At 45.5% G+C, this 108,088-nt stretch overlaps 7 protein-coding genes and 2 pseudogenes across 22 annotated transcripts; 7 read left to right on the forward strand and 2 right to left on the reverse strand.

Moving 5' to 3' along the window:
- Nucleotides 1-16,200: 16,200 nt before the first annotated feature.
- On the reverse strand, nucleotides 16,201-63,204 carry LOC143688112 (adapter SH3BGRL pseudogene; annotated as a pseudogene). Of its 10 annotated transcripts, XR_013177835.1 has the most exons (5): nucleotides 58,919-60,521; nucleotides 58,059-58,737; nucleotides 51,624-51,688; nucleotides 47,713-51,274; nucleotides 43,817-43,924 (listed from the first exon to the last, which is right to left on the reverse strand). The product of XR_013177835.1 is annotated as an adapter SH3BGRL pseudogene, transcript variant X10 (transcript). The 10 variants fall into 10 exon arrangements; XR_013177833.1 differs by having other exon boundaries at nucleotides 51,624-58,737; XR_013177831.1 differs by lacking the exons at nucleotides 43,817-43,924; nucleotides 47,713-51,274; nucleotides 51,624-51,688; nucleotides 58,059-58,737; nucleotides 58,919-60,521 and adding exons at nucleotides 16,201-16,392; nucleotides 60,529-60,630; nucleotides 60,800-60,940.
- LOC143688114 (ubiquitin-conjugating enzyme E2 E3 pseudogene) lies at nucleotides 27,949-28,648 on the forward strand (annotated as a pseudogene).
- On the forward strand, nucleotides 37,616-38,299 carry LOC143686078 (large ribosomal subunit protein mL42). The gene has a single exon (XM_077163121.1). It carries the CDS (start codon nucleotides 37,742-37,744, stop codon nucleotides 38,168-38,170), a length of 429 nt encoding a protein of 142 aa, XP_077019236.1. The 5' UTR covers nucleotides 37,616-37,741; the 3' UTR covers nucleotides 38,171-38,299.
- Nucleotides 47,782-59,598, forward strand: ALOX12 (arachidonate 12-lipoxygenase, 12S type). 2 transcript variants are annotated; one of them, XM_077165693.1, is made up of 14 exons: nucleotides 47,784-48,085; nucleotides 48,669-48,870; nucleotides 50,018-50,099; nucleotides 50,186-50,308; nucleotides 50,427-50,530; nucleotides 50,779-50,939; nucleotides 51,818-51,961; nucleotides 52,779-52,988; nucleotides 55,519-55,605; nucleotides 55,823-55,992; nucleotides 56,661-56,782; nucleotides 58,591-58,691; nucleotides 58,816-58,986; nucleotides 59,100-59,598. In XM_077165693.1, the coding sequence occupies exons 1-14, from the start codon at nucleotides 47,951-47,953 to the stop codon at nucleotides 59,277-59,279; spliced, it is 1,992 nt and encodes a 663-aa protein (XP_077021808.1). In that variant the 5' UTR covers nucleotides 47,784-47,950; the 3' UTR covers nucleotides 59,280-59,598. The 2 variants fall into 2 exon arrangements, with proteins under 2 accessions (XP_077021809.1, XP_077021808.1); XM_077165694.1 differs by lacking the exon at nucleotides 50,186-50,308 and having other exon boundaries at nucleotides 47,782-48,085.
- RNASEK (ribonuclease K) lies at nucleotides 60,902-62,910 on the forward strand. The gene is made up of 3 exons (XM_077165699.1): nucleotides 60,902-61,319; nucleotides 62,026-62,102; nucleotides 62,519-62,910. The coding sequence occupies exons 1-3, from the start codon at nucleotides 61,242-61,244 to the stop codon at nucleotides 62,658-62,660; spliced, it is 297 nt and encodes a 98-aa protein (XP_077021814.1). The 5' UTR covers nucleotides 60,902-61,241; the 3' UTR covers nucleotides 62,661-62,910.
- On the forward strand, nucleotides 62,949-65,926 carry BACC1 (BPTF associated chromatin complex component 1). Of its 4 annotated transcripts, none has more exons than XM_077165697.1 (6): nucleotides 62,949-63,054; nucleotides 63,439-63,533; nucleotides 64,173-64,274; nucleotides 64,927-65,117; nucleotides 65,332-65,436; nucleotides 65,667-65,926. In XM_077165697.1, exons 2-6 carry the CDS (start codon nucleotides 63,496-63,498, stop codon nucleotides 65,729-65,731), a joined length of 501 nt encoding a protein of 166 aa, XP_077021812.1. In that variant the 5' UTR covers nucleotides 62,949-63,054; nucleotides 63,439-63,495; the 3' UTR covers nucleotides 65,732-65,926. The 4 variants fall into 4 exon arrangements, with proteins under 4 accessions (XP_077021812.1, XP_077021813.1, XP_077021810.1 ...); XM_077165695.1 differs by lacking the exon at nucleotides 62,949-63,054 and adding an exon at nucleotides 63,129-63,264; XM_077165696.1 differs by lacking the exon at nucleotides 62,949-63,054 and adding an exon at nucleotides 63,130-63,264 and having other exon boundaries at nucleotides 65,671-65,926.
- Nucleotides 65,927-70,798: 4,872 nt separating this feature from the next.
- BCL6B (BCL6B transcription repressor) lies at nucleotides 70,799-77,433 on the forward strand. Its single transcript, XM_077165702.1, has 10 exons — nucleotides 70,799-70,853; nucleotides 71,459-71,665; nucleotides 72,163-72,356; nucleotides 72,578-72,799; nucleotides 72,909-73,259; nucleotides 73,553-73,677; nucleotides 74,356-74,520; nucleotides 74,615-74,745; nucleotides 74,863-75,000; nucleotides 75,345-77,433. The coding sequence occupies exons 3-10, from the start codon at nucleotides 72,175-72,177 to the stop codon at nucleotides 75,459-75,461; spliced, it is 1,431 nt and encodes a 476-aa protein (XP_077021817.1). The 5' UTR covers nucleotides 70,799-70,853; nucleotides 71,459-71,665; nucleotides 72,163-72,174; the 3' UTR covers nucleotides 75,462-77,433.
- A 117-nt stretch (nucleotides 77,434-77,550) lies between these two features.
- On the forward strand, nucleotides 77,551-82,448 carry SLC16A13 (solute carrier family 16 member 13). The gene is made up of 4 exons (XM_077165703.1): nucleotides 77,551-79,879; nucleotides 80,009-80,152; nucleotides 80,800-81,537; nucleotides 82,138-82,448. The coding sequence occupies exons 1-4, from the start codon at nucleotides 79,681-79,683 to the stop codon at nucleotides 82,335-82,337; spliced, it is 1,281 nt and encodes a 426-aa protein (XP_077021818.1). The 5' UTR covers nucleotides 77,551-79,680; the 3' UTR covers nucleotides 82,338-82,448.
- Nucleotides 82,449-82,740: 292 nt separating this feature from the next.
- On the reverse strand, nucleotides 82,741-84,609 carry SLC16A11 (solute carrier family 16 member 11). 2 transcript variants are annotated; one of them, XM_077165701.1, is made up of 4 exons: nucleotides 84,393-84,609; nucleotides 84,048-84,191; nucleotides 83,138-83,905; nucleotides 82,741-83,042 (listed from the first exon to the last, which is right to left on the reverse strand). In XM_077165701.1, exons 1-4 carry the CDS (start codon nucleotides 84,592-84,594, stop codon nucleotides 82,813-82,815), a joined length of 1,344 nt encoding a protein of 447 aa, XP_077021816.1. In that variant the 5' UTR covers nucleotides 84,595-84,609; the 3' UTR covers nucleotides 82,741-82,812. The 2 variants fall into 2 exon arrangements, with proteins under 2 accessions (XP_077021816.1, XP_077021815.1); XM_077165700.1 differs by having other exon boundaries at nucleotides 82,741-83,905; nucleotides 84,393-84,594.
- Nucleotides 84,610-108,088: the final 23,479 nt, after the last annotated feature.

The raw sequence follows: 108,088 nt of genomic DNA on the forward strand, positions 1-108,088 counted from the left end.
TCATACGTTGCTAGCAGACAGTAAACTGGATATAAGTCTGAGGGAGGACAATTTGCTAATACCTAACAAGATTACAAATGTATAAACTTTGATCCAGCAGTAGCATTTCTGAGAATTCTTTATTCAGATATACTTGCCTAGAGGCAAAAATAATATGTGTAGAAAGTTAATAATTGCATCATTGTTTGCTTTAGTAAAAGACTGGAAAAAATCTAAGCCATCAGTAGTACATTCATATAATGGAATATTTTGCAGCTGCAAAAAGAATGAGGAAGGTCTCTGTGCTGACAGAGAAAGTTTCTAAGACACAAGTGAAGAAGGCAAAATTTAAACTGTGTTTAATATGCTCTCTTCTGCATGCATTCATTTTGCTGGTCTGTGCATAAAGAAAGTTTAAGGGGATATACAAGAAATGTATATGGTGGTTTCAAGAAGGAGATGTGTAAATTGGAAAGATAGGAGACAGGAAGACTTTTTACCCTGTATCTTTTTTTTTTTGGGGGGGGGGTGGTGCATGGGCCACAAATTGTGCCCTGGTTATCCACATGGCAGGTGAGAATTCTACGACTGAATCACCCAGGCACCTCTATATCTTTCCATTTATTCTGCCAAGATGGGATAAAATTGAAGTGAAGATGGTGCATTTATAAGTTCTTGGAGACAGTACATATTAATACTAAATTAAGGGGAACAATTTGTCATAAATATCTAGAAACATAAAAATATTATCTTTTCCCCATTGATTTCTCTCCTGGAAATTTACTCTCAAGAAATAATCCAATAGAAGGGAAACTTTGCAAAATGGTTTTTAATATGCTATTACTATTAAATGTAAAATTCAGAATGGCTGACTTAGTCATTGTAATCAGTGGTAGAACAAACAACCCAATTATAAAATGGTCAGAGGAAATGACTAGGAATTTTCTGAAGAACAAATACAGATGGCTAAAATGCATATGAAGAGCTGCTCATCTTTATTGGCTATAAGAGAAATGCAAATTAAGGTGACAATGAGATATCACCTCACACCTGTAAGAATGGCTGCTATTGGGCCATGGTGGCTCAGCAGGCAGGAGTGCTTGCCTGTGATGCCAGAAGACCCAGGTTCGATTCCCGGTGCCTGCCCATGTTAAAAAAAAAAAAAAAAAAAGAATGGCTGCTATTAAACAAACAGGAAACTATAAATATTGGAGAGGATGCAGAGAAATTGGAACACTTATTCACTGTTGGTAGCAATGTAAAATGGTTTAGCTGCAGTGGAAGACAGCTTGGCGATTCCTCAGAAAACTAAATATTGAGTTGCCCTATGACCCAGCGATACCAATACTTGGTATACACCCAGAAGATTTGAGGGCAGTGACACAGATAGACATTTGCACACCAATGTTCGTAGTAGCGCTATCTACAATTGCCAAGAAATAGAAACAATCCATGTGTCCATCAACAGACAAGTGGATAAACAAAATGTGGTATATAATTCGATGGCATAGTATGCAGCATTTAGACAAAATGATGTCCCAAAACATATGACAACATAGATGAACCTTGAGGACATAATGCTGAGTGAAATAAGTCAGACACAAAAGGACAATACTGTATGATCCCACTGTTATGACTCTGATAAAGCTGCCAGTGTTTTGGAGTATTTAGAAAGAAAAATCTGGGTTGAGAGCATGGTAGCCCATGGCAAACCCTGGGAACTGTTCTGTAGCTGCTTGTTGAAGTGTGCTTTGAAAATATTGCTTTTTTCCTTTCTTTTCTTTGCATATATATATATATATATATATATAACATATATATGTTATATTTCACAACTAAGCATGGTTTTTTAAAAACTGTAGGCAGTTATAGCAATATTAGATAAAATAAATTCCTCAAATAAAAAATTTGAAAATATTAAGTAACATAGCTCACTAAACTATAGCAAAGTTGAAATCTGTAATAACTTTTCACTTGATATTTTGAGAACGCACACAGTTTTGATACTTAATCAAATAGTATTTAAGATACTGTTTAGGATTTAGAATTCAAGTAACTCTGATATCTGTATTTATAGATTTTTTCCTTCCCCGCTTTAATTTTAAATTGGTTCACGAAACATATGAACAGTCATTACGATGATTACTTAGTTTTGTTTTTTTTTTAACATACCTATAGATAAGCTATCTAAGATATCCACTTTAGGAGGTTAAGATTTCCATATGTTAATTGTATAAATATTTGTATCTTCATATTTGCCTGAAATAAGGAAAATATTTAGTAACATAGGTCATTACTATAGCAATGCAGATTTTTTGCTATAGTTTGCAACGTTCTACTTGATATTTTGAGAACATTCACAGTTTTGGCAGCTGATCAAATGTTATCTAAGTTAGAATTAGTAAATTCTAATACTTAGAATTTAAGAACGTTGCTATCTGAATAATGTAGATTTTTTCCCTGTTGCCTTAATTTTAAATTAGTTTATGAAACTTTCTGTACAAACACAGGCTTTACAATGATTAAAGGGATACCTTATTTAAATATGCCTATGGTTAAGCTAACTGACATATCCATTGTTGGTGGTTCTAAGTATATTGTTTGTCTTCTCAATGAAAATATATGTAAAAAATTTTTAAAAATCAATTGGTGAAAAAAAGAAGGATGGGGCTTGTCATAAGGACGTAGGAAACGACTTGGGAGAACTATCAAGGGTCAAAGCTGGAACAATTTGAGCAACAAAGTAAATTTTGTAGAATTGGATTATAACCCAAAATATAAAATAAGCATGCATACTGCTAGAAATAAATAAATAATTCAATAAAGAAATAAAGGAAAAGGAGCTGCAGGTCCTGGGCCAGGTGGTGCTGGGGGTTGTGGACGAGGTCAGAGCCAAAACTGGACCCAAGGATTTAATGACTATTATAATCAAGCATATGGAAATTACAGTAGTGCCTGTGGGGGCGGTCAGAACTACAGTGGCCGTGGTGGATATGATTATACCAGGTACAATGGGAAGTATAGATGGGGACATTTTTTTTCCATTAGCTGGGGATTCTCTCAGCCCATGAACTTTTTGCAGCTGGACCTCCTCTCAACCTGGCTTTAAGGGAAGTCACATGCTTCCTCCCAAAGGCTGGAAATGGCTTTGCTTCTGTCTCTTTCCCAACAAAAAATGCAGGCTCTACTTTGCTTTCCCGCTTTCATTGAAGGGGCTGCTGTGTGAAACTGGGAGGCGTGGTCAAGCACGTGGGGCTGGAAGCCCATGTGGATTCCCAGGCCCTGGCTTCACGAGGCCAGGGCATCTGCACAGGTGGGTCCCAGCTGGTCGTCTCGAGCACACAGGGAGGCGTAGGGAGACCAAGGCCCATCTGCGAGCAAGCGGTGTGAGCGTGGGAACACCTCCATCTCTGAGCATTTGGGTGTGAAGAGGAATTCTGGGCCCTGGGTCAGGATCCTTCTTTATCCTTCTTTCAAAGCCCCTCCCCTAGGATTCTAGCTTACAGTTTCCCTCCCCAGCAGGCAGTGTCCTAAGAATTCTACATCCCAGTTCGTTTAACTTTCTGCAACTTAGGGTAGGGATGCAGGGATGGTAGGAGAAATAAGAAAGAAGATAGAGGGGAAATTACGACCCCAGGTATCAAAGCCACCCAAGTGGTGTGGGGTGAAAGCTGGAACTGTGTCTCCTAGAGAAAGCTGCGAAGAACATGGAAGACAGATGCTAGAGGATTCCAGCACCTTGAGACCCCTCTTCTCTGTGCCCCAAGTGGTCCTGGGACACCACAAGAAGAAGTATGTCTCAGCCCAAGGCTGTGTTGATGAGAAGCTGACTGCCCTGGACAGAGAGGGAGCCCAGGACCTGGGTGCTGGATCTGCCGCTGGAAGCACCCAGCTAGGACTCGCCTCTTGCATCCAGCCATCAGTCATCTCTCCCAAGGTCCGGAAAGTATTGGCAGCAAAATATACAAAACTAGAAACTTCCTACTTGCTGCGGGGAGTGTAAACTGGCAAAAGACATTAGAAAACTATTTGGGAGTTTCTAATAAATTTAAGTACACACCAACTTTATGACCCAACAATTCAAATCCACTCTTAGGTATCTATCCGAGAGAAGTGAAATCATATGTCCACAAAAAATATACACATTAATGTTTATTGCGTTTAAAACAATGCACAGCTTCTGAACAACTGGTGGAAGGGCTGGAATGATTTGTTAAATAATAGTTGAATCAAAAGAAGGCCAGAGAGGAGAGGGGAAAACAGCACAGGACAGGAAAGACAAATAAAAAGCATAAAATTAGATGGTATATATAAAATGAATTATATAATTCCATTCAATGTAAATGGTCTGAATGCTACAGTTGAAAAGTTGGTTTTAATTTCCATTATATATTTATAAGAGAAACATACAATGTACAAGTATATGGGAAGGCTGAAGAGGAAAAAATTTTTAAAAGTATATATAAAAAATATATGTTTATACACTTATATATCAAGTAAGTATTTGTTGTCATTCTATTAATTGCAGAAAGGAAATACCTGAAGGCAAGTAACATTTCTAGAAACAAGGAGGTTCACATAAAACTGGTGAAATGTTCAATTCACAAAGAAGATATAGCGATTTTAAACTGGTAGGAACTTTGTAACAAAATCTCAAAACGCATGAAATAAAAATAGAACTACATGAAGAAACAAACGAGTTCACAATTACACTAGGGTATGTGAGGTACAACCTCTCTCAGTAATTGATAGAAAAGGTGGAAAATCAGTAAGAATATAAACTTGAACAAAACAGCTAATACATTTGATCAGGTAGATATTCGTAGAACACTGCACCCAACAAAGCACAATACTCCTTCTTCTGTAAAAAGGGACCACACTGGACAATAAGGCAAGTCCCATCAAAATCAGGGCAGGCCACGTTATCTACTGTTCACAATCAATCCAGACATCAAGAGGGAAAATCATCCTGTGAAGACAGTGTAGTACTAGCCCAGGGACTGACAGAGGAGGTGGGATAGAATGGAGAGCCCCAACACAGACCAGCTGAGGTGCTGGTGCAGTCCAGGTGGGGAAGGAAAAGCTATTTAATAAATTGTGCTATAGGACAGGTAGATAATCCATATAGGAAAAAAAGGGACCTTTATTCACATCATACACAAATCAGTTTCAAGAAGATTAAAGGTCTAAATGCAGAAGATGAAACTATAACATTTTTGAAAGAGAATATAAGGCAATACTTTCAAGACCTCACGGAAGGATTTCTGAAATAAGACACAAAAGAACTAAACCCTAAAGAAAGAGACCGATGGAGTGGGCCGCATTGAAAAGAATGTTCATCCAAAATCGTTATACAGTTATTGAAGCCAGGGGATGGGAATGCAGAGTTTATTAAATTATTCTCTTTAGTGTGTATATGTTTGCAAATGACCATTAAAAAGATTTTTTAAATAAAAGGAATAAAGGAAATTATGAGAACCAATGACATGGGAGAAGATATCTGCAGCACATATATTCAAAAATAGTGCGAATCTCCAGGATATAGAAAGAATTCCAATAAATCAATAAGCAAAAGACAACCTAATAATAACTTGGCATTTATTGGAAAGGCTTTTTTTTTTTTTTTTTACCAAAGGAGAGATCCAAATGGCCAATAATCATATTTTAAAATGCTCACCCTCAGTAATCAGGAAAAAAAAGCAATTTAAAACCTCAGTGAGATACAACTACACACTTCCAGAGTAACTAAAATAAAAACCCAATTCCAAGAATTACCAAGGACACAGAACAGTGCGAACACTCATTCACTGCTGGTGAGACACTCCAGGAAATGACGTGGTATTTTCTAGTAAAGCTGAAGTTGCTTGTATTCTACAAACCACCAATTCTAAAACTGAATACACACCCTTGAGAAACCCTCGTTCATCTGCACCACATAGGTGAACAATACTGCATTATTCTTCACAGTAAATTACCAGAAAACACCCAACTGTCCATTAACCATGGAGTGGATAAAGCAGAGATGCTTCTTCCACTTAGATGCTTCTCCCAGTGCTGGTTTGTGTGGGTGGTAAAGCAAACCTGTCTACCACTGACTTGGAACTTCCTTCCATGTTTATAAAAGATAACAGTAGCAGTAGCAGTATCAGAGTGCTGGGGTGGAATTAACACAACCTCCCAGCTAAGGGCCCCAGTCGGCCTCCTAACTCTGGGTCTGACACTTTAGGTGCAAAACCCAGGTCCCTCCACAACATCTGAATGGGGACAAAAAAAAGTATCATCAAGGCCTGCCCCACATTTTATGCCATTAAATTAAAAAAAAAAATCTATTCCCAGGTTCTAGATTTTTAGTTCACACCTGAGCATGCCACCTGGTTGAACCCTCCAAGGTGGCCACAGGTGGAGAGGAGTTTTGACTTCTCTGAAAGTCACCAGCTGCAATCAAGTAGACATCAATAGGAAAGTCACGCTGGGTGGAGGCTGCCCAGCTGTTATCTGCACCATCAGTGTGATCCCCCACAGCCAGGGCAGATGCAGGGACAGGGGGAGAGGGGGAAGAGCTATCAACTTTTTTCCAAGCCACTGTGGGCTACAATGAATTAAAGGGAACTCGAGTGTCTCCGAAAGGAGTATGAACAGGGGAGGCACAGGCCGAAAGGAGGAGAATCTGCCAGCATCCCCCTAGCCCCCACATTCTTCCAATACCACTTACTCAGCCCCAGATAGCCCCCAGCAGGTTAAGTGCCACAGTTGATCCCAACCCCAGTTTGTTTTAGTACCTTGCTCAAATCAAAAAGACTCTCTTTTCCTGAACTGGACCTAAATTTGAGGACAAAGAAGGACACACACAAGACAAAGGCATTTCTCTCTGATATCTTCCCCCTTTATTATTGAGCTAAATTAGAACTAAGAGATATGCAAACAATATCCACACAAGTTTTAACCCTCTGCTGGTGAAATGAGGTTTTTGTCTTTTCCAACTCTCTGATCATTTTGTTTTGGTTTTGATTTGGTTTGTGTTTTTGAGTTAATGAACTCAGTTTTTTAAAATCATCATAATCGACTTTTTTGTGAAAAATAACATATAGACAAAAAAGCAATAAATTTCAAAGCACATCGCAACAACTAGTTGTAGAATAGATTTCAGAGTTTGGATTGGGTTACAATTCCACATTTTTAGGTTTTTACTATAAGCTGCTCCCAGACACTGGGAATTAAAAGAAATATCAAATTCAGCACTCATACTCATTTGTTAAACCTGACCTTCTCTGTGTAACTCCACCATCACCATCTTTCTCCCACTCTTTAGGGGTATTTGGGCTATGCCCATTCTAACTTATTCATGTTAGAAAGGGCTGTCAATAATATAGGATAGGGGGCTAGAACTAGTTGATGTCCTGGAGAGGCTGGCCCCCTCTGCATTTCAGGACACATCTGGCCTCTGACCATTCTTGGTCCTTCACTATCTTGGAGCTTGCCCTTGGGCCCTGGGAGAACGAGTATAAAATGCTTCAAATAGGCAGAAATTATAGACTGAGGAAATAACCATCATGACTCCATGTATGATCATCTACTCATAACTCTATTCCCTCATTGAGACACTGAAGGGCAGGTTCAAGGGGCAACACCCTTTTAATCTTATAATAGCAGCAATAAAACGTAAGTAAGCATGGTTGAACGTGTGTAGTCAAACGGAGAGTTCTAGGAGGAATTCTGCAAACAGAACAAGAAGTTGTTCCTTTGTTGCAACATTTACCTTTTGTGAAGAGGGCAGAACTTTGTGGTAATTTGCTTAATAATTAGTCTGTTATATCTTTTTCTCTTCTGGAGATTGTAAACATTATATCTTCTGGAAGATATAATGTTTACAATGTGACTGTGTGATTGTGAAAACCTTGTGTCTCAGTTTCCCTTTATCTAGAGAGTATTTTGAATATTTCAAAATATTTCAATATTTTGAAAATTTTGAATGTAGGCAGTTGTCAGATTCATAAAAGCAAATTTAAACAATGTTCTCTGAGAGTCATTGGTTAGGAATATTTTGATTCCCAGTAACAGGTTAGTGTGATAGCCTGATAAATCCCAGAGTGATTTGGACAATGAATAAAGAAGTATTTGCAGGATCCCCTTAGGAGAATGGGGAGAAAAGGGGAAAGATTCAACTTCCCCATTTAGAGAATTCCTGATACTCTTGCAAGCAGAGGGGACAACCAAATCAATAGGCCAAGCCTCCGATCTTGGGATTTGCCCCTATGAAACTTATTCCTGCAAAGGATAGGCTAAGTCTACTTAAAATTAGGCCTAAGAGTCACCCCCAGAGAACCTCTTTTGTTGCTCAGATGTGGCTTGTCTCTCAAAGCCGACATGGCAAGGGAACTCACTGCCCTCCCCTCCTATGCAGGACATGACTCCCAGTGGTGTGAATCTCCCTGGCAATGTGGAACAGAAATCCCAGGATGAGCCAGGACTCGGCATCAAGGGATTGAGAAAACCTTCTTGACCAAAAGGGGGAAGAGAGAAATGAGTAAAAATAAAGTGTCAGTGGCTGAGAGATTTCAGAGTCGAGAGGTTATCCTGGAAGTTATTTTTATGCATTATATAGATATCCCTTTTCAGTTTATGGTGTATTTCAGTGGCTAAAAGGAAATACCTGACACTGTAGAGCTATGCTCCAGTAGCCTTGTTTCTTGAAGACGATTGTATGAAGATATAATGTTTACAATGTGACTGTGTGATTGTGAAAACCTTGTGTCTCAGTTTCCCTTTATCTAGAGAGTATACACAGATGAGTAAAAAATATGGATTAAAAAAATAAATAATAGGGGGAACAAAGGTTAAAATATATTGGGTAGATGGAAATACAAGTGGTCAATAAAACAGAGGGGTAAGGGGTATGATATGTATGAATTTTTTTCTTTTTATTTCTTTTTCTGGAGTGATGCAAATGTTCTAAAAAATGATCCTGGTGATGAATATACATTATATGATGATATTGTGAGCCACTTGTTGTACTCCATGTATGGAATGTTTGTATGTTAAGAACGTTTGTGTTTGTATATTGTTTTGTCAATAAAAATTAAAAAAAAAAAAAGAAACCAATTTAAGCTAGGTTAAATTTGCAGGGGAAATTGTATTTTAAGGATCCTGGGGCTGCATACAGAACCCAAGTGCAAGGATCTGGCTGGGCCTCAGAAACAGGCTCACAGAAGGGTTGAAACTAGAGATGTGCTCCAACTAGAGGGCTGAAACTTCAGGCGACATGGGAGCCGAATGCAATAGTGTGAACAGCTTCAGTAGGGACAGAGAGAGTTGAGATGGAGAGAAACTGAACGTCTCAGGAGGTACTTGGGAGATAAGATCAACAGGACTTGGCAAGGGGGAGGAGGACGAAAGGGTGATTTCTTGTTTCTGGCTTATATAAGTAGATGCACGATGGAAGTGACTCACAGATACTGGGAACACTGAATAGGATGGTGAGGTGTCTTTAGCGTTGAGAAGTTGATACAGATCAGGGAGGAGTACACAGAGGTCTGATCCTCAGAAGAGAGGTCTGGGCTGAAGGTGTAAATCTGGACGTTCCCTCCATCCCTTCCACCACTGCAGGGCTCTAATGCAACCTGAACTTTCAGACAGACTCTTGACTGCCCTCCCTAACGCCCCTACTCCTTTCCTTCAATCTATTGCCATGGCAGCTACAGCGAAGGCTCTAAAATGTTCTTTTTTGCTTGGAATCCTTTCCATTAATGCCACAATAAAATCCAAATTTCCCAACAAGGCATATCTAGCTGTTGTTTCCCTGGTGAGTACAAGGGAGGGTCAGGATAATAATCGACCTTAACAGATATAACTAGGCAGGACCCAGTAGGACATAAATTCTTTATTCTTAACTCTCCTATGTCCTCAGACTTGCTCTGTGGGGTCTCCTTTGTCCACCTCTGGATGACATCACAATTTATAGCTTTCTTTAAATTTTTTATTGAAATATTACAGAGAAAAATAAAACATAAAAAATGCACATATCATATTGTACAGCTCAATGAATTTTCACTCATTGAACATACTTGCGCAATCAAACATCCATGCATTTTATGCCACTTTTGCAATTAGAACAATGACATTCAGGCACTAAAAGGTCTAGTCCAATCTACTATCAAAGTTTGCATTTCTCATCCCATTTAAAGCTTATTCCTTTTCCCCCAGTTTAGGACTGACTCAGTCTCAAAATCCTGCAAGTAGGGAAATGGAGGGGGTCATTCGTGTCTTTAATATTTTCCTTCCTTGTTTTTCCCCTCCTTCCTTTCCCTCACTTAGGCTGTGTCTGGTTCCTCTGGAGTCAGGATGGGAGGAAGGATGAAAAGGTGAATGGGTGAGGGGCATGCCCTCTGTGTTAGACGTCCTAATTCTCCTTTTCTCTAATAGGGCACCACACTCTGTACCTCTCCAATCTCCAGAGGGTGTAGCTCAAGTTATCCCAATAAATCTTTTCCCATACTCTCACTACACTCAGTAACAGCCCAGGGCAGGCCTGTTTCTCAACTCAACCAGTATCCACCCAAAAAAGAAGTAGGGCTCTCCTTCTGGAAAGCAACCCAACTCTTTACAAATGGTTCTCTCAACACCACCTACCTTGACTACATTGGGTCACTGATTCTTCAAAGAAATGCTTACACATCTCCTTTCTGATCAATCCCTTCCTTCTGTTAAATATAGACTGGCATATAAGAATTACAATTAATAAGTGCAGAAGGAATGATTTAACTGGAAAATCATCATTTTGTAATTCCTAATGAAATAATGCATCTAGGCAATGACCATGAACGGCTGCTAAAACCAGTAGATGAATTAGGTGATGGGGCCCCATAATGGATGAATCATGATGATAGCACCTTGCCCAGGGGCCAATCTTAGCATCACTGAAAGTGATTCAATCAAACATTATATGCTTCCTGATGTGATACAACAGCCAAGTTATGTCCTATCTATAAGGGTTCTCACAAGAAAGAAAGAAAGACAGAAAGAAAGACAGAAAGACAGAAAGAAAGAAAGAAAGAAAGAAAGAAAGAAAGAAAGAAAGGAAGAAAGAAAGGAAGAAAGAAAGAAAGAAAGAAAGAAAGAAAGAAAGAAAGAAAGAAAGAAGGAAAGAAGGAAAGAAGGAAAGAAGGAAGGAAAGAAGGAAAGAAGGAAAGAAGGAAAGAAGGAAAGAAGGAAAGAAGGAAAGAAGGAAGGAAGGAAAGAAAAGAAAAGAAAAGAAAAGAAAAGAAAAGAAAAAAGATTGAACCTGAATCTAATTAAACTTCTAGATCTAACTACCAGTTTACAGAAAATAGAAGAGAGAAACCTTCTAAACCACAATGCAAGAATGCTATCAGCCAAATACAGATTGTGGGAAATTCCACAGAACAAATAACACAGTTTTACCACAAATAAATGTTTGTAAAACATTTGCGGGGTGATGGAACAATTCTGTATCCTGATTATGGCAGTGGTTACATGAATCTAAACATGGGCTAAAATCCTTGAATGGTACACCAAAAAAAAAAAAAGAGTAAATTTTACTTTAAATTATATAAAATTTAAAATTTTTTGAATGGTAGAAAATAAACAAAAGGGAAGGTGAAGAACACTTAGGGATTAAAAGAGACAAGAGACACATCAGCCAAATAAAATATGTGGCCCTAGTTTGAATCTGGATCCAAAGAAACCTATTAAAAAGGATATTTCTTTAAACATAGGGGAAAACATGCATGTGTACTGAGTATTAAATATTATGATATGCTGGTTTGAATCTGTTTATGTACACCAGAAAAGCCTATATTCTCTTAATCCATCCCTGTGGGGGCTGACCTCTTGTTGGGTGGAACCTTTCAATTGAGTTGCTTCCTTTGAGATGTGACTCAGCCCATTCAAGGTAGGTCCTCTGTGAGAGGACAAAAGACTGATGAAACTCAGAATGCTTCAGAGAAACTGAGAGAAAAACGCTCACAGAAGCTCAGAGATATTTTGGAGAGAAGGACCATCAGATATCGCCATGTAACAGAGGAACCACAGACGCCAACAGCCTTTCCTCAGAGAAGGTATCTTCCTCTTGATGCCTTAATTTGGAATTTTCTTGGCCTTAGAATTGTAAATCTGTAACCTAATAAATTCCCATTGAAAAAGACAACCCATTTCTGGTATATCGCATTCCAGAAGCTTTAGCAAACTGAAACAGATTTTGGTACCAGAGAAGTGGGGTGCTGTGAGATGAAAATACCAAAAATGCTGGAATGGCTTTATAAATGGATAAGGGGAAGATTCTGGAAGAATTGTGAGGAGCTTAACAGGAATATGTTGGTAGAAATATGGATGCTAAAGCTACTTCTGATGAAGCCTTAGATCTAGAAATGATGAATGTGTCACTGCCAACTGGAAGAAAGGTAACCCTTGTTTTAAAGTGGCAAAGAATTTGGTGAAATTGAGTCCTAGTATAAGATGCAAGGCAGAATTTGAAAGCAACCAGCTGGGGGATATCTAGCTGAGGAAATTTTCAAACTAAATATGGAAAATGCAGCCTGGCTTCTCCTTGCAGCTTACAGCAAAATGTGAGAGGACAGGAATAAGCTGAGAATTGAGCTCTTGAGTAGAAAGAAACTACAAATTGATGGTCTAGAAAATCCTGAGCTTCCAGAAATTGAGACCTCAGAGGCTAGTGCCCCATGTGAGGATTTAACTGAACATGGAAGAACAAGTCAGCCATGTCAGTGGGAGTCAGGATTGGAAATGGAGTTATCCAGAAAGGATCTATGAAAAGTCCTATTGTCTGATGGCTGAGACTCCTCTATGCTGAATGCTAAAACGACAAACTTGTAATGGGATCTATATAAACAGAACTATTGCCAGTCTGGACTAAAGGGACAAATTAAAGGAAAAACAACTTCAAAGTCAGAACCACAGAAGTCAAGGTCTACAACAAAGAAATTTTGGGCCAGGAGAGTGAACCCACCCATGCACACGGAAAAGGTGAATTTGCTCCAGAGTGTACAGAGAGCAGGCCTTCTTCCCCATTGTTCAGGAAGAGGGCTACCATATCAGTGCTCTCAGATGAACATCGGCCACCCCATTGTTCAGAACAATGCTGCTGCCTCAGGCCTCAGAGAGTGGAGCACATTCCCCAGGTACTGGGAAGAGCCTGACCACACCCCACTGTTTGGAGAGAGGTAAGCCTGTGCCCTGGAGACGGCAGAGAGTCCAAGTGCCACCCCAAAGCTTGAAGAGGGTGAAATGGAGAACAAGGTGGTCTCGCCAAGGCTTAGAGAGAGCAGGGCCGTTGTATAAGCCCTTGGAGAGGGTGAGATTGTCACTCTCTCAAGCCTTGAGGATAAAACATAAATAAAACATCTTTCTGTAGAGGACTCTCAGACTTTGAAATCTAATGGAGTTTGCCCTGCAGGGTTTCAGAACTGTTTGGGACCTCTGACCCCTGTTTTCTTTCCAATTTCTCCCTATAGAAATGGGAATGTTTATCCTATGATCGTCCCTCCTTTGTATTTTGGAAGCAGGTAACTTGTTCTGAGTTTCACAGGTCCACAGCCAGAGGGGAACTTTGCCTTAGGACAAACCACACCTGTAACTGATTTTTTTTTTTTGGTTAATACTTTTGATTACATGACCACAATTATACAATTTCCACTATTTGATATTTTGTATAAAACCAGTTACAATACACAAGATTTTCAAATGAGACACTATGTATCAAACGACATAGATATGCAAAGTTTACAGACCATTATGAAACTTTATCTGAAAAATACCTTCTGGAAAATAAACATTCATTTGACCAGTTCTCTCAGCTTTAAAAAATATATGGTTAGAAATATACATTTTAATTAAAAAAATCAAGACAATGATTGATCAAATACTGATTAATCAGTTACACTTTAAAACATTTAATAATCTGTACTTGAATGTAGGATAGATAAAAGTCTGCAGATTATTAATATAAAACTGCAGTACTGTAATCAGACGAACATGACTGCTGACAATTAATTCTACTGAGTAATTAAAGAGGTAATTTCCTACACAGAATAGGTGAATTGTCCAGTATTTTAAATACATCTGTAGTATTTCCTCTTAGCAAAATATTCAGATTTGGGAGAGATGGAAGAGCAGCAGCTAGCCTCACCAGGTCAGTTTCAGTGGGGAATAACTATTAAAGAAATAAAACATGCTTAAAGATGTTTTTGATGAGCACTGTTTTCCAAAATATTAAAAAAAAAGGAGTTGAGCTACTTTTAGAACAAACCTCAAGCGAGTACACTGCTCACTTGTCAAGAACAGTGACTCAGGCAAAGGGAAGGCTCCAGGAGCCCTTGACACAACACCTCCCAGAGAGCCCACTGGTCCTCGCGGCACACACTGTGCATCAAGCTCCAAGTGCAAACATACTGCCTCACGAGAACATTCGGGAACTCCTCTAAAACTTGTCTGGGCCCAAGAAAAGAGGTAGAAATGACCCCCTGTAAAGGGGGAGGAGGGCAGGGAAGGGAGTGGGTGGCTGATAGGCCAGTGTGACTGATTTTGATGAAACTTTGTACTTATTATTACTGAAATGATCTAAGGCCTTTGTGATAGTGTGATAGAATGAATGTATTTTGCATATGGAAAGAACATGTCTTTTTAGGGTCCAGAGGGTGGAGTGTGGTGGTTTGAATCTGTTCTGAACCCCAGAAAAGCCTATATTCTCTTAGTCCATCCCTGTGGGGGCAGACCTGTTGTTGGGTGGGACCTTTTGATTGGGTTGTTTCCATGGGGATGTGATCCAGCCCATTCAAGGTAGGTCTTAATCCTCTTGCTGGAGTCCTCTGTGAAAGGATGAAAGACTGAGGAAGCTCAGAGCACCCAGAGAAACTGAGAGAAAAATGACAGCAGAAGCTCAGAGACATTTTGGAGAGAAGGACCATCAAATGTCGCCGTGTGCCTTCCCATATGACAGAGGAACCACGGATACCAGCAGCCTTTCCTCAGAGAAAGTATCTTCCTCTTGATGCCTTAATTTGGACACCTCCATGGCCTTGGAACTGTACTCTTGTAACCTAATAAATTCCCATTGAAAAAGCCAACCCATTTCTAGTATATTGCATTCCAGCAGCTTTAGCAAACCAAAATATATGGCATTACTAATCTGATACATGTTTTTAAAACTGTCCTTATCAGGTAAAGATACATGCTAAAATACTTACAGGTAAAATACTTGGAATTTGCTTTAAAATACTCTGGAAAAAAATTATACATAATATAAGATAAATAGATGATAGAAAGAGGATGATGGAACAAGGGCAGGATTTTGTCTCTTTGTTTATTGCTGTGCCCCCAAACCTATAAGTATTGAGGTATGTGGCACACAGTGGATGTGTCACAAATATTAATTGAATCAATGGAGAAATAATCTATTCAACATTATGTCACTCCTGTTTTTGCCTGTCTCACAAAGTGCCACCATTCATACCTTTACTAAGGACTTTATCTCTTCTGTCTTGTATTTAGCTCTTGTACTGTTCCTGACTCCTCTGGGTATTTAGTTCTGCCACTGCTTATTGATGAACATATGTGTAAAGTCCTGCTCAGGTCGGGGAAAAAACCTCATTGTCTTCACTTATACCATCTCCTCCCGACATTCAGTGATCAGAGTCAACACAAGGTTTGCATTTTCTTTTATGGCTTTCACTATAAATAGGAGTCCCAACCTGGCTCCTGGCTACCTTTACAATTGCACATCATATTGTCTTCTTTCCCAAACTCTACACTCCAACCCCAGAGACTACTTACTTACTGTTTACCACAACTGTCAGACTTCTCTTCTCTACCTTTGTACCTAAAAGTTCTCTCTACCTAAGATAGTCCTTTTTCCTTATACACCCAGTTAATTCTGTTCATTTTGAAAGAATCAGTCCAACCAGCAACTCCCATGAAGACTTACCTGACTCTTCCGATAGCTCTGCTCCTAGGTCTCAATTAGAATTCATGTGGTTTTATCATTGCGAGAAGCATTAAGAACACTTAAATGCATGGAGAAGTATACCATATTCATGGATCAAAAGACTCACAATGGTTAAGATGTCACCTCTCCCTAAATTGATCTATAGATAACATGATCCAAATCCCAGCTGTCAAAATTCCAGGTGGCTATTTTGTGGAAATGGACAAGCTGAGTCTCAAATTTAAATACAAAAGCAAAGGATCTAGGGGCGGGCCGCGGTGGCTCAGCGGGCAAAGTGCTTGCCTGCTATGCCGGAGGACCTCGGTTCGATTCCCGGCCCCAGCCCATGTAACAAAAACGGAGAAACAGAATACAATAAAACAAGAAAATGTTTAAAGATGTTTCCCTTTCTTCCTTCCTTCCTTCCTTCTATCCTTCCTTCCTTCTCTCTGTCTTTCCTTTAAAAAAAAAAAAAAAAAGCAAAGGATCTAGAATAGCCAAAGTAATCCAGAAAAATAAGAACGAAGTTGGAGGACTTATATTATCTGGTTTTCAAAACTTACCATAGAAGACTTAATATAGAAACAGCTACCTGTAAAACTAGTTTACTTTATTGTTATAGACTAATATATAATAATTTTTAAAATAGTAATATATAATATTAGTGGTATGGTATTGGCATAAACATAGACATACAGATCAATGAAGTAGAGTCTACAGATAGACCCACACATATATAAGTCAACTGATTTTCAACAAAGGTGCCAAGGTACTAAAGGATAGTCTTTTCAACAAAAGATTAGTCTTCTCAACAAACTGTGCTGAACAATAAGATATTCATATGAGTAAGAATGGATTGCAACCCTTACCTCACAGTAAGTACAAAAATAACTCAAAATAGATGATAAACCTAAATGAGATCTAAAATTATAAAACTTCTAGACAAAAAAAAGTGGGATAAAATTTTTATGACTTTGGCTTAGGTGAAGTTTTCTTAGACAGGACACAAAGACACAAACTATGAAAGAAAAAATTGATAAATCAAACTTTAAAAATTGTGCTCATAAAAGATGCTATTAAAACAATGAGAAGGCTAAGCCACAATCTGGGATAAAATATTTATAAATTATTATATCAGAATATATAGAGAATTCTTCAGCTCTATAAGAACACAAACAACCCAATTAAAAAAAATAGGCCAAACACATTTAACCAAAGAAGTCATATGAATGGCAAATAACTACATGAAAAGAAGTTCAAAATCATTAGTCACCAGGGAAATGCAAATTAAACTAGAATGACTGAAACTTAAAAGACTGTCAATAACAAATGTTCACAAGTGCAACTGGAATGTTGCTGGTAGGAAAGTAAAATGGTTCAACTTCTTTGGAAGACAGTTTGATACTTTCTCATAAAGTTAAACATATAATTACCTATAACTCAACAACTCATCACCTAGGTGTTTATGCAGGAGAAATGAAAGCATATTTCCACACAAAGACTTGATGATATGTATTCATAGCAGCATTAAATCATGTTCAAAGCAGTATTATTCACAAAGCCCAAAACTGGAAACAATCCAAATGTTCACAAATAGGTAAATGGATAAACAAATTGAGGAATTTCTATACAATGTAATATTACTCAGCAAAAAAAAGGAATGAACTGAAGGTGGAGTCGATGCAGTTCCCCTATTCCTCCCACTAAGTACAGCTAAAACTCCTAGACATTATATATAAAGAAAATATAAGAAGACTCTAAAAGGTGGAGAGAAGAAGACAGCTGGGGACTTTGGGAACCCAAGGAATGACATGGCAGTGAGTTCCCTGGGTTTCCTTTTTGTCTCATTTATCCAGGACTCAATGCTGAAGAAGATGGCAACCCAGAAGCACCAATGCGCTCTACCAAAAGCAGTTCCAAGAAAGCGCTCTCTGGTCAAAGGACCAGGAATGGGGCAACCTAGCAGACAGAAAAATTTTAGACAATAATCGCCCTATTCCAGTTAACCACAGGAAAAAAACACAGCCCTGTCCTCACTCCCATCAGCAGAGGCTGAGTGGGGAGACTAGACTTCCACCCTTAGCCTAGCTGTTGCACTCCCCTGCTAGGAGGACATCAGAGAAGACCATGTAGGAATCTGGGACTTTGATCAGCACCCAGTGTAACAAGATGCCTCTCTCCTTCCCCACTAGAGCCAGAGGAAGCTGAGTGGGAAGTTGGAATTTTCACTACTACACAATGGTAACAAGGCCTCCCCTCACCCATGCCAACAGAGGCCATGTGGGGAGCACTTCCAAGTTGCTCCTCTCCATCCAAGCCAGGCCAGTGTCAGAAAAACCTGGACTTCCACCCCGACCTGGAAGAAATGAGGTGATCCTTCCTGCAGGATGTAATTGAAGGGTGGGAGGGAAACCTGGACTTTCAGCCCCTCCTGGCAGGAATTAGACCATGTTCCCTTTCCCCACAAGGGTGGTGTCAAAGAAGGCCTACTATGGGGGAGATGACTCCCAGGGATGAATCTGGCCCTGGCACCATGGCATCAACAATGCCAGCCTGACCAAAGGGGTGTAACTAATAAAGTATCAGTGCTTGGAAAGTTCAAACAGAGTCAAGAGCCTACTCTGGAGGTCACTCTTACACAGGCTCTAGTTAGACATTGCTACCTACCATAACTTGCCAAACCCCAACCAGGACCATTCCAGTCAGTCCTAAAGAACACCTAGGGCAATATATAAGATTCTACAAAGGTTTCATGCACTAGAGTAACTTTCCAGAAATCTACAACCTCCAGATGGGTCCATGGACCAGATAAGTCCTGAAACCTAGAGGGCCCAGTCTCTCCAGAACATCAGATAGTTCCAACTCCCTACTCCACATTATTGACAGCCCCTTCCAACATGGCCATAGCCCAAATACCCTAAGAGTGGGAGAAAGAGCAAAGGTGATGGTGGAGTTATACAGAAAAGGTCGGGTTTAACAAACGAGAACGAGTGCTGAATCATTATATTGACATTTCTTTTAGTCTCTGGTATCTTAGAGTAGCTAGAAGTAAAAACCTAAAATTGTAACTCTGAAATCTGTTCTACAACTAATTGTTGTGCTGTGCTTTGAAATTTATTGCTTTTTTGTACATATGTTATTTTTCACAAAAAAAGAAAGAAAAAGTCGATTGTGATGATAAAAAATATTTATTCCTTCTAGTTTCCTATATTCTGGAGCAAATAACTAGAAGGAAAAATCTGAGATGATGGTATGGTAGCCCATGGCAAACTCTGGGATCTGTCCTGTAACTACTTTGAAAACTACAGCTTTTTTCTTTCTTTGCTTTGTATATATGTTATATTATACAATTTAAAAAGTTGGAAAAAAAATGGCAACTAAACAGAAGATTTAAATAGACTCAGAATCTCACAACATAGTACCCCAAATTTCCAGAATACAATAAAAAAAATCACTCTATCACACCAAGAGCCAAGAGAATCTCAACTTGATTGAGAAAAGACAATCGACAGACACCAACACCAAGATGACACAGCCATTGGAATTATCTAGCAACGATTTTAATGCAGGCATCATAAAAATATTTCATTATACAATTATGAACACACTTGAAACAAATAAAAACAGAGAAACTCTCAGCAAAGAAACAGAAGACATGAAAGAATCAAACTGAAGTTTAGAACTAGAAATCATAACAACCAAAATAAAAAGCTTAGTGGACAGGCTTAACAGTAGAATGGAGGCAGCAGAGGAAACAATTAGTAGACTAAAAGCAGAACCACAGAAATACCCAGTCTGAACAACAGAGAGAAAGCAGACTGAAAAATAACATGAACAACACCTCACAGGCATTCATGTCACTAAGTTTCTTTTGGAGAAAATAAAGAGGGTGGGCCTGAAAAAATATTTGAAGAAAGAATGACTGAAATTTTCCAAATTGGCAAAAGACCTGTACTTACAGAGTCAAAATGCTGAGTAAACCCAAACAGGACAAACCCAAGGAAATCTATGCCAAGACATGTCATAATCAAATTCCTGAAAACTAAAGATAAAGAAAAAAGATTGCAAGCAGTAAGAGAAAAACAACACTGTACTCACAGGGTGTTCTAGTTTGCTAGCTGCTGAAATGCAATATACCAGAAACAGAATGGCTTTTAACAAGGGGAATTTAATAAGTTGCTAGTTTACAGCTCTAAGGCTGAGAAAATGTCCCAATTAAAACAAGTCTGTAGAAATGTCCAATCTAAGGCATCCAGGGAAAGATACCTTGGTTAAAGAAGGCTGATGAAGTTCAGGGTTTCTCTCTCAAGTGAGAAGGCACATGGTGAACACAGTCAGGGTTCCTCTCTCACCTGGAAGGGCACATGGTGAGCAGGGCATCATCTGCTAGCTTCTTCTCCCGGCTTCCTGTTTCATGAAGCTCACCTGGAGGCATTTTCCTTCTTCATCTCCAAAGCACTGGCTGGTGGACTCCGCTTCTCGTGGCTATGTCGTTCTTCTCCGCTCTCTCTGAATCTCTCTCGTTCTCCAAAATGTTTCCTCTTTTACAGGACTTCAGAAACTAATCAAAACCCACCCAAATGGATGGAGACATGCCTCCAGCTAATCCAGTTTAACAATCACTCTTGATTAAATCTCATCTCCAGGGAGATGATCTAATTACAGTTTCAAATTTACAATGCTGAATAGGGATTAGAAGAAGCGGCTGCCTTTACAAAATGGGATTAGGATTAAAACATGGCTTTGCTAGGGTACATACATCATTTAAAACCAGCACATTCCATCCTCTGGACCCTAAAAAAGACATGTTTTTCCCATACACAAAATACATTAATTCCATTACAATATCAGAAAACTTTGAAGCATTTCAGTAACAATCAAATGCAATACAGGTTAAAAACAGTACAAAGTCTCATCAAAGTTAGGTACAAGCATGTTCTGTGCTCAGGCAAATTCTCTTCTGTCTCTGGACCTTTGAAAACTTATAACAAGTTATTTGCTGCCAACATACAAAGGAGGAATAGTCATGGGATACATATATGCATTTTCATGGGGAGGAAAGAACACAGGGGTCACTGGAAACATACAGTTTCAAAAACCCACAGGAAAAGCCCATTAGATTTCAAAGTCAGAGACTCATTTATCTTCGGGGCTTTAGAAAGCGGCAATCCACTCTTTCCAAGGGCTTATGCAGAGTCCTGCCTCTCTTCAAAGGCAACCTTGGGGGACAGTGGGAGACCACCTTTTTTTTGGCTCTACCCTTTCCAAGGATTGGGGCTGCATCCAGGATCTCTGCCATCTCCAGGGCACACGCTCAACCCCTCCATGGGGTGGCAGCCAGGCTCTCCCCAAGCCCCAAGGAATGTGCCTCACCCTCTCCAAGGCCTGAGGCAGCATGACTCTTCCACTGCCACGAGGTGGAAGGCCCATTCTCTGCCTTTGGGGCAAACTCACTCTGTCCACAGGCTTGGGTGGGTCTGCTCTCCTGGCCCAAGGCTTCTTGACTTCAGACCTCAGCCTCTAAGGCTTTGCCTCTGAAATTATTTTTCCTCCAATGTGTCCCTTCTCTGGATCCCCCAGTCCAGACCGGCAGCGGCTCATTTATACGGGTCCCACAGCACTCTCATTGGTTTTCTATGCAGTAGCTTTGGATCATGCCCATCAGACATATGCCCATCAGACATAAGGAGTTTCCACAAATCCTTCCTGGATAACTCCATGTCCAATCCTGGCTTTCTCTGAAATAGCTGAATGGTTTCACATTTGGCCAAATCCTACATGGGGCACCATTCTGTGGGGTGTCCCCTCCTGGATGCCCAGAATTTTCCAGAACATCAATTTCTGCTTTCTTTGTACACAAGAGTTCAGTTCTCAGCTTATCTCTCTCCTGTCACATTTCACTATAAGCTGTGAGGAGAAGCCAGGCTGCACTTTCCACATTTAATTTGGAAATCTCTTCTGCTAAATATCCAAGTTCATGGCTTTTAAAATCTGCTTTCCAGCCAAAGCCATCACTCAATTTTGCCAGATGATCTGCAATTTTAAAACAAGGCTCGCTTTCCTTCCAGTCTATAATAACACGTGCCTCATTTCTGTCTAAGGCTTTATCAGAAGTGTCTTTAGAGTCCATATTTCTACCAACGGTCTCTTCAAAGCATTCTAGGCCTTCTCTATCAACCTTCTCACAACTCTTCCAGAATCTTAAGCTGTTCCAACATGTTTGGCATTTGCAAACCGCAGCAGCACCCCACTCTCCTGGTACCAAAATCTGTTCTAGTTTGCTAGCTGTTCATCGTCATGATCATTTCTTCAAATATTTGCATCTATTCAGAAAAAGAAATAAAAAGAAAACAGGAAAAAAATTCATACATACTGTTCTAGTTTGCTAGCTGCTGGAATGCAACATACCAGAAACGAAATGACTTTTAACAAGGGGAATTTAATAAGTTGCTAGTTTACAGTTCTAAGGCCAAGAAAGTCCCAATTAAAACAAGTCTATAGAAATGTCCAATCTAAGGCATCCAGGGAAAGATAGCTTGGTTCAAGAAGGCCAATGAAGTTCAGGGTTTCTCTTTCAAGTGGAAGGACACATGGCAAATACAGTCAGAGTTTCTCTCTCATCTGGAAAGGTACATGGTGAACATGGTCAGGGTTTCTCTCTCATCTGGAAAGGCATGTGGTGAACATGGTGTCTTCTGCTAGCTTTCTCTCCTGGCTTCCTTTCACGAAGCTCCCCAGGAGGCATTTTCCTTCTTCATCTCCAAAGGTCACTGGCTGATGGACTCTGCTTCTCATGGCTATGTCATTCTGCTCTGCTTTCTCTGAATCGCTCTGCCTCCAAAATATTTCCTCTTTTATAGGACTCCAGTAAACCAATCAAGACCCAATCAAATGGGTGCAGACATGTCGTCACCTCCTCCAGTTTAACAACCACTCTTGATTAAGTCACATCTCCAGGGAGATGATCTAATTGCAGTTTCAAGCATACAGTATGAATAGGAATTAGAATAAACGGCTGCCTTTACAAAATGGAATTAGGATTAAAACATGGCTTTTCTAGGGTACATACATCCTTTCAAATCAGCACACAAGGGGAAAAATAATTAGAAAAACAATGGATTTCTCATCAGCAACCATGGAAGCCAGAAGGAAATGGCACAACATTTTTCAAGTGCTACAAGAAAAGAACTGTCAGCCCCAAAAGAACTGTTACCCCAAATTTCATATCTGGTTATGTTATCCTCCAGTAGTAAAGGAGAAATAATGACATTCTCAGTTAAAAGAAAATTAAGAGACTTTGCCATCAGTGGACCTACAATAGATTTGCCTATTCATCTTGAGTTTTCTAAATTAATGTTTGACAGTTGAAGTACAAAGTATATCATTGTTCTCAACTCATAACATTTACAAAAATTAACTAAAAATGATCAACATCCTAAATATAAAAGCTAAATATAAAAGCTAAAACTGAAAAATCTTAAAAAAGATAACATAAGATAAATTCTTCATGACCTTGGATTGGCACCAGCAACAAAAGAGAAATAGATAAACCGGACTTCATTTAAACTAAAAATCTTTTAGCGGGCAAATTAAATGTAGTGTATAAATACATATATGAATAATAAATAATGGAATATTATTCAGCTGTAAAAATAATGAAATCCTGATACATGCAACAACATGGATGGACCTGGAAGACATGATGTTGGGTGAAATAAGCCAGACACAAAAGAACAAATATTATATGACCTCACTTACATGAAATAATTAGGATAAGCAAACTGAGAGAGTCAGACTCTAGCATATAGGTTATGATGGGCTGGAGTTGGGGTAGGGAATGGGGAATTAATGCTTAAATTATACAAAGTTTCTGTTTGGGTTGATTATAAAAGTTTGATAATGGATGGCGGTGATGGTAGCATAACACTGTGAACGTAATTATCAGCACTAAATTATATATGTGAATGTGGTTAAAAGGGGAAATTTTAGGTCATATCTTACTAGAATAAATATTTTTAAAAACACATAGGGTCGGGTTTAACAAACGAGTCTGATTGCTGAATCATTATACTGATATTTAACTTAGCCTCCAGTACCTTAGAGCAGCTAGAAATAAAAACTTAAAATTGTAGAATTGTAACCCATACCAAACTTTGAAATCTGTTCTACAACTAACTGTAGCAATGTGCTTTGAAATTTGTTGCTTTTATATATGTTATTTAAAGAGAAGTAGAAGTATAACAGAGAAGATAGGATTTAACAAATGAATATGCCTGCTGAATCATTATATTGATATTTCTGTTGTCCTCCAGTGTCTTGGAGCAGCTAGAAGAAACAATGAAAACTTGTGGAACTGTAACCGATACCAAACTTTAAAATCAGTCCCATAACTATTTGTTAAAACTTACTTCTTTTTTGTATATATGTTATATTTCACAAAAAAAAAAAGTCAAAAAAAGAAAAAAGAATTCCATAGAAGGAATTCTTCACATCTAATACATTGTGCAATTTTTAAAAGAAAAAAAAAACCATATAGGAACTGAGAGTGGAGACATGAATGGACATTTGCACACTGGTGTTTATGATGACAGTTTTCATGATTCACAATGAATGGAGGTGGCCTAAGGGTACCGTGACTGAGGAATGGAAGGGGAAACCGTGGTGTATGCATACAATGGACTACTGAGCCACGGCAAGAAAAAATGAAGTTGTGAGCATGCAACTAGGTGAATGAACCTTGAAGACAGTATGTTGAATGAAATGTCAGAAACAAAAAGCCAAATATTATCATCCCTCACTCATATGGACTAACTGTAATATACAAACTTGGAGAAGACAAAGGCAGAGATGTTTATTTGGTGCAAAACTTATATGTTGGGTAGCGCAAAATCTAATTTAACTTGTATGGTCAGTTTATTCGAACACCATAATTACATAGAATCTTGAATAGAGAGTGAGACCTTGTTGGTTTATACAGATCAGTGTGATGTCCCAATATATCCCAGAGTAATTTGGGCAGAGAATAAAAAAGTATTTGTAAAGCCCCCTGGAGTGACTGAGGAGAAAGGAGGAAATATTAAACTCCCTACCTGGGAATTCTCGCAAGCAGTGGGGACAACCAATTTAATAGGTCAAGCCCTTGATCTTGGGGCTTGCCCCTATGAAACTTATTCCTGCAAAGTAGAAGCTAAGCCTACTTAAATCATGCCTAAAAGTCATCCTTAGAGAACCTCTTTTGTTGCTCAGATGTGGCCTCTCTCTCTAAACTAACTCAGCAGGTGAACTCACTGCCCTCACCACTAAGTGAGACATGACTCCCAAGGGTGTAAATCTCCCTGGCAATGTGGGACATAACTCCTAGGGATGAGCCGGGACCCAGCATCAGGGAATTGAGAAAGCCTTCTTGACTAAAGGCAGAAGCGAGAAATTAGACAAAATTAAAGTTCCACTGTCTGTGAGACAGCAAACAGTCAAGAGGTTATCCTGGAGGTTATTCATATGTAGTATATAGATATCCCTTTTTAGTTTATGGTGTATTGGAGTGGTTAGAGAGAAGTTCTTGAATGTTGAACTGTATTCCAGTAGCCCTGATTCTTGAAGACAATTGTATAATTTACAGTGTGACTATATGATCATGAAAACCTTGTGGCTGATACTCCCTTTATCCAAGCTATGGACAGATGAGTAAAATAATAAGGACAAGTTAAGGGAAAACCACAGGAAGGAGCCATAAGCTGGAAGTCATCAGAATTGGGAAGAGAAAGAAGACATTACCATGTGATGTGAGGTGAGGATATAAGCCAGTGAACCGGAAGGACTGTAGCCAGCATTAGAAAGTTACAGAATTTAGAGAGATAGAATCACCTTGCTGATGTCTAGCTTCAAAATCAGCTCCTCTGACAGTGAGCCGATCCTGACCATCCTCCAGGTCCTCAGCGAGCTACTCTCTGCTGCCGGTATGCATATTTATATGTGTGTACACCCACGTACCGACGCCCACTGAAGATTCTGACAGATTCTCAAGGAGGTGCATTCCAAGCTCCATTCTTCACAACTGCTGCAGGCACAGTTGTGCTGCAGGCACAACTCTGCAGGCACTGGTGAACTCTACTAGAACAGTGTCCTCAGACCACGGCATCCTCCTGCCACTCTTCTGACGGCTGGCCAAAGCTGGCCTAAGAGATAAAAAGTCTGGAAAGAGGGCATTGGAATTGGAGCACTTGATGTGACATTGATTCTGGCCAGGAAAAACTTGTCCCACAGCCAGAACGTCCTTCATTGACTCTGGGCGCTGCCTGTGTTTGCTTCCAGTGGAGCCATGCTGGGGGTTAATGGAGCAATGGAACTGCTTTTCAGGGTCATCACCCTTAATGCCTGATGTGCACCCGAATGATAAGACAAGGAAACTGAAATGTGCAGAGAGTCTTATCCAAGGTCACACTGCTGGGAAATGGCAGAGTTAGAATTTGAATCCTGATCTTCCAGACTCAAAAGCCCATGTTTTTGGCCTGAAGACTTCAAATCTGTCCTAAAGAATCACTGAGAAAGGTGAATGAAGATTTGTGCACAAAACTATCAACCACAGTGCTATTTATACTTGGGAAAATTATAACCAGAAAAGTTCAATCTTAGAGAATGCTTGGTAAAAGAAATATATTTACACATCATAATATTAAGTAAGAACGCACTACAAATAGATAGGAATGACCTTTGCCACATGGAAAAGCTTACGATATAACATTGACTAGAAAAACAAAATTTCAAAATTCAGTGTGATCTCCACTATGTAAAAATATGCATTTGGCTTCTGCTTCAGGCCAAACTGGGAAAACTGTATTATTCTTTCCACCCGAAAAATACAAACTGCAGATAAAATATATAAAATATTTTAAAAGATACTGGCAATAAAAAGAAACACAAAATGAAAAAGGCAACAAAAGTCAGTGATCTCTAAGAGATGAATCCTTAAATTATCTCAGTTTACTGCCTTGAGAGAGTTTCCAGCAGTAGCATGGGGATGGTCAACTAGAGGGCAAAGATTGTCATACTGAATAAAAACGCAATGCCCAACTATATGCTATATACAGGAAACATACAACTAGGTTAAAGGTAAAAGGATGAAAGAGATTTGCCGAGATAGGAGTGATCAAACTAATGTTAGAGTGGCTATATGAATAACATATAAAGTAGATTTAGAGCAAAGAATATTACAAGGGATAAAGAAGATCATTTCATAATGATTAAGATGTCTATTTAGCAAGAGGATATACAAACTATAAATGTTTATGCATATAATAACAGAGTTCAATATAAATGAAGTAAAAACTGACAAATCTTTGAGAAGAAATAGGCAAATCCATATTATAAGGGGATATTTTAATAACCCTTTCTCAATAATTGATAGAATAAGTAGAGAGAAAGTCAGTAAGAGCAGATTTGAACACTATCAACCAGAATGGCCTAACTGATATCTATAGAACATTCTATCCACTAACAGCAGAATATACCTTCTTTTCAAGTGCACGTGGCACATACAGGCTGTAAAACCATTCACGATAAATTTATAAGAATTCAAGTCACACTGAAAACATTCTCTGATAAAATTAGAATTAAATCAGAAATCAATAAGGGAAAGGTCTCTGAAAGAGTCCAATATTTGGAAATGAAATAACACACTTTTAAATAAAACATGCATCAAATGAGAAATCAAAAGAGAAATTAGAAAATACTTTGAACCGAATGAAATTGAAACACAAATTTGGGGGAAATTTATAGAACTCTAAGGCATATATTTAAAAGGATAAAGGTAGGCACATCCCTAATCAATGACTTCAGCTTCTGCCTTAAGAAATTAGAAAAATCAATAAAAAAGAAAACAGAAAAACAGAGAAAATCGTTGTCATCAAAATCCATTTCTTACCCCCTCAGCTGCCTCCATTTCCTTAAGGAAGGGTTTTTTCCTCTCTCCCTCCCCCACACTGCAGCAGCATGCGAGCGGGTGGCCGAGCTTTCCAAGAAGTAAGTTCATGAAGATGTCCAGTGATAGGCAAAGGTCCGATGATGAGAGTCCCAGCCCCAGCAGAGGTGGTTCAGATGCGGACCAGCGAGGTCCAGCCGCTGCAGAGCCTGAAGAACATGAAAAAAGAAAACCTTCTGCTACTCAGCAAAGAAAAACACCAAACTCTCTAGCAAAACCACTGCTTAGTTACCCACTAGTGCTCAGAGAATTCAGGAGGAGCTAGCTGGGATAACCCCCGATCCTCCTCCCTACTGCAGCGCTGGGCCTAAAGGAGATAACATTTACGAATGGAGAGCGACTATCCTTGGTCCACCAGGCTCTGTATACGAAGGTGGTGTGTTTTTTCTGGATATCACATTTTCATCAGATTATCCATTTAAGCCACCAAAGGTTACCTTTTGCACCTGAATCTATCACGGCCACAGTCAGGGAGTCATCTGTCTGGACATTCTTAAAGACAACTGGAGTCCCGCTTTGACTATCTCAAAGGTTTTGTTGTCTATTGGTTCCCTTTCAACAGACTGCAACCCTCCGGATCCCCTGGTTGGAAGCACAGCCACTCAGTATTTCACCAGCAGAGCAGAACACGACAGGATAGCCAGGCAGTGTGGGCCAAGAAATACGCAGCATAGTTCACATAATTTCTACACAGTGTGAAGGAGCAGAAAGCATCTTCTCACTGTGCTGCAAATCTTTATAGCCTTTACAATACAGATCTCTGTGTATAGGTTATATTGATTCTACTCTCTGCTGATTGTATCCTTTGGAGACTGGAAGACTCCCCAAAAAGCTAAATGCTATCAAGGGTAGAACTTTGTAGTTTTAGATTAGTTATGTTTAAAACATCTACTTGCAAGTCTTGCTTCTTTGGGATATCAAAATGTATTTTGTGATGTACTAAGAATACTGGTCCTGAAGTCTACCAAATATTATAATACATTTTAGCCTAATTCATTATCTGCATGAAGTTATAAAAGTAGCCGTAGGTGACTAGGAATTATGTCATCTGTATTAAACCCAGATCTACTTCTGAGCATGTGATACATACTGTTGTGAAAAATGTTTTACCTTTTACCTTTGTCAGTTTGTAATGAAAGGATTTCCTTTTACCCTTTGTAGCTCAGAGAGAACCTGATGTATCATCTCAAACACAATAAACATGCTCCTGAAGGAAAAAAAAAAATCCATTTCTTTGAGAAGACCAATAAAATTGATAAGTCTCTATGCAAACTGAGTAGGAAAAAAAGGAGAGAAGACACAAGTTACCAATATCAGGAATGAGAGGCAAAATCACCACAGGTCCTATAGAAAAGAAAAGAATAATAATAATGGAATGTCATGAACAACTGTATACATTAAATTTGACAATTTAGATGATATGGGAAAGGCCTTTCATGAAAGCTATAAACTATCAAAGTTCACTCAAGACAGAATAGATGACCCAAATAGCCCTAAATTTATTAAATAAATCGAATGTATAGTTAAAACCATCCCCACGAAGAAAGTTCCCGGTTCGGATGGTTTAACTGATGTATTCTACTAAGATTTAAAGAATAAATAATTGCAATTCTACACAAACTCTTCCAGAAAATTAAAGAAGAGGGACTACTTCCCAACTTAGTCTATGAAGCTAGCGTTACTCTAATACCCAAAACAGGGAAGGATGTTACAAAGAAAGCAAATTGTAGGCCACTATCTCTGATGAACATAGATACAATTATTCTTAATAAAATTTTAGCAAATTGCTATCACTGTGCATAAAACGTTCATAGGATTTATGCCAGTAATGCAAGATTGGCTCAACAGCAGAAATCATTAAATGTAATGATCACATAAAGTAAAAAAGAACTATATACGATTATCTGGATAAGATACTGAAAAAGCACTTGACAGAATTCAATATCCAGTCTTGAAAAACTCAACAAATTAGAAATAGAAGGGAACCTCCTCAATAAATGGCATCTCTGAAATCTCACAGGTAATATCTTACTTCATAGTGAGAGACTAAATGCTTTCCCTCTAAGATCTGAAGAAGACTAGAATATCATTCTCACCAACTATATTCAACATTGCATTGGAGGTTCCACTCGGTGCAATAAGGCAAGAAAAAGAAATAAAAGACATTCATTATGTGCAAGGAGGAATTCTCTGTGTAGAAATTGTGATGGAATCTACACACACACACACACACAAAAAAAAAACCCAAAGAACTATCAGTGAGATTACTGAGGCTCCTGTATGCAAGATCAATACACTAAAATAAACTATATTTTATATACTGACAACCAAATTTTTAAATACTATTTACAATAGCATTAAAAATATAAAATACTAAGGGATAAGTCTGATAAAAGATGTGAAATACATGTACACTGAAAACTATAAAATACTGCTGAAATAAATTAAAGAAGGTCTAATAAAGAGACGAATATTGTTCATGAGTCAGAAGGCTCAATATTGTTAAGATGTCAGTTTTTCTACAAGGTGATCTATAGAGTCAATGCAATCTGAAAGTCCTGAAGGTTTTTCTGTAGAATTGATAAATCAGTTCTAAAATTCATAGGGAGAAATGAAGGCTCTAGAATGGCTAAAGCAACTTTGAAAAAGAAAAACAAAGTTGGAGGACTAATAATACCATATTTCAAGACTTATTATGAAACCACAGTAATTCAAATCGGTGTGATATTCATATCAATATTGACAAATAGAGCCACAGAACAGAACAGACCATCCAGGAATAAACCACATATATATCGACAAGTTTTGACATAGGGAAATTCCATGGAGAAGCAATAGTCTTTTTTTTTTTTTTTACATGGGCAGGCACCGGGAATCGCCACCGTGGCCTGCCCAATAGTCTTTTCAATAAAAGTTAAATACCCATATGGAAAATAATGAACTTCAGTTTATACTTCACACCAAAATCAGAAATGAACTCAAAATGGATAATTGACATAAATGAGTAACCTAGAGTTGTAAAAATCTCTTGTAGGAAACATAAAAGAAAACCTTTAGTCAGGAAAAGATTCTTTAAATACAATATCAAATACACAATCCATAAAGGAGAAAATGGATAAATTAGACTTCATCCATATTGAAAACACGTCTTCTTCAAATAGACAGTATTAAGAGAATGAAGATATAGGCCTCAGACTGGGAGACAATATTTATTAATCATATGTTTTATAAAGAATTTATATCCTGTGCCTACAAAGAATATACAAAATTCAATAATAAGAAAATAAAGAACCCAATTTAAAAATGGGTAAAGATCTGAATAGATACGGTAACAAAGAAGACGTATGGAGGGCAAATATGCCTATAAAATATGCTCAACTTGATAATTCATTATGGAAATGCATATTACAACTATAATGTGCTACTACTATACACACCTATTAGAATGGTTAAAATTAAAAAGACTGACCACGCCAGGGCTGGTTGGGAGAGACATGAAGGAACTAGAGCTCTCGCAGTCTCCTGGTTGAAATGTAAAAACGGTGTACCCACTTTGGAAGGCAGTTTAGCAGTTTCTTGAAATGTTCAACATGTACTTACAATATGGTTCAACTATTTCTCTTCTAGGCATCTACCCTATAGAAATGATAGCATATGTCCTTACAAAGACCAGTACACAGATGTTTATAGTAGCTTTATTTGTGATTGCCCAAAACTGGGAACAATCCTAATGTCAATCCACTGGTGAAAAGATAACCTGTGATATTTCCATACAGTGGAATATTATCTGCAATAAAAAGTAATGAATGATTGATATATAATGAATGACTGATATATGCTACAACAAGGGTAAATCTCAAAATAATTAACCCAACTGAAGAAAGCCAGATGAAATGAGTACATGCTATAAGATTCCATTTATATAAAAGTCCAGAAAATACAAAGTAAACTGTAGTGGCAGAAAGCAGAGGAGTGGCTGCCTGGAGATGGGGTTAGGGAGTTCAAGAGGGGCAGAAGAGAGGGATTACAGAGGAACAAAAGGAAACCATTGGGGGTTATGGATATGTGTTCATTATCTTTTGGGTGGTGCTGTTTCAGGGGTGTGTACATACATAAAACCTTATCACACTGTACACTTAAATATGCATTATTAACTATATATCAATTATATCTCAATAAATCTTTTTAAAATATTAAGCACAAATAAATAAATAACAGGAGTAAAAACATTGGGTAAATTGAAATACTAATAGTCAACGGGAAGGGGCAAGGGCCATGGGATGTATATGTTTTCTCTTTTTTCTTGTTATTCCTGTTTTTAGAGTGATGCAAATGTTCTAAAATGATCATGGTGACGAATACACAACTATATGATGACATTGAGAGCCACTGATTGTATACTTTGGACTATATGGGCATGAAGATATCTCAGTAACCATATTGAAAAAATACATAGGACTGTACAACACAGTGACTCCTATTTTAAACGATGGACTATATTAATAGTACAACTAGAAAAGTGTTCTTTCATGAATTGTAATAAATGTACTACACTAGTGCAAGGTCTTAATAATAGGTGGTATATGGAAACTGCGTATTTTAAGCATGATTTTTCTGTAAACATATATTTTAAGCATGATTTTTCTGTAAACATACAACTTCTCTAAAACAAAAACTACTGATACCTGACACCTGTGGTAAAGTGGGTGCATGATTAAAACATCATGCTGAGAAGATAAAACCAGACACAAAAGAGAACACTGTGTATGATACATGATACCATTATGTATAACTCCAGAAAAGGCATCTAATCTATAGTGACAAAAGCAGATCAGTGGTTGCCTGGGGTCAGGGTAGGTGACAGGACAAAGGAACATTACAGGGTAATGAAAATGTTCCATGTATTTATGTGATGTGTATTAATTTGTCACAACTCATGGGAATGCACATTTAAAATGAATGTATTTTATTGTATATAAACTATACCTCAATAAAGTTTATTTAAACCCACTTCACAATAAAACAAAAAAGGCAATACAGCTATATAACTTTATGAATAAGAAAAGAACAAAATCTTTTCAAGACGCAGTAAAATTTTTTTATGAACTATGACCTACTTGGCCATTTTAATATAAAAATCCAATTATAGGATATATCTAATACATTCACAGAAACCTTGCTAGCATTATTTTGTCTGTAATATTCATAAGCCGTGTATCTTCATACGACCCTCAAAGGCTGGTAGCTGGAAACCTAGAAGCCTATTTATGTTGTTCAATCACTTTGGAGAAGTATACAGCATCAGAAATCAGGAAGCAACTACAGTCGCACAGTTATTATAAGGCGAAAATGCTTCTTTAATATAAGTTTCTTGCTACAGTCCATTCCAAGATTGATACGCAGTTACTGCCTGAAATAGTCCACTGAGCCAGTAGACAAATTACAGGGTGATCACCAAGTGACCCCCAAGAGAACTCCCAATTTAAACATTTTAAAACAAACTTCAAAATATTGGTGATAAACACGGTACTGTCTTTACAGTTTGCCTGCACATCTAAAACTATTATAAAACTTAAAGTTTATTTTAAAAAAATAAAGCAATTATTTTCTGAAATAAATCACTGAATTTAGCTTTTTTTTTTTTTTTCCTTAAATGTTGGTGACACTAGGACACTAGGACCTGGGCAGGAGATGTGGTATTTCTGGAGTGTGCACATCAGGGAAAACTGTGTGATATCACTGCCTTCATGTGACACTTCTTGATGTTAAATAGGGACCCTAACTGCTCTCAGATTACACTTCGGAGTGGATTTGTTGAAGGAAGGTTTAGAAAACAACACCCAAAATACATCCCCCCAAAGTATTTGTTAACTATGGCTGCTGCTCAAATAAACACTTCCAGATGCGAGGTGCTACACAAAAGATAACAAATATTAATATAAAATGAACACAAACTAGCTGGCCAGTGAAACAGAGCTCTTTATCTAGTGATAGAAAGATTCAGAATATTATCTGTGAACAAATACAAATTAAACTGGAGGAGCCAAATCAAGGTGACCTACTTGAATAAAGTATCTCCTCTAGGACTTGTAGAAACAACTTTCTCGCCATCCCTCTTAAGCTCAGTGGGCAGGCACCAGAACAAAACTCAATCCCCCCCAAAAATCAATTTTCCAAGAGAAAAAACAACAGAGTTGCTACTTGGAATTACATAAGGAATAAAAAGAGAAATATTAAATAATGAGTCAAAGTGAAAATATAAGGCAGTTACTAGGCAAATGGTCTTCTCATACCCAAAGGCAAGTACTTTTTAAACTGGCTAACTCACCCAGAGAAGTTCTAGAAATATTTTTAAAAAATAAAATAAAATAAGCCAGGAGATGCCAAGACCCCATCCCTGAGGGGAGAAGGTCCCAGTAATTCAGAGACAAGTTCCATCTGGAAAGGCCCCAGGTCTGAGGATATAAGAAATTCACTCCACACCCAAGCTCACTTGCATAGATTCTGAGTTCCCTGGGGAAAACAGCCCTCACAGGGTGGCACATTGTTTTAAGTCACCATCTCTTGGATCCTATCCATAGGTGTCCAGGTACTCGAGCTAGAGACTGTAGCTCTCTGCCTTATCTTTTCCTTAGGCAGGACTCTTGTTCGTAAGTAACTGAAAGCCAATTCAAAGTTTCTTTTAAAAAAAGAAATGGCATTCATTGGTTCCTATCACTTCTTTTAAGGTCTGAAGTAGCTGATCTCAGGTGTGGCTGGATCAAGGGGATTCAAACAGTGTCATCAGGACTCACGCGGGCTCTCTCTCTCCCTCCCTCCAACCAAACTTTGTTTTTGTTTCCCCTTATGTTGGTTTTAGTCTCTAATAGGCTTTCTGCAAGTAGGAGCTACTGGAGTCAACAGCTTGGCAGCCTCAGTAAAAACAATAACTTGGTTCTCTGGGTCTCTATCAAATCCCAGAAGTGAATCTCTTTGGCTCTGATTAGCCCATCCTGGGCCGTATGTCCACCTCTGAACCAATCACTGTCCATAAGGACGTGAAACTCTCAGTGACCAGCACTCAATGGATTGTTTAGCAGTAGACATGGAGAAAAATCAACAGCCTGAGATTCACAAGTAACGCTATAAACGAATAAACACAACAGGCAAGGAGAACAGGAATCTCCGGCTGATAGAACAAGTTTTCAGATTTTGTACTCCTCAAAATAATAACGAGTACTAACTCAAACTGAATAAGCTTTGCCAAGAAATCTGGAGTGTGAATTGATATACACATATATATAGCTCTTAGAAGAGCATCTGGCCAAAGTAAGTACTCCACTATCCTGGAAGAAGGATACTGGAGAAGGAAAAAGGACATATCCTATTAGGCAGGGTGAGGGTGCAGGATATTTTATTCTAAATATTAAAAGGAATGTGACCTAATTATGTAACAAACTGGTGAAGCAAGATATATTAGTTAAACTACTTTTTGCTTCTCAAGCCATAGTTTAAGAATTACAAGGTTGTTTTATAACATCTTTTCACTCACTGATACATGGGGCTTTGGTATAGAATAAATAGCCAGTGTTGGTTCCAAGACGGATACATACTGATACATACTGGAGTCTACTCTCCTATACCAAACCCTACTCATAGAAACAACATGAAATATATTGTAAATAAATTAATAACTATGTTCCAAAACTAGGAAGTGAGTGCTTGGTGGAAGAGAAAGAGAGAACATGTTAACAAATAGAAATCATACTGGATTCGATTGAAAAGGGAAACTCTATGCTAGAATATCAACAGGGATATAAAGACTTCTCCCTCAGGAGGAAGCAATACTATGCCCTGAGATCTGGTATACAAAAGCCATCCACAGAGAATATACAGCACTCACGCCCTCATCACCAAGCTCCCACGTACCTCACTAGCAGCCCATCCCACACATACCCAACTTTCAGTGGAAATGATACAGCAGTGCCAGGTTCCTCTCCCCAGCTGGGCGGGTAAGTTCAGGCAGGAGACAGTGTAGCAAATAATATCACCTTTGAAGAGGAGCTCACAAAAAGAAGAATCACTGAACAGTTGAGAATTTCCAACACAATAAAAGAGACAACAAATTCGAAAATTGGAGGAACCTATGCCCAATGAAACAGAATTAATAAGGTATTGGAGTAGAACTTTAAAATAAGTATAATAAATTCCTGTAAAGATAAAAGGGCAGGTAGTAGCATCATGAAATAAGAACTGGAAGTTACTAAGAGATGCAATTAGAGATCTTGGCAATGAAAAATTATAATTATTGAAATTAAAACTCAGTGGCGGGCAGTGTGATGGTGGCTTAGTGGCAGAATTCTCGCTTGCCATCCCAGAGACCCAGGTTTGATTCCCAGTGCCTGCAAAGAAGAAAAAGAAAAAGAAAAAAAAAAAGCTCACCAACAAGACAGATACAGCTGAAGAGTGAATTTGGAAGGCTAGGTCAAGGAATTCTCTGAAAGTGCAAAACACAGAAATAAGGCTTTATAAAGTGAGGAAGGCAAGTTGAGAAACATAAAGAATAGATCCAGAAGTTCTGATACCCATCTAGAAGTTCAGGAAAGAGAATAGAAAAAAATTGAAGAGAGGCAATCTTTAAGGAAATGATGTTCTTGCAATTTAATTGTGAAAGCTTGAACCTCTGCTCCTTTCTTTGCTCTTTCTCCTCCCCTCCCCCCACCCCTACTAAAATGCGAGTTAAGGAATTTTAAAGAAAGCCATAAACCCATTAGGACAGACAGAATAGATGAAAATGATACAAGAGTAGATAAGACATACATCCATATTTTGGAAGCTGAAATTTATTATCTCACAGTTTTGGAGACCAGAAGTCCAAAATCAAGGTCTCAACAGCCCATACTTTCTTCCAGAGTCTGCAGTGTTCTGGTGTTAGCCTGTATCTTTGCCTCATATGGCAATGCCTCCTTGGTCTCCTTGTGCAGCTTTCTCTGAGTTCTGCCTTCTAATGACTTCTGGCTTCTGACTTCTGCATCTGAATTTCCTCTGTCTTCTAGGGTCTCTAGCCATATGAACCAAGCCTCACCCTGATTTAATTTGGCCTTACCTAAGTAGGTTCTTTGAAGATTCTATTCACAGATGAGTTCATATTTAACTAATAATAGCATCTTTAAAGGTCCTAATTACAAGTGGGCTCATTCCCATGGATTAAGACTTGAACTTGTCCTTTGTGAGGGACATGATTCAATCCCCAACACTAAGTGAAAGCCAACACATAGATGATGCATTCCATTCAGTTTTCTTCAAAATGGTTCCAATAATGCTAATGGTCAGGCTTATACCCCCAACAGGAAATTAGGAGGGCTGTCTCTGGAGAAACCAACTATCCCAATAAAAAAGACCTATAGATACAGACCACTGAGTGTCCCGTACCCAATAAAGTCCACCACTTTGAGAAGCCTCTCCAATGGGCACAACTGCCTTTTTAGTGCCTCGCTATGAAATATGAAGAGAAAGCCAAGGATCATCAAACATTTAAAAAGAAGAAAGAACTCAGAGAAAACAGGAGCAGAAGATTTTTTAAAACTATAAATACCATGCCCAGAAACAGCAGAGAAGATTTAGTATTCTTGAAATAAGTATCTAAAAGTAACAAAGAGCAAGACCGAGACGATTCAATGGCAATTTTTTTTTTAATTCAATAAAAAACATGGAGATGAGGGGGACAAGATGGCGGCTTCGCGGTGAACCTCTGTGGAGGCTTGAAAATATGTGTGCCTAGAAGCAGATTTTTAAAGCAGTTTCTCTTCAGAACATCTTTTTATACCACCCTGTATATACCTTGATTCACCATGGCAGTAGCAGCAGTAAAATGGGCGATATCAAGTAGGACTGTCTTGAAACATTTACTTCCAATCCAAAATGGAGCTTTATTTCGCATGTGTCATAAATCTACATACTCTTCTCTTCCAGATGACTATAATTGCAAAGTAGAACTTGCTTTGACATCCAATGGCAGGACGATAGTATGTTATCACCCTTCTGTGGATATTCCATATGAACACACAAAACCTATCCCTCAACCAGATCCTGTGCATAATAATGAAGAAACACATGACCAAGTGCTGAAAACCAGATTAGAAGAACAAGAAGAAAATCTTAAGCAAGGACCCATGATAGAACAGCTTAGCAAAATGTTCTTTACTACTAAGCACCGTTGGTATCCTCATGGACAGTATCACAGACGTCGAAGGAAACTGAATCCCCCAAAAGAGAGATGATTTCCAAGTTCTGTTTAGGACTCAGAGTAATGTTATCTTTTGCCTTATTTGCCATTTGAGAAAATATGATCTGGTGTATTTACTAATATGTAATATAGTAAAATGGTAATAAAATATCTTTCCATATAAGATGTATTTCTTACATATATTAGGTAATTCTGTATTTGACATTCTTTTTTTAGAGAAACCTATTTCATCTTTTTTCTTTTGAGATATTAAAGTCTATGATTTAAAAAAAAAAAAAAAACAAAAAAAAAAAAACATGGAGATGAAACTGCAGAAGTCTCCAAGAAAGTAGTGAAAACGAGAAATGGCTACTAGAAGTGACAATACAGGAACTACTAAATTAGATGTTTAAATCACTGTATTCTGGGGCTTCTTTGTTATTACTGATTAGCTTATACTTTCATTAATAGAACACCTTCAAAATTCTGAGAGAAATTTATTTCCCATCCCGGATTCTATTCCTAGACAAACTAACAATCAAATGTGAGTTGAATAATGACATTTTCAGATAATCAAGATCTCAAAAAAATGTGCCTCCAAAGCACTCCTTAGAAAAGAACTGGAGTATATGTCCATACCAGGCTCCACATACAAGGGTTGCACAATAAAAAAATATGCATTTCCTCTTATCCATTATTCTAAATATTCACTGATAAATCACCATACCTCAAGTGGGCTCAAGAATTTTGTAATAGGCTTTTTAATCAAATTATTCATATAGACAGAGGTCCCACACAAAAAAATATCTGCCTGAGACCCCACACACTCTAGAGCCAGTCCTAAGTCAAAGCAACACAGAGATAGGCCACAAGAACTCAGAAAAAGCTGTGAGATTTCAGAATCAAGAGGCTGGTTGTGAATGCAACTAACAGCACTACTTAAAAGTGGTTAAAATAGGAAACTTTATGTTGTATAGATTCTATCACATAAAAAATTTAAGTAGAACTGTACAACACAAAGAGTGAACTCTACTGTAAACTATAGACTTCAGTAACTAATATAATTGTAATAACATTGATTTATTAAATGTAACAAGTGAATCACAGTCATGCAAGACGTTAATAACAGGAAACATTTTGGTGTGTGTGTGGGGGGAGGCGGAAGTATGTGGGAACTGCACCTTCTGAGTGATTTTTCTGTAAAACCTACAACTGCTGTAATAAATAAATAAACATGCAAGCATTGGGTTTATCCTACGACCCAGCAATTACACTCCTGGATATACACCTCACAGAAATAAACGTTTATGTCCAACCAAGCAAAAAAAATAAAGAATCAAGAGGTCATCAATAAGCTTTGGAAGTTGGGAGTGGATTTGTTGTACTGATAAGAGCAGAAGCCAACAAACATCAAAGAGTCGAAGGAAAACTCCGTAATGAAAACGCAAATCAAGCCCATGACACTTCCAAGTTTCTTTCACCTATTTATTGTGTGACTCTGGACACATCCCTTTCCCTCTTTTATAATATTGGAATAATGGTATTTAGTTCCCAGAGTTTTGTAAGATTAAATTAGGCACGCTAATTTTCTTACTTCCATCAAATACACACCTGATTGTCACCCATTGTTCTTTGGGGAAGGAGGGGCAAGTATGCATTTTAAGACAGTCAATCTCTGCTTTCTTCAATTTACAGGCACTACTGGAGAAGACAGTGATGCCTAAGAATCTGCTCTTGGATATCCAATTGTTTATACTCCTAAAGTAGGAGGTGGGCCATTGTTTATGAAACACCTCAAAGAGCCATTTTGGTTTTGGAAAGCCAGGAAGCAGAGTTTGGAAGGGAGGCCAGAGAATAAGAGATTAGTTCTTTTGCGTTATAAAATGAGGGGAATCCTGGATGTCCTCACATAGCCTGTTGCTGGGAAGAGGGTAGAGATGGGAGGTGAGATGAGAGGGCCTGGGAATAAACAGAAAGAAAATAAACTAAGGAACTTTTGCAACAAGGACCCTGTGGGTTTGTGATGGGGACACCGTAGGTTAAGTCAACCAAACAGAAATTTCCTGCGGTAGGAATAGTTGCAAAAAATTTTTATTTTTATTTACAACTTTAAATTTGATATTTTGTTCAGCATGAATTTTTATATTTGCTTTTTAAAAAATATTGCATTAAAGAGTGAAATTTTTATATTTGCTTTTTAAAAATATTGCATTAAAGAGTGAAATTGCATTAAAGAGTGAAAAAATATTGCATTAAAGAGGGAACAAATGCTAAAATAAATTTGGTTTGAAATGCTAGTGATCAATGAAAGCGAGGGGTAAGGGGTATGGTAGGTATAATCTTTTTTTTTTTTCCTTTTCTTTCCTGTGTTCGTTTTATTTCTTTTTCTATTGTCTTTTTATTTCTTTTTCTGAATTAATGCAAATGTTCTAAGAAATGATGAATATGCAAGTAAGTGATGATATCGTGAATTACTGATTATATATCTTGATGTTTTATTTGGTTTCTTAATTTTTTTTAATTAATAAATTAAAAAAATATTGCATTAACATATTACTTGATTACTGATTTTACTTTTGGTGTCCCCTTTAATTTTGTGCCTGAGGCAAGGGTCTCACTCTGCTCACCCCAGTTCCAGTCCTGGCTATTGCCCTTGAAAACCTTCACTAAAAGTCTAATGCATGGAACGGCTTTGTATTAATGAAAACTTTTAAATATGGTTCAGCACAGGATGGAACAGTGAGACCAGCAGCAGGCAAAATATGACAATTAATCTAGTAATCAATCTAAGAAATTTGAGCAGTGCAGGATTACAAGGTAAACAGGGCAAAGAGAAAGATAAACAGAGCTTGGGATGTTAAGGGGTGTTGGGAGGGATCCCAGAGACAGGGTAGCCACACTCTTGTGGACCTCACAGTTCACTGGTCCTTGAACCTTTGTTTCTCCAAGATGGAGTGAGAAGCCCAAGAAACCCTGGGCCTGGCCTTCCAGCTCAGCTCTTAAAAGAGGGGCCAGGGATTGGATGTTAAGTCCCTGAGAAATGGAGACTAGCATTTGGGACTGAAGGAAATGTTGAGGAGAGCTGCGAACAAGCAAAGCAATATAGCTTAGAAATACCAATCTGGTTGGAAATGGGTCAGGAGCCTTGTTTTGACACCACATTAACTGACAGTGCGAAGTGAATCTCTAAGAATGAGGCCAGGTGTTCATATCTGTTCCACCACTGACAACTGGGAAGCTAAGTGCAGGGGAGGGGCTCCTGTCATTCTCTGAGAGGCAGGGCCTCAGGGTCCTGGCTCCATCCCTTGATGCTCTGGATGGATCCAACCTTGTAGTTTTCTTACAATTGCATCCAAACAGTGAGTACTGTTAGGGAATCACACACCTGTGCAAACAGGTAAATTCCTGGCCACCCACCTCAGCCAGGGTCTCTACCTTGTGCAGCCCTCCTATTACAGCTCTCCAATTAGTTTTCAGTCCCTGATTTTCCTGAGTCCAAGCCAAATTTTCTCCTCTCTCTTATCTATGATGTGCCTATCCCCTTCGGCCTGAGAAGCCAGCCCCTTGCCAACCACTTCATAGAGGAAATACACATCATCAGATGAAATGTTCCCCCATACCCAATTTTCAAGTTTCCTGGCTGCCACTCTCATTCTTTCCCCTTTACCTCCTTTTGCAAAGGAAGAATTGTCTCCCCTTCCATCAAAGGCCAGGTTTCTCAACCTTTTTCCCATACTGGTCTCCTTCTGGAACCTTTTAAGACTTTCTTTTCTTAATCACTCTTCCACCCCCAATTCCAGGAAAATTTAATCTCACAATTATACTGCTTCTCTCTTTATGTTGCTGTGGCCCACTGAAGGTCACAAACCATTGTAATACCTAAGATGTTGTCTGCCTTTGAGAATGCGTGATCCAAGGCTGGTTATGGGTCTCGGATTTCACCTCCTCCCTCAGGGTCCTCCCTCATTCTCTTGCAGCTTCAATCTCTCCTTCGTACTGGCTTACTAGTCACTATCTCCAGGCCTCTCTCTTTCCCCTTGCCAGCCAATGTTACATTCTCTCTGCATTCTACCCCCATCTCTCTACTGTACCTGCTCCTCAAAAATCACAAAAGAACTCCATGTCCCCCCACACATACTCTTTTACGTGTTAATCCCAGGTAAGGAGATAATTCCACGTCAAAGGCCATTTTATACTTCTAGCAGCCCTTGTCACAAATATCCAAACTGAATGGCATGTTTCATCACAACTGCTTCTAATCAGCAGCAGTTTTTTTTTGTTTTTTTTTTTTATTTCTAAAAGTACCGAGTTTATTTGAAAGCATTACATCAACTTAGAATCTCAGTAAACAAAGCCATGGATCCATTATATGTTGATTTTGGCAAAGAACATAGACTTACATACATCAATTGATATAATAAAGTAATTTAAAGGTATTTGCTTTTAGTAATAAAGTAGTGTGGAATTAAAGGAAACTATTTATATCTTCTGGATAAGGTTATTAACTCTGCTTAGATTAATGGACACAAGCAACAGAGGTCTAACCTGAAAAAAAAAAATCAGGTATCTGGGAGATATTGAAATTCATGGCTCAAAGTACTTTAAAGTGGGGAGGAACCATTAAGAGTTTTCAATTCATCTTTAGACCTCCTTAAGTAAAATCAATCTCAAGCAATGAATGGCAGCTTATTTTAGAATAGCTTATATAGAGTGTGAGCTCTTTGCAAAAGGGTGCCATTTTAAACTTACTTTCCATCCACTTCCATGATACGCATATACCTATTTCACCGGAGTGAGCAACTTAGAAACATGATTCCATCATTGCTGTGTAGTTAAGGAAATAACTTATCAACTAAATGCATCTATTGCTTTGTTATGGGAGACTATCTATCCTAATCTCTGAAGTGTGGAATGAAAGATTCAATTTAGAAACCTGCAAAACTTGTGATTCAGTACACAAAAGATGCATCTACAAAAGAGTGGGAATGTTATAATTATTATAAGATATTACAATGATTGACACATCATAAATTTTACCTGAAACAATTTTTAATCACATTAATATAACATTTAAATTGTACATGTTCATGTTCACTAAAGTTAATGAAGCAATTTGGGTACAAGAAACAGATTCTCTCTCAAACTCTCCTTTGAAAATTCCTCAATATTTAATAAGTTGAGCTACAAATATATTTATGCTGCAATAATACCAAAAAAAAGATGAGTGTTTGCTTTTTGAAATTAATGAAGCACATAAAATGTCTTGGCAGATAATACTGCTCTACTAGGACAGCTATTTAAAATTTTTTTTGCCCCTATTCTCCTCATACCATTTATACTTTAATCATGTATCCATTTTGATTGTTTACATGGAAAACTGTTAACTAATATATTATTCAATATTAAGCCTAAATCTTTTGAAGCCAAGATAATTTTGCTATTTTATAAAAACAATGGAGACGCCTGTTTCAGGATGGTTAAGGCAGAATGTTTAAGGTTCATGCTTGCTGCTTTGCCTGGGCTTCTGCTTCCTTTGTACCAGGAGGTGCTGTCAAGCCTAAAAAGGCATACACTGCATTATTTTCTCCGGCTTCAAAGAAGGCATCATAGTCCCCACGGTACTGGCTTTCATTGAAAATCTGAGGTGGCAGTGGATACCCTGTGGCTGGTCGACTGTTTTCAGGTACATTTTCTCTCATCCACTTCCGATTCTCCTCATTGGCTGCAATACCTTTTTCTTCAAATCCAATTTTGTTGGCTTCCAAGAAGCCAAGCACATCTTGCTGTTTCTTCTTAATCGCCGCAGAACCTGAAGAAGATGCAATATAAACACGGATCACCATCCTGAGAACAGCGTCTGTGATTCCTTGAGTCCTGAAAACGGTTGTACAGCAGCTGCCACAGCGGTTGGAATCCAGCTAGGAGCTGAACAGAGGTTGGAAAGGGAGGGTGGGGGAAGGTGGAAGGGGCTCAGCAGCAGTTTTTAAATGACCATGAACCTTGGTATGCCAGACCCTTAGTGGACCTAAATTAAGACTCTCTAAGGAACAGGGGACTTGTTTCAACTAACTGCTGCAAACCTGTGGACTCATACCAGCCTCTCCAGGGTACAAATTTTAACTCTTAATTAGCACAAATATTGCGAATGCTCCCTTTCCAGCAGTTGAAAAAAATCCCTGGTTTATCCCCCTCCATGAACTACTCAGTCAATGTCTTCTCAGGTGTTTTCCTTTACCTGACAGGTAAAGAAACCCAGCTTTGGTGCCTGGTTTAGTTTTCTTAGCTAGTTTTATTTTGTTTGGGGTTTATTTTTAACTCTGGCAGTTCTCTTATTCTTCACACCCTTTTTAAGGACTCAAAGCCATAAGAAAAACAACACCACCACCACCAGTACATGTGGCTATAAGTACAAAGATGTCCTTTGTCATATTGATCATGTATCAAAAAATTGGAAACTAAATGCTCATTGACCAAGGAAGGGTTGAATACACTGTGAACCAGTCATACAATGGATAGCCATGCAGCTGTTTTAAAGAATGAGTTGGATCTGTAACTATTGAGCTTCAGAGATCTAAATGATACATAGTTCTTATGGGAGAAAAGCAAGTTGCAGAAAAATGTGCATTGGCCCAGATTTTTTAAACAACCCAAACTAACCACCTCTATAAGTGTATGCCTGTTTGAAGATGACTCTGTAAATCTGAGGAAAGTTCACCAGACTCTTTAGCCTTGAGTTGGGGATACCTTCCAGGGTCGGGAAAGAGGTGCCAGCTTTTTCCCTCTCTGAATGGACAGAGAAAGCTGCCTAGGAAGCAAACCTTCTTTGACTCTTCTCTGAACCTTGAGAGTTCCCTCTGTGGCACCGTTTTGTAGCTCACAAAGGCTAGCTCATTTCCCTCTTCCTACCCCAATACTCTCTTGGTATGCAAAGTTGATAGATGAGCGGGTAAATTTGCCTAAAGAGTCCAAGAAACTAACTAGGAAATAAAAACAGATTGAGACCACGATTCTTTTTTATACTGTTCAATATTAAGTCCTCTGAAAGGCAGAGAAGGCTCCAATAGTGATCTACCAGCAGGAAAGAACACCAAAGAACCCCAAAAGGGAACTCTGTGAGGGAAGAAGGTGTGCGACCAGACTCAACATCAAAGCCCTAAGGCTCAGGCGGCTGAGGTTGGACCCAGACCTGGCCCAGTATTGTGGGCCAGCCATCCTGGCACCACACTCATGATCTGGGGACCCTGGCTGAGCCTGTGTGACCTGAGCTAGAAGAGTTTGGAAGCCCAGGTATCACCGTTGTGTCCTATGCAGCACTAGGAAATGAGCCATTAAATTATGCAGGACAAAGTTTCCCCAGCTAGATCTTAGGACAACGATGGAAGCAAGTGACAGCACTCAGAGAAGGAAGAGCTGGACTTCCCAAAAATAGAGCTAGGTGGGTACTCAAATTACTAATTAGAAAAATGGATAATATGATTTCTACACTGAAATCAGATCATATGATTTATACAGTTTAAAATCACATAGATAATGTCATGTTTGTATGTACAATGTGTAGATGCCTTTAAAGGACAGATAAAAATGGATATTTTTATCCTCTAAACTGACTGCAGTTTGAGCCAAATTGTCACGAGGAAAAGAAAAGGGGTGAAATTATTCTTGTGTTTAAGAAGAAAACACTAACACCTTTTTGGAAGGAGAGGAGAGAATGTAGCTTTGAACTGCGCACGTAGAAAATGGGGGCTCCACTGCTACCAAAGGCCTAGGCAAAATCAGACCCTTGGTCTCTCCTGTGGTACGCAGAAGAACAAAATGGTAGTGTGTGTTCTTAAAAAAGAAAAAGAAACAAAGTGGGAGGAAGGGTCTTGAGGCTTTGGAGCCCTACTGGAGATTGAGGTCTGAGTTAGAATATGGCCAGAGTCTGTAGCTAGACACACGATGCTGACATTCCATTGGAAATTGTCCACAGTCTGTAAAGAATAGAATAATAGCAGCTGATACATACAAGGACTAAGTACCAGGAAGTGTTCTTAAGTGTTGTGTACGTGTTAACTCGTTTAGTATCATTCAGCAGCAGCTTGGATTACTGTTCCCAGTTACTCATTCCCTGTCATGTGACTTCACAGTGTGCTAAGTGAAAAGAGACAACAGAGAGGCAGGCTGAAGGACAGACTGATTTTGGAAGTAGGTATGAAACAAACTCTCATTTATAGACACAGGTGACCCATGAAGGGTATGTGTGGACAAGGCCAGAAACTTCTTATGTGGGATGGGAATTTGAGCCATTTTGTTTGGACATAACAGAACAGGTGACCCCAGAGAAAATGGAGACCAGCAAGCTGCAAACACCCAGTCCTGAGTACAGAGGATGTAGGCAGGAGTAGGCTTAGAAGACAAGAAGAGGAAGACATCAAGAAAGGATCAGATGCTTCTGTGAGGTTTGGTTTTCCAATTGGAAAGCAGGACTAGAACCCCATCTTACACATCCCCCCAATATCAATGCTACAAGTCATTTTTTAAAACATTGTTAATGTTTTAAAAGAAAAAAGCAGTAGTTTTCAAAGCACTCTTCAACAAGTAGTTACAGACAGATCCGAGTCTATCACGGAATGCGCCAAGTCATTTTTGAGGGTCTGGCTCAAAGATTTACCTTGCTCTGACCCAGTTACCAGAGAGCCTTCTGGGGGCCAAATGCTTATGCTGACCTGATCCAAGAAGATCTAGATAGGGACCTGCACAGGGACTTCATGCCATTCCTGGATGGCTGCAAAGCCTAAACCCTGAATTGTCCTTCTGATGTTACAAAGTCCCTATTCAGCACTCCTCCATTGCTGTTCCCTGGGTTTCAAAGCAGGCACCAGAGTTCAGCAAGTTGAGGTCAGAATGAAAATGAACTGCGAACATACTGAGGGGAAGCGGCTGCATTCACCTGGAAAGGACAAGGTTCAAAAGGAAATGCCCACATATACTGGGTCTCTAGGGGACTCCATATTGCACCCTAACACCTGGACTGGTGGTCCTGGATCCCTATTATTTTCCACCTATACAGGGAGGCTGGAGAAAATGAAGCTTTCACTGCCCTGCCTCATTAGGTTTCTCTCAAGATATCTAGTTCATGGTGTTTGGGTCTACCAGGGGTCGTAATGTCAGGATATTTGAAACATGGTTGAGGGGTGTGAGGTGGGGAAGAAAGTCTTTGAGCTGTTAATTTTCCAGGTTCTTTGCAGCGAGAGGAACTCCTGGTCATTTATTGAGGGATTGCGCTCAAAGAAGGTAAGTAAGGAAAGGAAGGGACCTACTGGGCTGGTATCGGTCCCAGTAGGGCAGGGCACTCCCTGAGCCCAGCAAGACCTCCCAGGCCCACCACCCAGAAAGCAACCTACCACCTTCCCCAGAGTGGCAGCCAGAAAAGCTGACACTTTCTCCTCCCTCTGGAAGACCCAACTAACCTTTTTCCTCCTCGCTCTCTAAAAGCTCTGCAGACTTCGGAAAGGGCCCTCATTTCTGCTCCCTCCAACCCTGAAGCCTCCGCCGGAGGTCCGGAGAGGCCCGTCCGCACCCTCCCTCTCGGCCTCGCCAGGGCCCTGGTTCCTATACCTTCCCGCAGCTGCACTGCCAGCCCTTTCTCAAATCCCTATTCCAGGGCTCGCAGGTCGAGGCTAGTCTTGGGCGGAGACTTGGGAGCGTCTTAAAGTTGTGAGAAGGGCGGGGACGCAGACCCATCTTTTTACGGCCCGGAAATGGCCCGGAGGCGCCTTGACGCCCACCCGTGGCTGGGCGCACAGAGAAGCCCACAGGACGGAGCTCCCGCGCGCCTCGGCCGCCCCAGGACGCCATGGGCCGCTACCGCATCCGCGTGGCCACCGGGGCCTGGCTCTTTTCCGGGTCCTACAACCGCGTGCAGCTGTGGCTGGTCGGGGCGCGCGGGGAGACGGAGCTGAAACTGCAGCTGCGGCCCGTGCGGGGCGAGGTCAGCGGGCGGGAACCGGGACCCCAGACCCCGGCCGGGTACGGCGCGGGGCGGGAGGGCAGCCGGGACACAGGAGGTCGGGGGTGGCCCTGGAGGCTGGGGGCGAGGCCACAGCCGTGATCACGGCGCGATGGTACCTCCGGGGAGTCGGGACTCCCGTGCCAGGGCGGGGAGAGGGTTGAGAGCTTGGAGCCGGGACTTGGGGACCACTCCCTTCTCCATTCCCACGACCCTCGCAGCCTCCAACTCCTTTAAACGACCCGTTTAAAGTAAGCCGGTTTAAATAGACTTAGTTAAGGTCAAACGTGAAACTCCTCCGAGAGTTCGGGAGTGGCGTCAGCTCAGTCAGTGGTACCGAGTATAGGTGACGATGCTTAATCAATTCAAGACACCAACGGCGGACCACTCACGGCGGGCTCTCCTCCTCCCTCTGAAATGGGGCGTCCAAGACCCCCAACGTAAGTTGTCCCGAGAACGAACGAGGTGATATCTTCGGAGGCCTTGCACAAAGGGGCGTCCTCCCCAGCGACACGGCCTCTTCCCGGACCCTGCCACCAAGGCTTGTGGGTTCTGGTCCCTACAGGAGGAGGAGTTTGATCACGACGTTCCCGAGGACTTGGGGTCACTGCAATTCGTGAAGTTGCGCAAACAACACTCCCTGGTGGACGACGGGTGGTTCTGCGACCGCATCACGGTGCGCGGCCCTGGAGCCTCGGAGGAGGTGGCATTCCCGTGCTACCGCTGGGTGCAAGGGGAAGGCGTCCTGAGCCTGCCCGAGGGCACCGGTGAGGGGGCTGTGCTGGGGAAGTGGGGAGCAAGGCCTCAGAAACTGCTGGAGGCTACGCACGTTAGGGCTGAGGAAAATCAGAGGGGACTAGGGAAACATCGGTGCAAGGCATGTTAAGTGTGGGGAACCCAGGATCCAGAAAGGAAAGGGGAAAAAAATGATAAATTTTCTAAGTAATACATAGAATAAAACAGGCTTCCATTGAGGCTGGGAGCAGGAAATAAGTGATCTGAAGAGCCTGTTTTTCAAGAAAGTGAGGACAGAGGATCGGAATTGCATTAAACTTAAAACCATGATAGAAAAGAGAGGACTCAGAACTAGTAAGGGTGGTGTAAGGATACCGCACGGAATAGATAGATGATGGGTACCATGTGCAGGAGACAGGTGAGGGAAGCCATGTGACTTTGGAGCACTAGTAAAATTGGGAAAACCTGGAATACAACTGAGAAGGACAGGGGAGCACACTGGCAGGGGGTGGGGATGAATGAGGATAGCAAATGAGGAATTTGTTATGCTGGGAAACAAGTAGGAGAGAAATGACGACGATAGAGCAAACTGATTCAAGGGCAGTAAGAGATGATAATGTGAAACACATGACTTTGAGAGACAGGTGAGTATAAATACAGATGAAAGCAGGAACAAGGCACAAAATATATACTTATGATGCCAAATCCAGTAAAGGTGAAACCAAGTAAAGGACGCCAACATGGGGCCTTTTTGAGGTCAGCTGAAGGTGTGGACAGGCAAGGTTCAAGATATGTGAAACTAATTAAAGCAATATGTAATAGAAGATAGGTGTGTGCAAGTGGATGGGTAAGATTTTATCACCTTAATTAAGATAATTTATCCAGTCATAGATATTAATGAAATAGGGTCACTTTGAAAGGGACAAGAAAAGGTGGCAAACATGGAATTTTTGTGTCAACAAGGGATGAAGACTGAGATAGGTGAAATCAGTAGTTAAATTTTGGCAAAGATGGGTTAAATGTAGGGAATCAATCAAGTGAGGCAAAGTAAAAGATAAAAACAATAGAGCATGTCTGGAAACATGGAATACGATACAGAAAAGGGAGATGAGGACAAGTGGGCAGGAAAGCACAGGACCCAATAAAGCAGTGTGGCCAATTGTCTTAATGTCTCTCCAGCTCGCTTGCCAAGAGACAATGCCTTGGATGTCTTCCAGAAGCATCGCGAGAAGGAACTGAAAGACAGACAGCAGATCTACTGGTGACCACCTGTCTAAAGACATCCCAATTGCCCTAACCTGTCCCTATCCCTTCCCCCATTACTGATCCCTTGTCCCCAACTCCTAGCTGGGCCACTTGGAAGGAAGGGTTACCCCTGACAATAGCTGCAGCCTGCAAGGATGATCTACCTCCAAATATGAGATTCCATGAGGAAAAGAGGCTGGACTTTGAATGGACACTGAAGGCAGGGTGAGGAAGAAAGTTAGAGATCAGAGTGGAGTGAGGGCTGGGAGATCCAAGAACAGTGGTATTTGGTGAGGACTAAGGGCTCAGCTTTGATGTGTTCATTTCTGGATACCTGTCCTAGGGCTCTGGAGATTGTCCTCAAACGTGTTTACACCCTCCTGAGCTCCTGGAACAATCTGGAGGATTTCGATCAGATCTCCTGGGGCCAAAGGAGTGTCCTGGCTGGTCAGTGATTAACCCCTTGACAACCAACCCTTCTTGACGTCCCAGTCACCACCCTCCATAGTCACCTCGTAACTCCTTACCAAATGAGAACTCATTGTACCTGGTCATCTGACAGAGGCCTTAAGAATGAAATAAGAGGCACTGGATTGGGGGTGGGCATATGCCAGGATTCTTCTGGTAGAGTCCAGAGGAGAGAAGTATCACCTGGTGAACATCCTCTTATCCCACCCCCCTCCTCTCCCCTCCAGAGAGGGTTCGTCAGTGCTGGCAGGACGATGAGCTTTTCGGCTACCAGTTCCTCAATGGCACCAATCCCATGCTGCTGAGACGCTCCACACATCTGCCTTCCCGGCTAGTGCTGCCCTTGGGGACAGAGGAGCTTCGGGCCCAGCTAGAGAAAGAACTCCAGGTACCTCCTCCCACCCTCTATTTTCTCTCCTTGGCAATGCACAAGGAGACCTGGTGAAGGGGAGAGACCAAAGACCAGTGCAGGAAAGGGAGGCTGCAGTGACCCACTGCCCCTTGGTGCAGATCCTGTGCTGGAAAAGTCTAAAGGTAATAAAGTAAGTAGAGACAAAACCACGAGGAGCTCCTAGAATGAAGGGAGGAAACAGAATGGATCCTCAGGCCACTGATAGGGCCATAGATGTAATTAGAGGCAATGACAGTTCCTGGCAGGATGCCAGTGCTCTGGACACCATGTCCTTGGGCAGGGAGAAAGGTGGGAAGAACTGGGGTGCTTTCCTGGAGAAAGAGAGAAACCAGACATGAGGAGGGCTGGCCCTGGCAGGATGAGTATGTGTGCATATGCACATATGACTATATTTGGTGGCAGAGGTTGTCACAGGAACCCCTGTGGAATTCTGGGCAGATGAGGAAAGGTCACCAGCAGGGAGTGGAGGAGGATTTGCTGGACCAGTGGGAGCCAAACAATTGCAGGCAATTAGGAGATGGGGCGATAACAGGGAAAGGAGCTTGGCCATCTTGACAAAGGACGAGCTTACAGAACATGTGGTGCAAAGAGGATTAGACTAATCCCATTCTAAACCCAGATCTCCTACCACACATGCTTGGACAAGATGTCTCGCCTCACCAGGCTTGTTTCTTCACTTTCAAATGAGATGAATTGGGCCAGATGTTCTGGTTCTGTCTGGGACTCTGGAAGTGATACAGGATGAATAGCAAGAAGCTGGACTGAATGTCTTTAAATGCCTTGCCCTTTGCTTCCTGGCCCTTTGGGGGCTGACTTTTGAACTGCAATCTTGGACACATTCCTCTTTTCCCCAGAATGGTTCCCTGTTTGAGGCTGACTTTATCCTGCTGGATGGAATTACAGCCAATGTGATCCGAGGAGAGAAGCAATACCTGGCTGCCCCCCTCGTCATGCTGAAGATGGAACCCAATGGAAAGCTGCTACCCATGGTCATCCAGGTGAGGCACCCCAACACTTTTATCTGTTCACATGAACCTTTGCTCCCAGGGACCCAGACCCCTGGTTCTTGGCTCCCAAATCTCAGCCACACTCAGGGAGACCTGCCCTCATATCACTCTTTGCTTTCTTGCAGCCTGGTTTCTCCTGATTCACTCAGCTGGAATTACTTGTTCAAGAGTAAAAATGGTCTCTGGGAGGTCTTATCCTGCCACCTGGTGGTTCTCAAACTTCAGTGTGCATCAGAATCACCTAAAGAGCTTGTTAAAACTCAGACTGCTGCCTGGCCCATGCATCAAAAACAAACAAACAAAACACAGATTGCTGGGCCCCACCTCCAGACTGAGTATTTGCATTTCTAACAACTCCCAACGTGGTGCTGGTGCTGCTAGTTTGGGACCGCACTTTGAGACTCACTATTCAATATCTCAGGGACCTCTGACTCTGAACACCTGTTCTTTCTCAAGTATGCTGTTCTCATCAACCAGCCAGTTGACAAGCACTGTCAGTCATCTCACACTTTCAGCTTCTCCTTCCCATTCCCCCATTCTGGCTCAGACCTTGTCACATTTCTTCGAACTGCAGTCAGGGACTTACTGGACTCCCTCCTTCCAATCTCTCCTCCATTCAACCCAAGCAACATGACAATCAGATAGCATCACAGCTAGTTAGAGGCAGAGTAGAAGTGTCTTCATTTCTTCTACCAGATTATAACCTTCCAGAAGGCAGTCTGTTATCTTACTTATCTGTTTCCCCCAGAATACTGAGCATAGTGTCTCACATATAGTGAGAATTGAAAAGATGCTTTCTTTCTCCCAGCTCCAGCCTCCCAGCTCCAGCTCCACCACGCCACCACTCTTCTTACCCTCAGATCCCCCACTTGCCTGGCTCCTGGCAAAGACCTGGGTGCGAAATTCAGATTTCCAACTGCATGAGCTCCAATATCATTTGCTGAACACTCATCTGGTGGCAGAGGTCATCGCTGTTGCCACCATGAGGTGCCTGCCGGAACTGCACCCTATTTTCAAGGTACAGGCTCTATTCTCCACCACCCATCTCTCTCAGAGAAAACAGAGAGAAAACAGCCCAATACCAAATGATACTGTAGCAACAAAAACTCTTTATGGCAATTTGTGAAAGGATAAGGGGAGAAGAGAATGAAGACTGACTCAATACACTGAGCCTTGTATTTTTATCGAGTCCCTTAGTGTTTCATCACGACTTCTGAAATGTTCAGAGATTTAACAATCTAGCAATGGGCTTGAAGTATTGCTGGGCTAGTTAGTAAACTAAAGCCTATCCCTGCCTCAGGAAATTTGTTATTTAGCTAGGAAGACAAGTGGTGGCCATCAATAGACAGACCATCAACACTGAATGTTGATGGAGAATGTTCCAACACAACTAAAAACTCTGCTAAGCAAAAACAGATCAGAAGCAAACAAGGAAAGTAACTGAGTAACCTCACAGGCTACTCATACTTGCCATAAGAGAGAGGTGAATGAAGATGTGCATTCGGATGGTGGTGATGGGAATGGAAGAGAAAAATCAAAGGCCTGCTAATGGGGGAAGAGTAACTATAGCATGTGTATGCAAGACTGGACATCAGAGGCTGAAGCTGTTGAAACCCCTAGGATCCCAAGGGTGGGTGTGTTGTATTGACATAGATATAATTATATATATATAAACAGTCCATTATTGATTGCTAGACAGAAGGCATCAAAATAAGATCTGTCATGGTTTAAAAAGTTTCCAAAATGTTGTTGACACTTTAGATATCAGGAACGTAGCAGAGAATGGGACAAAAGTGATATAAAATTATGAATGAGAACGGCTGTCAGAAACAATGAAGTCAGAAGAGGCCATTTTGGGGGCAAAGAAAAGGCATTCAGTTTTAGATACCTGGAGTCTGAGAATAGGAAGATAAGCAATTGATGACTGGACAAGCAGAGCAACAGAATTACATGTTTCCATATACACCCTGAACCTGGCCTTTAGTGGCTGTGGCCCTTTTGGGTTCTGGGATAACAAGGACAACATGGACTCCAGATGAATCTGATGACGAGATTCTTTGATTTTTCTAGACCTCATGATGCCTCCTGCATCACTGTCTTCTGCCCACCTTGAATAGATTACACCACTATTCACACTGAATATTACCCTTACTAGTTCAGCCCTTTCCCCATCTGTCTCCCCTCCCCATTAGAACTTCATCCCCTGGCACACAGCTGAGCGGCCATCAGGACACCCAGAAGGACTAAGCCTGCAAGTATGATAAAGGTGATCTGCGCAGGTTCTGGACTCAGGCTGCCAGGGTATGGGTCCTGGCCTCAAGACTTATCAGATGTTTATTTCAGGGTCCTCATCTCTAAATGAAGATAATAGGATCTCCACTTGGGGTTGTTAAAAGATTAAATGACAAAACAGATGGTGAGACGCAAATTTAAGGGCTACAAAAGAAAACATTAGTTCTTGCTATGATGATGATTATTAGTTGTTTGGCCTCAGGTGTCTCCACTCCTCATGTGGCCTTTGGGATTTCTGTAACACTCAGCATCTTTCTATGAACTTTCCAAAAACGTTCATATCAATGTAAGCTGCTTTGATCTTTTGGCACCAGGGGTATCACTTGCTCCTTTCCCATGTCCACTATCACAAATCAGATATTTGCAACCACAGTGCCATGAATACTGCATATCAACCAGGCGAAAATGAAGAAAAAATAGTCTTAGACCAAGGAAATGCAGAGGACCCGATGCCCTTTCTTTAATAGCTAAGGGAAAGCAAGGGCCTAACAGTGTCAAATGGGGAGTGACGTAGATTTGAAACAGCCCCTCTGCTGCTTAAGCAGGCAGCTCAGTATGGCTCCTCTAATTCTGATGGAAGGTAGCCCATGAACCTCCCCTCAGCCCCTAGCATAAAAAACCCAAGAGTAAAACAAACAGGGTTTGGAGGAATGACTTTGAAGATGAGCAGAGAGGCTACTTTGAGCCAGGAGGATAAGAATGAAAGAGGAACAATAAAAGAAAAAAGATGGGCGGTGCACCAGTGGCTCAGTGGCAGAATTCTCACCTGCCATGCCGGAGACCCAAGTTCAATTCCTGGAGCCTGCCCTTGCCAGAAAAAAAAAGTTAAGGGGCCGATCTTCAAAGGACACCCACACTCACGGTAGAAGTAATGAGAGTACAGCTAATAGCTGCTCCTGGAGGACTGATGTGTGCCACTGTTTAAACCCTCTACAAACATCACCACAGCACCTGAGATAAGAGGCTCTATCTCATCCCCGGCTGACATATGAGAACATTGCCCCTTAGAGAGCTGACTACCTTGGCCATTACCATGGCTGAGTGGTGAAGTGCAGACTCAAGCCCAGTCAGTCTGGCTCCAGAACTCAACTCACAGGGAGCTGGAGAACATGAGAGTGATCAGAGAAGCAGGAGACCAGCCTGCCAAGGCAGTTGCAGAGGGGGAAACATCAGGAGGGGAGAAAAGCCACCACACTGACCCCACTCCCTGTAAGGAGTAGCCTCCATTCACCACCCCTCCAATCTCTTCACCCTAGCTCCTGATCCCCCATATCCGCTACACCATGGAAATCAACACCAGGGCCCGGACCCAACTCATCTCACATGGAGGCATATTTGATAAGGTAAGAAGGGAACGGGGTGGGGGACAGGGCCACATAATCATCATCTCTCTGTAACCTCCCTGCTACCTTCAGGATCCCAGATCAATTGTGGGTGTACACCCATGAACTTGTTCCTTTTATCCCCATGACTACATCTGAAAACCTCCCTCTGAAGCCCTTAGAGAGGTTCTCCAGCCCTGCTTCTACCCCTCAAGATCTCTCATCTCCCTTGGCCCAGGCAGTGAGCACAGGTGGAGGGGGCCACGTGGACTTGCTCCGTCGGGCCATGGCACAGCTGACCTACTGTTCCCTCTGTCCTCCTGATGATCTGGCTGACCGAGGCCTGCTGGGCATCCCAGGTGCTCTCTATGCCCAGGATGCCCTTCGCCTCTGGGAGATCACTGCCCGGTGGGTGAGAGCAGGGACTGGGGTATGGGAGTTGGGGGAGGAGGGGAAGACAGAGGTAGGGCTCTGGCTTGAGTTCAGCATGGGGCCAAAGAAAAGTGAAAGCAAAAAAAGGTCTAAACAGGAGGAGCACAGGGCTGAAGGCTGGAGAGAGATGAGAAACAATGAGCAGATGGTGGGTAGGGTCTGGAAAGGAAGAAACTGGGTTGGGGGAGAAAGCCTAGGTGGGGAATATTGGGGGGAGGGGTAGAGAATGGGATCTGCAGGGAGCAGGGTTTTTGTTAGGAAGAATGGCTAGCGCCATGTGTGGGCATTCCTAGAGCTAGCGAGCTACATCTCCTTCTTTTCTACACTTGGTATAGAAAGAGCTGAGGAATGCTCGCCTGCCATGCCAGAGGACCTGGGTTCGATTCCCAGTGCCTGCCCATGTGTTTAAAAAAAAAAGAGCTGAGGAGCTCGCCTTCCATGCGGGAGACCTGGGTTTGATTCCCAGATCATGCACTGCCCCTCCCCCAATAAAAAGAGCTGAAGAATGTCCCCTGGCCTCTTATAAGATCTGTCCCCACATACAGTGGGAGTCACTGGGCAGAGGCCACAGAGAAGAGGAATAGAAGTCAGAGAGGCTGGAGCCTTCTACTCTCAAAGAACTCAACTCCTTTCTCCCTGGACAGGTATGTGGAGGGGATTGTCCACCTCTTCTATCAAAGGGATGACATCGTGAGAGGGGACCCTGAGCTACAGGCCTGGTGTCGGGAGATCTCTGAGGTGGGGCTGTGCCAGGCCCAGGGCCGAGGTAAGAGACCTCCTCAGAGAAAAGAATCCTCAGAGACACTGCCCAGTGCCCATTCTCAGCTCTGCTCTTCTGGGGACAGTACCCAAGCCCCTCATCGCACACCCTTCTCTCCACATACCAAAGCATTTCAAATCCCATTCACACTTGCTAAGAGGCATAGGCTCCCAGCCTCTGGACAACTCTAGATTCCCAAGGCTTGTCCTCCTCAGAGACCCTGGCCATCAACACCTACCCCCACTACCATCCCCAGTCACAGATGCTCCTCATCTCCAGAACGTGGGGCCCAGCAAGGCCAGAACCACAGCCAGTGATGTGAGCCTGCTAGGCTCACCTTCCCCCCCGCAGTTCCCTGCTCCCTATAAAAGGATATAAATGGGGATATTTTTTCCCACCACAGCCCATGATGACTCACCCTGGCTTTCCCTCCCTTCTCCTGCCTGCTACTGTCCCAAACACATAGAAGGCCCACATATGAGTATGGTGCAAGGTCATTTCTAGATGCAAATTAAATACCATACATGCTTTGGCTGATACCTTAACTCAGTGCCTTGTTCTGAGGCTCACATTTCTCTGTCCAAACTGCTCCCTCACTACCTTTGGTCTCTCTTCACACTCTTACTTCCCTTTTCATACTGGAGGAAGAGGCAGACTTTCTTAAGCTCCAGACAGCACTTCTGCCAGGTTCAAACTCCTCTCTAGCACACACAGGCCAGCCTAGACTGCCTCAAATTGTGCTTCAGCCCCTGCCCCTTCACACTTCAGACCAACACCTGAACCCCAGACTGCCAGAGACTGATACAGGGAGCAGTAAACCGCTGCCCTTGGCCTTGGAAGGAGCCTCTCCCTGGAGAAACTGGATCACACTTCCTTTAGTACTGCTCAGTTCTGTCCCTCAGGCACCACATGCCTCAAAAGACCTTCTTCCTCCTTCCCCGCCCATCTTCTCCCCAAATAGTGTACATTTAGAAATTTAAAAGAAACGTTCACGTGTGAACTTTAATCTCCACTACCTGCCTCTCACTCCTCCTCCCCCCTGTTCACATAGTTCATCTTTACCTACTTTCCCACCTCTTTTAAGAGGAAGTGTGCTAAAATTTTAAAAAGCATTGATTTGCAGTTAGGAACCTGAGTTCAAGAGAAGCCGCTGCCTTTTCCCAACAATACAATCCTGAAAAGCAATGTAATCTCCCTGGTCTTTGGTTTCCTTATCTACAAAATGGGAATAATAATATATAGTCCATTTAACTAATAGGATTATTGCATCCTTGAGCCTTACCTTTACTGTAAAATGAATAACCTGGATGACCCTTTTGGGAAATGACTCCTAGCTGTGACTCTGGAAATCCATGACTGTTCTCATCCTTGCCTTCTAACTTGCACACTTACAATGCCCTGTCCAGTAACAGGAAGAAGCATCCCCCAATTCATAACCACTTTTGAGGAAGGGGTATTTGATCATTCAGGGCTTTTTAGCCCTAACACTCCCATAATAACAGTAACCATTATTTACTGAGCACTTACCACATGCCAGGTGATTTTAATACATTAGTTCATTTATGAGGTAAGTAATGTCCTCATTATACAGGTGACAAACTTCAGGCTCAGGGAGGTTAATTAGCCAAAGGCAACCCAAATTGTAAGTATTCAAGCCAGGACTGAAATCTACATCTGATGCAAAGATATTTGAATAACAAATATATGTACAAACACTCACTAATTCTAAAACACAGCCATCCCAAGACATCAGCCTTTATTTCTGTGCTCTTGTATGTGTTGTGCCCTCTAAGTCTTGCTCCTTTCCTGTCCAGGTTTCCCTGTCTCCTTCCAGTCCCAGGCTCAACTCTGCCATTTCCTTACCATGTGTGTCTTCACATGCACTGCCCAGCATGCAGCCATAAACCAGGGCCAGGTATGGTCAGCTGAAAACCCAGGATGCTGAGGGCAAATGCCTGGACCTTGGGATGCCCAAGGGAGAGAGATGGGGTTAGGACCCTAAGTTCCAGAGTTCCTAGGGTTGCAGTTTCTTCCCCCAGCTGGACTGGTACGCCTGGGTCCCTAATGCCCCATGCACAATGCGGATGCCCCCACCCACCACCAAGGAAGACGTGACAATGGCCACAGTGATGGGGTCACTACCTGATGTCCGGCAGGCCTGTCTTCAAATGGCTATCACATGGCATCTGGGCCGGCAGCAGCCAGACATGGTGAGAAGGGACTCAGGAGGGGAAAATAATAGTTGAAAAGGAAACTTCAGAGGGGCTGGGCTCTAAGTTGTTTCTTGAAACTAGAAGCTGACTGATTCTTTTTTCCTTCTCAGGTGCCTCTGGGGCATCACAAAGAAAAATATTTCTCAGGCCCTAAGGTGAAGGCTATGCTAAACCAATTTCAAGCAGATTTGGAAAACTTGGAAAGGGAGATTACAGCCCGGAATGAACTACTGGACCTGCCCTATGAGTACCTGAAGCCTAGCCGCGTAGAAAACAGTGTTACTATCTGAGCCCTAACTCACCCCCACCTCACCCAAAGATTACAGACCCCATCTAGGACTGACATTTCCATCTTGGGTTTCATGCTTTCTTAAAACTTTGCTAAGACTCTATTTCCTCCCCCAACTGAGTCCACTACATCAGTATCCCACTAGCTCAGGGGGGCAGCAAATTTTTTCTGTAAAGAGCCAGATAAATATCTTAGGCTCTGTGAGCCACGTGGTCTGTTAGAACTACTCATCTCTGCCACTGTAGCATGAAAGCAGCCACAGACAAGATGTAAACACGTTTAACTATGTTCCAATAAAACTTTACTTATGGACATTGAAACTTGAGCTTCATGTGTCACAAAATATTCTTCTTTTAAAAGTTTTTCAACCACTTGAAAAGGCAAAAACCATGCTTAGCTTGAGAGCCTGCAGGCTGCATTTGGCCCTCAAGACCACAACCTGCCAATCCCTACACCAGTCTGAGGCACTGACCTACATACCAATCAGTTCAGAGAATAATCTCTCTGAGGTTGGGGGGACACATTAGAGAAATCAATGACCTCAGCTATTTCTCCTTTCCCAGGAACTAGATTTCATGCTTGGTGGTTAACTTACAAAAACTCCTGACTCTGTTCCTTGAAAACTTTCTCTCACACATATTCCTCTTATTCATACATGATGTACCCCCCAAGTCCCTGAATAAGAATGGTGTTGCTAGGACAGGGGAAAAGTACAAAAACAAAACCCTCACCCCAAAATGGCTCCCGTTCCCTGTTTCCTAGGTTCCAAATTATCTTTCACAACCCTTTTAAGAACAACCTGCACAAAATAAATGGAAAAATACCACAAAGTGATGCTAGCCACTAAAAGTGTTTGGGTCTGAGGCCTCAAATTGAAATGACCCCTCAATTATGCTGTGATCATTAACCTCTTAGCATGGATACAAGCTGAGTGCAAAATCGTGTCCTAAAAACACTCTATTTTCCTGAATATTACGTATTTCTCACTAGTGAAATATACAAACTTTGGGAGGGAGTGAACTAAATATTTTAAAATCTTGCACCTATGTTATCCAAAGGACCTGAGTGTCCTAAGATTACAGCAGGGAAGGAAAGTGACACTTTTGTATACTATTTAGCAGAGCCACTCGTCTTCACCATTTGTTCGTCTTGTCTGGACCTTTTCTAGCTCCCTTCTTTCTCCTGGATTTGACATCCAGAACCATCAGTATTCCAAGCTTGGTGACAAATTTTACTTTCCAGTGCTTTACCTGAGAATCTTCATCAGTTTTAAAGCATTCTGGAAACAACAGCACGCGGGGTCAATTTGCTTGGGGAAGGGTCTCCTGTCTCCTTTCACTGGATCAGATTATCTATTAAAAAGGGCGAGGTGAGTACAGAGGAAGCAGAGGCGTGCTCTGCCGGGTGTAAAACTCTCCTTCATCAGTTCCCCATCACAGACTACCACCCCAGACCACGGTGTCTGAGGGAAAAGTCAATTGTTCCGACCGTCCGCCCCTAACATCCCATCACCCAGATTACCAGAAGCTTGGCCTGAGACACTCTGCCACTTCTAGTTCCTCGTCACAAGATCCGCCAAGCTCGGCCACGTGACTTGTCGGTACCTTCCATTCCCACTTGGAGGGGGGAAACCCAGAAGGCAGAGGCCCTCGCTCCTCCGATACTCACGTCCCAGCTACCTACGTCAGGCAGGCCTCCCCGGGAACGCCTGTATTTTCAGGAGCTGCTTTCTCCCGCCGGAGTCTCGGGAGGTCCCGGAAGTCCCCAGCGTTCCCCGCAGGCCGCCCACCTGGAACGGTGGTCGGGGCCGGAGGCCACGCCCCCTCCCCCAGCTGCCCGCCGGGCCCGCCGACCTCTGCGGCGCGAGCCCCCAGTCCAGCTCGCAGTCCCCCGACGCTTTCGGGGCTTCCTCCCGCCGTCTTTCCGCTCCGCCCACACCTAGCCGATCCCCACTGCCTGCTTCATGGCGTCGCTTCTGTGTTGTGGGCCCAAGCTGGCCGCCTGCGGCATCGTCCTCAGCGCTTGGGGAGTGATCATGTTGGTGAGGGGACTGCACGGCGAGAACCCCGGAGAGCCTGAGGGACCTCGGGGTTGGAGAGCTGAGAAACTTGGAGACCCCGGGTCGTAGAAAGTACAGGGAGGCTAGGGGTGGGGGGTGGGGCGTGGGGGGTGGGGGGCAGGTGCTGGCCGATTAACTGGCCGCTGGTGAGAGAATGAGCAATGGGGAACCGGAGCGAGGGGTTGTGGGGGCTGGAGACTGGAATGGGAGCTGCGGCTTGTAAATTTGGAGAGGAAGAAGAGTTGAGTTCCTGAGAGAAGCTTGAGCTGAATGGCGGGGCAGTAGGGCAAGAGAGCGGCGAAACGGGTAGCTGGCGCCTTATTTCCCAAGGACCTGACCAGTCCCTACTCAAGGAAGAAATGATAAGAAATGCCGAAGCCTCCTCACTCCTTCCGCCCTGGCCCCCGATAATGACGCCCTTGGGGAGGAGGACCATCAGGGTTCCTGGGAAAGATGGGTTGCTCACTCTTCCCTGCCCTCGCCCCAGCCAGCCCCTCGTCTCCATGTCCCCACCTCACACCTATTCCAGGTGACTGAGTCCGAAACCAGCAACACCCACCCCTAATTCCAGCTCGTTCTGGTTCTTCCGAAGCCCAGGTGTTATGGCAGTGTAACTGGGAGGGGCTTAGGGAGTGAACAGGAGGTCAGGTGCTTGAGTTCAACAACTTACTCGTTTCCCTTTCTTCAGATCATGCTCGGAATCTTTTTCAATGTTCATTCCGCTGTGTTAATTGAGGATGTCCCCTTCACGGAGAAAGATTTTGAGTAAGTAGCTGGTGGGTCAGAGGGCTGGAGGCAGGTGGAAGGTGGCTGGGCCTTTGGTCCGAATTGTGGGCGGGGACTTGCAGGAGGTGGAACCCCTGGATGCTCCGAGAGTGAACTAGAGCCGTGGGCCCGATGCTTTGGGGACCCCGAGACTAGGGGTTAGGAGGGGAGAGTTGCTCTCTTTAGAATATAGTTTAGAAACGATCTCTGCGGCAATCCTAAATCCACCACTTGAAGTGCAGTTTTTCTGCCTTCTCTGTGCCTAGATCCACCTCTGCAGCATGGACGCTGTAATAGAACTCACCTCCCAGCGTCGTGAAAAAGATAATACACGTTAAAAGCGCTCAGTGAGGAGTCGGTAAATGTTGGCTGCTATTAATATTTCTGACTGTTCTCTGCCTAATCCCCACCCCCAGGAACGGCCCCCATAACATATACAGCCTTTACGAGCAAGTGAGCTACAACTGTTTCATCGCCGCGGGCCTTTACCTGCTCCTCGGAGGCTTCTCTTTCTGCCAAGTTCGGCTCAATAAGCGCAAGGAATACATGGTGCGCTAGAGTAGAGCGCAGCCCCGTCCCCCCTGCCCCAGCCCCCTCCTCTATTTAAAGACTCTTCCTCCCCACGTCGCGCCCCACCCATCCTGGCGCTCTCTGCGGGACTGGGTTTCCCTGGGGAGGGATCGGATCCCTCCTTCGACAAACTCTGGCGCCCGGCCTCAGTGAAGGGGGGCAAATGCCAGGCGTCCCCTGCCCCTCCGGCCCCCTTGCCTTGTTCCGCACCACAATAAACAGAAGCTTCTCTCTCAAACCTAGTGTCTGTGCGTGGTGACGGGGCTGACACCGGGCTGGGGCTGGGGATCCGCCTCTCAAAGGTCAGTCCCGACCCCTGGACGGAAGTGGAGTGAAGCCGGGCCCGGAAGTGAGGCGGAGTCTTCCTCCTACTCTCCCCAAGGTGCGCCGAGGAGGTCTAACGACCGTGGTGGATGAGGCGGGGAGCCGCCGGGTTTGAGCCAATCAGTGGCGGAGAGGGGCGGGACTTCCTGCGCGGGGGGCCGGAGCGGCTTGGTCGCGGGGTTCTCCGTGGTCCTGGCTCGCGTAGCGGCGGCGGCGGCAGCGTCTCCGTGTGGAGGCGCGCGGGGCCATGACGTCAGCGTCCACAAAGGTTCGGCCTCCCTCGCGGACAGCGCTCTCTGGCGGCCACGGGAGGGCGGGCCCCCAGTTGGCTCCCGGCTCTTTCGCCCCGGGCGGGAGCCGGGGCTGGGGTGGGGCTAGGGGCTCCGGGCGGGACGGCGCGGAGGGTAGGCGCCGGCCCCCTGTAATGCTGCCCCGCCCCCAGGTTGGAGAGATCTTCTCCGCGGCCGGCGCCGCCTTCACGAAGCTGGGGGAGCTGACCATGCAGCTACATCCCGTGGCCGACTCTTCCCCCGCGGGGTACGTGAGCCCGGGCCGGGACGTGGACACTGAGAGCGGACGCTTGGACTCAGTCACAGACCCGGACACTCTCTAGGGCAGGGACAGATGTTAGTTTCTCTTTGTGCTTGGCGCAGCCCAGAGTAGATGTTAATAAATGATTGTTGAATGAATGCATGACAGATAAAAACACAGACTGAGGCCCGATTCCGGACTCATGTTTCTCAGCTCTACCCTCCTGCCAACCGGCAGATCACAGATCGCCGCTAACACCGTCACCCATCCGCCCCCAAATAGTGTGGCATTCCCTCAGAGAGCTTCAGTCTTTCTATTGAGGGGTTCTATTTTTAGGGCCCCTGCGTAAGGAGTTGGTTTCTATGGCCTGTGCACAGGAGTTGTTTCACCTTGTTGGGGGAGAGACCTAAGGTGGTGGTGGTGGTGGTTGGGATTCCATGTGGTTGGGGAATTTTCAGGGGTTCCCTCTGGACCTTAAGAGCTTTTTTGTTTTGTTTTTAAGAAGGACCTCTGTAAGACCATGGAATGGACCCCAGAGATTGGTGGGAGGCTGGTCAGCTGTGGAATGCATAGCCTGTGGGCTGGCTCCACACCCCATCCCTCCTCCTCCTATTTTTGCTGTCCCCCCTTCTCCCCTCCTGACAGTGCGAAGTGGACCGAGACGGAGATAGAGATGCTGAGGGCTGCTGTGAAGCGATTTGGGGACGATCTTAATCACATCAGCTGTGTCATCAAGGAACGGACAGTGTGAGGGAGGGTGGTTGACAGAGAAAGGGGGGTGGGGTGGGCAGCTTGCTTCTTCCACCCATTGTTTCCATCCTTCTCAGAACTCCCTCCCAGCTCTACACCTTTCCTGCTTTGTTGCCATTTGTTTTGTAAGCATCCCCTTAAGGACTAAAAGAAGGGTCACAGTCACAAGTCCCTAAAATACTATGGTAATCAGGACTTTGCAAGAACTTCATTTTAGGTTGTCTGAGATACCCGATTTTGACTTTGATATTAGGTGTTCACTGATTATTTGTGTAGAGCTTTTGAGACTCTACTGCAGTGTTTCCAGGGATGTTGTGACTCTGAGCTAGTTGATCAAAATCTGCTGCTGTCTCAATCTACCTGTAGATCGCCAAGCTTTACTTGTACCTTCCACTTCCATACTTCTCTCCTGGGGATGCTTTTCCCAGTACTCAGTTCAGGGATTCCACTCTTCACACTCCCTTTGCCTTAAGTGTGTGCAAAACTTCAGGAAAAAGAATCCTACCAAAGAATTGGGGTCCTGACCTGGGTTCTTCTGAAGAGGCTCCTCAGAATCCTTTCAGAGTGAACCATTGCCTCTTCCCTTCCCCTGCCTTCCCTCAGCCTTTCTGATGACCCCCTTCCTAAACTGCTCTCTCTTCTCTTCAAGGGCTCAGATAAAGGCCACTGTAAAACGCAAGGTATATGAAGACTCTGGCATCCCCCTTCCAGCTGAGTCACCCAAGAAAGGGCCCAAGAAGGTGGCATCTGGTGTTTTGTCGCCTTCTCCAGCTGCCCCTCCACCCAGCAGCTCCAGTGTCCCTGAGGCTGGGGGTCCCCCCATTAAGAAGCAGAAGGCTGGTGAGGGCTGTGGAGTTACTGTTTAGGGGTTAAGATGCCATCTGAGGTTCAGTGAGATAATTGGGCCTGGGTTCAGAGATGGACAAATCCCTCTTCCTCACCCTGTGGAGGTTCCCAGAGAGGTATTGGGGAAGGGAAGCACGTGGCAAGAAACTGTGGGAAACTGGGGGGCAACCAGGGGAACCTCAGTACCTAGCTTCTGCCCCCATTCCAGATGTTACACTCAGTGCTCTGAACGACTCTGATGCCAACAGTGACCTGGTGGATATTGAAGGGCTAGGAGACACTCCTCCTGCCAAGAAACTCAACTTTGACCAGGGTAGGAGTCCTCCTCCCCTCACACCAGCTGAATGGGTGCAGGAGGAAGTGCTCACCTTGCTCAAGGGGGAGGGTCTCAGCAGGATTCCCGTCCCTGGTACTGTGCCCTCTTAACACACTCAGTGCAAGGGATGGGGCCAGCAAGGAGTGGGTTGCTTTGGGAGGTGGGTGTTTTCTTGGAAAGCGACTTGGGGTTCGCTCCATCTCGGCCTGTTTTACTTGCTGTTCCAGACAGCCTGACCCTGGACTCTGGCCTTCTCATGACCTCTGCTGATCCTCCTCTACAGTCCCGCTGAACCTCTGACCCCTCTCGCTGTTCACCCTGGACCTGTGGATGGCCTGGGACTCTGAGCAAGGCCTGCAAGAGAGGGCCAGGTGGCTGCCAGGGCTGTGTACCTTGCTGTCCCTGTCCATGCCTCTGCCCCCAGTCTCTTCAGCCTCCACCCAATGGACATTTTTATACAGAAAACAATAAAGATTTCTCTCCCAGCTTGGTGCCTTCAGCTCAACATTATTGGAGTATAAGGGGTGGTTCCCTCTTAAAGCCCATAGGGACTCAGCCCTTGCTACCCTGCCTGGAGCAGCCCTTGCTACCCTCAGCAGCCCTTGCTACCCTGCCTGGAGCAGCACAGCCAATATTGGCAGACTCTCTTCCCAGTACCAATATTTCTGTGCTGCTAGAGCCAGGGGAGCTGGGTGTGGGCAACAAAGAGTCCACTTCAGGCTCTCTGGAAGCAGAACTTATTCCAGGGTCCCTGGCAGTCAGTATTCCTGACACTATCCTGGGGGTTTTAGAGGAGCTGTTTCCAGTGCTTTTTTTTAATACCTCCCTCTTCTCTCACCCCACTTCCTACCCGCAAGGAGTTTGTCACAAGGTCCCAGAAGTTTTTTGTGTCGCATCTCCAGGGTGGCCTCCCAGGGCCAGGCCTCAGCGGTGCCTCCCCCACCCTCGCTCTAACACCACAGTGTGGTTTGGACGTGGCCACAGTGCCGTGCAAACCACAGTGTGCTGCTGGGGCGGGAGCAGGACTGAGTGGGTTGAGAGGAAGGGGACCCAAGACAGTGCTGAGAAGGCCCCTCCACCCTACTACCAAGAGCAGGGAGATGGAGAAGGCTTAAAAGGGAAACGTGGCCCCAAGAAAGGTGAGGGAGGGCAAGGAACCAGGGATAGGAGCTGAGCAGGCAACCGGAAGGACTGGGATCTTGGGGATGAGCTCACAGTGTAATGAGAATGGAGCCTTCTTCCCTGTGTAGGAACTCAGCTCAGGGAATCCCTAAGGTGGGGTCAGAGACAGAGGAAATAGAGAATGACTGTGGGGGACCAACGAGCAGCCTCTCCACTCAGTCAGGGCAGGGACTCAAGGCTTCCTGTGTCCCTTCCTCCCCTCCCTGGGTCAGTACCCAAGAGAAAAGCAAGGAGAGACCGAGGGCCAAGGACAGCAGGGTTGGGAGTTGGCAGTCCAGAGGTGGTGGGGCTGGATCATGGCTGGGAAAGGGGGGCCGGAAGTTGCCCTGGGCCCTGGGCCTGCCACAAGATGGAGGCCCAAGGCAGGAAATGGAGGCCAGGGGGGAAAGGGAGCAGTAGGGCCCAGGAGAAGGGCCATCTGGACCTGGGAGCCAGGTATTCAAACCCTAGCACTGTCCCTACTCGCCATGGCCCCCCAGGTCCCAAGCCCCACCCCAGCAACAACCCCCATCAGGCCATTCACCAGGCCCTGACGGGCGGGCCCACCCCAGAGAGCCACGTTTAAGCTGAGACAAACATGCCTCTCCCCACCCCCACCCTGGGCCTTCCCTGAGCCCTTTTTCTCCTGTCCAAGACTTGATTTTTATAAAGCACCCCCAGAAAGCGAAATCCAAGGGCCAAAATCCCTTCCGCAAATCAAAACAATACCTTTTAAGCACCAAAAGTTAACCTCCAACCTCCCATCCCCTCTTTTACCCTCCCCCCCCTCCGACACACCCCCCAAAACTCTTAACAATCAAAAAGATCTAAGATGGTGGGTGTAAGCAGTCTTTTTAGGCCCAGGGAAACACCAGACGCCCTCCCCCCAGACCCCTATATGTTCTACAGCAACCCTGCCAAGGTTTCCTGTCCCTCACTGTACCTCCATAGCCCCCCAAACTGAACAGCCCCAGCTCCCATCCTCGGCCGAGGCTTTGTGGGGGTGAAACAGAAATCAAACATTACACTAACAGCTGGAGGATGTTGGGGGGCCCTCTGGTCTCAGCCTTTGGTTTCCATTTGGGGGACAGAAGTTTGGGGGCACAAGAGAAAGCCTCTCCAGTCATCTCCCCAGTTCCAAGACTGACAAAGCCCAACCCCACCCCAGCACGCACCTCCAAACCTCCCCCCCAACCGCCACGTCTCTCCTGAAAACAGGGGACACTTTCCTCCCCACTTACCTCAGCTACTCTCCCCTGAGATCCTGGTCCCCTATTTTGAAGGGAGCAAAATTTGGGGTGCATCCCTCACATTTGGGGTGCAGGAGAAAGGAGCCGCCCCAGTCGCATCGCTGGCCTCCTTCCTCTCGGCTGACTCAGGGAGTGGGGAGTGCCCTAGGGAGGGGGGACCCCCACAAGAAAGCCCAGGAGGGGGTTTCTCCACTCCCAGTTAGAATTGGGGATACCCCCCCCAAACTCGTCCCAGCCCATCCGTCTCCAACTCGGCGGGAGAGGCAGCTGCAATGCCCCAGTCAGATTCCCCCAACACTACATTCCTCACCCCATCTAGAGGGGTCCCAGGACGCCCAAAAAATCCCAAAAAAAATCTGGGATGTTGGGAGGACGGTCCTGAACTAGCTCCCCAAATTTGGGGTCCTCAGATACCCCCGTTTTTTCAGGAAAATTCTGCCTTTCGCCTGCCTCCCGCCAGCCCTGCTCTGTCCCGATGCCAATTTTGGAAGTCACTCCCTCCTTCCTCCTCCCCGTCTCTCCAGGCACCCCCCCCCCTCTCGGGGGCTAGGGTCCAGGACACCTGGCTTCCAGACCGGGGGGGGGCACTCCCCAAAGGGCTAGGGGCCAGGAGGTCAAGCTCATTGCCCCCGTCTTAGGGAAGCAGGGAAGCCCGATCCTCCCTTCCCCTCCCCCCTGGCTGGTCTCGGTGGTGGTTTAGGAAAGCCTGGAGGATTGGAATCTGCCATTGCTGTTGCACAGGCAGTTTTTTTTCCCTTGGGTTGGGGGGGTGGGCGGTGGGAGGGAGAGAGAGGAGGAGAGCTGAAGAGAGCAGGGACCCAGGCGTGCAGAGCTGTCCTGGCTCACCCTCCAGCCCCTGCTGCCGTTGGGAACCCCTCCACCACCACCTCACCCACACTCCCAGGCTTCTGTCTGCTTTCTGTTTGGGGCAGTTATCCTAGAAAATCAGGTCGCATGAATCACCTCCTTGTACCCCACCACACAGCCCCTCCTTGCCACAGTTCTAACAGCACTGCCCTGGTCAGCGGTATCCACTTTACCACAGGACACCCCATTTTCCTTTACCTTCCCCCAAACTGAGGAGGTGTACTCCCTTAAGGAATTGGGGCCCAGAGCCGGGAACCACCTTTTCTCCCTCAGATCTATCGGGGTCACGTGAAAAATAAAGGAAGATACCACTCCTTTTCCAAATTTCTCCCTTCAGATCCTGGGCTTATTTGGGGGTTCACTAGAGAAAGAGATTTCTAGAATCTGGGGTAAGAGGGAACTATAAGCAAAGGACACCCCCACATTGGCATTGTGCCCCAAATTAAGTGAGCCCCTAAATCAATATCACCTAGTGACCTATTCCACAGCTTCATCAAATGCTCCCAAAGAACAGCAAAACACCCCAAAATAAGGGCACCCCAAAACCTGGGTCTCCTACCCTGGGGACCCTGACCTTATATTACCCCCTGGAAAAGGCTATCCATGCATACACAAGATCACCCTCCCAAAGTAAGTTTTCTACAACATACAAATATTAAGCTTTGCTCCCCCCAAGGATAGAGAATAGGACCCCCTATCACAGGAGGCCTTCAAACTTGTTCCCATGCTTCACTTATGTCCCATCTCAAACATGTCAAAAACTCCAATGTGAGCTTCATGTCCCTAACAATGTAATCTGAGTCTTGAAACCTATATGGTCCCCCAAAACTGGCTGTACCTCCAAGTCAGCAATGACTACTCAACTTGAAATCAGGCAGATAAGAACCGCAACTCTCTGTCTACACCAATGACTATGAGCCTCCAAAACAAAACCCTCGTTCCCCTCCAGAACACCCAGCAGGCTCTCCTGATAATCCATCATCACAGCGATGGCATAATCTCCAAAGTGTGGGTGTCAGAACCCCCAGACCTAATGTATCCTCACAATCAGCCCCCTGCCTCCCATTTACCATAGGCCCTTAAGCCTGAATGCAATCCCCAGAGCCCGTAACAGTCAAACCAACTCAACACCCCCAAACAAGCAGGATGGTATCAACTCCAACCTGTGTCAAAGGGGAGACCTAGTCTAACACCCCCCCCACACACACACATACACACAAACTGGACGGAGACCTTTCAAATAACCCTCACATACCAAAGCCACGTCACCACTTGAGTCCTTAGTGGTCCCCGTCACAGTTTCTCAGCTGTTCTTTCATGCACCCCAAAAAAGACACCCTCAAATCTGAGGGGAAGTGCCCCAGGCCTGGATGAGCAGTTCCGCAGTAGATGGCCAGTCATTCCTGGTCAACTGTAGACTCCCCTAAGCCCAAGTCCAAGGTGCTCTTATTTTGCAACTGGACTTAGCTCTGGTTCCCCTTCTCCAAATACACCTTGTCCACCCCCCAAAATGTCCCCACATTAATTTGAGGGTGCCACCCAAGCCTAACTCCGGGATCAGGGACTTAAACATAGAATCTTAAACATAGGTTCCTCCTGCCCTCCTCTCCCTCCTCATACTCAGCAGACCTCCCTGTTTTCCCTTCTCTGTTTACACCACCTAGCTTTCACATTAACGTATGCACCTCTAAAAGACCTCTGGATAATAGTGCCTAGCTTAATCAGAAAAAGGATTTTTTGCTCCCAGGCCTCAGCCCCGCACCGTGTCCCACCCACTCCCCTTGCACGCCGATTTCTCACCCCAGGTAGGAATTCCAGCCCGGGGAAGGGTGCCCTCTGTACCCTAACTTTCCCTTCCTCCAGGCCCATCTCTAGTCCCCGAATAGGAGACAGAGGAGCAAAATAAACCAGCGCAGAGAGGGGAGGACCGAAGGTATCAGGACAGAACGGATCCTGCGCCCGGGTCTAAGTGCTCCTGCAGCCGGGTGGAGACCACCGGACGAAGTGAGGCTAGTGCTCGTCCGCCCCCTCGTGGAAGGAGCCGAACAGTGCAGAGCTTTGCCGCGTTGCCGCGCTGGACCCCGGCGTTCCGCCAGCCTCAAAGCGTAGCTGACCTGCGGGTGTCCGAGGCACTAAGTAAGCTGGGACTGGGGGAGGGCGGGCCGGGTTTGGGGCGGTAGTCCCGTCTCTCTGGATCCCTAAAAGAGTTCAGAGGAGAGTCGGGAATGAGGGGCCGGACGCCTAGGTCTCCCGAGCGTCTCTCGGGCCCCCACCCGGGGCTTTCCCCACCTCCTCGAGGGGAAGCAGCTGGCGGAGCCGTCCGGTCGCAGGACAATGGAAGGAAACGAACTAGAAATCATATCCGCTCCCTCCCTACCCGGCCGGGTCAGAGCCCCCCTTTTTGCAGACCCGACTAAAGGAGCGTGCCATTCGCACCACACCCTTTCGATGTCTGAGACCCCCACGGGGGCCCACTATCGCCTCCCCAAACCTGGTGCTTCGCTGGCCTCCACGTTTTCTCCCTTAAAATGGGAGGGTGCGCTTAGCTTTATTCACTTTCTCCTGCAGCAGGCTCCTGGCACCCTCTGCCAAAAGCCCGCAAGCCAATTTTTTTTCTATCCCAGGCCGTCTGACGACCCAGGTCACCCATACTTCCAATCTCGATGTTTCCCAGCCTTCTCCCCAATTCCAATACCCCCATCCTCAGTTCAAGTTCAGTGGTCCATGCCCCTACTTTTCAGTTACGACAAGGTCCAGCCCTCGAGCCAGAGACCCCGCCCCGGCCTCGACATCTGGAGAGCGAGGGAGGAAGGAAGGATACAGACCCAGGCGTTCACTGCCCCCACCCCCGCCCCCGCCATCCCGGCCAGATAAAGGAGCCGGGGCCAAAAGGGGAGAGAGACCCCGCCCCCCTTGAGAAGAGAAGTCGCAGCCCCTGCAGGACGGGGGTAAGAGCGAGAGACTGGGGGAGCCAGACTCCTGGGTCCCCAAAGAGGGACGGGGCTTTTTGATGCTAGCAAGAATCCTAGGAATTGGCCAAACTAGGGACAGGGGACCAGATAGGAATAGAGGAATTCCGTGATTCGGGGAAAGGAGCTTCGACTGGGAGTTGGAGGGGTGAGGACCTGGGTCTCCGGGCAGGGTCAGGAACCTGAAGTTCAGGAGAGAGGAGAGGGTCGCTGGAGGGGGTAGTAGGACTAAGGGCGCTGCGTGCCGGATTCCCTGTGCTCGCCGTCGACGCTGGGGAATCTGGAGCAGGGAAGAGAACGATGGTGTGGATGAGGGCAGAACGAACAAGATGAACAGAGTGAAGAGACGTGGGCAGGTTCCGGGCACCCTGTCTGGCTGCATCTCAGGAGGAAAATACAGGCTGAGGAAGGGAAGGAGTCCGGGCTTCCGAATTAGTACTGCCTGGATCCCTGAGCCCTTTCCGTGGCACCTGCAGGCCTGCGCCGCTATGGATTCTACTGCTACCCAGGAGGGAGCTCCGCTGGGTTACGTCCGCGAGTTCACGCGCCACTCCTCCGACGTGCTGGGCAATCTGAATGAGCTGCGCCTGCGCGGGATACTCACTGACGTCACGCTGCTGGTTGGCGGGCAACCCCTGCGGGCTCACAAGGCGGTTCTCATCGCCTGCAGGTTCGATGGGTGGGGCTTGTGGATTGGGGCGGGGCCAAATGGGAAAGGATCGAGGGCCCAAGGCCTTTGAGAGGAAATTCTAAGCCCAGCCCATCAGAATGATGAGACGGAGCTTCCTGGGTTTTGGGACCGAGTGATAGTGAGGAGGCGGGGCTTTCTACAGTGGAGCCTGGCTTCCTTGGTTCCCCAGCTCCTAGCGTGACTTATTGCTCTCTTTCTAGTGGCTTCTTCTATTCAATTTTCCGGGGCCGTGCGGGAGTTGGGGTGGACGTGCTCTCTCTGCCCGCGGGCCCCGAAGCTGGAGGCTTCGCTCCCCTCCTGGACTTCATGTACACTTCGCGCCTGCGCCTCTCTCCGGCTACTGCGCCAGCTGTCCTGGCGGCTGCCACCTACTTGCAGATGGAACATGTGGTCCAGGCATGCCACCGTTTCATCCAGGCCAGGTGAGGGAGCCCTGATTTGATGGTCTCCGTGAGTGAGGTGGCGCCCCAGGTTACAAGGGCAGAGGCCAACATAAGGAAACAGCATTAATGTCCATCTCATTTTCCCCAGCTATGAACCTCTGGGCATCTCCCTGCGTCCCCGGGAGGCAGAGCCCCCCACACCTCCAACGGCTCCTCCACCAGGCAGTCCCAGGCGCTCGGAAGGGCATCCTGACCCACCTACTGAATCTCGCAGCTGCAGTCAAGGCCCCCCCAGTCCAGCCAGTCTGGATCCCAAGGCCTGCAATTGGAAGAAGTACAAGTTCATTGTGTTAAACTCTCAGGTCTCCCATACAGGGAGACTGGGGGGGGAGAAGAGTTCTGGTCAACCTTGCCCCCCAGCCAGGCTCCTCAGTGGAGATGAGGCTTCCAGTAGTAGCAGCAGCAGTGAAGAAGGATCCATTCCTGGTCCCCAGAGCAGGTACAGAATCTGGAACCCTGAGAATTTGTAGAGGCTGGGCTCAGCTAGGAGATGAAGGCTTTGGGCCTGAGTGGTCTAGAGGGAGGGAGATGGAGGTTCGGTTTCAGAGATACTGGCCCACCTTAGGGAGCTGCCCAGAGGCCAGGCTTACTCAGTGCATTGCAATTGGGTATTGCTCACTGGTCAATATTGGCTGTCTTCCAGAGGAGGCCTTTGGCTCCAAGTCTCCAGGGAGAACTCCCCTGCATATAATTTCTCCTAACCTTTTGCTTTGGCTCTTACCATCTGCCTAGGCTTTCTCCACCTGCTGCCACTGTACAGTTCACATCTGGGACGCCAGCCAATATCCCTCATCTCCTCGCACCTCGGGCCCAAGAGACCAATGGATCACTCTCTGAGCAGACTCGTCCACCACCAGGTGGGAACCCTCCTCCTGGCTTTTCCCCATGGTTGCTCCTGACCGGTTTGGCCCAAAGGGCCTTGGGAAAGGCTATTCCTATGGTTCCCAAACTGCACTGCATATTAGAATTACTTGGGGAGTTTTTGGTTCCCAAATTTTACTGCAAGTTAGAATTACCTGGGGAGTTTTTTGTTTTTTGTTTTAATCTTGCTACCTGGGTCTTATCCCATAGATCAGAATATCAGGATGGGAGCCAGTGATCACTATTTGTTTAATGATCCCCCAGACGATCCCAATGAGCAGTAAAATTTGGGGATTTCTGGCCTATCCTCATCAGGGCTGAGTATTCTGCCAAGGACTTGGCCGGGTCTCTGACAGATTATCATCCAGAGTGGTGCAAGGGAAGGAGTGGCAGAAGCCTCCACCCACTCTAGGAGCCTCCATCCATCATCACCGCTAGTGAAGAAGGCATTAGCAGAGTACTCTGGAGTCAGTCAGTGGAGTCCAATCATGGCTTCTCCTCTTATCCTAAACTAATCTGGTGACTTTGGGCAAGTAAAATGAGCTCCCCAAGCCTCAATAGTAAATTGGGAAAAAAGAAAACCGACCACTGTGTAGTTTAAGGATTCACCTGTATATTTAAAATGCTCAATAAATGATAAAACTATCACTGTCATTACCCACCCGGCTTCCCAGGAAGCGATTTTTTCAGCTGCCAGAACTGTGAGGCTGTGGCTGGGCACTCATCCGGGCTAGACCTCTTGGCTCCTGGGGATGAGGAGAAGCCCTACAAGTGTCAGCTCTGCAGGTCAGCCTTCCGCTACAAGGGCAACCTCGCCAGTCACCGCACGGTGCACACAGGTAAGGAGGGGTAGAGAGGAGAGGGCCCAAGGGCCTTCCTGCCCACAGATGCCCTGGAGCTGAGTTCCTGACCTCCATTCCTCCTTGCCCCTAGGGGAGAAGCCCTACCGCTGCTCCATCTGCGGAGCCCGTTTTAACCGGCCTGCTAACCTCAAAACGCACAGCCGCATCCATTCGGGAGAGAAGCCCTATAAGTGCGAGACCTGCGGGTCGCGCTTTGTACAGGTGCAGAGCTAGCCCGGGGGCGCGTACAAAGTCAAATCTGCGGGAGGGCGGGGATGGCCTTATTTGGAGGGTTCGGTCCCTCCCGGACGCGCAGTCTGAGGTCTCTTGCCGCCCCAGGTAGCGCATCTGCGCGCGCACGTGCTGATCCACACCGGGGAGAAGCCCTATCCTTGTCCCACCTGCGGGACCCGCTTCCGCCACCTTCAAACTCTGAAGAGTCACGTTCGCATTCACACCGGCGAGAAGCCTTACCACGTGGGTACCAGGCCTGGCCTAGGGGCGGGGCTCTGACAAGAGCGGACTCGCAGCTCCTGCTTCTCTCGCAATGGGCGGTGGCTTAGAGGAGTCGATATTCATAACGGGCCGGAGGGGATAAATTATAGAAGTTAGGATCCAGGGCAGGGCGGCGGTTTCCTGGATAGGTACTAACCAATGGAAAACCTTTGCTGAAGAGAGCGAGGTCTACCTCCTGGGCCGCTCCTGGGTATTTGAGACTACGTGAGAGCTAAAGAGCTTTTCTTCAGCCGCAGGCGGGACCGCTCCCCTTCGCATAAGCCCCGGGTGGGTGGCGAGGGCCCTGACTCAATGTTCCCCCACAGTGCGACCCCTGCGGCCTGCATTTTCGGCACAAGAGTCAACTGCGGCTGCATCTGCGCCAGAAACACGGAGCTTCCACCAACAACAAAGTGCACTACCACATTCTGGGGGGGCCTTAGCCGAGCCCCCTCTCCCTTCCTGGGATCCGGGAAAGCAGTGAGCTCGGACCAGGCATTCCCGTCAAGCTTGGGCGCGGGGGTCATGCAAGGCCCCTCTGTGTTAATAACTGCCCCCATCTTGACTTCTCACCGGGGAGAGCAGGGGTGGCAGATCCTGGCTAGATCTGCCTCTGTTTTGCTGGTCAAAACCTCTTCCCCACAGTGAGAATTGTTATAGAGGAGAGAGCAAACTAGGGGCTGGAGGAGGGGAGAACTCTCAACCCGCAGCCCCCCTCCCATTGAATTTATCTGTAAATATAATTTATTGAGGCCTCTGGTTGGCTCCGGGGCCTTCATTCTATTGCATTTCCCAGTCCCCCCTACCACAAGTGTGATCCAAAGTGACCCAAAACACTGGAGAATGTGAGGTCACCACTCTGCTGGCAGAGATTAGCACTTGACTCTCTTCTTTGGCTTGAGTGTCTTATATTATTATGGTTTTAACTTTTACCTTTCGGATTTCTCTTTCTCCCATGTATTTGCTTGTTGGTTTGTTTGAAATGGAGAAAGTCTTTTCCTGTATCCTGCCCTTTCACTTCTAGGTCTGGAACCTTTGTTTGTTCTGGGGCAGGTCTGGAAACATATGGCATTATGGAATTGGGTCAGGAACCCTCTCTGGTATTCTGGATATTGTAAGTTCTCTAGCAGGCTAGAAATGGATCTAGACTTTTTTCTGTTCTTCAAGGGTGACAGCCTGAAATGGAGACAATAAATGCTTCCTGGAGGCCTTACATGTGGGGGCCAGATTCTGCATCACTCAGAATGAAGGCGGTGGTCTTTCCTGTGGGTGGTCCAGAACCTAAGCTGTCTCATTAATCTGGTCACCTGGGTTGGCTCCACTGTGATTCTAGACACAAATCTAGGATTCCATCTCTCATGGTAGAGCAACACCGGGGGCTTGAGTTGAGCCTGTAATCCTCCCACTGGGGCCTGTCTTTGCACTGGTCGATCCCTCCGTGGAGGAGAAATCTGAAATTCCTTATTGGAGAAGATAGGACCTTTTCTGCTTCTGCCCAGTCTCTAAGAATGTTATGACTTAGAGGAGAATTAGAAAATTGTTTAACTTGACTAAATCATCTTGGTTTTGAACACTCCATGGGGCTCTCTCTGTCTGCGATGAGCCCCTTCTTCCTTGAATGGGTTTTTGGACATCTGACAAGTGTCTGGATTTCATAAACTTCTCCTTTGCCTCTCAAAGTCACGAGTGCTTGGTAACTATTACCTTAGGGAATCCGGGTCTGTGACTTGATCTTCCTGTCACTGCATTCCTCTCTGGAGGCAATGGATACAACTAGAACCTTCTACAAGGAGGAAAAGGGGCTGAATTCCATTCTGGATTTGCTATAGTTTGGGCTCATGGTTGAAATTGTTGTTGGGATTAGAAAGTTAAAAGGTTTCTTGTGACTGATTGATTGACTGATGGGCAAAAGGCCCCTCTAAGTCAACAGGTTTCCTGTAGGATTGAGAGGTTGGTTGAGGGGAGCAGCCTCTGTGTAGGCAAAACTTTCAGATAGGTAGAAAGTAAGGAGTGGGGTTGCCTCTGGGCTCTGTGGGATGTCTGGAATGTTAGATTATACTCTGAATCCCTGATTTACAGTCCTGCCCCATGTTGTCCTGAGGCGTGGGGTGGGGAATAAGGAACACTTCTGAATTTATGGGGTAGAGTTTCCTCAAGACAAGTCAGTACTAGTGGCTGTTACTTGGGGATTCGTGAGAAAGTTGCTCTTTTCCTTCTTTCCTTCTCACTCCCGTTGCTTCACTGAAGAACTGAAGAAGGAGGGAGGGAAAGCAGAGGAGAGATGTGAGAAGGAACTCTGATTTTTACTTAGCAGATTGGGTGGGCAGGTGGAGTGTGCCTGGGGTTGAAGGATCATGTGGAAATGTTAGACCTTGCAAGATCAGATCCTTGAAATAAAGAAGCCTCTCAGTGGTGCCTGGTGTGTCCTGGTTCTTGCCTAGGGAAAAGCTGGGGGCTTGGGAATAGTGTTCTCTCCTGGATACTGTCTTAGATCCTATGTCCATTCCACCATCCCATCCCACCAGGCCTTTCAAATGGCTCTTGTTCTGCCTTTCCCCACCCTTGGCTTCCGGCTCATTGTGTAGGAACCTGTGACTTCATAAAGTTTCTCCGGAGCCACCTGCATCCTGCTGCTCTGAATTCACTTCCTGCCTGAGGTGTGGAGGCATTGGTGAAAAAGCACAAGCCACCAAGAATACGAGGAGGCTGGGGGATAAGTCTGTGCTAGGGATCTTAATGCTAGGAACCCCTCCACTGAGGAATAGGATGAAGCTAGGAAAATGGTTAGGATTCAGGTCCCATGAAGGCAAGAGGAGTTGGAAGTGGCAGTGAGAAACTTGTGTGTTAGAACCAGTAGGACAACTCCATCCCTCCTCAAGAAATCCAGTGCCTTGAAACACGCCAGGCTCTAAACTAAGCATTTTAGTGCATGATTTTCCTAACCGAGCTTCCCTGACAATCCTAAAAAGTAGATACTATTATTATCCCCAACTTACAGATGGCAAAACTAACTGAGAGGTTCAATATCTTGACCAGGTTGATAAGAGATAAAACCCAGATTGGAACTGTGACTTGACTCCAAAGACTGAACTCGTCACCACCATGTTACATGGCCACACCTATCTCAGCATCTTCAGTATATTTTCCCCCAGCCAAAGTTTTGATTCCACTTTATTTCTCTATATATAAGATTTGAGGTGATAAGAGTTTTTTTTTCACATCTGAAATTATAAAGCTCAATGTGCTTTTTAAAACTACATAGCCTCCCTTCCCCTCTTCTTCTAGTATGCATCTCCTGGGATGGGAATAAACTCAGGGTTTCAAGGTCAGGGTCCTGGGTTGCTGAAATTACAATGAAAGGAAAAAAAAAAAACACCTCACAAACAAACAAAAAACAGGATGTCCAAGATTTAAGTGCTGTATATGGGACTACAGAAGGGATGGGGAATTGCTGTGGTTCAGGGTTCTGGAAGCTAGGAGGGGCTAAATTGCTTCAATACCCAGGGTTATAGCTCTTCTCCTTAGTCTTTTCCATCATGAGATCAAAACTGAGGTTAGGGAGTGGCTGTTTCTAGAAGGCAGAGGAAAAGAGCATGGCACACTGAGGAAAGTGTAGATGGGTGGCGGGGCTCTGAATGAGCTCACACCCGCCCTTTGTCTCCCCAATTATTTTTGGTCTCAGTGACCTGTAGTCTTCCGGTTGGTGGGAACAGAAGCCACGGGAACAAGTTCCAATAACAGAAATGAAGGTCAGGAATCCAACAACCCCTTCCTCTTCTCTCATCTATTGGCCTTTTTTAACCCCGCAGAGATTCAGGCATCTATATCCTAGGAGCTGAGTTAGTGGCCTCGGGAGCTCTGCCTGGAATTTCCTTTACGCTTCACCTGCTCTCCCCTCTCCACACCCCCTACCCCATGGCCTTCTAACTCCTGGGCCTCTTATTAAGCAAGTGAGTACTTTCCTCTCCTGAAGCAGTTGATCCACCACTAACCCCTATATGGGCTTCTTCCGTGCGAGTTTTAGTACTGAAATTTGGACGGATTGGCTTGCAAGGTGAACAAAGACGGAAACGTGGGACCGATCTAGTCGCCCCCTAATTCCCCCTGTTAACACTTGCGCCCCACTCACTGCCCCCCGCCCAGAATAATACTCTAAATCTTGCCCAATCCTCCTGGCTCCGCCCCCTGCCGGGCTGTGCCGCGTCTTCATTGGTGAGCTCTGGACAAGGATTTGGCCGGGATGGTCCAGGTGCTGACACCGCCAATTATAAGATCCACACCGAGGCTGGATATCCTGAGCGGTGGACGCAAACCCGGTCCCTCTATTTGGCTCCTACATCTAACATGGGGCTCTGCCCGGATCCGCCCCGCCCAGGCCTCGGCAATCAGTTCCTGGTCCGCGGAGTCTTAGGCGCCTGTAGTCGCCGGCAGCCCGGGCTGAGCCTTCCCTCTCCATAGCCCCCCATCGCAGAGAGACGCAGGCGCCTCGCGCCGCTTCTGGGCAACTTTGAAGCCCTCGCCCATACCTCCCTTGCTGCCCAGTCTCTTCGCCGCCGATTGGGCCGGGGCGGCGCGGCTGGGTGGGGAGGTGTGCAGAGGTGCAGCACCCTCAGCCCTGCTCCCGCGGGATATCTTAGTGGCGTCGGCCCAGCTACCGCCCAGATGGCGCGCAGGGCCCAGGCCCCCGACGGGGGCTGGGGGTGGATGGTGGTGCTCTCAGCCTTCCTCCAGTCGGCGCTAGTGTTTGGGGTGCTCCGCTCTTTTGGCGTCTTCTTCGTGGAGTTTGTCGCGGCGTTTGAGGAGCAGGCAGCGCGCGTCTCCTGGATCGCCTCCATAGGAATCGCGGTGCAGCAGTTTGGAAGTGAGTGCTGCGCCTGGGTCCTGAGTCCTGGGGCTGGGGGGGCTGGGGGCGGCAAAGGGGAAGGGTGGGGGAGAGGGGATACTCAGGGAGGACGCCTGAGACCTCGCTGAGCGCCTTCCTCTTTCCCAGGCCCAGTGGGCAGTGCCCTGAGCACGAAGTTCGGGCCCAGGCCCGTGGTGATGACAGGGGGCATCTTAGCTGCGCTGGGGATGCTGCTTGCCACCTTTGCTACCTCCTTGACCCACCTGTACCTGAGTATTGGGCTGCTGTCAGGTGAGATCTTGGCAAGGGTAGGAGAGTAATAAAATGCCTGGGTTTTTAGCCTCTGGACTTTCACATCTCTCCCGGTCCTTCCAAAAGACTTAGGGAGAAGCTGAGGGAAAGTTCTGGCTGGCACCTAGCCCAGAGAGGGAATCCTTAGGGAGATGGCTAAACTGATAAGCAGCATTCAAAGATAATGAGTCCAGAATATATCAACCCAGGGCTAGTGGGGCTGGAGCATAAAAGGGAGAACCATTATAAAAAAGGTGCCAGGTACTGTGGGTGTGAAATAAATATCTTATTTACAGATGAAGAAAGGCTTTAAAAGATTATGCAACTTGGCAAATGAAAGTCATACTACTGGAATGCTAGAGCCCAAGTCTAATTCCAACATACGGTGCTATTTACAGACATTTTCTCTAATTCTCTACAGTCTCATGAGGTATATTAGGTTCATTTTTCAGATGAGGAGTTTGAGGCTGGAAGACTGATTAAAATACCCAAGGTCACACAGCTAGAAGGTGTCAAAGCTGGGGTTGTAACTCAGGTCTGTGGGACTCTGAAGCCAGTACTACATTCTGCTGCTGGGCAGTGTTGGAATTGTCTGGTGCTCTGAGCCCCTGAGGGTCCCTCAATCCCCATTTCTTCTTTTTTGGCAGGCTGTGGCTGGGCCTTGACCTTCACTCCGACCCTGGCCTGCCTGTCCCGTTACTTCTCTCGCCGTCGATCCTTGGCCATGGGGCTGGCACTGACGGGTGTGGGCCTCTCCTCCTTTGCCTTTGCCCCCTTCTTCCAGTGGCTGCTCAGCCGCTATGCCTGGCGTGGGGCCCTGCTGCTGGTATCTGCCCTCTCCCTCCACCTGGTGGCCTGTGGTGCTCTTCTCCGCCCACTCTCCCTGGCCGAAGACCCTGCCACGGGTGGCCCTTGGGCCCAAATCACTTCCCTCCTTCATCATGGCCCCTTCATCCGTTACACTGTGGCCCTCACCCTGATCAACACCGGCTACTTCATTCCCTATGTTCACCTGGTGGCCCATCTCCAGGACCTGGATTGGGACCCCCTGGCTGCTGCCTTCCTACTCTCGGTGGCTGCTATTTCTGACCTCGTGGGGCGTGTGGCCTCTGGGTGGCTGGGAGATGCAGTACCATGGCCTGTGGCACGACTCCTGATGCTCTGGACAACACTGACAGGGGTGTCACTCATCCTGTTCCCCGTAGCTCAGGCGGCCAAAGCCCTGATGGCTCTGGCTGTGGCCTATGGCTTCTCATCTGGAGCCCTGACCCCAGTGGCTTTTTCTCTGCTGCCTGAACTGGTGGGAACTGGAAGGATATACTGTGGCCTGGGACTGGTACAGATGGTAGAGAGCATTGGAGGGCTGCTGGGGGCTCCACTGTCAGGTAAGGAGAATGGGGGTAGGGAAACTAATTTACACTATAGTGTATTTGAATGCTGCTCCCTAGTGTTGTATAGTACGCAACCTGAAATGGGTCAATGGGGCAAAGAAAACTGGGGCTGGGAAAGTCTGAGTGCAAAGACAAAGAGGAGCTAAGTGGAACCCTTGAGAGGGTGTCTGTGGTGGGTTTTCAGAGGATCTGGATGGCCCTGGCCAGACTTAGTATGCCACAATGTCTTCCCTTTCCTTTGGCTCCTTGGGCCCCTGTCTGGTCAAAGATCTCATTGCTCAAGATGCCAGAACTTTCAAACCCTTAACATTTTCCTCTTAACTGGGAACTGATGTTGGAGAAGGGCCTTAGTTGCCTCTGGAACCCCCACCCCCTCATCCTTACTGGCTGCCTTGAAGGTCCCTTTCTGAAGGCAAGAAGGAATTTAGAATCAACCTTTTGAGATCCCTTGGGAAACCAGAGTTCTCTAGCTCCAGTCCTTCCTTAAGAGTTCCAACTCTTCCAACGTAATGGGTACTAGCTTTTTTTTGTTCCCTCTACTCAAAAATGTGCTTGATCCCCCATGTGTAATTTATCTCTCTCTCTTGGGCCTAGGTTACCTCCGGGATGTGACAGGAAACTACACAGCTTCTTTTGTGGTGGCTGGGGCCTTTCTCCTTGCAGGGAGTGGAGTTCTCATCACCCTGTCCCACTTCCCCTGCTTCTCACCTCCTACCCCCAGGCCCCAGGACCTTGTAACAGTGGCACTGGATACCAACATCCCCTTGCCCAAGGAGGGGCTGGGAGAGGACTAAACTCCAGGGAGGAGCAGTCAGGCACAGAAAGCCAGAACTCCGCTGCTCCATGTCTTCTCCTCCTGCCCCGTCATGGTCCCCACAGAACCACAGTGCCTTAAGCGTCTTGATCTGTCTCTCCCCAGGCAGGCCTGGGGCTTCTGGAATGTATGGGCCAACTTTTGTTCTTTTGTTGAGGACTCTTACCTCTTCTCTTTTGCTCCCTGACCTTTTCTCAAGGATCAGAGAGTTCAGCCTACCCTACTGAGCTGTGAATCAACTGTAAAAATAAAAGACCAAGAAGTTTTTGTTTTATATGTGATCTCTAGTGTTGCCTCCTAAGTTTCTTCTCTGAAGACAGAGAAGAAACCAGCCTTTTTGGCTAACTTAAGTAGGATGTTTTCCTTGTACTAGTTTGGCTAATAGTTGAAGATTGTAGGGAAACCCAAAGGACATTTTCTTTTTATTGGGGGGAGGGGTTCAAACAAGAAAATGATCAACAAGTGGTGTCCAGAATGGGGCCGGGGCCTCCTGGGGAGAGGAGGGAGGCCTGAGAAACAGGGAGAAGCTCCCCCTTCTCAGGAGGAGGGTGGGAGGGAGGTGAGTCTGGACTGCAGTGGGGCAGCACCCCGGGCAGCCCCATGAAGATGAAGCTGCCAGAGAGGATGAAGGAACCGCACACGAGGAAGGAGGCAGTGAAGTCTCCCGTTTCATCTCGTAGGAAGCCTGAGAGCAGGGTGAGGAGGGGGTCAAGGGACTTGGAGGCCTCTGACGAGGGGCAGAGGAGGGTTGGGAGTGGATCTCCTGGCTCAGGCTCTTACCTGACAGGGGAGGCCCTAGGAGCCCCCCGATGCTCATCAGCAACAACACCAGCCCCGTGGCCTGCACGACCCCTCCGAGGCCCACTAGTCCTGGGAGCACCCCGAAAATCAGCGGGGCGAAACATCCGACGCTCAGCCCGTAGGCTCCGGCCGCGGCCAGCAAGGGGTCCCCCCAACCCTTGCTGCTCCCCTCCACTGGCACCAGTCCCACCGCCAGCAGCCCCAGCCCGGTCAGAGACGCGAACACCGCCAGCAGCCGCGACAGGGGCACCCAGCCCTGATTCGCCAGCCACCCGGACAGCAGCCGGGCGCCCGCGTCCCCCACCGCAGCCACCGCCACCACAAGCGCGGCCCCGTAACCCCCGAGGCCCCGCTCTAAAGCGTGGGGGGCCAAGTGTACGCAAGGGACGAAGTACCCGCCTCCCACCAGGAGCATGCCCAGAGCAAAGATCAAGAAGGGCCGTTGAGTGAAGAGATCCAGGCCGAGGGCAGCGAAGGCCCCGCAGGGTGAAGCCGGGGGGTCGCCGGGGAGCGCCAGGGGTCGCAGCACGGCTCCACAGGGGATGAGGTGGAGGGTGAAGGCGCCGAGGAGGAGCAGGGCGCCCCGCCAGCCGAAAGTATCAAGGAGAAACTGCACGGAGGGCGCCAGGAGCAGCGAAACGACCCCGTTGCCGGTGAGCGCCAGCCCCAAGGCCAACACTCGACGGCTGGAGAAGTAGAGGCTGAGGGTTCCGAGGGCGGGGGCGAACACCAGGGACCAGCCCGAGCCTGCGAAGCGACAGGACCGGGTGAGGGGCGCGAGCCGGAGAGCCTGCGCCTGGCTTCCGCGGGAGGCCCCTCCCCACTCGGCCCCGCCAAGCTCCCATCCGCCACCTTCACCCTTAAGGACCGGGCACTCCTTCCTCCTCACCAGCCAAGAGGCCCAGGCCGAGGTAGAGGTGCAGCAGACTGCCGGCGAAAGCAGAAAGGACCAAGCCGAGCGAGGTGAGGACGCCCCCAACCATGACCACGGGGCGCGCCCCCCAGCGGGTGGTCAGGGCGCTGCCCATCGGGCCTAGAAGGGGGCAGGGTTAACGGAAGACACGCCCCTGGAACCCCCAACTCGCCCGGGCACTTCTCATTGGCTGTCTGCCTGGCCTAAAGTTCTGGCGGTGACCCTTGCTCGGGGTGTCTGGCAAGCAGGCGGGTCTCCCTCCTCACCACTGACGACCCCACCACCCGCCGTTCCCGCCCCCAATCTCGGGGTCCCCCTCACTGGCTGCCTGCTGCACGGCCAGGGCCAGGGCGCTGACCCACGCAGTCTCCTGAGCATTTCGTTCGAAGTGCTCGGCGAGGTCAGGGAGGGCAAGGCTCAGGGAGCGCAGCAGCCCGTAGGAGAGCCCGTTCGCCGCGAAGGTTGCGGCCGCCACCATCCAGCCCCAGCCCCCGTCCGGGGGTCCGGCCAGCTTGGGGGTCATCGTCGTCTGCGGGGGTGGGGAAACACCTGGGAGTGAGGTCTCCCGGGCCGTGGGTCCGCGGGGGACCTGGCGTCCCTGAGTGGACGCGTCACCCGCCCCAGCACGACAGGGCGGGGGCGGGGGGAGTGAGAACCAGGCCTGAGGATGGAACCTCCCCGTCCGCCCAAAGTCCGGGACGGGGCACACCCGGCCCTCCCAGGCCTGGGCCTCCCCCTCCCACACTCAGGCCTTCCCCCTTACCCGACCCCTCCGGGCGGTGTGTGTGTGTGGGGGGGGGGGGGTGGCGAGGCTCCGCCGGGTTTCGCAGGCCGGCGGGGCTGGGAGAGCAGCGAGCGCAGAGCTGAGCCGAACTTGGAGCGGTTCTATCGGTAAACAGGGATCACTGCAGGGGCCCGAGCCACCTGAGGATGCCCGGGGTACGGAGGGCGGGGGCGAGTCTAGACAGCCAATCCGCAGAGCCGCAGGTGAGACCAGACGCCGAGTCCCACGGGGATTGAATTGGCCACATATACACACCCCTAGGCCCCGGAAAGGCCGCGGCGAGGAATGAATGCCACCCCGCCCCGATCGGCTCCCGCCCACGCACCCGCTGCCTACCTACCGCGCACCGCCGAGTCAGAGACAAGCCCCGGGGGCTGTACAGCACGCGGGAAAATAGGCGTGGCACCCCAAACCTTGAGGGGGTGAGTAGTTTTCCTTGGCAGGGAACGTGACTGCCGAGCAGGTGCATTTCGGATGTCAAATCGGATTTCCACTGAGCGTCTGCTCTGTGCTCAACCTTAACCTGCCTGCTAGGACCGAGGGGAAGGAAGAGGAAAGGCATTCCCTTATTATGAGACCCTGAGTTGTGCCAGGCATTCCCTAAATATGCGGTCTTCCCATCCTCACGATAACCCTCTGAAGAAAGTGTAGTGCCATTGTATGGATGAGGACCAGTGTAGGACGGAGCTGCTGGGAGCTGCTCAGAGAGGTGGGGTCATTGGCCCAAAGTCACCCCGCTCTAAAAGGATAGACATATTTGAACTCCGGTCTGTGCAACTGCAGGACCACACAGCTGAATCTCCACAGTTGTAGGGAATGGCCTGCAGACTATTTGATGCCAACTGCCCTGAAACAGCAGAGCTGTTGTAGAGCCAGAGAGAGTTTGCGGTTCTAAAATAGGGTCATGGGAAAGAAATTGTTGAGATTAGAATCTCCAACAATTTGAGTTTAGAATTTTTTAAAAAAGGTAAGAAATCAGGGAATTGTATCCAGGTGTTGATTTTTTGAAAAACTTTATAAAAGTATCTTTTTTACAGCTTCTTGTGTCACAATATGTGTTCTTTGATTTAAATTATCAGATGATTATAGAAGATTTGACAGTTTACAGTTTGGCGTCTGTATCAGCAGACAGCCACATGATGGCAGTGTTCCCAGTTGTTGAGAAAGTGTCTGCAAGTAAAGAAAAGAAAAAAGCAGCTTCTTAAATGGTGAAACTGTGAACTTTGAACATACCTACAGCTTAGCTTTCCATATCCCCGTTGGGGCCTATAGGAGGAAAAAATAAAATGCCTCTACTTTGTGTATAAGGCTTTTTACAATCAACAGTAGACCCAGGCTATATTTCCATTCCATCTCCTTCCTTCCCCTCAGCCATTAGCTTTTCACTTGCTCCATGGACATGCCAAACTTTTTCTTATGTGTCCTCTCTGCTTGAAATGCCCTGGATGGGGTACAGGAACCCATAAATACAGAACCCATAAATACAGAAACCCTGACCGTAAGGTCAGGCCAAGTACACCCTAGAAAAGTGGCCCCAACAGTTTCCCCAGCCTGAAGTTGTGAAAGGGCACCAGGGAGGTGGAGCCAGCAGGTCCTCAGCCACCCAGGGGTGCAGGGGGCCTGCTTCTTAAGAACGCTTTCTGCTCCAAGCTGATCAGGGCCAACAAGAACTACTCACTCCCTCTCCATGGTGAAACAGAACTGCAGGGCAGTCAAAGAGGAGACTGGTCCCTCTGGGGTTGGGAGTTGTACCAAATGATGCGGGGTACTTTCTCAGATACTTATAATCCCAGAATGGCATCCCAGAGCATGGGACTGGGGTGATGGGTTATGAAAGGGTTCTTTGTCTACTTCAAATTCCCCAAGTCCCCATCGCTGTGTCTTTTGCACATGGAGGTAATACAGTGTAGAGATTGGGAGAACGGAGTCCTCAGTTAAACTGCCTGGGTTTGAATCCTAGCTCTGCCATGTATTAACTGTACGGCCATGAGCAAGTTACCCAACCTTCCTGTGCCTCGGTTTCCTCCTCTGAAAAATGAGGATTAAGATAGTAGTGACTTGCTAGGGGATTATGAAGATTCTGCCCTTCCCTCACCTTGCTATTTCTACTAAGGTTTCAAAGTCAAAGAACCACACTGATCTGGGGTGTTCTCAGTTGAAATGCATGGGAAATACAATGTGAAATAGCTATAACAATGTTAAATGAAAATTTTCTGGTTTCTTTTCTTGTAGTGTGTAGTTTCCTTGGCATTTTCTTTTCTTTTTTTTAAATTTATTTATTTTTTATTTATGATATATAACCACATACAAACACAAACATTCTTATCATATGATCATTCCGTTCTTGTTATGTAATCAATAACGCTCACTTTCGTCACATAATTGTATATTCATCATCATGATCATTTCTTAGAACATCTGCATAAATTCAGAAAAAGAAATAAAAAGAAAACAGAAAAAAATTCATACATACCATACCCTTTACCCCTTCCCTTCACCAATCACCAGCATTTCAATCTACTACATTTGTTTTAACATTTGTCCCTCCTATTATTTATTTATTTTTAATCCATATGTTTTACTTCTCCATCGATAAGGTAGACAAAAGGAGCATCAGGTGCAAGGCTCTCACCACCACACAGTCACACTGTGACAGCCATATCATCATGCAATTGTCTTCAAGAAACATGGCCACTAGAGCACAGCTCCACATTTTCAGGCAGTTCCCTCCAGCCTGTCCATTACACCTTAACTAAACAGGTGATATCTATTTAATGCGTAAGCATAACCTCCAGGATAACCTCTCAACTCTGTTTGTACTCTCTCAGTCACTGACACTTTATTTTGTCTCATTCACTCTTCCCTCTTTTGGTCGAAAAGATTTTCTCAATCCCTTGATGCTGAGTCCCAGCTCATTCTAGGGATTTCTGTCCCATGTTGCCAGGAAGGTCCACACCCCTGGGAGTCATGTCCCACGTAGAGAGGGGGAGGGCAGTGAGTTTGCTTACTGTGTTGGCCAAGAGAGAGAGGCCACATCTAAGCTACAGAAGAGGTTCTTTGGGGGGTGACTCTTAGGCCTAATTTTAAGTAGGCTTAGCCTATCCTTTGCAGGATTCCTTGGCATTTTCTAAAGTTTACAGGAAAATGCTGGTCTCCCTGTCATCACTAAAAGCAAGAGAGGAGAAAGGAGTAAAAATAAGTTTTATTCATCAGTCCTTCATACAGAGTATTCATAGACATTTACTAGGACAGGTGCTATGCTTAGGGCTGGGAATGTGAATGCAACTAAAATACAGTCTCTCCTGCAGGCTCCCACAATCAAATCACAGAAACAGTCACACGAAGGAAAGAATTCTCAATATGAGGAGAAGAACACAAACTGTAGAGTGGTGCATGGGAGGAACATACTCACTCTGCTTGAGGGCTTCTAGGAAGGCTTCACAGAAAAGGAACCCCTTGAGCTGGGTCTTGACGGATGAGTAAGAGTTTGCCAGATGGATGTGTGGGCAAGGGCATTCCAGGCAAAGGGAGCAGCCTGTGGAAAAGCACAAAGGCATGAACCAGCTTAGCATGTTGTTTATTATTTGGGGAGCTGTAAATAGCTGCTGTTTGAAGAACAGAGTGTGTAGGAGAGCAGTGTAGGACGGAGCTGCCGGGGCAGAGAGTCTCATCATGAAGGGCCTTGAAGGCCAGGTTAAGGGATTTAGATGTTTTCCCAGAAATTGATGCTTCTCAAAATTTTCTACTGACATTCCATTCTCTAATACTGGAGCCTGAACACAAAGGAGAGAGTACTCATGTCCCACTTGAAGAGGACAATGTCTTTAAAATACCCTGTTTTACACTGAAAACTCATGTGGAACTTTGCACCCTACTCCATTCTACCTCAAAATAGTTTTTGATGGCATATTTTCATTTAAAAATGCTTTCATAGAAAAATTATTTTAATCACTCAAATCTTCAAGAAAACATTTAACTCTCTAGGAAGATATACATATTTATTCCAAGGGTTTGTTTTCCCTGGAACACTGCCATCAACCAGAGTTAATGTGGGTGGTTTGATGGTGAGCTACCGATGGTCCTAGATCACCTCCTCCAGGAAGTCCTCCCTGCCATGCCCACTGCTGGTCTGCATTAGGTGCCTGTACTCTGCCTGTGTTATCGGCCATCAGAGTAGTTTTCAGCCTGAAGACAGGTCATCCACATTTGTCTTCTGCTCTTCACCCAAGCCCCCCATGTTGCCCCAGCACCATGTGCCCTGGAGGTAGGACCTTGCATTATTGATCTGTTATCTTTGACACCCAGCATGGAGCTTGGTATGTAGAACACCAGGCACGTGTTTGTTAGGTGAGCATGTATCACCGAATTTGGGAAATACTGAAGAAGGAAATCATTGAATGAGCGAACTTGGAGCCCAGTGCCCCAGGGAATGTGGCAATATCACAAGAAGGATCACTGATGGACCCAAACCCTTAATACCCGCCCGCATGGAGGAAGCCCCAGAAGATGGCGCTGACCCCGGAAAGGGTCTTTGGAGAGATCAAAAGAGAGGGCATACTTTGCTCCGGGGACCGCGGCAGCCAGGAGTGTGTCTGTGTTCGTGAACGCTTAAAAAACTGTTCTGGGGCTTTCTCACCAGAGCCCTGCCCGCGCAGTTTTGGGGCCTTCTAGGGTCTGCAGGCCCGGAGGAGTGGAGAGCAGTCTGGGCTCAGGGCCTCGGGGACACCCCCAGCAGAGCCCAGCCATTCCCAAGTGACCCCACCAGGGGGCTCCCTCTGCAGAAGGTGGCTGGGACAGAAGCATTCGGGCATCACACGCAAAACATTGCACTCTCCGATGCACTCAAAAAAAAAGGCTTTGCAGTGTTTGGTCCAGGTGATGTGGGTTTCCAAGTGCCTAATGGAGCAGCCTCCGACCCCTCAACCTCCAGAATCCTCCCTTTCCACAGCTCACCCTGAAACCAGGCTGTAGTACTCAGCAAAGCCCAGATTAGGCCTGGAAAAGTGGGAGAACAAACTTGGGAAGGGGTGAGGGCACAGAGGGCAGGGTTTGTGGGTCAGTGACTAATTAAGATGGGGTGGGGGAGCACATTTGTTGAGACGCTGTTATGGGTCGGGGGGTGGGGGTGCCCACGGTGTGTGGGAGCAAGTCAGCTCAGATGACTACACATGACTGGAGAACCAAACTGAGTCCCCTGAGCCTTTGGGGTTGAGATGAGTGCTTGCTGAGTGGGGCAGGATGGGGGCTGGCCATGGGGCTGAGGTTGGCACCGAGCAGGATGAGGCGAGGCTGGAGCTACGGTTGGATTCAAGGCTATGTAATTTCTCTCTAACCCCCTCTACAAAGTCCTTCTCCCACGACGTCGTCCAATCCAGTTTCCATCCCTTCCCTCCACCGTGACCCACACCTCCCAGTCCTGTTACATGGGACAGTCTGCAGGGGCTGGTTCCTGGACCTCTCCGGACAGTCCGTTCTCCAGGGCAGGGGGGCTGGGGACCGAGCAGGAAGGCTTGGTCAGGGTCTCAGCCTAGTCTGTGTGTCTGACCATCCAGTCGTGGCTTCCCTGGAGTTTCTGGTTCTAGGACTTGGGCCAGCCTTTATGTCAAGGCTTTTAGTTGTAAGCCATGGGCATGAACTCTAACTGATATAAGGAGAAAAAATGATTTACTCTAGGATTCTGGTTAAGTCACAAAGTGGCCAAGAGGACTTCAGACCTAGGTTGGAAACAGGCGTGAGCAAGGACTAGAGCCGGCCCAAAGGAATGGCTAAGGCCACTGCTGACGCGGGGGGCAGTAGATGTCGCTGCTGGCCCTCTGTGACCCCTGGGCCTGGAAACTCGCCGTTGCTCAGAAACAATCTCTGCCTTTTGTACCAACAGCAAACAAATCCAAGTCCAGGGTCACTGGCGCTGACCACCTGGACCTGGTCATGGGCTTTCAGCCTGGTTGGAAAGCGAGCACCTAGTATTTGCAGCATCTCCAGCAGGAACTGGGTTCTGCTTGCCAGCAGAAACAATCAGGTGGGGGATTTCTCAAATGAAGGAAGGGGTCCAGATGCAAGGCAGGCCAAAGTGCCCGCTAAAAACAGATGGTTAGGGCGGGGATAGGATTTGAATTCAGACAGCAGCGTGTGTGTGTCCTGCAAAAGCAGCTTGGACATGGTGAATTAAGAGCAGAGTCCTTGAGTCCCGATTCCAACGCTTTCTAGGTATCTTTAAAGAGAAGAGTGATATGTCAAAGGGTTGTGGGTGAAACTTGGGTGAAATGAAGCATGGAAAGGAGCCAGCACAATTCTAGTCACATGGGGGGTGCCCTATAAATGTAGGTTCCCTTCCATTTCATTTCATCCCATTTTCTGGCCATAAGCAGACACCTCCTCGCCTACCTCTTTCTACTCCCAATTCAATCTCTCCTTGAGTTTCCTGTGCTCCTTGAGTCTTAAGAGAGGTAGTAAGACCAGAAGGAGCTGGGTGTGGTGTCAGCTGCTTCCCCTCTTCCCTACCCACCTTTTCAGCTGCCTTTGATCTCTGGGCCCATGTGTCTGCTCTTCCCCAGGCTCAGCTTCCCCAGGGATCTCAGGACTTGACTTAGAAGCCACAGCCTCTTAGTGGCACATCCTCTGGCAAACCCCCCAGATGTGCCCTTGTGGCTGTAGAGGCACTGCCTGGCCAGAATCTCTATTTCCCACCGAGGTGACGTCAACCAGGACCGGAAGCCATGGTGGGAGGAGGATGGGGCATCCGATAACAGGTTTTCCTGCAGCAGCAGGGGTTTAAACGAGACTTCCTGGAGGATCTCACATGTGTTTGTCAGGGTTTTGGGAGCCACGTAGGCAGAGTGACTGTTTTCTTTCTCCGAGGAAGAAATCCCCATGTGGTCCTGAGAGGAGTGGGGTGGGGCATGACTGAGCCCTGGACAGTCTCAAAACCATCTGGAAGGACACATGGATTGAAGAGGCTGTGACTTGCCGCCGCTGCCACCACATGTACCTTTTCTTGTCCTTCTACAGAGTGGGATTTTCCCCTTTCCACGCTCCCAGCCCTGAATGGAATTCCTCTTCTCTGCCAGGAATCTCCTTTGCCCCTGCCTACAACGGAGTGTCATTTTCTCTGCAAAGCCTCTGCCTGCCTCTCCACTACACTCAGAGCACTTTAAAGCATGGACAGACCCTTTTCCTAAGGCTTCCTGCCCCTCTATCCCATTCTGACAAATAGCTTTACCAGCTTTATCCACCTCTGTCCCAGGCTAGATCCCCAAAGCAAGCGAACCTGGATTAAAGCACGTTTGTGAGTCCCATACCTACGGCCTTGTTTGCAGGGTGCGTGGCAGTGTCTTGCCTGAAAGGAGCTCACACGTGGATTAGCCTCCAAGCAGAGGTGAGGGCAGGGCCTTGGGCTTCTCATCACCTGGGCTGTGGAAGAGCCTGGGGACCTAAAGAGGGGCATCCTGATTTATGGGTTATAAATTCACTCCTCCCTGAACCAGGGACCTGGGAGGTAGGAAGTTGATGCAAAGGCATTCACGCCATGCAGATATTTCAAGACAGTGGCTAGTGTGCACTGACAACGGGGAGCAGCCGTTACACAGCTGGGATGAGATGGGAGCAGATCTTCAGGCTGTTCTCATTTAGCCTGTGATCTCCGGGTGTATTTTCCTGTTGTCCTTTAGGAAATATAGTCTTCCCCCCCGCCCCACCCTCCCAAGCACACAGAGCCTTGGGCTACAAGATTTTCAGGTGCTTACAGAAATGCTAGAGATGTGAAAAAATTTATTGTCTCCAAAAAGAAAACTGCTAGAACCTAAAATAATGAATGTTTAAGTGAACATTTGCAAAACATAATAATAGTTCATTTTGTTAAGTTTCATATTCCTAAAATTTCACTACTTTCGAAAATGATGTGTAGGCTAATTTTTCTCATTTTCCCAGAATTTCCTGAGTATTCTTGATGACTGCTGAGCAATCACTTATGGATTAAATGAGTTCCTTTTAGACAAATAACATTTTTGTTTTAATAATAAACCTCCCTTTAAAAATTTTAACAGCGAAAATATATTTAGCGTGGAACGTGACGCCAGGCAATCTGGATGCGGGATCCGTGCTTCCCCTGCCCTGTGCTACTATTTCTCAACGCTGAGCATATTAGAATATACTAATATTCCCCACTAAATATATTTTCCAGCTGGATAACCTGGAGCAAATGATTGAACCTCTCTGTGCCATGATGAAATAATAGGACCTACTTGTGAAGATTAAATGAGTTTGTATTTGTCAAGTGTTTGGAACAATTCCTAGCAAGAAGCAACCACTGTGTAAGGTTTGGTTAGATAAATAACTTTTGATCCCTGAGTGTTTAGATCTGTAAGAACTGAAGACGTGGACCCAGGAAGAGTCTTGTGTGTGGCTTTAAGACACAGGTGTGAGAGGAACTGAGTATACCTGGGCTGTCAGGGTAGAGCAAAAGAGGGCCCCAGGGAGAAGGAACCGGAGAGCTGTTGCCCAGTTTTGGTGGCTCTCCTGCCCGGGCTAACCCATAAAATTTCCGGGTTTATTTTTATTGAAGAAATGGTCATCCTAACTCCTCATATCCAGTGATCCATTTCAGCACTCAATTGCTGGACTCTTGAGCAGCCCTTGGTGCTGCCATCCGCCTCCATCCCACACTGCACGCACGCACTCCCTCAGCTCTCCCTGTCCTCTCTCCAGTCTCTGTCTCTCTCACGTGCACCTTAGCCTTTGTCCCCGGAGATGGGTCCAGCTACCCACGGTCCCCTCCCATGGCACGGAGAGTGGTGATGAGAGGTGGCAGTGTCCAGGAGGCTCAGGAATAACAGCCCCAGAATGAAGGAACACTCATGTTGGCCGTGACTCATGACCCTCCAGGAGAGCATGGGCAGTGGACCTGTTGGCCGCATAAAGCCTCGGTAATAGTTGAGATGTTTCTGGTTGCAAGGTAACAAAAAAAAAAAAAAGAAAAGGAAAAAGAAATCCAACTCAACTTGGCTTAAAACAGTAAGAAAATCTATTATCTCATATATCCATAAAACCAGAGCTAGGATACTCCAAAGGATCCTGACAAGGGTGATGGAGGCTCCTGACTGACTTCCTCTCATCGCGTCCCAACTCAGGGACGGGGGCTGGAGCCGCCTGACCTGGAGCACGTGCATGGAGCAGGGTGGGTTCCTAAACCTCATTTGGGGTCTGCTAGGAAGCAAGAGAAAGGTAGAATCAATGTTGCCTAGGCAACCAGGAGGGTTGGCTGAGCCATTTATTTCCATTGGTGCCAGTTAGGGACATGGGGAGGTTGGAGAGTATAGAAGGACCTGTTCCTGGGACTCTGGTGGTTTTGTTTGTTCGTTACTACCGATGTGATGTGTTCTCTCTGATTTTAACAAGCAACTCCACCCCCTTCTCCACCACACAGACACACGAGGGGCAGGAAGAAGCATACTCTGTGTAAAGCAGCTGACATAATATCTGACATGAAGTGGGTGTCAGTATAGCAGCAGTAAATCAATGAGCAGCTTCCCTCCTCCCCCTGTCTGGATAATCGCAGCCACATCCTTACTGGTCTCCCTGCCTCCAGCTAGCCCCCGCAATCTGTTCTCTTCTCTGCAGCCAGAGTGATTTTTTTTTTCAGAATTCAAATCTGATCTGACTTACAAAGGCCCCCCGCCAGCTTGCAGGACCGCTCAGCCAGGAGCACAGGCCCTTTATATGGTTTCAACCCAGCCTACGAACCACAACTTCAAATTTATTTCTCTTGCATCCTCAGCCTCAGCTCACTAAAGGGTTAAATAATTGAAGCCTGAATGGGTAGGGCATGGTTAAAAATGTTTAAAAATTGAATGAAGCATCTCACACTGATACATTCTGAGGACTTCTTGGATGAGCTTCAGTAGCCGTTTCTCATTTAAAAAGAAAAACTCTAAGAAAAGCAGAAATATAAGGAGACATCTTAAATTTAATAAAGGCCATTTCTCAAAAAAAAAGAAAAAAGACAAGTATTCTAAAAGGAAAAACACTAAATCTATTCCCTTAAAAAGAATACGCAGGGATTCCCATTATCACAGTCATTACTTACCATTGTCTGGAGGCTCCAGCACGGACCAAAAGGAAAGTACATAATGATAAGAATTAATAAGAAATATTTGGCGAGGTGGCTGGATACTAGATTTATTAATGTAGAATAGTAGCTTTAACTTCCTTTGCTAGTAATAGGGATGCTAAATTTCCTAACACCCTCCTGTTATAAAGTAGTTAAAAGTGCTGGCTAACAAAAGAAAAAAATTCCTCTAAAATTAATGACTTGGCTAGAATAAAGAAAGAACATTCTTACAGCTGAAGTATGAATCCAGAGAGTTGAGCAAGGGATGGAAGCAGAGAGGCACCTGAAGAGCTGAACAGGGGACAATGGAGTTTCAAACCGAATGCTCGTGTGGGGGGCAGGAGAACAGGCCTCAGCCCGCGTGTAGCAGGCGGGTCGGATCAGAATAGCAGCCTCAGCAAGGGCAAGGGAGCCAAGAAAGAGGCTTTTCTGTCTTGGCCCCAGGTATGAGTAAAAAAGACTCCCACCAAAATTCATTACCCCAAACCTGCCGTCACACGGGACCAGGGCACAAATCCCTGCCGTATCTGAGGTCCGAGAAACCTCCAGCAGAAAATTTTATTTAAAGCTACTTCCTGGATTGGAAGTAGCTGCTCAGGCACCTGACAGAAGCAAGCACAAATCTTCTATGGAGGAATATGCGATCAGACCAGACCTGAAAGAATTTTGAGAGACAAAGTTTCAAACCATAGAGCTTGTGGTTAAAAAGAAAACCACCACCACCACCACAAAACACACAAGAAAACTGGACATCCCATGAATGAGAGTCAGCAGGACAAAGCAGGCAGCAGAATTAGACCTGGGTGGAGTTTAGATTTGTGGACTATTGCAAAAGTACAAAATAAATATACTTAATGTGTTAACATAACTAGAAGAGGGGTTTGGAAAAAATGAATAAGTAAAGGGAGCCTATCAAAATAACTAGATAGACACAACACTGTTGACAGAACCAGCTTGCAGATCCGGGAGAGAAGTGGTGCCATTTTCAGACAGCATGAATCAAAGGATGTGCAAGGCTTCCTTGACTTTAATTGGAATGATGAAGATGTTCCTTTTAAGAAAGGTAGCATCCTGAGTGGGCGATGGTGGCACAGTGGCAGAATTCTCGCATTCCATGCCAGATACCCGGATTTGATTCCCAGTGCCTGCCCATGCAAAAGAAAAAGAAAGAAAGAAAGGAGGCATCCTGAGAATCTAGGATAAGCCTGAAGAGCTGTGGTGGAGTAGCAGAAGCAAGAGGAGCACAAGCCCTGCCCAGTCCTTCATGTTGAGAAATGTAGACCCATCTCCGTCTCACGATTGGCTCCGACTGGAGGTCAGGGAGCTGGTAAATATCTGAAGGATTAATGTAAGTGGTCAGTGGGAAGGGAAGTGTAATGGAAATCTCTCATTCACAGGTGTGTGCTGGGTCACCTGAATCTGATGAGAACTTGAGTTGATTATAGCTTGACAGTTTTGCTGGCTGAAGGGAAAAATCTTTTCATCTTTTCCAACTGCCAGCTACACAATTTTTCTACTGATGTCATAGACACTATAGTTTATATTAACATTCTATTACCTGTCATTTTCTGGGACAGAATTACTCCTTTCCTAGTCTTAGTTCACCATCATCAAGGTATGAAATTGGAGGGCTAACAACTGGAAGCATTACGTTCCAAATTGTCTAATTTTGGACAGCGGCTATGACTGTGTGGATGGAAAGAATAGGTGTCTTGTCCTCTGCGATGGTTAATTTTAAGTGCCCACTTGACTAGGTTATGGTGTCCAGTTGTTTGGTCAAATACTGGCCTAATTGTTACAATGGAGGTATTTCATAGATGGGATTAGCCTCTATAATCAGTTGACCTTAAGTAAAGGTCAACTCCATAACATGGGTGGGCCTCTTCCAAACAATTGGACATCTTACAGCAAGAAGTGAAAGTTCCAGAAAGCAAAAGAAATTCTGCCTCAAGACTTCAACAACAACTCTTAACAGAATTTCCAGCCTGCCAACTTCTCCTAAGGAATTTGGGCTCAAGACTACAACATCACCTTTACCAGGATTTCCAGCCCGCTGGCCTGCCCTACAGAATTCACACTTGCTAACCCCCACAATTCCATAATCCAATTCCTTATAATAAATCTCTTTACACACACACACATGCATACACATATCTATACACACATACATGTATGCAGACACAGGCATATGCATACACACTCACACACACAAACACACATGTATTCTTTTATCCTGATGATTCTGTTTGTCTGGAGAATCCCCTTTCTCTCAGGCAATGCAAATAAACCTGTGGGAAATGGGTGGAGTTCGGAGTAGCACGCTGCTTATCCTGATTTACTTAATGGTTTTCTTTTCTCATTCTGAAACAGTTCTATCAAGTGGCAATAAACTGTTCTCTTCCACCCCCGTGAAGTAATCATGCACCGTGTGAATAATACACAACAAAAGTGAGTTCTCATTTATAGAACGTGACCAGTTATGATTCATTCCAGCATTTTTAATCTTATGAGTTCTGAGGCTACTATTAGAGCCACTTGTCTTCTTTTCTTGTCTTGGGATTTTTCTTGGTATTTTGTTAACTCTTGTCATTCTTCCCCTCACCCCAACCTATAATTGGATTAACTCTAAGATAAGTGTATATTTTTATTCCACGTGAGAGGCAGGATGTGCAGAGTACTTTATTCAGTACAGAGTTAAGCCAGAATTGGATTCTCCAAGCAGACAGCAAATACCCAGCTTTCTGCTTTACCCCAGGGAAATGCAGGATAGTAGGTTCACAATGCCACAGACGTTAGACTCCTGGCTGGCAGGATCCAGCAGGGCATTTTTCTTGAGTGCCACAGGAACTCTTGGATTCTTAGACCCGACTTGGAGTAGAAGGATCAATTATTTAGAGTATTCCATAGAAGGTTTGGGGCCAAATTCTGCCCTCTGCTGTCTCTGCAGTTTGTACATATTAGTTTGGGTTTAATCAGGGAAGCAAATACATTATGAGTGATGTGAAATAAGAATTTAGTATAAGGATTAGACCTAATACAACTGTGGAGCTGCTGAAGAAATCTATCGAACAATCTTCAATAGACTTGGGGTCTAACTGTGTTGGGCTTGAAGTCACTGAGGTCAGCAGGACAGGCTGCTGGAGAGAGAAACTGGATGTGAAGTGGGGAAGAACAAGGGCGAACTAGAACCTGCAAAGACAAATTGGGATTCATGAGGACAACTGGAACTCAGTCTGTCTCTTAATGCCTTTAACCCTGACAGTGCAGGTGACCCGTAGAAGAAACTGGTACCCTTTGCTGCAGAGCTCCATACACCTAGCACAGAATTTGGTAGGAGCTGGAGGAGCCGCAGGACTGGGTTTTCCTCCACAACCAGCAAAGTGAGCCAGCAGATTAGCAATGACATGTGCAAGTTGCAATAGTGCCTGGCACCCTACGACAGCCTTTGAGCATACTGGCTGCTGCTTCACTTCTGCTTTTCAATTTTCACATGCATTTCTTTGTATGGCCACCCTGCAGTAGCTAAGCTCCTGGTCTTGGCCTGCATTCTGGTGAGTATGGTCCCATTGTAAATAAAAGTGCTTCAAGATATTTCTTCAGTTAGGGGGTGGCCCAAATGAATTAAATTGGTCTTTAATCTAGGTTACGGGGCTCCTTTATAGGCAGAGTGAAAGTCAGACAGAGAGAGAAGGAGGAGAAGCTGCCATGTGCATTGCCATGTGACAAAAAGCCAAAGACCAAGGACCACAGGCAGCCCCACAACACCAGCCTTAGGGAAAAAAAGCATCGCTTTGCTGATGCTTCGATTTGGGACTTCTTCCAGCCTCCAAACCATGAGCCAATAATTCCCACTATTAAGTAAACCTGTTGTATGGTATTTGTTTTAGCAGCTAAGACGTTAAAACATACCCCATAACCCAGAGCCATACAGGGAAGGAAACTCTGGGCAACTAATGCTATCTTAACCAAGTTGGCACCATAAAATCCACCACAGTATACAAAAGTCAAATTAGAATTGCATGAGTTTGGGAGTATAATTTAGTGCTTCAAAAATGTTTCTAAACCAATCATGAAACACTTGTATATTATTAATTTCACATGACCAAAATGGTGCTTGATGTGTACGATATTATAAACTGTATACAGCTCTCATTTTAAAAATTTATGATCAAGTTTAATTTACAAGCTTTTATAAGCACGATGTTGGTTTGCATGGGGTCAGGTGATACCAAAACTAGACTTCTAAAATCTAAAATGATTGGTATGTTCATTATGTTGATTTAGACTACAACATAAACTTTAGAAGTTTGGTTACTGTTAAACTAATAGAGAAAAAAATGAAACAAGGAAGGAAAACCTCTATCAATCTAGCAAACAGGGAAACTGAGGAAAAAAGAAACAGAATAAATGGAATGAATATTCCATTTAGTAGAAAATAAACAGGTAATAAAATCTCCCATTTTCAGTGGCTTAATAAAGATGCAAATGGGCTAAACTCTCCAGTTATACGGCAAAGATTTTAGACAAGATAAAAAATAACACCAAATTACATGCTGATACCTTAGGATACAGGAAGATTGGAGTAAAACAGATGAGATAAGATACATCAGTCAAATAAACAAAAGAGGGCAGATAGTTTTATCAATATCATATGAAAAAAGTGAAAAAAATTAGAGAAAAAGTGTGTCTTTATATATGATGCAGTAGTTAATTTACCAGGATGGTATAACATTTCAGAACTTGTATGTATCAAATAACATAGCTTCAAAATATATGAAGCCAAAATCGACAGATCTATAAGCAGAAATTGATAAATTCACCATCACAATGGAAGTTTTTACAAAACTCCCTAATAATTGATATATGAACAAGAATTTTTGAGACCCTAATCTTTGGTCAGTGCCACTCAAACTCTAAGGTGTGTGAGAATCATCTGAAGACTTGTAAAAATGCAGATTTGGATTCAACAGGTCTAGAGCAGGGCTTAATAGTGTGCCTTTCTAACAAACTCACAGGGACGCTGCTACTCCAGGGTTGTGGATCACACTTTGAGTTGCAAGGGCTCAGAAAGGTAGAAGAATGCTTGAATACCCAGGAGATTGTCATTCATAGTGAGTAGCCTGCTTTAATCACATCACATTAGCATCCCTGTGATGGGGCTTAGGATCTCAAAAGTTCTCCCTGGCCACAGATGTTTGAACCAGTCAGTACCCTGGGACTCCATGATTGCCCCTGGCCCTCCTGTGGCTGAGTCCTTTCCAATGAGTCAGGGATTCCAGGGCATCAATAGGAGGTGCCCATCTAAAGCTCTCTCCTAGACCACAAATTCCTTGGCAAAGTGATCCTGAGCCCATACCCTGAGCCTCTTCAGTAGGCTGTAAAGTCAGACTGCACCCCATTAGGTGCACACCAGTAGCCTCAAGGGATGGTCAAAGGGAAGCTAATTGAGGATGGGAGGTGGAGGGCAGTGCCAGAGTATAAATGTGTAATCTAGAGCATCCATATGCACATGCACACCCTAAGAAAGGTTTCAGTAGGCTGGCTTGCAGCCTCCATCTGCAGTAGGCTGGTTTGCAGCTGTTAAATGTGGGCCTGGAAACAGGGGTAATCCCTTGTCCCAAGCTGGGTGTGAATTGTGTAAAATGGACTCTACTGACAACCACGTTTTCTAGACTTGGATGCTGAATCAGTTGGGATGCTTTAGGCTGTAGATACAGGAATTTCCAAACAACAGTGGCTTTAAAAATAAGAACATTTATTATCTCCCATTACAAGAAGTCCAGAAGTAGGCAACTGGTGGGGGGATATACTTTAATAAGTCTGATGTCAGGACTCTACATACAGCTTCTCTTCCTTATTCCTTGTTTTCCTTTCATAGTCATGAGTCAGCTGCCACTGTTCCAAACATCCTGTCCTCACAAGGAAACATCCAAGGCAGGAACGTACCAAACATAGCTCCCCCTTTATGTTTTTATCCTAAGAAAGAAAATCTTTCCCAGCTGCCCTAACAGGCTCTCAGATCTTCAAGTGTCATTGGCCAAAACTGAGTCACATGTCGACCTTTAAACCAATCACCAACAAAAGGGCATGGGCGTGTCCTACAGAATTCAGCTCTTGGTGCGGAAAGGCGGGGACCCTACCTTGGGCTCGATGCTGCCCTGCCCACGCCTGCACACCTGGACCGGGGTTAGGCTCTGCTAGCCAGCAAGGGGCAGGAAATGCATCTGCAAACGTTTGCTTATCTCTGCAGAGAACGATGGTCTCTAATGAGAAGGGTAAAGAAGAGGGCGAATAGAGAAAAGAGACCTCAGGGTTCCGGTTCCCCTTCTCGGTGTGTCTCCTGGTTTCAATCATTTCCCTGCTCTTTGCTTGTGTGTGATGCCCTTGTTGAACGAAACTATTCCAGAGATTTCCTATAGTTTATAACTAGAGCCTGTCCAATAGGGGACTCTAGCAGGAATCAAACCCAGTCTATGAGAACAAGGGATATACCATCATTACACAATCTCATCCACTTAATTACTTAAGACCTCTTTTCTCCAGAAGCAGCTTGGAAGGCTTACATGCTCACCAAAGACCAGTTTTATCTACTTTGAACCAAAGTACTTTTTCAGAAGAAGATCTTGCATATACTGGAATCACATGTTACCAAAGACGTGGATTCCTTTACTGGTTATACTCAATAACTAATTCGTGAGACACCAGGGTTTCAAAGAGAGAAAGCTGACGACTTGACACGTAGTAGAAGAGCAGATGACCTAGTGGCCCAAAATCTGTCTCCCCAAAATGCAGTAATTCCGATAGTTTGATTAGAGAAAAGATGGGCAGGGTTTAGGATAATGAGCACAGTGGCCCCAGATGATGTAATTAGATGTGATCTAATTATTGAGCTGTGCAGATTGATTACATGCTTACTCACAGAACATATGTAAGAAAATAACAGAATGAAGTATGGATGACCTATAGGTTAAAGTCTAAGCTACTGTGCATATCAGGCGGGCGCACTTTGGTTAGATCCAGTCTTGGTCATTAAGATAACTTTAGATTTGGGGGGAGTTAGTCCTGGGCTGGCCCAAGACCCTTCATTAATAAACATCAAGGGCTGATCTTTAGTGATTACAAGACTCCAAGGTTGAAAAACTGAATAACTGGGTACAAATGAAGGTTAGTCACAACTTTTTTTAATCACAGGAGCAGAAGATAAAGGCTATACCGTCATTATCAGAGGCCAAGGCAGCTGGATTACAGTTTAGAGTTCAGTTATTTCCCTCTGTACTCCAGTATAACGGAAAGCAAAAAGGAATATCTGTATAATGATGCGCAGTAATCAAAATCGTCCTTAAAATACTAATTCCTCAGTTACACCATGGGGAGTTTCATAAAACGAAGGAAGCGTTTTTAAAATTTCAGCGGAAAATTCAGGTTGTTGGGTTTTTTTTTAATGTTTTAAAAATCTGTGACTATTAGGTAAGATTTTTCTGTTCCATCAGTGAGCCCTCGATGCATCAGCTGTGCCAGACCAGCTGGGCTTCCTCACAGTGGCTGCCCCACTTTCTTGATGTTGGTATTTTTAATATTTAAAACTTCTCACCAATTGCATGGCCTCATTGAATCCAGCCCTCCTCATCTCCGAGGCATTCCATCCAGCCTGCCCTTTTTGGCCCCCCTGACCCTGCCACACCCCATTCATCACCCTGACTGGGCGGGGACTGTTTGTCTTTACTCTAAGGGCTACAATTACAGCGTGACCTTCACTCCTTCCTTCCAAACTTGTGTGATTTGGTGATGATTCTTAATTCTCTTTCTATATATATATTTTTTTATGTCATTTGTTTTTCTTTAAAAAACAACAACAACAGCAATTCGTCTAGTTAGATAATCCAAGCAGTACGGAAAGTATTAAATGAAAAGAATGCAATTCCTAATACTTGGAGCAGTGAATGAAACCTCTTTTTCCCCAGCATTGAACCTCTGGGTAAACACTGCCCGGACATTCAGGCTGCAGGGATGACTGATGGCTCTCCTCAGTCTCTGCCTTAAATTGGGGCAATTATGAATATAAAATGAAGACAAAGCAGCCAATTGAGTTTCTGAATGGATGTTTAGAACTCATAACAGAAGCAACATTCTGATAGCCAAAGTGATTCTCATGTGCAAAAGCCAGGCTGTGGGAGAGAGCAAAGATTTTTCAAAGTCCGAAGTTCGACTTTCAAATATTAAGAGCCAAAGCCTGAGCTCAGAGGGCTTCACTGCAGGAACCAGACTCCCGAGAACAGACTGTGATAAAAGCGCGAGCTTCTGTGCCCTTGAAAGAGAGCAGGAGAATTAGAAAGAAAGAGAAAGGGGAGTTAGAGAGTAAGTCCCTGGTGTGGTCTCTGTTGCTGGGGTCAGAATCCTAGGGGACTGTATAATGGAAAGGACATTGGGTTGGGGGATCAGAGAAGCCAAGAGGATCTTTGTGCTTTGCTTCTCCAGTGAGGGGCTGGCCAGAGACCACAAGGAGAAGCCCCTGCACCAGCAAGCTCCAGCAACAGACCGTAGGAATGGCCGTTGGTGTGCATAGGTAAAGGGACGGTTTTAGTTTGCTAAAGCTCCTGCAAATGCAATATACCAGCTCTGGGTTGGCTTTTACAATGGGGATGTATTAACTTGCAAGCTTACAGTTCTGAGGCCATGACAATGTCCAAATCAAGGCATTAACAGGTGAGGCTTTCTCCTGGAAGACTGACTACCTGCAATCACGGACCCCTCTGTCCTGTGGCAAGGCACGTGGCGGCATCTGCTGGTCTTTCTGTTCACTTTCAGAAAGTCCATCTTAACCAATTCTGAATGAATTCTCATTTGCTTCTTGCTCCCGTGGCTTTCTCTCTGAGCTTCTGTGGCTTTTTTCTGTATTTCTTCCTCTTATGAAGGACTCCAGAAAGAGGATCCTACTTACAATGGGTCCCCATCCATGGGAATGGATTAGCTTTAAGAACATGCCTTTCTGGGGTTCTTACAGCTTCAAGCCTTCACAAGGACCCTAAAATACCCTGAATCTCCTATCACCCCAAAAGAGTTATCTAAAGATTCCTGTGTCCCTTACAGGAATGTACAGGAGTCTAAGAATGAGCCAGTAGACTTAAAGAGACTAGGTATTTCGGGCAGGGGGAATGCAGGGTAATCTGTGGAGATCAGAAGGGGTGTGGACGCCTCTGTTGGGGAAGAAGCAGCAGCAGCAGATACCCGTGAGGAAAATGTGAAAGCCCCAATAGGCGATCACCCCCAAGTCAAATGGAGAGAGAAGGGGGAAAGCAGAGAATCTAGAATTAGCCAAACCCCAAAAGGGAAAGGAAAAAATAAGCCCAGCTGTGACTGGGGCCTTCGGAATTGGTGACACGACTTTCTGCCATTAGAGATCATTTGTGTTCCAGAGCATTGCAAGGATTGGTTACGGAAAAATAAAATAAAGTCCCAGTTTAGGGATCTGAGTCCTGTGACTGTGAAATATTGTGTCTGCTCTCTAGGAAGTCTTTTCTCCACCCTTCACCCTGTGCCAGGAGCTGGGACTGTACCAGTGAAGGAAGGAGCTAGGATAGTAACTGTTCCTGGGGCTTCATCCATCAGGCAGCATAAGCATTTGAACTAGTGGCAGCCCAAAGAGAAGCATAGAGTTATGGAGGAACTTAGAACGAAGAGAAGTTCTTTATTCTACCAGGAATAGGGCAGCCTACCCTAAAGAAGGGAAGTTTAAACTCAAATCCTTTGAAATCTGAAGGATGTGTAAAATTTAAACCAAAGGAGGAGAGGGAGGACTAAGAAGAGAGAACCCGCAAGACATAAAAGAAAGAGCATTTACTTATGTTGATCTCTATTTCTGAGAGAAGAAAACTAGAGCTCAGAGAGGTAAAATGACAAACTATAGGTCACACAGCATTCTGGGCCAATTTTTTTTCTCTCAATATTTTCTATTGTGAAATGTAATATATTATACAAAAAAGCAATACATTTCAAAATACATTTTAGCAAGTAGTTTTAGAACAGACTTCGAAGTTTGGTATGGAGTACAGTTCCACAGTTTCCGATTTTTCCTTCTATTTGCTCCAAGACAGTGAAGACTAAAAAGAAATATCAATATAATGATTCAGCAGTCATGCTCATTTGTTAAATCCTAACTTCTCTGTTACAACTCCTCCCTCTCCTTTGATCCTTCTCCCAATCTTTAGGGATATTTGGGTTATGCTCTTCTAACTTTTTCATGTTGAAAAGGGGGTGTCAGCAGTATGGGATAGGGGGATGGATCTGGTTGATGATCTGGAGAGGCTGCCCCCTTTGGTTTTCAGGACTTATCTGGCCCAGAAGCCATGTGAAGGTTTTAGGTTTCTGAAAAGTGAATTTAGTGTGTGCAACTTTAGTAGGATGTTAGATAGATGGGCCAGGTCTTTTTTTTTTTTTTTTTTTTAAACTATTATTTATTTATTTATTTTTGCATGGGCAGGCACCGGGAAGCGAACCCCGGGGTCAAGTCTTTTTGACTGCATACCCCAAGCTGTGTCCATGAGAACTTACCACCCACTTAAAAAGAAGCGATGAGAGCAGAGGCAGGCAACATCTGGAAGGCTCAAGTAACATCTGCGGTTACTCGACAGCGTCAGGTCTTAAGGGGAACATTTCCTGATGACGCTTCACAGAATCTCAACCTGACCCCAACCACAAGTCACTGACCGCGATGGAGGAGGAAGTTTCTCTTTTGCCTCCTTTGGGTCCTGTCGCAGTGTCCTTAACAGACCCAAGACACCTGAAGCCTCACGGACTTCGTGCCCTTGGCTGCGCCGGGTTCCAGCATTTGACACCCACAGAACCACTGGGTGTTGCTGCTCCTTTGAGAACCTCTTGCACCCTGGGCAGTGTCTTCCCGCTGCCCACTGGGGCAGGAGCCCCTCTGAGCTCTTCCCACTGAGACTTCGCTCTGCTCCAGCCTGATGACTCTCACAGGACGCCGGGGTGGGGGTGGGGGGCCAGGAAGGGATATTGCCTCTTTCCTAGACCTTCCTTCTGACTGTGACCCCTTTTATTTTTTTACCAACACCCTCCTGTGTGACAGGCGATGCCATGGGTGTGGGTGATACATCAACGAATGCGCCCTGCCCTCCCCATCACCAGCTCCCGTAGCTGGATTCGTTCTTTGCATCTGGGAGGAATACCCTCAGATCCTGCTGAAATGTCCCAACAATATGTGATTCTGCGACACACGGGGTGTAAATGCAGAGAACCAAACTTAAATGCAGATTTGTCTGAATCAGAGTTATTTTCCAACTAACGTAGAATCCACCAGGGCTGCACGTGACTTCTCAGCCCTGTCATGCAACACGGACAGGGGCAAGGTGGGGGGGCTGAGGTGCCACAGCGGTACTGGGGTTGGGGGGCGGCGGGTCATGGCAGGAAAGTGGAATCCTGTGTCCTCCTCACCAATGCTCTTGGGCAGCCAAGTCACAAGTCAGGGAACACAGGACTTTCTCCAGCTGCTGGCCTTGAGGGAACAGTGGTGTGTCCTGTGGAGACGACACACGGGCAGTGGCGTGAGTGAGGGGTCCAGGAGGTCACAACCCCTCACCCCTCCAGCAGTGCTCCAGCTTTGCCCTGGGAGCTCTCACGCCCTCCCACACATCCCAGCGTAGGGGGCAAGGGTGGCCTCTAACCTGCCTTGAGACCCCTCTCCTGGCCTTTTCCAGTGCCGGCACTTTAAGGCTCATGTTTTGGGCTGCAGAGGAGGCCGGCTTATCATTCACGAGGTGGGCTCCTCCTACCTTGGCCTCAGAGCCGCGCCCTCTTTTACACAGACCTTGGGGAGGGCCCCTCGCCTGTCTGCAGCTCCCAATCAGGTTGCCATTCCTTGGTTTCCAACGTGGTTATTTTTTCTGGCAGACTTCCACCTGAAGGACAGGGGGATGTGGTCTCCAAGCCCTTCTTCCCTCCTGCTCCCCCACTCAGCCTCTTCTCAAGCCGGGAGCTCAGCTCCACCCAAGCCGGGCTCCTGCTGAGAGGTCACCACCTCGAGACCGCAGCCACAGGGCTTGATGGGAAGTTGCTGAAATTTTTTTCAGGGTCAACAAGTCCCTCTGAAGTTCGGAACCTAATCAAGTGGGGACTGCGTATGAGTCAGTCGGAGCGAATATTTGTGGAGTCCTACCCGTGCCAACTCAGAGCAGGGTGCTTAACCCAATGTGGATTTCAGAGGAGGAAACTTGGGCTTAGGTGGGTGAAAGGAATTGTCCACATTACACAGTTAGTAAGCAATAAGCCAAGTTTCAAGACTCCAGTGGGCTGATTCTAGAATCTCCCAACTGCCCTCATCATGGATCCATCACTGCCACTACCACTGTCCCCTAGTGTCCCCCACTGCCCCATCACTGCCCCCCACTGCCACTCTGCCCCATCACTGCCCCCCACTGCCACTCTGCCCCATCATTGCCCCCCACTGTCCCACCACATCCCCACAGTTGCCCAATGACTCCCTGTAAAAACACTGCTCTCATGTCTGCCGCATAAGTGCCGCACAACTCTCCCGAATTTCTTCCATCACTTTCCCCAAATCCTGTGCCATAACTGCCCCACCATTACCTCAACCCTTTCCCAAAATTTCTGTCTCATCTCAGCACATTCCTTCCTGAATGTCCACCACTAAGGCAGCAAATCTGCATCGCTGCCCTCCTCAGTGCCACGAGTGCCCATCTCTACCACCATGACTCCACATCACTGCACCCCATATCGCCCCCATCCTTGCCACCCTGTGCTCCCCTCACTTTCTATGAGCAGCAGCAGGAGGTCGAGGCCCAGGGAGAGCAGGAGGAGGTGGGGTCCAGAGCAGACGAGCTGGTCTCACAGGAGGGGAGTCCAGAGCACGCGAGATCATTAGGAGAAGGGGGCCGGAGAGAGAAACTCGGGGGACGCAGATACTGCTGAGGGAGGGCCGGACAAGGAGGATTGTGGGGTGGGGGGTGCCCTGGACCTTCTCCTTTGTGCAGCGGCTCAAGGCGTCGGTCACACGGATCCCCCCATACACATCACGCCCCCCGGGAACGTGTGTACTCACAGGCACGCACAGGCGGGGGCGGGGTGGGGACACGTCAGGAGGACGCAGAGCTGGAA

This window comes from Tamandua tetradactyla, chromosome 6, assembly GCF_023851605.1.
Source record: "Tamandua tetradactyla isolate mTamTet1 chromosome 6, mTamTet1.pri, whole genome shotgun sequence".
Lineage (NCBI taxonomy): Eukaryota > Metazoa > Chordata > Mammalia > Pilosa > Myrmecophagidae > Tamandua > Tamandua tetradactyla.

Excerpts from the sequence above, each read along its gene's own strand:
- LOC143686078 (XM_077163121.1), top strand. The coding sequence starts at position 37,742 with ATGGCAGTAGCAGCAGTAAAATGGGCGATATCAAGTAGGACTGTCTTG.
- ALOX12 (XM_077165693.1), top strand. The coding sequence starts at position 47,951 with ATGGGCCGCTACCGCATCCGCGTGGCCACCGGGGCCTGGCTCTTTTCC. Across the intron at positions 50,531-50,778 it reads CCAAAGGAGTGTCCTGGCTG|AGAGGGTTCGTCAGTGCTGG; the intron begins GTCAGTGATTAA and ends TCTCCCCTCCAG. Across the intron at positions 50,940-51,817 it reads AGCTAGAGAAAGAACTCCAG|AATGGTTCCCTGTTTGAGGC; the intron begins GTACCTCCTCCC and ends TCTTTTCCCCAG.
- RNASEK (XM_077165699.1), top strand. The coding sequence starts at position 61,242 with ATGGCGTCGCTTCTGTGTTGTGGGCCCAAGCTGGCCGCCTGCGGCATC. Across the intron at positions 61,320-62,025 it reads CTTGGGGAGTGATCATGTTG|ATCATGCTCGGAATCTTTTT; the intron begins GTGAGGGGACTG and ends CCCTTTCTTCAG. Across the intron at positions 62,103-62,518 it reads TTCACGGAGAAAGATTTTGA|GAACGGCCCCCATAACATAT; the intron begins GTAAGTAGCTGG and ends CCCCACCCCCAG.
- BACC1 (XM_077165695.1), top strand. The coding sequence starts at position 63,244 with ATGACGTCAGCGTCCACAAAG. Across the intron at positions 63,265-63,438 it reads TGACGTCAGCGTCCACAAAG|GTTGGAGAGATCTTCTCCGC; the intron begins GTTCGGCCTCCC and ends CCCCGCCCCCAG. Across the intron at positions 63,534-64,172 it reads GCCGACTCTTCCCCCGCGGG|TGCGAAGTGGACCGAGACGG; the intron begins GTACGTGAGCCC and ends CCCTCCTGACAG.
- BCL6B (XM_077165702.1), top strand. The coding sequence starts at position 72,175 with ATGGATTCTACTGCTACCCAGGAGGGAGCTCCGCTGGGTTACGTCCGC. Across the intron at positions 72,800-72,908 it reads CACCGTTTCATCCAGGCCAG|CTATGAACCTCTGGGCATCT; the intron begins GTGAGGGAGCCC and ends CATTTTCCCCAG. Across the intron at positions 73,260-73,552 it reads ATTCCTGGTCCCCAGAGCAG|GCTTTCTCCACCTGCTGCCA; the intron begins GTACAGAATCTG and ends CCATCTGCCTAG.
- SLC16A13 (XM_077165703.1), top strand. The coding sequence starts at position 79,681 with ATGGCGCGCAGGGCCCAGGCCCCCGACGGGGGCTGGGGGTGGATGGTG. Across the intron at positions 80,153-80,799 it reads GAGTATTGGGCTGCTGTCAG|GCTGTGGCTGGGCCTTGACC; the intron begins GTGAGATCTTGG and ends CTTTTTTGGCAG. Across the intron at positions 81,538-82,137 it reads GCTGGGGGCTCCACTGTCAG|GTTACCTCCGGGATGTGACA; the intron begins GTAAGGAGAATG and ends TCTTGGGCCTAG.
- SLC16A11 (XM_077165700.1), bottom strand. The coding sequence starts at position 84,594 with ATGACCCCCAAGCTGGCCGGACCCCCGGACGGGGGCTGGGGCTGGATG. Across the intron at positions 84,192-84,392 it reads GGCCGTGCAGCAGGCAGCCA|GCCCGATGGGCAGCGCCCTG; the intron begins GTGAGGGGGACC and ends GCCCCCTTCTAG. Across the intron at positions 83,906-84,047 it reads CGGCCTGGGCCTCTTGGCTG|GCTCGGGCTGGTCCCTGGTG; the intron begins GTGAGGAGGAAG and ends GTCGCTTCGCAG.